The sequence below is a fragment of the Chenopodium album genome, chromosome 19 (genome assembly GCF_948465745.1).
Source record: "Chenopodium album chromosome 19, dcCheAlbu1.1, whole genome shotgun sequence".
NCBI classification, from domain to species: domain Eukaryota; kingdom Viridiplantae; phylum Streptophyta; class Magnoliopsida; order Caryophyllales; family Amaranthaceae; genus Chenopodium; species Chenopodium album.
Window position 1 is genome coordinate 11,274,400 of NC_137852.1, and position 144,179 is coordinate 11,418,578.

Here is a 144,179-nt window from a genome sequence, read left to right on the forward strand (position 1 = left end):
AATTGCGGAATCTCTTGCCATCCTTGCTGCGTTGTATTTGGCTAAGTGCAGGGGCTGGGAAAATGTGTGTATTTGGTCTGATTGTGAAAGAGCTGTCTTAGGCATTAATAACCAGAACACTCCAACTGATGAAGCAGGTCACTTATATACTACTTGCAGGGAGCTAATCCAGGAAATTCAGGGATGCAAATTGATCAAGGTTGCAAGATCAAGGCTGAAGTTAGTGGATGCTCAAGCCAAGGAAGCAACAAGGCTCCTGCCCAAGACTGATCCTATCAAGCATCCTGACCCCAACTGGCTGGAAAAATTTGTTGTATTATGTCAGCAGCCTAATCTTTTGTCAAACTTAAATTCTGATTCTGATGGTGCTAATTCTGTACATTTTGGCCCTGCGTGGCATTTTCCCTAGGAAGTAATGGCTGGTATGCCTTTTGATACTATATCTATGTACTGTACTGATGTTAGCTACGTTTTAACCTAATATATTGCCCACCGTAACCAAAAAAAAAAAAGCACTCTTAAAAATCATCTCTCAACGTAAAACAAAAGGATTACACTAAATTTTAATTTGAACTATTTGCATAAATAAAACAATTTACTCATAAAACTGTAAAAGCATATTATGTAGGAATAAAATTGACAACTATATTTATTAATTTAATTTATCAAGGAATTGGAACTTCTTTTGACTATAACCCTAAAGATACAGTCTACTTTATAGACTAAATCTATGGACAAACAAATAAAACATGCCCGTGGATCGATCGGAAGGCAAAAAAAGGGACGGGCAGCTAATGATGATTTAAAGAATCGGAATCATCTAACACTAATTAGCTCAACATAGCACATAATTATAGACCCTCGCAATGCTGCTTCAATTGTACATCTTGCTACTCCGCAGCTCAACACGCTATATCTGGGCTATTATGTAAGTGCATCAGTTCTTTGAAACTGATGATCGCTGCAGAATTGCCTGAAAGCTGAAACATTATTCAAAAAGTAACAAGCTTTTAGAAAGTATGTATGTATAGTAGCATGTTGCCCCAGGCGACATTCTAAAGGTCATCGACAGCTTCTTCTTCTTCCAAGCGCTTTTTACCCTTTGGTCGACCAGATCTTTTCACATCCGGTCCATTAAGTAACAGCAAAGCTTTCTCCATATCAATATCATTAGCAATTACACTCTGCATTCATGAAGGAAAACAGACTGATCCATCAGTCACTAAAGCAATGAGCCAAAAAGGAGACTCAGTAGAAGCCAAAAAAAAAAAAGAAAAAAAAAAGAAAAACTTATTATTCTCTATAGTTTTTTAGATAATCAAAGCTGCAGATGGGTTCAGCCAATGAAATTCATTATTATCAGTCTTAAATACCAAGTAAAATGACGCTCACCACCACCAACAGCAACAAACACATTATGGTGAATGGAAAAGGCTCGTATCTATATGCTAGGTTTTATGTCATTCCCATGACAAAGATCTTCTAAAATGTGACTGCCGTCACATGAACTAGTTGACCAGATCACTTCATAGATTTTGAACATATACCATGAGACATTAAGAGATATAAGATATTATACAAATGTCTTATGATATTTCATGATAACAAGAAACAATTCATAACATGCATCTAAAGCAGGATAACCAATTACAGTAGCACTTGTTAAAAAAATTAGGATCAAAGACAAACCTTTGGCACAGGAGCTATGTTACGTCGATGCCTTATGGTAAACCCTGTCTTTGAGATCTTTATTTGTATTGGCAGGCCATCTACTGGATGATTTCCCTGGAAGAAATATTCACAAAATACGCAGTTCAAGGGGCTAAATAAGGTAAAGGTCAAAGTGCATGTATGAAAAAATAAAAATATTAAAAAAAATTTAAAATATAAGCAAATGAATAGAGAGGTATACCAGTGTTATAGGGTAACGAAGCAAATCGATAGCATGTTCAAGTGTAATCGAGCCCAAATCCTTGATCTGAAAAGGATCCCAAATTAAAAACAGTCTTGGAACTTTTATTTTAATTTATTTCTGAATAATATCAAAACACAAACTATAGCATGCTGAATTCTCAATCGCCATAGTAATAAATCAAGAAATTGCTTAGTTAATAAACAAGAAAAGGAATTCTATTGATTGGGAAAAAAGAGCTTTACAGTGAAGGGGATGCATTGTCCTCCATCTAAGAAGCAAATTACAGAGCACACAAGTCACAGGATAATTGCAGTAAAAATAGCACATGATAAACTGTTACTCGGGACAGTCCTCACAAGTATCCAACACAGCTATTTTATGAACTAGAGCATATCCATGCTGAAGCACGGCGTATATTAAAAATTAATTGTATACATAGTCCTCCCACGACTTCTTTTGTAATCACCACTATCCCAACAGCCCCTTCATTACCGATGCATCCTCTGATTAAAGCCTCACATGCCCTAACTGAAGTAGCCAATTCTCCTTATCTTATTACCCTTAACATCCAGAACTCCAAATTTCCTCCAAATTTCTACATTCAGAGATCTATCACTTAAAATTTTCATAGATCCATCTCTGCATCCATCTTCTCTATGCTCCTTACCCGTATTGTAATGCCAGTCTAATGAAAGCACTGCTATAAAGTCAATGGAGAATAAAGTCGCCTCAGGCTGTATTAGTGTATCCACTCGTCATACAAAGTTGGAAAGCAAGAGGGAAAATAGGAGGTGATTGCAAAATTTATGCAGGTCATAATCTCTTCTTGAACAGCATATTTCTCCTTCACACATATAGAGGAGGGACAAGGGCTCAATTCTAATTCAGCCTTCATGTATTTCTTCTTGTTAATTCTTATTACTTCAGATACTTTAATTATGGCCCTTTGTAGCAAATGTATGTTTCAGTGGAATTTCTTTTGGGGGCAGACATGATCAAAAAAAAATTTGTAAGCCAAATTCAAGATGAAATAAAACCATTCAACCTAGTTGCCAGATGATTGTCAGAGGCACTCGTCAAAGTCACTAATATATGTACTTGATTAGATCAATGAGTATGGAATGAAAATACATAATAAATCATATTTAAACAGGAACAGGAACATTCAACTGATTCTGATAAAAATTCAAACAATCACACTAATTGGATCTTGTCAATTTCATTTTGTTTCTCAAAAAAAAAAAAAAAAAAAAAGACTTATCAGGTAAGGTTATACCATGATGAACATCTACTCTTGATACTTGTTAAAGTTTTATGTTATTGCCAGAAATAATTAGAAACCAATAATATCCAGCGGCTAGCCAATCTTTTTCTTTTTTCACCGCTACTTTCAGACTTCACTTTCTCCTCTGCTTTCCCCTAACATTGACCTCAAAGTAAGGGAATGAACACATCCACATAGGGCCTGTTCTCTTCAGCTTATTTTCAGTTCACTTTAGCTCCAATAAGTTCAGTTCAATTCTGTTCTTATCTTAGCATCCCTCTCTCATAAAATATTCAGTTCAGTTCAGCTCCAATAAGTTCAGTTCAATTCAGTCAATCAGAACAGGCCCACAGGTTAACCTGCGGCCTACAGCCTATTGGGGGTTTATTTCTATGGTCAACAGTAAAGTCTCCTTTGGTAAAATACCAATGCTGACTTAGAGCCTAATTAGCTAATTTTCTTAACTAAATGAAAATAATGTGTTGTATACATGCACCCATTCCATTCCAAGGTCTTTATCTCACATGGAATAATAACACAGGATTGGACATATCTCATAAGAAAAGACATTAAATGAACTAACCAGAGATACAGATGCTCGTTTGGGCAAATATCCTTTTCTATCTTCACCAAGCTGCACATAAGACCCATAGGGGCCTCCCTTTAGAAGGACCTGCCAAAAAAGAAAAAAAAAAAAAAAAAACCCATAGTTGAATAAATTTATAAATAATGGCAATTCACGTGGTGGCAGCCAGAGGTGGGGTGGGGTTTGGGGGGGGGGGGGGGGGGGTGGAGAAAGAAGCTGTCCCAAATACAGTATTCACATATTGAATAGACTATCCTGATTTATACCTTCTCACCAGAAACAGGATGAAGACCCAGCAACTTTGGCTCTTCAACTGCCAAGCTGTTCTGAGGAGCTTCATCTTCATCTTCTTCCCCGTACAAAGTCTTCGCAATAAACCTACACCAAGATAAAAGACAATCTTCTTCAGGAAATCAAAATATGCATCTGTTTCTGCAAAGTTTTCCTTAAATGTAGCTCCAAAAGACATTATAAAAGACTATTAGAGAAAATAATTCATGACGCTTCAAAAGTTCAGAGTTAACCAAAAAAAAAGAGGGGGGGGGGGGGGGGGGGGGGGGGGAGAGCACTATCCCAAAACAGTGTATTTAACAGTGAATTATGTGCTCTTTATGTTAGCAAATTTATCCACACCAATGTTCACCTTTCATTCTTTCAACATAAAAAATTGACACTAATTCTGTCATTACAAGGTAAAACTGTAAAAGCATCATCCTACAAAGTTCAAGTCCATTTATTAAACACAAAATTGTATATCTTTATTATGTTATTAAATTCAAAAGGCAAAGGGATTTTGTCCCAAGGGTGGGACAACTGTGACAGAGCTACATAACAGTTACTTGAGCCACACCATAGCCAATTTTGAAATTGATATCCACATAACTTTATTATTATAGTTTTTTATATTCATGAATACAAGTTCATGCGTAGAACAAATCACCAAAAAAAAAAGTCACCAAGTGACAACATGAAGTATTTGCACTCACCAAGTGACAACATGAAGTATTTGCACTTCATCTTTTGGTGAAATTCTGCTTGACAAAATTTACTATTCACTCATGCAATATTTTCTTTCAGTTCTTAAGAAGGCCAGATAAAGATAAAATCCACTGCCAATAGATTTGGAGCTAGCTAATAAATTTCATATTTCAGAGACAATTCAGAGGAGACAAAAGAGAATGTTCAGCAGAATAAGTATTATTTAAGCCCTTAAAAAATGTAATTGCATGAGTATACTTATAAGCTTTGGTTCCAAAGGCAGATGCATAAGTCGGTCACAACTATTTGGCTAATTATTTCAATGTCTCTCAAGCTATTAAAATTTAAAATTTACAATATTATATTATGATTATTATCAACCATCCTTCGAGGTAAAATTATACAAAAGACTAAAGAGACCCATTTGAGTTAGAAAAACACCATAGTGAAGACTAAATTGATTTAATGAAGTTGCAACGACTCTCTATAGACAAAATGATGTAGTTGGATTTGTAAATACTTACTTGCACTTAGGGTGTTGATCACAACCTATAAAATAGCCTGCACCATATCTGCTAACTTTGAAGATCAGAGTACCCTCCATACAACTGGGGCATGATCGACTCTCTTCGGGAAGTGAGGAGAAAAGGAAGTTATCATAAGTTCTCTCCAGCATCTTCTCCACCTGATGGATGTGAACTTTGCCAGCTCGCTCACAGTAAGTACTGAACCTGCCCCAATAATCCTTAAGGAGACCTTTCCATTCAGTGGATCCAGCAGAAACATTGTCAAGCTCAGTTTCCATGTCAGCGGTAAAGCTATAATCTGTCACCTCATTAAAATAATGAGAGAGAAAGGCTGAGACCATACGACCACGGAATTCAGGGGTTAGAACTCGGCTTTTTGCTGTTACATATTTCCTATCTTGTAAAACTCTAAGTATGCTTGCATATGTTGAAGGTCTTCCAATTCCAAGCTCCTCCATCTTCTTCACCAACGATGCCTCAGAGTAGCGAGGTGGAGGCTGAGTATGGTGCTGTTTTGTTTCCAAATTTCCAAGACACAAAGGATCCCCTTGTTTAAGATTACTGAGGATCTTGTAAATTTCAACACGATCAGAGGGTTCACTGTCAATGTCTCTTATAGCCCGAGTCTCCACATCTTCATAAACTGACCTGAACCCAGGAAACTCAACTGCAGTACAAGCAGCTCGAAAGGAAATGGACCCATCACTGTTACCAATATCAAGCTGTATCTGATCAACTCTTGCAGCTTCCATTTGGCAGGCCATTGTACGAGCCCAAATCAAAGTGTACAACTTTAAGGAATCTTCATCAAGCGCTCCAACAAGCATTGATGGTAATCTTCGAATATCTGTGGGTCTTATGGCTTCATGTGCTTCTTGGGCATTCTTCACCTTTTTGAAAAATTTGCGTGGACTACTTGCAGCAAACTTTGAACCATAACGTTCTCCAATTAAGGAACATATTTCCTTTACAGCTTCATCAGATATATGTAAACCATCAGTCCTCATGTATGATATCAATCCAGCCGCCTTGCCATCTGCAAACTGAATTCCCTCATACAACTTCTGAGCCAACTTCATTGTATAGGAAGCAGAAAAACTTAACTTATTTGCAGCATCTTGCTGAAGGGTCGATGTTATATATGGAGTGGGAGGGTTCTTGTTTACTTTGGTTTTCTTAGCAGCAATGACCTTAAAATTCGACGAGCTCACAACCTGCTCAATAACCTTTGCCTCGGTCTCTGTACCAATCGAAAACTGATTCAACCTTTTAGAATCAAAATGAGTCAAATATGACCGAAGAGAAGACTTGTTTGGTGCCACATTTGAAGCATTGAAGGTGGCTTCTACACTCCAATACTCCTGTGGTTTAAATTCCTCAATTTCTATTTCTCTGTCACATATAAGAGAAAGAGCAGCTGATTGTACTCGTCCAGCAGACTGACAACCAGGTAGCTTTCTCCATAAAAGAGGGGAAATGTTGAATCCAATCAAATAATCGAGTGCACGGCGAGCAAGATAAGCATGGACCAAGTTAACATCAATATCTCTTGGACTCTGCAAAGCACTTTTTATTGCAGATTCTGTTACTTCTTGAAAGACAACCCTGGCAATAGTTACATTATCACGTAATGCATTCTGTTGCTGCAACATCTCAATAATATGCCAAGCAATAGCCTCTCCTTCTCGATCAGGATCTGATGCAAGAATAAGATTATCTGCTCTGAAAGAGAGTAAAACAAGATGAGTATAAGTGTAGAACCTCTTGCAATGAAGATAAAAGAATTGCTCAGATAAGAAACTCAATACACCTGTCAAAAGAAATTGAAAAAGAAAAGCAATATCTCAAATACAACAACAAATGACTGAACCAGAAGAGAGGAAGTGTGAAGGAATTGTTAAGTTTTGCAATAAGAGGAAAAACTTCCATAAGATAAAAACATACTCTGTGCAATTAGTTGATCAAAGATAAACACGAATAGTATTAACTCCTATTAGGCACAAATGTCAAAGAGAAAAACAACATACCCACTGATTGCCACCTTCATACTCTTCAGATGAGTCCAAGCAGAGGATGGAACCTCCCACACCATACTGAAGTCATCGTCAGGACGTACAGACCCTGACCTAGCAGCCAAGTCCCTTACATGGCCATAACTTGGTATAACTTCATACATGTCACCAAGGTAATGCTGAATAACCTTAGCCTTAGTGAGGGACTCCACGACCAAAACAGATTTTCCAGTAGGAGGGTACAATGGCTTTAACTTAATTGACTTGATGCCATTAACAGTTGGTGGTTTTGGTTTCTGAGGTGTCTTGTGGGTAGAAGGTTCCTCCTCCAACACCTTCAAAGGTTCGTGCAAAGCACCGTTGATTTTTTCCTCTAAGTTCACTTGTTTTGGAGATTTTCCCTTCTTCCTAGGCTTCGAGGCTTTTTTCTTAGGCACAGCTTGAGGTGATTCAGAAAGGTCAACCTCTTCCTTAGGTATACTAACAGATGAGCTATTCTGCGAAGCTACAGTGTTAGTCAAACAGATTGGCCTGGCTAACAGCTATTTTTCTCAGCCAAAAGAACAAAGAATGCTTACCTCAGCAGTTGACAGACCATTTGGTCTTTTAGTTCTTCTAGCACCTTTTGAGGGAACAGCATCAGGAGAAGACAGTGTATCAACAGATGGCTCATCTTTTTTCTTCTTGTTTCGTGATCTTTGCTTTGGTTTTGTTTCACTCTTTGGCTCTGCTTTACTGTCAACGGAACTTGGAGCAGAGAGAGGCTGTATAGAGTCTGCTTCCTTTAGCCCGTCTATTGCCAGCACTTCAGTTGAATTTACAGAGTTGACATTTTTACTGGCAGATACTCGACGATCAGGGAAATTCTTCCTAACCATCTGGCTAGGAAAAGTTTTCAGTGAATTACCTTCAGTACTCCCATGAGAGGCAAGTGCCTTTACCCGCCTTCGTTGTTTATCGGAAACACTGGGTTTTGGTAAATTCCTACCACTTTTTCCATCCTTTACAAATGTGGACTCACATGTACTTGTACCACCAAACCCTGATTTTGGCATTGCCTTTGTGGAGAGCATCTTCTTAGCAAACGCAACATATGTAGGCCTTATGCTAATCCTAAATCTTGAAGTAGAAGGCAAAGGATGACTTGCAAAACCAAGTAATGACATAGAACAAATGATACTTCCCTTCCTTGATTCATCAACAAGTTCTCTGATACTATTAGACCCCAAGTCACACCTGATAGATCTTGACTGCTGAGCCATCATCTTACAGGCTCCTCTAACCTTTTTAAACTGTATTAATGATCCTTTTGTATGTACAAGACAACCACTCACAGATGTGCATGGGAAATAGGCGGCTGCATAACTCTGTAATGTGCTATATCGTGTCTGAAACAAATTATTTCACAGAAACACATCAACAAACATATACATGAAAGAGAAGGAAATGTAATAATAGCGTGACATATGCCATTCTATAGGTAGCAGCACTATATATTTATACATTCTAGTCCAACCGTCAGCCACATGTCCTACTACAGTAATTTATCTTGGTCAAATTTCACATCATAGCCCAAATGAGAAGTGAGAATGGGAGGAACAAAACTATTACAAGGTATAACTTCATAAATTACCTCTGTTATTTTAAGTTGACGCGTATTCCTTTTTGGAAAGTTTTTTAAAGTTGACCCACTACAAAGTTGATTAAATAAGATAAGAACTTGAACATTCTCTCTCCACTCCTTAAAGTGTGTGCCTAAATTGAACATGTCATCTAAAAAGAAACAGAGGAAGTACTAATTCTTCAATATGATGGGTTTGGAAAATGTGACAAATTGAGTAAAGGGCACTAGGGAAGATACATTGTTTCTACATTTTCAATAGTATCATTTATATGATTGCCTCCCCAAATAAAAAAAATGTTCATATGTACTTAACATATCTCCCTGGCATAATATTATGATTTTTCAAATATATAAAATTGGGGATAACTTGCACCTAGAAATAAACATTCAAAGAGAAGGTTCAAGGACGCAAAGAAATGTATGGACTCTATACAAGTTCCCGATATCTCAAGGATCAATTTCTCATTTTTCCACAAACCCCCCTAGTTGCAAAATCAAATGGTAGCTCGGACCAAGAAGCCAGTGTCAAGAGGATGGAGATGACATCAATCCATCTATACTAAACCAAGAATAATTACAATATTTACTATAACGGTAAAAACAACATTTTGATATGTTCTTCGCATCAATCATCTCACCCATGACAATAGTCCCTCTTCCATAAGGGTATCAAGCAAAACAAACAAACAAAGGATGTTTACAATCTCATTTCAATAACATTTGAACATCAAATTAAATTAGAAACAATCCTCAACCTCAGTAATAAAATCCCATATCATCCAAACTGAAGTAGAATTATTGAATTATCACTAAAAGATGTTCTACACAGAGCTAGAATCGGCAATGATATAGATGAGATTCGATCCCATGTCAGAAATTTACATGTTTTAAGCTTAAAACTCAACAATTCATCAAACCAATTACAAATTGAATAAATCCCAATGCTCCAACCAATTAAACAATACCCTACAATCTAATGCCACTGAAATTCAATCAAACAAATTGAATGAACTTAACAACAATCACTTAAAACAAAAAGAACCCATAAGTTCTTAAATTAAATAGCACAATAAAAAAGATGAAATAAGCAAGAAAAGGGAGATTTACCTTAGTCAAGAAAGAGGGTCCAAAAATGGAGGAAGCAGGACTAGAAGAAGAAGCCATTAAACCCAAATGAAGGCGGTTTAACACCATTACACTTAATTAATTGAGATTAAAGATTGCAACTTTAATCAAAGAGTGAAGAGTATAGCATCGGAGAAGTTAGAATGTTACTTAGAAGGAAGACATGGGTGTTTGAGAGAGAAGGGAGAACCGCCTACAGGTTGCAGGCGTTGGAGTGGAGAGAAAGAGAAGAAGAGAGATTAGATGTTTTGAAGGGTTCAGGGTTTTAGACTTTGGATGGATTAAGGAAAATTGTAAAATCTGCATGTTACAAATTACAAGCCTATCATCATCATTTTAAAAAAAAAATTTAAATAAATTCCTGATTTCTTGACCGCCGAATTGAAATTACTTTTACTGAATTAAAATTTAGTTTATTGATCTTAGATTATTTATATTAAAACTTAAATTACTTTTACTGATTTCATCAAAAAAAATAAATAAATTACTTTTGCTGAACTTGTTGTTAAAGTAAAATTATTGTTACTATTGTAAATCATTATTTGAAGGTGAAGAAAACAAATGAGTAGAGATAAATGATATATAAGACCCTTATAATAAGAAGACTAAAACAATAAATTAAGATTTACTAAGTGATTAATAACATCATTTAGGCATGATTTTGTTATAAAATCTCAAAGTTAGAGAAAAGTTAGAGCAAGTTTAGCTCCAACTCTTAAGACTTGGGATGACATCATCATCTTGAGTCTTAAGACTTACTTCCTCTGTTCTTTTGTACTTGACTTATTTCTTTTATCACGCTTGCTAATGCAAAACTTTAATGATTAATAACTTTAATTTTTCATAATTAAAAAATATAAAAGTTATATATTATGATAGTACTTAGGGCCTGTTCTCTTACGTTGAAATTCAGTTCAGTTCAATTCAGTTCAGTTCAATTCAGTTCAGCTCCTAATTTCCTTCTCTTATAAAATATTCATTTCAGTTCAGTTCAGCTGAGTTCAGTTCAGTTCAGTTCAGCTGAGTTCAGTCAATGAGAACAGGCCCTTACTGAGATGAATTCAAAATGATCCGACATGAATATGTTTTTCCTTACATTTTTATTCACAAAACACGGTCAAAGAAGGAGCGGTGAATAGTATAAAAGTCAAAGCGGGTCAAGTAGAAAAGAACGGAGGAAGTATATGTTTAAGACTTCCTCTATTTTTCTTCTTAAATCTCAAGCAAGTCTCAAGTTGAGTCTTGAAATTCCAAGACTCAACTTAAGACTTGAGATTGGGACCCACCTCAATTTTATTTTTATTATCCTTTTTTTTTACACTTTGTTCATTAATGTTGTTATTTTATAGAAAATATAAAGCGATAAAAAAAAAGTCATACAATTGAGTCTTAGGGCTAAAGTGATAAATTTGGACAAGTATTAGGCCCTGTTCTTTTGAGCTTCTGGGCAGAGCAGAGCAGATTTCAGTAGAGCAGAGCAAAGCAGAGCAGAGCAGAGCAGATTTCAGCAGAGCAGAGCAAAGCAGAGCAGATTGAAGCAGAGCAAAGCAGAGCCGAGCAGAGCAGAGCAGAGCAGATTTCATTATTATTATTATTATTATTATTATTATTATTATTAATTTTTTCATTTTTTTTATTATTATCATTATTATTATTATTATTACTAATATTGTTATTATTACTATTATTATTATTATTATTATTACTACTACTACTACTACTAATACTATAATAATAATTGTAATGCTTTATTATTGTTATTAAATATTAAATATTATTATTATTATTAATTTTAATATTATTAAATATTAATTATATTATTGTTATTAATTATATTATTATTAAATATTAATTATATTATTAATAATATTATTATTATTAAATATTAATTATATTATTATTAAATATTAATTAATATTATTATTAAATATTAATTATATTATTAAATATTAATTATATTATTATTATTATTAAATATCAATTATATACTTCCTCCGTTTTCTTTTACTTGCAACACACCTTTTAAGCACGCAGTTTTAGGAGATGATTAGTCAGGGTAAACGAGCGATTTTATCAATATAATTTTTACGCGAAAATTAGAATAGAGTTAAGTATCATTTGTAAAAATTATAATGAAAAATTTGTCCATTTACATTACATAAACCAGAGCTCAAAACACGTGCCACAAGGCTGTGTTGCAAGTAAAAGAAAACGGAGGAAGTATTATTATTAATAAATATTAATTATTATTAATAAATATTATTTATTTATTTATTATTATTAAATATTAATTATTATTATCATTAAGTATTAATTATTTATTATTATTTTTATTAAATATACATTATTATTATAATAATTCAATATTAAGTATTAATTTTAAGCAGAGCAGAGCAGAGCAGATTGAAGCAGAGCAAAGCAGAGCAGAGCAAATTTCAGCAGAGCAAAGCAGAGCAGAGCAAAGCAGAGCAGATTTCAGCAGAGCAAAGCAGAGCAGAGCAGCTCTAAAGAACGGGGCCTTAGTCAGTCTTAACAAGAATTTAATAAAATCATTTTCAATGGGACCACCAAAAATGATGTCATATCCAAGTCTTGGGGCTAAACTTATATGGAATACAATTTTATGATATGTATTTAATTCTTATATGCATCCCTAACAATTGTAGGGATCAAAATTAGATTACAAATTTAGTCAACTAAAAGTATCATATTTTGTGCTCTCATAATCGCGGAACTATAGCGGGCACCAATGTCTAGATGGTGATGAATTTAAATTGACGATATGGTGGTAATTGTAGTGGTAATTGTAGCTGTAAATGACTGGAAAGAAAATATGAGTTGCAAAGAGTGATGGGAGAAAGATAGAGTGCTATGTCCATAAGGGCATGAGGGAAAAGAATATACAAATACTCCATTTGTCCCCGTTTGATAGTCACTTTTGAAGAAAAATCACGGAAATTAAGGAGAATTAAAAAAATACATTGAAAAAGTAAATTTCCATTGGGTATGCAAAAAAGTAAAGAGAGAAAGTAAATAAAGCACATGAGAAAGTAAAATTTACATGGGAAAGTTAAATTTGCACAAATATTTTTGCGAATGTTAGAGAATTTTGATAATAAAATAATATTAATGGTACTTGAAAAAGGCAAATGTGACTAACATTTTGAGTCACTAAAAATGGCAAAAGTGACTATCATTCGGAGACGAAGGGAGTACTTTTTTACAATTTGTTACAAACATTTGGGTATTTGAAAGTACTTGTTTACTCAAAATTTTAAATTGTATTTAAGGATATATTATGTAGTAATTTGTTTTCAAAACAAAGTTTACTAAAAGACGGGCTTTACCCTACAAAATTAGCCCAAAATTCAAGCTGGGCCAAAATTTTATTTAAAAATGAATTTTCAAATTGCCCAAAATCCAAAAAAAAGAAATTTAAAAAAGGGGTCGGGCTTGAAATTGGGGCCCAAAAATTTTGCACAAATCTTAGCCAGCGGGCTCGACTAGCTGTGATCAAGTCTTATTCAAAAGTATCAAAAACAAGGGAATTGAAATTATACATACTCAAATCAACTCAAACCCACAATTTCCAATAGTGACCCTAAATAACCCTTAGCCTAATAGCCTTAACCCGAATCACTACCCCAAATTTGTTGAGTGTGAGTATAATTTCTAATTATAAATTAGTTATACAGATTGGAGTATGATTAAGTAACCCAAAGGATAAAGTCATCTTCAGGACGGATTCACCTAGTGTAAGAAAAAATAGGTCCCAACTTTAATATTGATTGCATGTGGTTTAGGGTTGAGGAGCTAATTTAATACCTACAGATCACAAGTTTAAATCTTATTAATACATTCTTTTTTGACATTTTTTTTATTAATACAACTTATGGTAAAAAAAAAAAAAAAAAAAAAAAAAAAAAAAAAAAAAAAACTCTATTTACATCATTTTTATTTGAATTTTTAATATGTTGGACCTATTTTATATATTCTCTTATATACTACCACTATATATTTGTTTAAAAATGCAACCATTTGGCTGAAAAATTTGTTTGCATAATAAACTTTGACCATTTATATCTGTAATTATGTGTTAATAAAAATTATAAAAAGTTTATATTGTGAACAAATATGTTCTGACTAATTCAACAATATATGGAGTATTACATAATAAAATGTACTTTGTTGTTTATGTATACATTATGAAAATATATGTTAGTCATCCTTAAAATGAATACCATTATTTTATTTTTTTTATTGGCTGATTTTTTAATTATTTTTTATATCAAAATTAATAGAATTAGTCATCCTTACTTTTAAAATTTATTTTAATTTTTAATATTTTTGTAATTAATATTTGTATTATATTTTATTTTGTAAATTAATTGGGAAAATGATAAAAAAAAATAAAAAAATTATTTCAAAATTAATAAATAAATTTTTAAAAATATATTAATGATTTATAATTAATTTTGATATGAAAAAATAAATCAAAATCAGCCAATAAAAAATAATTATAATTGTACCATAGAATCTAGTTAAAATTAGTTAATGAATAAATCAAAAGTCAAACAATTTCATATAAAAACATAGAGTAATTACGCCTTCACATTTTGGTTCCATTCAGTAACTATGAAGAAAAATAAGTTACAAAAAGTGAATTAGGTGAATAAAATGCACTTTATCAAATCATTGGATTGTTTATCTCAACTTAATTTCACATTTAAATATTTTTGCAAACAACCATAAAATATTTTTTTTTAAACATATGTCTATTGTCTCTATTCTACCGTCAAACTAACGAGGAATTTGGTGTCCATCTAAAAAACTAAAATGTCATCTCTTTAACCGAGTAATACATATTATACTTTATATTCTTTTACTAGTATTTGACTTGATGCACATGTTTAAGTGTGTTTTTTTCAAAGATATAAACCACGTATCATATCCATATAAAAATTAAAGTAAATTTAATTCGAACATGATTTCATTCATCCTACATAATTATATACACTCGGTAGTCGGGTGCATGGAGATCCAATGATTTCATTTTTTTATTTTATTTTATTTTTTAATCTCATTTGATGATGAAATAATCAACAATCATCAAAATGGGCAAACCGCCAAACGATATTCTTAAGTGCACCGTGCACCTAGGTAGTCCGTAGTCGGGTGTATATAAGAATCTGTCTCCATTATATTCCTCACTCCAATTCAAAGTAGCATGAAACTACTTTGCAACTAGGTTTGAAATTCCCGCCCTTTTCACAATCAATCACCCAAATTCTCCTTCAAATCTCTCTCTTCCCCTCATCAAACTCGATCACAGTTGCGCTTACTTCAGAATCCCAAGCATAAGGTGAGATTTTCTCAAACCCTAGCTTCAAAATATACAACATCATTCAATTTTTAATGTTTTGAGTTACAACTCTATTTGTAAATTTAAATTACAAACAATAATTCTATTGCATAGATATTATGTAATTACAAACACATTTATATATAATTAATTAGCTCCCAATTGATACATGCTTGCGCATTTAGGAGTATCAAACTATCAATACATTGCATTTTTGATATTTGATATATGGTACTAAAATAAAATCATTTACGAAGTAACAAATTTGCGAATACAACTAGAATGAGAAATTCTAAATTAGTAGCACCAATGTGTAATAGCCACAGTTGATTTTATTCCTCCCCAATGATGATCTTTGATTGAATTTTTCCTGCACATTAATTAAAGAAATATAATCAGAAACAAATTTAGTTATTGTTGTTATTAGTTTAGAAGTAATATTGTACAAAAATGTGTTATTGTTGTTATTTAATACTTCAAGCAATAATAGGGGTTGAATTTTTTCAAATCAAGGTTTATTGATTATACTATATAGTGTAAATGTAGCATATGTTTCAAGCAATACATGATTAATGAGGCTTACTAGTTTACGCCTTCTTATAGTTCACGGTGTTTATTTAGATTAAAATTGGCGTGTGTTTGAGTGTGTGTGTGTATGGACAATGGTTTTAGAAACCGAAGGAATCATTTAGCATACGGGAATAGCATAGATTCCTATATACCAAAAGTTTATAGTGCAAGTGTGGTACAATGAGAAGTGAAATAGAGTGAAAACTTAATTATAGAGTTGGATTATAGTGCATATATACCTTTGGTTACATCTTCCAATTATAAGGGAAGGGCACTCGGCCTGACTCAATGTGTTGGATGTCCTCAAGGAGGTCTTGATAACGCTTCTTTACATCATCAACGGATTTTCCACCAACCTCTTTGGCAATATTGTTCCAACGATCAGGTGTATCCTTGTCGTACTTGTTAAGGGCACTTTCAAAAGCCTTGTTTTGTTGTGGAGTCCAGCCGTTAGAAGACATTATTGAGTTAAGCTTTAGTTGGTTGTTTGAAGAAATTAACAAAATGTGAACGAAAGAGGAGGATAGTTTGTAGAGCGCCTAAGGTAGTCACTTCTTAGTAAATGAAGAGATAGAACAAGGAGAAAAGACAATAATGAGAGCTAGTTTGGAAGTAATAGGTGTTTGGAAGAGAAAAGGGAAGTGTTTTTTAAGAAAAGCTGTAGTCGAGAGAGGATTTGTTATGAGCTGAGAGTTTGCTATGCCTGCTATTTATAGGGTGGACTGGTGGCTGATGGCTGATGCCAACCAGGCAAAGTATTTGCATGAGGCGAATCTAAAGATTGTGGAATATTAGTGATTTTGGTTCCTAAGAACCACAAAAAATGTATATGCAAGATGAAAAAAGTAGAGCAGGATAAAAAGCTTAAGGAAAATATCTCTAATAATTAATTCATTTTTGTACCTGCATGTTGCTTCGCAGTCTCACAGGTGACAATTTGTTTGATTAATGCCTTAAGATTCCAATTAAGCATAATTACCTCACATAATCGTAATAAGATTCTAAAGCAATACCATATCAAGCACACAGGCATGCTTTACATGTTGTCTTATTTTAGATAATTTGGCTGCATTTGTTTTCTTTTTTATTCGATGAAATCCATCAAAGTCTATGATCTTTGACTTAGAGTTTATAAATTAGCTAGTAGCTATACTATTTTTTTTTTTTTTTTTTTTAATAAAAAAAGGAGAAAAGTTGTGGTCCTCATCATATGTTGTCACTGAAGTAACTAAAAGAGTTTGCATGTATTTGTATGAAGTTTCAAATAACTTAAAACTTATCAATGGCTGAAAACCATGACAGGATACATAAAAATGGACTAAACTTATGTAGATCAGCCAGTTTGCTTTGCTAATCTTGACTCTGCAGTATGCGAGTTTCTACATGCACAAACTCAGTCCATAGGCCATACTAATTTCATGACTGAATTATAAGCCAATTACGCATATAGGTGATGAATTCTTGTATAAAGTCTTCTGATGCTGCATCTTACCGATGAAATTTCACTGGACTTTGTTTTCAACTCCATCCTAAGTTCTCCAGCTGGCCAGCTTAATCTGTACCATGATCTGATGAGATTTCTTAAAGTCCAAGTTTACAATACTATTTACTTCTTCAGTGGGATTGGGGCCTTTTCTTAATCATTTGTGAGCTAGAAGAGCACTAGATGGCTCTGTAGCAATTTTGTATGTGTATTTTGTTGAATTTGGTTTCAATCGAATTGAAATAGTTCAGTTCGTGTAATTATTTTGCCTATGATTGGTTCTCAGCTTAAGGTCACATTAAGGGCTAGAAATGGTTGATGGCTGCTATAATCAAGCTCTTTTTATATATTTGAGTAAAAGTACTATCTGTTATATTTCTCAAAGTTTTGCGATTATCCAATCTTGAATATCTAAGCTTATTCATATTAACTCATAGCAGGATTTGGACAGGAACAATGTTGAGTGGCTCTTGGAGTTCTTTGCTCAGTTACTGGTATTATCAATGACACTTTTCTCTTGTATATTCTTGATTTTTGAAACCTTCTCTTGTCATGCAAACAAGTATATCTTATAAGTATGCAGTTCATGAGTACAACAATTTCTTGCGTGTATCAGCTTTCATGATACTCATGCAATGGACAATATGTCATATTAGCTCATAACTTTAGATGCTCTTGATTCGATCTCATCCCTTCTTATTGATACACTTTAGCAAATAGAATATATGTTATACTATTTGCTACAAGTGTATATTTTAATGTGATGATCAATTTGCTTATTTATATCATTTTTCATCCAGAAAACAGTGTTGGAACTAGTTGTTCTGGCCTGTTTAATTGATTATGAGATTTATCTTATTATATTTTCTGTCAGCAATTTTCAGTTGTATTTCTGATATAATTGTAGAAAGGACTTCTAATTTAGCACAATGATTAGTACGATTTTGGACCTAAACACATATAATACGATTATTCGATTAATACCTCTTAGGTTATGACTATTAAACCCCATGCAATTGATACTGTGCTATCTGCATTATTTGGTTGGTCACTGAACAGAATTTTCTTCATGATAATTTTGACATTGTTTTGGTCCTCTTGTTGTCTATGGATGCATGATTCTTTGTCAGTGGTAGACATTCTGTGATGCTTTCATATCAGCAAGGCCAATTTTCAAGAGATATTTTCTTACTAGATCAACAACTAAACCTTTTTCCCTCCCCCGAAAGTGTTGCTAATGCTCCTCATAAGTTATTTGCCGAAACTACTTAATAGTCTTAATACTCCGTATTCACAATGTCCTTGTTTACGTGACAACATTATTGATGTTCCTTTTAGCATGATTTCTTATTTTGATTACTACAGTACTTCACAATTCCGTATAATTCTATTATTATAGCTAATGCGTACTTCTTGTCTCGTATGTTTTGTCCCACTCTAAGAGCATATGCCACTGCAGGCCTATTGGCAGAACCATATTAGTGTTTAATAATAACATATAGTATAAGGAACAAAGGTAATGGAAATCAATGAGTAATTATTCTTTGGTAAAAATATGGTGCTGTGTGATATTTTGGTTTTAGTGTTTTCTCATCTCATCTTGTTTTATGTCAACACAGGAAGAGGATCTTTCGAAAGAACCTAAATATTCCCACAAAAAGCTATGGTAAAAATAAGACCATATTATCTGAAGATTGTCTATGAATATGATAAGAGTCTGATTCGCTCTGCAAGTTGCTTAAATGAGCCCCAACATATTAAGCTTTTTTTTTGGAATAATCTTACAAGTGGACAAGATATGTATACTGGAAATTACAAGTTGGAAGGTTGTGAGTTGTGACTGCGATTGGATTATTCCTTTGGGCTTGTACTTGTGGCATCTTCCTTTCAGTAAAAATAATACGACAAACAAGATCTTATCATCCTCCCTAAATCTCTTGAGGGTAATAACTGATTTGCCAAAACTAATATTGGATGAGAACTGAAACATTTTGTTAAATCTGTTTTTTGTGCTGTATTATTGCATTTGGTTTTTAGAAAAGGAAAAAAAAAAAAAAAAAATCATCCTTTGATTTTACTGCATTTTTTTAGGTGCAGTATGACGATACCTACACATTGACTCAAAGTATACTTCCCAGGAATCTCTCTAGAAAATGAGCAAGAGCTGCATCTAGATACTCCTTTACCACAGAAGGTTGGAATGGATCTCAACTTGTCGTCTTCATATGTAAAGTAGTTGGTTTATTCTTCTCCACCTGCTTTTCCATTCTCCTGGCAGTGGTCCATAGTTTGGACTAGAGGTAATATACCTTACAACTGTGCTTTGGAGCACTGAATTTTTTATACAGCCTCATTATACTTTTTAGGCAATGGAAGCAGGAACCTCAACTTTTTAGCAGCAGGCAGCAGAATGGAATTTTTGGGTGGGCATGAGAAAAATCTTGGATTCTGTATGTGATTAATGAGTACTGCATCAAGTAAATGGTAAATACTATGACAATGTCGCAATTGACACCTTAGATGTAAGAATTGTTGGAGGGTGACTGTTGATATATACACATACATCTGTACTACTGCATCAAAATATACAATTTTTAACATCTTGTGACTAGTTTAGAGGGATGTATCAATCATTGAAATGATATTTGGCATGCTCTACATAATTAGTCACATTATTCATATTGTTTACATTACATTTGGGGTGATGAATTTTTTGTTTATATGGTGAACTCCATCCAGTAAAGATAAGGGCTTGTACTTGATAATGCATCTTGTGGGTGGTATACAGGAAGTAGCATCACTGCTACATCCCCTTATAAGTCCTTCGAAGAATAAAATGCTTAGTATTCTGACTATGTTGTTAGACCTCTATTTTTCCCTCTTTCTGTAATTAATTTTCCTTTTGTTTCTATGCATACATCTATTTTCACAAAGATGCCAGACTCTCAGGAATAATTAAGTTCATTATATTGTGGCAGGTCTAGACATAAGGCGCGAGGAAAAGGTATTCCATTTCTTATAGGGGTAACTGTTACCTCTGAACTTTTCCAAGTGCCTGATTCTTTGTTTTGAGCTTATTGTTTCTGAAACTAAGGTGAGTATTTCAGGTATAAGGAACGCCATCAGTACTTGTGATTCTAGCTATGATGGTACGACCAAACCGCTGCGCGATCTTTTTGAACTTTTTATCTGTGCCTGAATGTTGCATTATCACCTTTTTCTTACAGTCACACTCATAAAGGTCCTATATGGCATATTATCAAGCTTCTGCTCTATTCAGTTCTCAATAGCTTGGACAAAGGCTTCTACCTTTTATCTTTGATTTTACATTTCCTTCTCCCCTTTTTATCCCAATTGCTAGACAATATTCTCCTAGTGGAACATGATTTATGATTTTTTTTGGACCATTCTAGATGGCTTTTACCTTAAGCTTGTCTGCTATTAGTATGTTCACGATTATCTTAATCTTTCTTTGGATTAAATTTAGGCGTTTAGGTGCTACATTTTCGTGAGGATCTATTACTGGTGCATTCTTTCTCAGCATCATTTGTCCTTCGTGATTCTCTATCGATAATTTTGTTTGTTCTGATAGCAGGGAAGGGCTTACAGCCATTACAGGTTGCTGTTATTGACTTCATGAATTGAAGATAGATGGCCATATGGTGATACAGTCATACGAATACGATACATTTGTAATTATAGAATACTTTGATATTGCATCAAGTTGATGAAGCAATTGTACTCATACGGCTTTGTACCTACACCTTTTCATGTTCCAACTATTAGATTCCTTCCTAGTGATCCAACACTGAAGAATTACATACCTTATTCTAAAAGAATGACTGATATTTGTGTCATATATTAATCATTTTGGGAGAGTGGATGGAGCTGTGGAGTGAGAAGAAAAGAATGCGCATCTTCTTTATGCGTCTCAAGTTGCTTAGATACTTGGATGTTCTTTGTATAGGTTAATCTAACTTTCGAATATATGACATACATTAGCAGTAAATGATTAAATTCGTCCTTCATGGCCTTTTATGCAAATGAAGAATTGCAAGTTTCTATTAACTGTTTGAGGTGCTTAATAATTAAAATGCATAACACAAGGTATTTTGTGAAACAATTCAACAACTAACAGAAGGAACAATTTTGGATACATAAGGGCGGTGATATGCTAATAAAGACATCCCCAATTAAAATAACTTGGAATTCCTCTGAGGACAAAGGAAAAATTAGTCAAGCAGGGAATGAAAAGTACTCATTAATAAATTACTAAAATTATGTATTAGTAACAGTCTTTATTAATCCGCCTCCAAGTAGAAACATCATTAGTGTTTAGGATTCAGACACTATATAAACATCAAACCAGTGTAGTTATCATAGAGCAAGCAAAGAACACCATGCACCTCCATTCTGAAGAATCTAAACTATGAGTAGTTCCATACTGAGTTACTGACTATCTGAAAGTTAAGAAACTATAAACTTCTGCAGTTCATGATTATCTGTCTAGTTTGAAATTGTTGTCTGAAGAGGCAGAACACTTTCGACTTCCTGCTGTTCAGCATTCTTTTCTTTCTCTGCAACTTTCCTTGACAACCCAAACATCTGCAGTTACAGGGAATTCTAACGTGTTAAGAACTCAGATGAAACATATCAGATCAGAATGATGACAGAGCATAAGTGTAACATATGATGAAAGGAATATGTAACTAAACCTTATTGATGGTTTTTTTGAAGCATTCCTTGTGTTCATCCATTGAGGCATGGACAAACTCGTCAATGTGGTCCTTTATATCCTCAAGGAAAGCTGCTTCTTCGCTCTTCTTCTTCCGGCATGAAGTGGCTGCTGCAGCAGGTGCACTTGCAGAAGGTTTCGTTGCAGATTCACTCTTCTGGGCTTCCATGTCAACCTGTTTTCAAAGGTTTGACACTTAAGTGAATATGCTCAGATACGAGACATTGAGCCAACATTAGGCCTAATCATGTTCATCTAAGAAGGAGATAAACCGTATGGTTGCTATACATAGCCTTAGCTAAAAGGATGCAGAATAAACTGTCGGACATGGGATTAAAATGACAACTTACACAAGCACAGAACTGGTTGGTTGTTTTTTTTTCCCTGGCAAGAAGTGAATATCATGCAAGTTCTTCATTGCATATATTGATATCTATTAGGCAAGGATACTTTTACACATGATTAAAGTCTAAAGATACACTTATACGAAGTATAAAAGAAGTTATTCCTTCATCTGGTAGAACTATAGGAAGTTTTACTATTTGCCCTAGCAACCGCCACTGGTTTTTTTGGGTGTTCTCATCTGGCAAGTTACTATTTGTCCTCAACAAATCTGCTAACTTCAGTTATCTCTTCATAACACTAAGGCACATAGCAGCTCCATGCATACTGCCGACCAGTCCCTAAACAAGCTTAGTGATACATTTTAAGTAGACTATATATAATGGTATTCTCTATGAATTTTCCCATGAAAGATGCATATACACTTTTACCTGCACCTCAAGTAACATGATACACGACCTACAACACACGACAGCTCAACACTAATGGTATATATTAACAATTTAACCACACCTTAAGTAACTGAATGTTCTTCAACAGTCAAACACTAAGGTGGGCAGCGGCCAAATACACATTGTTGCATAATTTTAATCCTACTTATTATCAGACAACAGTACAACACCATGGAATCATATGCTTCCACTCTTACCATTTGACATTACAATATTAGAACGTTAGCATTATACCCCTCCTCTCTCTCACACACACACACTCGTTTCACTCAACATGAGAAAGCATTTTCTAATTCAAAAGCAGGGTTAATATCAAGGATTCCCACTCACGACTCACCCCAACAAACCAAAGTAAGCACAAAACTTCAACTATCACCCAATATCTCACAACATCTTAATCAAGATGAAACAAATCCCATAAGCAAATTCAAAAATTATAACAAAAATATTCAACATCCCTAAATGACCCAAAAATGAGCTAAACCCCATGATATGATTATAGTTAAAATCATAAAAAAAAAAAAAAAAAACAATACGCTTGTTATGAGTCTCTTAGGTTTGGTTTGTTTTGATGAAAAAGTCACCTACATTAATGATTTTCCCCTTTTTCATAGATTGGGTTCTCTACTCCTAACATCATTTTCCATTCTCCCACCCACCTTTCCCCTTCCACTCCCATTTTCTTCTTTCACTATATATTTATTTTTCTCTATATTTTACAATCGTGTTTTTTTCTTAGAAATTGTTTTCCTTTTCCATCAAAACAATAATATGATCCTATAAACTGCAAATCCTATCCTTTTTTTACTGGATTACCCAATTAATCTCATGATCATGCTTCTATACAATACCAAATACAGGGTCAAATCACTGAAACCTAAATTAATCATATTCATGACTTTAAAATTTAAATTACTAAAATCACTCTTATAACATCCCAGAATTGCAGGACATGAATAAATCAGCGGTAATCTATAAATACAAATAATGCAGAACAGATGCTCGACAAAATGTCACAATGAAAAATCAAACAAAAAACCAAATCATAATCTTAGAATGAACATAATCATAATCAATTACAGAAAGAAAGCAACAATTTAGAAAAATTACTACGAAAAAGTTAAAAGAAAGATAAATAACATGATTAAAGTTGAAATAGGAGAATTGATTACGGAAATAAAGCAGAAATTTACCTAAAGCAAACGAGATTAATGAGGAATAATGAATAATTTTGAGGGCCAAATTGGTTTGTTCGTTGTATAGAAAGCGTGGTACGGTGTACTAATCTGCAATTTATTGTGCTCTAGAAGCGTCTTGCTGAGCAAGAAAGACCAGTTGGTTGTTTGGTACTAGTTGGTAAGTTATCGTCCCTCTAGAAAGTCTTGTTCAGCAAGAGAGACCGATCTCCATAATTCTCACTCCGTAGTAGAGTTGGATCAAAAATTGGGTCGGGCCGGGTCTTAACATCATATCTTGTGATTAAACCCGTAAAAAGATAACGGATTTGTCGGATTTCTTAGGGCCGATTTGAATTTTTTTTATTAAAAATGCACTTTTAGGCTTACTCAAAACCGTCTTATTTTCGAGCAGGATCGGGACATACTGATGTTAATCACCTCTATCGTATTTAACTTACTCTGTATTTACAACATTTATCAAATGGTATCTACTGCGTACAAATTGAGATTGGGGGCTAGAGTAGTTGATTAATTCTTTGACTTCCAGACGTGATGCCAAGGGTCGAATCTAACCAAGCACATTTTAGGAGGGATTTCCTTCTCAGCTAACGATTATTCTCCCCTTTAAATCATCCTCCCCCAAGCTAAACATTACATTGTCCTCTTTGAGAACAAAGAGAAAACTACAGCATAAATAAGGGAGAGGCACAACTCACAAAGGGGTGGGTAAGCGAAGGGAGCGACAAAAGGTATCGACACCTCCACCACAATCAAAACTTGTTTTGACTTGAGAGGGAAATCCCTCCTAAAATGTGCTATGTAAAACTTTATTAGAAAACTTTATTAACAAAGTTGATACAGTATTATAAAACTTTATGTTAATACTTATGTAAAAACATATTTCATAATAAATTTTGATTTTAACACATTATTAGAAAACTATCGTCAAAATTATAAATCAAACATGTCAATAATTATTCTTGAGATGGAGGGAATACTGAAACAGATTGAGTAAAATGACATATAAATAGTGAAAAATCTCAATTTTAGATTATAATAAAACGGAGGGAGCATTTTCTTTAACTTAAAAAAATATTGTAATAAGGAACATTTAGTAAAATTAAGATGAAGTAAAACATATACTCCCTTCATATTTTAATAATTTTATTACTTGCTCCATTTCTTCATGTGCGAAGTTTTAGACTTTTAGGAGAAATAATGAAAAGTAATAAGATCGATGTATGATGGTAGTGGGGTTGTTTAAATGATACTGTAAAAAAAATTTTAAAAACAAATATGAATATAAGTGGGCCGGATGAATAATATGATAAATATTGCTTCATAAAATATGATAGGAGGTGACCACTAGTGGATAGAAAAATAGTAAAATACTACGCATTGTTTAAAATTTCCCCCTCCCCCCCCCCCCTCCCCAAAAAAAGGTAATAGAATAGGAAAATTTGTAAAAAAAAAACATTTTACAAGCACGTGAAAGAAAACCTTTTAAAAACTTTTTGGTTAAAAAAAACTACCACTGTTCTTTTTTTTTTTTTTTTTTTCGAGAGGAAACTCTTAGGGCATGTTCACATTTACTAAATTGAGTTGAACTGAACTGAACTAATTGAAGCTAAACTGAACCGAAGTGAACTGATTGGAGCTTAACTGAACTGAACTGAGCTAAAATGAATATTTTATGAGAGAAGGAAATTAGAAGTTGAATTGAACTGATTGGAGCTGAATTGAACAGAACTGATTGGAGCCGAACTGAACTTGAATTAAGTAAATGTGAACAGACCCTAATTTCCTCCCATTTTTTTAACTAACCTCTAACTTGTACTGTCAAAAGGGTTTGACAGTTCGGTTTCGGTTCGATTTGAAATCGGTTCGGTTTGAAATCGGTACAAGTATCGGTTTCAATTCGTTTTAAATAGCTATCAATTCGATTCGGTTTTGGTTTTGGTTTATTCTTGAGAGGTTTTAATTCGGTTCGGATGGTCCTGGTAGTAAATGGTTCGGTGCAAACGAGTTGCGGTTTGTAAACAGTTCGGTGTAAACGGTATTTTATCCCGGTTCAAACAGTTTCGGGTTAGATTCGGTTCTTTTTTTTATTCTGTTTTATTTTAGTTCTGTTTATAACTAGTTCGTTTGTGAACGGGTTCGGTTCTTATACATTTAACGTTATTCAGATCGGTTCTATTTTGGATTTACTAAATTACGATTCGGGTCGGTTTTTTATTTCAAAAAATCGGTTTTTTATCGGGTCATTTGACTTCGAGCAATTGAAACAGCTTTGGTTTGAAATTTGATAGTACTTGCTAAACTTTTGCTGGTTAACAAATTTTATATCAAGCCGAGATTTCATCACTTCATATTTATGCATCATATTATATATGAATTGTCATTGATTTTATAAATACATATCATGTTATATTTCAAGTTTAACCATACTGATCTTACTAGTTTATTACGAAGTAGATTATAAAAGTTTAGTGAATGTATTATTGTTTTACTATCAGGTTATTATCTGCATCTTATTTAATCATTACTGTAGCGTCATAATCATGATTTGATGAGTTGTTGTGACATCAATATTTGCAATTTGGTAATTCGATACTAAATTTGTCAATGTCAACTATAATGCTTATAGCCTTCTACAATCTTAGTATGTCTTTTTTAATATTATGTCAGTTTCTTGATTTCATTAACGTGATTTTAATCTTCCCTATAGCAAGCGGTTTGTATACTGTTCGATGTATGAGCGGTTTGGTTCATGAACAATTTATAGACGGTTCGGTTTGTAAGTGGTTCAATTTATAAACGGTTCGGTTTGTACACGGTTCGGTGCAAATGGGTTGCAGTTTGTTAACAGTTCACTGTAAACAATTTCACCTCGATTCAAATGGTTTTGGGTTCGAAATGGTTTTGGGTTAGAAATGGTTCGGTTCTTTTTCGGTTCGGTTTGATTTCAGTTCGGTTTAGAACTGGTTCGGTTTGTTAACGGGTTCAGATTTTATACGGTTTGACATTATTCGGATCGGTTCGGTTCCGGGTTTACTAAAATACGATTCGGGTTGGTTTTCGGTTTCAAAAAAATCAATTTTTAATCGGTTCAGTTCTCATTTGGGTCGATTGGTTTCGGGCAGTTAAACGGTTTCGGTTTGAAATTTGACAGCACTATCTCTAACCCACCCAATTACTTAATAATTAGATTTAATTTATACATAAAAAAACCACCACCCCAACCATCAACCAACCACCCTTTCCCCTTCTTCCTCCTTTTCCCACTCACCCACTAGACCCGCCGCTCATATCCCCCCACCTCTATCGACCTACCTCCACCACTGGTAGACCTTCCCTTTCCCCTTATCCCCATTGGCGACCATCATGTCCCTTCGAATTTTTGGCTCTTATTTACTCAAACATGCTCAAATCAAGTCCAAATCAATTGCAATTTGCTTCTAAATCACCCTAGCATCACATACATACATAATCAAAGCCAAAACAAACATCATTTGCAAACAAGATGCACAAAATTAAAACCCCCAAATCGATTTTCTAGGGTTTTTCAAAATCACAGAGGTGGTTGTCGGGCGGTGATTAGGGGGAAAGGGAGGGTCGATTGACAGTGGAGGAAGTCGCCGTAGATGGGGTATATGGACAACAAGTTCGGTGGGGGAGGGGGTTGATGCCATTAATTAAATCTAATTATTTAGTAATTTGGTGGGTTTGAGGTTAATTAAAAGAAATGAGAAATCATTATAGGCTAATTAAGTTAATTAGAGGGCAAATAAGGAGATGAATTTCCTCTCGCGAAAAAAATGAATGTGGCGATTGTTTTTTAAAAGGTTTTTGTTTACAATTTTTTCAAAAAAAATTTGACCGTCCCTTAATACAAAACCTCTTTCTTTTATTTATTAGTCACGTAATGAAGAGAAAGAGACTTTTAATTTAGAGACGGATAAAAATGAAGGAAGTACGAGAGTACTTAAAAAAGTGGTTAGTGTTCACTGTTGAGGGCAAAAGAACTCGAGAACCGTATAGAACAAGTTTAATTTGGAGGTTTGCTTCCCTTTTCATTATCTGTCCTTATCCCAATCTTAGAACAATGATAACGGAGCCACTAGTTATATTTTGACTAAACTAAACGACACACTTTTGCCAAGTCTAATTTATTTTTTTAAAAAAGTACTCGTATTTCCTCTTCTAAAATTAATTAAAATTGCATAGTTTAAAAGTTCCCCAATTTTTCGCAAATTTCTGAAACCCTAAAATCTCCGCCAAACTCCACCGTTCTCCGGCGACTTTCCCTCTTTCTCCCCTCTTCTCCGCCGCCGACGCCGCCATCTCCGGCCACTCTCATCGGTTAAACTCTCCACCTCTTTTCCGATCTTTCTGGTTAGTTTCCTCTTTTTTTTACACCTAATTTGACTGTGATTTGTTTTGTTTTTTGAGAATTAATTTGATTTAGGCTTTATTTTCGATGAGGTAACTTCCAATTTGCAATTGTTCTCGTATATTGTTTGAAGCTGATTTTGATTTAATAGAATCTAGCAATTCTTAGAGTACAATACTTATGTTTATGTGAATTTGGATTAGCCTAGTTTGATCTGACTGATTTGAGGGTTGAAAGATTTTACAAGAAAAGGCGGATTATTTTCTTTCTTTAAACACTTTGAAAGATATTGTAAAAATTTCTATAAACGAGTAAATGGTATTTTTGTTTGTTTTCTTGTTTGTGTTGTTGCTAATTTGTTAGTTATGATGTATCGGGATGACGGCGAGTATGATGTTTTGAGCTGGTTTTGAATATATATGCTTTTGCTTGTAGACTGTGTACTTACATGATGGAGCCAATGGACATAGTTGGGAAGGCAAAAGAAGACGCTTCACTCCCTAAAGGTAATCCTGCCTCTTTTGAGAAATAATAAGAATCGCCTAATCTTGAATTCCTACAAGGTGTTCTCAAGCGAACTTGCAAGATCATTGGGTAGTGTTATAATTTTGTTTTGTTCGGTTCACTTGTACGATGCAGTTGTTTTAACATCCCTTGATTGAGCTAAATGCTTGGCGTAATGTGTTGGTATAATAAGGCCAGTATAGAGTTGATTAGGTGTTTTTTCTTACCTCTTGCTTTTGATTGCACTACACTGTCAAGCATGCATATCGACAGACTAAAGTATTTTCCTGATTATTTTGGATTTGAAAATTGTAAGTAGGGGCCTTGTGGTTTTAGGAAACGCTATGCACTGCCCTTTTTTTTCTTGAACATCTTTTTTCTGATTGTACATTCATGATGGAATTAGGGTAGCATCAAAGTATGTCTTAAACCATAATCGTTTCTTTGATTAAAATTATGCAGCTACCTTTGCGACAATTTCCCTAAGATTTTGAACTTCAATTACCTTGGTTTTGAATAGAAATAGTCAATAGTCATTTGCTTCTGTGACTTGATTCAATGCATTTTGTTCCTTGTTTCCAGCGACAATGACTAAAATAATAAAGGAGATGTTGCCCCCAGATGTTCGTGTGGCTAGAGATGCTCAAGATTTATTAATTGAATGTTGTGTTGGTGAGTATATGATTTCTTATTCAAATATAATACTTTTAGTTTTATAAAATGACCTCATTTGTATGGCTATTCTGTTTTGTTTATGTTTCTGCTAGTTGGTGTTGGATACCATGGTTCCTAGTTGCATTTTGCTGTTTATTTGCGGAGTGAAGCCTCTTCATTTGCAGTGTCTAAGGTCTTTTCTGTGGTTTTTGTTGCTTTTTTCACTGACATAATCTCATTCTTTCAGAGTTTATAAATCTTGTTTCATCAGAATCAAATGACGTTTGCAACAGAGAAGAAAAACGAACAATTGCACCAGAGCATGTACTGAAGGCTCTGGAGGTATTTTTTAAATTTTTTTTTTTTTTTCCTTAATTCTTCACCATCTGTCTCTCTTCTTGGAATCTGCTAGAGGAGTCTCTTTTGTATGATTGGTGTCCTGTGTAGTATTTACAGTTGAACTTGAATTTTCTTATGTTATTCTTTTGGAGATTCAAGGACATAGGATTGTTATGGCGATCTCTGACCTTTTACGATTTCAATGTTACAAGATGATTAATGGGATAGGTGAATAGATATTGCAATAGTCTGGGCAGATATAGAAGCTCTGGCAGAAAAAAAGCCTTTGAAGTTGAAATGGCACCACTTCTCTTCTTATGGTTCATTGATAGCAATTGTCTTAATGACAGATTAACCGTGATTGTTTTGATAGTGATCAGTGACTTGGTGAGACAGCTTTGGAAGCTTTTATAAACTAGATTTGAGACTTTTGTAGTATATATAGCTTGTACGAAGATCCTACCAAAATCTCTAATGCCGTTTTCCCTTATCAATTCAGTTGTGGCCATCATTGTGGGCCTTCAATACCTACTCTTACCTTGCTGACCAAAGGAAGTTTTGTGGCAATCTCCTGGATTTCTGGAAAGATTTTCAATCATTTTTTAGTTGATAGAAGGCTGGACCAATTTTTTCCCTTAGGTTGCAGTTTCTTTGTGTTATAGTGGTTCTTTGGACACAAATTCTTAGCTCTATCGGTCTCTTTCCAATCTTGTTGACTCGTGTAGAGAGCTGGGAGTAAAATAGTTTTTGGCGTCTTGTTTATTTTATTGCCTTTAGCCCCTTCTTTCTATTGATAGAGTTACGTCTACATTGCTCTTCAGTGGTATCTGCTCTGCTTGCGCTGATTTCCGAGAACTGATTGTAAAATTCTTCTTAAAACAATAGTGTACCCAGAACTTATTGTGTCACCTTGATGATTTGTATCTGTTCTTGTATTTTTTCTTCTCCTTGTTTTACTATTATATTCATTCTGGGTTTAGACAGATCATGGTTTCTCATGTTTATCATTCAGGTTCTTGGTTTTGGGGAGTACATTGAAGATGTTTATGCTGCATATGAACAACATAAAGTGGAGACAATGGTGATTCTTCTTTTCCAAGTTAACTTTAAAGATTGCACTGATCCTGGTGGCCCATCAGGCTTAGTATTTGCTCTAGCTATTTTTTTGAATAATCTATGTTTGTATTTTTCTCAGCAAGATGGAGTTCGAGGTGGTGGTGGTGGTAAGTGGGGCAACGCTGCCGAGATGACCGAGGAAGAAGCTGCTGCTGAGCAGCAGAGGATGTTTGCGGAGGCTCGTGCAAGAATGAATGGGAATGTACCTCTTCCCAAATCAGATACCGACCCTACCCCAGAGAGCTAACTTTTAGGATCTTAGGTCTTTGTTTTCTTCAAATCATAGGCAAAAGCACCCATTAACATCATCTGTGCATCTGACCTCATATTTTCTTGTACAAAGCTGTGAGGCAAGAGCTCTGGCCTGTGTTTAAAGCTTTATAATTTGTATCTCACCAATTGTCCTGTTCATAAATGAATGTAATTAGCGGGAGCATTTCACCTTCTTGGTAGTGAGATGCTCTTAGAAGGGTACATATTGCTACCAATGGAGAATTCTACCTTTAGATTTTCCTTGGTAAAGGGTGTGACTAGTACACAACCCTCTTTTCTAGTCATTACCAGTTGTATTGCAGGCTATAGCTGAGCCAGCAAACATGTAGTGTAACTTTTTTCTTTTATTTTCTAATATCTTGAATGCAGTGAATGTTTTTTTTAATCCAGATACTAAATTGACTTTCTGAAAGCTATCTAAATCTCTGAAAGCAAGTTTGTGGCTGTTGGTGCCTGAGAGTCTGAGACTCTGGGAGTGGATTATATATTTTGTCTGTGCTATTCTAACAAAATGTGTATACTGACTGACTTTAGATGGCATAACTGGATCAGAGAAATGTGCAATGTGACAGCAGGAATTGTCTCTCGAGCTTTTATATAAAACATTTTGATTAGAATTTGGTAAGCTTGAACTGGAGAGCGCAGCTTGCCAAGCTCAGTTCTCCTGGAATATATATCACCATCTCCATGTCTCAGACTTTGAGCGTGTTTGCCTGTTTGGGAAACACTACTGATAAGGTAGTGATAAAGCTTACAGTGTAAAGCTTATTTTTTATTTGTTATTAGCAGAATTATCAGCTGTTGATTGAAGCGGATATATGTTAAGTAGTCTTATACTCAGTATGACATAGTGACTGAGTTTATGACTGAACTTAGCTGATAAGAGTGATAGCTATTGCAAATATAAAAAGGCCAATTTGCTACTTAAAGAATTCAATCCCTGTAGAACACTTGTAAATACAGTTGGTGCATTGTTACTTCCTGGCAGATCTTAATGATTAATTTTAGCTCCAAGACAACATCAGAAAAGTATATGTCTGTACTACTAATCATTTTACTACCTCTGTTTCAAATTATTTGCAATGATTAGATATAAAATGTGAGTAGAAAATGGTTTTTTTTTTTTTTTTTTTTTTTTTTTTTTTTTATTTTTTTATATATATATATTTTTATTTTTATTTAAGACAGTAGAAAATGTTTAATCATTGCAAATACTTTGAAATGAAGGTAGTAGTAGTTTGCCTTCAAAAAAAAAGGTAGTAGTAGTTTTTGCCTTATGTGATGTGATTTTGGTGCCTAAACAATTTACCAAAATTGGACAACAATACTAAACTATGACTTGTTTGAAAAGATATGAATTTGTAGTTATAGGAAAAGAAAATACATCATACGAAATAAAATAAATGAACAAGTGTTATGCCAATGCACATGCATTTAGTAGTATTAGAAGTTAACAATCTGTTACAGGATCCAAACATGTCCTTTTCTACTGGTGAATGACATTGCCAAAGCTCGTTCCTACTTTCTGTACAATTACGTATAGAAATCATATACTTCTTACCAAGGTATATCCTGTCTATCCCAACTCCCAAGTTAAAAGTATTATCCACAACTCACCCTTGCAAAACTTGATATCAAAATTACATGTTCAGTTCAATCAGAGCACTATTTAGGCCTTTCTTGATAAAGTCAGATGCTCTTGCTATGAGGTACATGTCTCAGTTGACAAATTTTGCTGCTCTGATTCTTCAGGCATCTCTACAGAAGAAGCAGCTGAAGGTCCTTGCTGACAAGTAGATTCTGCAACTGTTTTTATTTCTTCAAAGGTAGAAGACAAGGGTTCTGAATGAGCTGAAAAAAAAGGTTCATTCTGACACTTGGAATGAGATTCAGAATTAACGTTGCTTTTTGAAGGAGTAATTCGCATCTTCTTGCCAGAAATTTCAGCTGATGATGCTGTAGCTGTACTGGGAAATTCACCTGTCCTATAAACCTACAAAATAAGCACAATCACTTTTTTTAATTACATCATGCTTGGTTGCTGAAGGCAGAACTAAGGTAGAAGAACAGTCCCGACTTCCAATGGAGAACCAAAGAACTGTAGTTTACAGTCAATCTCCGCTATGAAGAACTACATAGTACATACTAGTATAATACAACCCTCCCCCTCTTCCCCGACCCAGTCTTTATTAAAAGAAGCTGTTCCAGTGTTATACAAACACGTGTACGATAAGGCACTGAATCTAAAAGAAAAACAGCTATAAGAATCATTTAAAAAAGCATCAGTAGAGCTGAAAAATTACCTTAATGGTTCTTGAATAAAAAGATCCCCCACTGAATCTCAAAGCCTTATCAGCAGCCATTTTGTTTTGGAAAGTAATGTAAGCAGACCTAAACATGGGAGTATTTCTCAAACATCAGATATTTATAAAAAAATTTGACAATTGAAAGACAGATAAGGAGATGAAATCTACTTTTCTAGCGCAGATGGCATATTATCAGCAAATTTGACGTCTACTACAGCTCCACACTTCCAGAAGTACATCAATAAAGATTCTTTTGTTGCCTCAAAATGCACCTACAAATTTGTTAGTCATTAACATGATACTTGTCATCAGTCTCATTACCCAACTTATATCTTCAAATGCAGGAAAAGATGATATTTTGAACAGGCAATTAATCAAAATCTATGTCTTTTCTCTAAATGCAAAGCAAATGATAAGATGGCTCTCAGGGTTGGTGCATATATGCATGAGTATCCTCATTTTTATACTCAAATTCTTTTTAGATAGGTAAAAGAGGGGGGGGGGGGGGGGGGGGGGGGGTGGGGGGGGGGTGGGGGTATTTAAGCTCCAATATCGTTTCTGTACTTTCAAGTTAAAACTCAGTACACCAATTCTCCAGAACTTCCATTCAACATAAGTAAGGAAAAAAATGTATTAGCATTCAGCCAATTTCCAATTATGTTCATACGTGAACCAATTTCTATGCATGTCAGCTTTATCTATTCTAAGGCCCGATATGCTAAGCAAAGTCTTAACATATGAATTTCCCTCCTGTGGAAGATACATGCAGTGTAGAAAAGATGAGGTTCAATCAATCATATTGGACTTATTGCAAATTTTTCTAAGGACATTAGGCTTTTACATTAGTCACGAGCACTGTTCTTGATTCATCCACTGTTGGCTTTATCACACCTGCAAAAGGAGTGATCAAGTTTACTTAAGAAATGGCAAACCTCTGTCAGAATATAAGAGAGAAGCACCGAGAGGAGAACATGGAGCTAATTAAGTATTAAGAGTACAAGATAGCAGTATAAACAAGAAAGAGATGATGGTTACTTTGGGCAGGAACCTGTGGGACAACATCATAATAACTAGAAACTTATTAAAAAAAAATAGCAGAGTAACTAATACCCAAAAGGCCAAGAAAGGTATAGAGTAACTAATAATTAGTTTGTTTTTTATGTTGATGAATAATATAAGAGTTCAGAGCATATTTCTTTAATATCCAGTAACACACAATGTTTAGGCATTAGTAAATATATGGCCAAAAACAAATTAAGATACTTGTTTAAAATGTTCAAAAAATTAATTATGAAATCCATAGGCTAAAAATTTATTACATGTAAAATTTGTAGGCAGATTGTACAATAGGCATGGCAATATAAAATTATCAAGATATCAGATGAGCAAATGGAACACTATTTACCAGATTTTGTCAGTAAGTTGGTATTTCCATCTTTCTCCAATGATACTTGCCTTGCTCGTAGCTTAACCATATCTAGCTCAATCTGATGCAATCGCAATTTCATATCATCCACTTGCTGCATAGGATGCATGGGCATGTTAATACTATAAGGCAAGAAGCACTAAGCCACAACAGAGGGATAGATATTATCACTTTCATTATATCTCAATGGCTAAGTGTAACAAACAGAGCAATTTCAAAGGAGATGACAATTGTTTAGATGAAACCTAGTCTTTTTATTGGTAAGCACCTTCTCGGTCATAAGATAATAATAAGCAGCAAGATCTTTCCAGTTTCCACAAACAAAAAAAAAAAACATAGGACCCTTCCACAATTAAGAAACTAAGTCTTCGATTCCTGAGCAATATAACTTGATATAAGCCATCTACAGGTTAAAGTGGTCTGATTAATCCAAAATTGAGTCATTGAGTTACATAATTAACCGGCTTCATAGCTTATAAAATGAAATCAACTTAAAGAAAACACATTGGAGGTATCATGCTCTTACAAGTTTCAAGATATACAGGCCAACGAGTTCAATATTTCATTATGGTGAGGATGAGAGAGTGGACTAGGGGATAGGGGAAAAAGGGAGAAGATTTCACATACAGGGACAACAGACTGAGAACCCTCTGATGGTACTTCTGATATATTACGGGACTGCCAAGGCTTTTGTAATTGGTTTTCCGTTATCTTCTCTGTTGTCATACTAGCATCTATTTGGCTACTAATTTCACCAAACTGCCTTTTTCTTCCAATATTACTAATAGATGGAACCTCAAAATTAGTCTTAACGACATTTTTTGGTCTCATGGTGTCATCAAGTTGGTGAGTGCCACCTCCGCGGAAAGACTGATGTACTTGTCTCAATTTTCTGCTGCCTTGAACTCTAGGCAGAGCAGGCAAGGGAGAAGCTTGAACTATTTGTTCAAAAGGATTTGGAGTCATTGAAGAATGGTGGTCAGTCCAGTTTTTATTGCAATGAGCCTTGTCTCTTGCACAACAATCAACAATCTGGCTTCTGGATAGAGCATTCTGTTGAGGCTTCCCCAATCTGTCCCAAACACTTTTCCGTGGCTGGTTGATATTGGAGGATGGAATTACTGGAAGAAGGCTCCCTTTCAAGGCATTACCCACATTATGCATTTGTGGGCAATCTGCCACAAAAAAAAATAATGCTAGTATTTACAATGATGATTTCAAGCAGCATATCATTCAATGAATAAGTCTTCATGAAAAATATGGCTAATTCTTGGAAGCAACCTATTTATTACCTGAAAGCTTACTGACATTAGAGAACTGTGTTCTAGAAGTAAGACTCCACTCTTGTAAAGAAGTAGGATGCCGCCCCAATAAACTAGCTGGTTCCTTATCTGGCAGCTTACAGCTTCGAGTAGACTTAGCTACAGATGCAGGCAGATAATCGAGTTTCAAAGCAACATCTTTCCTTGCTAAAGAAGTAGCCTTCGGGGACAAGTCAGTGCACCTATAATGCTAGATCAGTAGTTAAAAATCAGATATAATGCTATCAATATCCAAACAAATAAACAAAATTTAAGCACTCATTATGACTACCTTTTCACAGTCATTTACTGTTTCAGGCTGATAATATCTAACTGATGACATCACCTTCTTTGAATAATCAAACTTAGCAACTTTGTTTCGAAGGTCACTCGACTGGATGACACTATTTGCCAGGGGAGGATGATAATCCTTTTGTGGTTTGATATCAGAAGATTTACAGGCTTGCCCAGATAAATGATGCTTATCATGTTTACCCTGTCGATAAAAATAATTTTCAAAACTTCACCAGAAAATTACAGACAATTCTAGCACAAAGAAGTTTAGTTCAAAAGGTTCCATTACCATCATATTGACAGAGTAACTCAGACAACTTTTGAATGTTCTATTTGCACAAGCTTTGTGTCTATCAACATCACACAAACTATGGACAGTGCCAACAGTCATATCTGATGATAATGAAGCAGTTAATTGAGTCTCATTCTTCAGAAGAAACTTCCATAGCCTACAACATTGAGCCCGAAATATCAAAAGAAAATTTCTGCTATAGAATTAGGAAGCAAGTACACAGTTCAGAAGTCTGAATCTTCTTTAAGTTTAAATTGGAGTTTCACTGTCATTGCAAGGATATTATTTACAACAGTAATATTGGTCATAAATAATTATCAGGAGGTAACAACAGATCACAGATGTTTGTTTTGCATTATTAACTAAACAATTGCTGCAGTCGGCAAGTTTTTGTTAGGTAGCTTAAGAATGCTATCTAACAATATGTTTTGCAAGGTTTATCTCACCTCTAAATGCAGTAGTCCAGGAGAACAGCATTTGATTTAGCAACAAATGTTTGTTGGATAATGATAAAACAGCTGATCAAGTAGATAAAAAATTACTCACCAAGATACAAATTCCTCAGTCCTCCTTCCAAGAAACGCGTGCAAATCGTCTCTTGCCTGATTTTGGTTTTTCCCATTACATACCAAAACTGTGATGTACTCCTGCAGAAAAAGGGAAGGAAGCAAAAAATTAGTTATGAAAACGGAAAACCTATTCACAGTGAGCTTCAATGTTAAGCCTGAGCTCACTGATGGTATGAAAATGAAAGCATAATATTAGATAAGAAAGAACAGCATCACATTATCAGGTCGTTCACATGCAGCAATATTTTGTAACAAGTTACAAGCATTCGAAGCAATAATACCAGATATGAACTGTTCAAAACTCCTTGGTATGTGATTTTCATATAGATCTCAATTCTAAGAAACTGCATACTCAAGGGGAAAGCATAATTCGAAAAGCAATGCTTGTGAAACTATGGAAACACACCTCTACTTGGTAAAAAAAACTCTGGTTCAAGTTCCCAGTTTTACACTTTTACCTGGTTATCATGGTTATATCATATAGCATGTTTCCTTGTGGTATAAATCAAAGAGATAGCAACTTACAACAAACAGCATGGTTTCAAAGGAAATTAGGTAAAAGACTCCAGAGTATCAAATTCGACATAAGTATAGCTGAACACACAGATCATCCTGCAGACTGAACAGGAACTGGGAGCTAAAGAGATATAGCCATTTAGGGTAGATAAAGGCTCAAATAAGGATTGGTCAGATGGTAACCTATCTAACATTGAAGCCCTCCAGTTACTTTAATCTATACCAGTCATCCCGCCAGTCACCAAACTGCTTCCTTATAGAGACCAAACATTTGACAGCTTAAAATTTGTTAACTAGTCTAAAAGTAATAAAATATTACTGAGAGGGAAGTTCCAATTTCCCAAAGAAGCTCCAGCCTCCAGGTGAATTCATGGCTGTTTCTCTGTTGCATTGCAGCTTGAATGCTTGATCACTAACATATTCTATTAAAGGGGAAAAAATCTTAAGATGATAGGTTTCCATGCACATAGAAAAGATCACATAATTAATTTCACTTTCATCATCAACAGCTTCCAATGTTAGTAACGAAACAATTATTTTTGAGGCCTTCACCCTGATTAAAAGTTACCATTTTCAATTTCTGCAGTTTACTTTCCATGCATGTAACTTTAAAATTTGCAACAATGACTTATCCAAGGAAAATTCCCACACTAATCTGGCATGAAACTTCTGGGTGTTTTTGTCATAACAAGTCAAGTTTCATCAGCTGAACTGCAATAGGCACCTTATCACACACAACATTCTATATATGTTCACTAATGAATTATTATTGTATGATCTGGATCTTGTGCTCCCTGCTAATCAATTTTATTAAAGGGGAGTGTGCTCATCAATTCTTGTGTGTGGCGAAGGCAATGGTCCTGGACTATATAACATTTCTACCAGCTTACACTCGATTGGGATTTTTACATACCTAACGGGGAATAAACATCCTGGTACAGTTGCATCCAAGCTTAAACAGGAAATTCTTCACATATGTTCATCTAGTTGCATTTCACAAACCCTTTTGAAATCAGGCTCTATACTAACTTTCCATGTTCCGTACACACACCAAATGAAGAACTTATCATATAACTTTACCATGAAAATTATTATCACAGCACTAATAATGGTGGTTTGGCAAGTAATTAGCGCCCCAAAATCATGTCAAGTAAGCATCAAACTAGAATTGCCAAAAGCAACAAACAACAAATTTACAACCCATCAACATTTTAAGAACAATACAGTTATATCGAAACAATTTCTTCACCTTTTTCAATAACAACATTTAGGGCTCCTACACCCAAAGATGCACATCATTTGACTAACAATTTTCTCAGTTAATAATCATCAAAATCAGTACAAAAACTTCACCACCATTGAAATTTTTATGAAACCCATTTCCTGAAATTTTGTGCAGAACAAAACCCACAAATTTTAAATGACGAACAAAAACCCACAAATTAAAATGGCGAACAAAACCCACAAAACCCAACTACATCAACAGAATATGCATATTATAACCAGTTTAATAGCAAATTAGCAATAACTCCATAATTTTAACTTATTAAGCTTCAATTTCAAGAAAACAATGATAAATACAAAAAAAAATCTAAAAAGCAACAAACAATGGGGAAAAATGGAAGAAAAAGAGTAGAGAAATTACAGCAAGGACATCATCGCTCTCATCTGTAAAATCTGGGCAAAGAAGGTTGAGTTGATGAGAAATGAGGGGTTTAAGTTTGGTAGCAAATTTGGATTTTCGGTCTAATTTGAAGGATTTTGGATAATCTGGCAAAACCACCATTTTTTATTCCTGCAACTCTGATACTGCCACTGTATTTTTCTCCGATTTTCTCTTCAAGTTTGCAATATGTAATGCAGGGAAATTGCAGGGTGCATGGGAAAGAGGTGGGAATAAGGGGAAGTTGTATGCGGGAAGTTATACTTATTATTTTACTGTTACTTTTTCGGGTATTTGCTAATTTGCGTTGGAAATTTTGACTTTTGCTACCTTACAAACACCTCAATTTCAATTTTGCTACCTATCAAAACTTTTATTTTATTTTGCTATCTAACACATGCCCTTTTTTTAAATTTTGCTACCACTGAACGGAATCCGTTAAGTGGGTCTATAACGACACGTGTCGTGTTATTATTGGCCCAAAAAATAAAAAAAAAATTAAAAAAAAATAAAAAAAGGAAAAACCTAAACTACCTAGCCACCACCCCCGCGCCACCACCCCCTTCCCCCCAACTCACCGCACCCCTCCCCGAAACCACCACCCCACGTCGCACCACCACCCCCACCCCACTGGAACCCTTCCCCTCCCTTTCCCGCAACCGTGTCGCCCCCAAAAATGCTAAACCCAAAAACCACCAAAACTAAAACCCTAGATCCCACCACGGCCACGAATCTGGCCACAAATGGACGAAATCGGCCGGAGTTGGGGCTCGGTGGCCTTAACCGGCCGATTTCGGCCTTTTAAGGCCAGAATCTTGGCCGTTTTGGGGTTTTTGGGTTTTGGGTTTAGCGTTTTTGGGGGCGACACGGTTGCGGGATAGGGAGGGAAAGGGTTCCGGTGGGTTGGGGGTGGTGGTGCGACGCGGGTGGTGGTTTCGGGGAGGGGTGCGGTGAGTTGGGGGGAAGGAGGTGGTGGCGTGGGGGTGGTGGCTGGGTAGTTTAGGTTTTTCCTTTTTTTAAATTTTTTTTAATTTTTTTTAATTTTTTGGGCCAATAATAATACGACACGTGTCGTTATGGACCCACTTAACGGATTCCGTTCAGTGGTAGCAAAATTTTAGAAAAGGGCATGTGTTATGTAGCAAAATAAAATAAAAGTTTTGATAGGTAGCAAAATTGAAATTGAGGTGTTTGTGAGGTAGCAAAAGTCAAAATTTCCTGTTATTTTACTATTACTTTATCGGGTATTGCAAATTTGCGAGTAAGTAAGGTGAATGACCCAATTCGTCGACTCCCTTACTTCCCTTGAGAATGTCTCGATCTCTAAGAACTTAAGATTTTAATGCTAATTATAAGTTAAAACATTTGCTTGTATTACGTTATATTTAGATGATATGAAATATATGTGAATACCAACAAAGCTTATATACTACTCCTATTTAGATGATATGAAGAAGCCTTTTAATGCCAGAGTGATGCACTCTAATGGTAATTTAATAACAATGTACATTAGCAGAGTCAAGACTTTCTATTACAACCTCACCTAAAAGAAAAGTTCACAACTTCAAGTAACACGTGTCTCAAAAGATTATAGTAAAAATTATAAGTTCTAAATTATGCTTGGTATCTTAGTACTAAAAAGAAGTCTATTGGTATCAAACTAAGCCTAAAAGAAAATTAGTACAAAAAGTATTTTAGTATTAAAATGATTATCAATTTTGTACAACTTAATACCAGCAGGTTTTATTAGAGTTCTTAATAGCTCGAGGCTAAGAACTCAAAGTATCACTTGATTCACTATGGTATTAGAAGTAAAATCCACTATTATATAATGATACAAGAATTTTGATGTGGTGCCATAATGAATGTTAAATTTAGGGGTATATATTAAGTATATATTTCATGTTTTCGCTCACTATCTTGTAACATGAGATTATAGCTTATATATATGATTGATTTTGAGCTAAAATTCATAATTTATAAACTAAGTTGAGAATAGGGCCTTAACCATATTTATTAACTTCAAAACTAACCGTAATCATCATTAATGGTGGATGTTACTTATTGTTACATAAAAAATTAAAGTTAGAGGTGTTTGATCCAACAATACTTGTTCAATCAAAAATCAAAATTCTTAACCATGCCACAACTTTTTATACAGATACTAGTTTTTGGTCCCGGGCGATACCCCGGATTATTACATGGGATTGAACATTAATATACGTTGTAATGTGTGATTTAGTTTTCTTGTAACTAAATTTGTTGTTCATATTGTCATTTGTTACATATTAATATTTTGTAGGAAAACTTTTGTATACACCCGGTTTTCAGTAATTTATTGTACGTCGGGTACACTTTTGTCAGATTTAGTGTCACTTTTGTCAAATTTAGTGTCACTTTTGTCAAATTTATCAATGAAGCATAAATAACTCATATATATCGTCGGGGTAACTTTTATGCGTTTTAGTGTAACTTTTGCACATTTTATTGTCACTGTATAACGTATGTTCAGTAATTTACTGAACATCCGTTTTATTTAAAAGTTTGTGTATTTTGTATTCAATACATTACATAAAAAATCGCCTAACTTGGTGGTAAGATACCAAGTTCTAAAATTAGAGGTTGTGAGTTCAATTCTTGTGGAGAACATTTTATTTTTATTTTGATGAGTGCATAACATGCAATGAAAAACAAATGGAAGGGAAGCCACGTGGCGTAATGAATGGTTAAGTAGGTGACGTGGCGTAGTGAAGAGGGTTTACGTGACACGTGGACGTTCTTAGGAACGTCTTTTAGTATAGATTAGTATAGATGTTAGAGAACAAACTATTTATATCAGAGTAGATCATAATAACACAATAGCACAATATTAACAATAACAACAATAATAAAAATAATAATAATAACAATAGCAACAATAACGACAATAATAATAACAACAATAACAATATTAATAATAATAATAGTAGTAATAATAGTAACAATAATTAAGAATAATAATACTAATAATACTAATAATAGTAACAATAGTATCGTTATTGCTTCGGGGCCTGGGTTTGGCGATTGGCAATGGTGACTTGCCACCTTATCATTTGCGTTTGGCGGACTTGGAGTTTATTCTGCAGGTGATGTTGTCATTATGCCTTTCTTGCTTCTCGGTTGCAGTCTGCTGGGTTGCAGACAAAGCTTCTGCGTCGTACTGGTATTGTCGGTCTTGGTCACGCTTTTGAGGATGCTTTGAGTCTGTTTAATGGAACGGTGGAGTCTGATAATTTAGGTAATCCTTGTGAGGTTGCTGCCCCTAAACTCATGAAGAAATTGGCAAATATATATTTCACAAAGGTTACCGCTTCTGCAGAATCCGCCTTTTCTTTGTCTCTTCGTCAGTCAGCATTGTAGAAGTCGCAGCAGGGAGACCACACCTCTGCTTGGCTTCGGGCAGTCCCTATTTCTGGGTTGGGTCAGACGATGAACGCAAAGACATACCGATGTGTGATGTGCTATCGGCTGGGTATTCCTTTGTTCTCTGTCTCGACATCGTGCTCTGCTTTCTCTCGGGCTTTTACTGGGGATATTTTTGGTGACCACGCGGTGTCGTGTGCTGGCATTGTAGGTATTAAACATCGGCATAATGTTGTTCGAGATACACTTGTTGATATTTGCTACAGATATGGGATTTCAGCAAGAAAGGAGGTTGACATAAGGTTGTGTGGAGGGAATGACAGGGTCCTTAGACTTGTCGACATGTTACTTTATTCATGGGATCGTGGTCGCGATGTATGTATCGACTTCACTGGGTCTTCTCCTTTGACACAGACAGGGCTATCTGACTTTTTTCCTGGAGGGGTTGTGGCTGATACGGCTCATCGGAAGCAGGTTAAGTATGAAGCTCGTTGTCGGGCGATTGGCTATGGTTTCATTCCCTTCTCCTTTCTTCGCTTGGGGGAATTAGATAAGGAAGCTGTTGCGTTGCTGAATCGGATTCAGAGGTTCTCGACGACACAAGACATTGGGGTTCGTGCTGCAGCTCATATCTTCACTAGGGTAGGGTTTGCTATAGCTAGAGGAGTGGGGGGCCAGATTGTATCTCGGCTTCCCACTAATCTATTGTAGGTTGTATGACTTTTGTTTTTGAGATATAATAATAATAATAATAATAATAATAATAATAATAATAAATTTATTATTATTATTATTATTATTATTATATATATATAAAAAAAAAGGAATTACCTACATACAAAACTTAAGATCCAATGACAAATCATTTAAGAGTTCATACTTGAGCACTTGAGCGGTTGAGCCCAAAAACATTTTGGCAAAAAGTTGGAGTTAAGCCCAATAAAAATCATGAATTTTAGCTCATTAAAAATCATGTAAAAGCCCAAATGATAATTAAAATCGTTACAAATTTTTACCTAGACTCTACGGCAGGGAAAACTGCCTGCAACCCCCACCCCTCCGCGCGTGCCCCGCCCCTGCCCCTTTTCATTTATGAATTTTCTGTAAATTTTTATAATATGTTCATTTCTATATTGGTAAATGTTCATTTATAAATCATTAGATGTTCATTTTTATAATAAGGAGTTTTTGTTTAAACTAATACGAAGTACATTTTATGAATTGCATTTAAAGAATTTTTTTATCAATAAAAATGAGAGCAAATTTATTTATTTATATGGATTGCTGCATTCAAATCATTTTTATTATTAGAAGTATTGCATCATCCAATGTACATTTTTGTTTATTCGTGTTTCAACATATGTTCATTTTTGTATCATTAAATGTTCATTTCAAGAGCTATGTGTAAGTTTTATAGTAAGATGTATAAAAATACATACGTCTTAGAATTGTAGTTATATAAATAAAGAGTTGTTAAAAATAATTTCCAATATAAAATAAATTCAATTTAATTACAATAATAATGCATTTCCATACAGCTATACTATTACATGTAATTGTTTCATAAACACGAAAGTGAACATTTCCATCATCCAATGTTCATTTATGTTTAATGTTTGTTTTCAGTAGTTAACTATAGGTTTATTGTAGTTGTTTTTGAATATAAATGTTGTACACGTGAATTTCAATGATTTTTATTCTTTTAAAGAAGCTCATACATATTTTAAATAGTGAACATATTTTAAAATTTGTTATTTTGTCTATTTATAATAATGTGTGTGTGTGTGTGTGCATATATATATGTATATTTGTGTTTATGGGATTATAAGTTGTACATGTGACTTTTATTGATTATCAATGTTTTTGTAGTTTCATAAATAATGTTCAGTTATGTAACTATAGATGATCATATATATTTTTACATATGGTAATTTAACTGTAATTGATCAAATGCATTATTGTGACCGACCATTATTGCCATTATATGTGTTCATTTGTTACATGTTTAATTATTAATTAACATGTGAATGATTGTATACTAATATACAAATGAACATGTATCAAAATGGAAAAGAAAATTTATTAAATAAAAAAACCCACTAAGAACTAGTTTAATAATTATGCTTACTTTTCTCAAGATTTTTTATGTTCTTCTCTAAAACTATTTCCTTCGTACTGCAATAAAATGAACATTCATCAAACACCTTTGATGTTCTAATAATCGTATGTTAATATGTGAAATTTTGAATGACCATGTATTATCATGTGATTGAACATTTACCAAAATAAAAACGAACATTCATCAAAATAATTCTCCACTTCAAACTATGAAAAAATGAACATTATTACACGAATGACTATAAATTATTAAATACATATGAATTGAATGAGCATTTGTATTAATTAAATGAGAGTTTTTCGGAAAAAAAAACATGTGAATGATAGTATACTAATGTATAAATGAGCATTTATCAAAATGGAAATGAACATTTATCAAAAGAAAAATTTCACTACGAATTAATTTTATTAATACTTACATTCTTCCAGAATCTTTGTTTTCCTTTTTTGGAACTGTTTTCTTTGTTGTACAAAAAAAAAAAAAAAAAAAAAAAAAATGAAGAATGTAATGATTTGATTTACTAGTTTTTGAACAAAAATTACTAAAACTATAGTAAATACTTACATGATGCATTTTCCGCAGTTGATGTTTCAATAATTGTTTTGAAATACAATCACAACAAAATTTTTTTTAGTAAAATCTAGGTTTCATACTCTTTTTTGAACCAAATATGAACAAAAACCACTTATTCTTTCGAATTTCAATCTTGTTTTGTTGAATTTTGTAGTGATTGAACAATTTTTATTGATAATTTGTCTCAAATTCGTAGAAATTTTGGGTTTGAAAAAGTAGATCAATGGGTTTAGAGAGAGAAAATGGGTGTAGAGAGAGAAAATAGGTAAGGAGAGAGAAAATGAAATGAAATAATGATTTGAATATTTTTTTTTTTTTAATCTATAGGTGGGTAAAAAGTGTGTACATAAAATGAGGTTGTTGGGTTTGTTTATGTATTGTTTAGGGATAGGGGTGTAGGGATAGATAGCTACACTAGAGTCTGGAGTATATAATTATAAAATCGTGTAAAAGTCAAATTGACAACAAAAATCATGTAAAAGCCCAAATGACAAAAGATTTAGAAAAGTAAAATAAAGAGTTAGGGGAAGGACATCATTACATATATGCATTAAAGGGGAGAATATGAAAGAAACATCATTCAATAATTCAATAAGTAGATTAAATTATAATTCAATAAGTAGATTAAATTAGCAATGAACTCTATCATACTATCTTTTCTGCATACTTCCCCTTTCTTTTATGCCGTTTGCAACTACATACAAAGACCTAAACAACATCATTCATCATTATCGTTCATAATTCATTTAAACTCCTATTCTTCAAACAACATAAAATTTATCTTCCTAAATAAATAAGACAAACCCCAAAATGAATCCAAAACATTATCCGAAGAAGGAAGCTAGAATCAAGAGGTGCTTGTTTAATACTTTAATGGAGTAGCAATGACAATATCAACTTTAACAATGCGTCGAGCACCAAATTTTCACTGAAATTTTTTATATACATCAGGGTGTAAGGTGCACCACTTTCACAGAATTGCGGCTTAACAAGGCCATAACTTATATTGCACATGTTTTATCCTTGATCATATATTCATTAATTTTCCAAGCTCTACAAGTTTCAGCTACAAAAAATAAACGGACAAAAAGTAACTTCATATTGAAGACATTTGACATAATAAACTCATGTTGAAATTGGTGGTGTTTTGGGTGGGTCTCAATTTTGAACACTCAAAAATATCATTTTCAAATATTACTTGGACCTTATTTTTATAAATTAATTGTATACCTTTCAAAAACTCGTAAGTTTCTCATTTTTAACACTTGTCTCATTTTTAAATACTAGCTTTATGAGTCTCATTTATATAATATTTCATCTCAATTCTATAAGCTTTTCTTTTAATATTAGTCTCATTATTTATAATAATCAAGTATCATTTTCATATATATATATATATATATATATATATATATATATATATATATATATATATATATATATATATATATATATATATATATATATATTTATGTCTCATTTTGAAAAGAGTCGTTATTTGACCACTTCCATAATGAATATGGATTAAGCTACATGTTGGATATGAATGATTAATTGATTATTGAAAAATCAAATTAATTTTAGTTGCTAATGTTGATTATTTTGATGGAAGTTAAGGATTTTACATGAAATGGATTTTGTTGGTTACTACTTCAAAGTTTCTTATTGCTTTAGTAGATTGTGCTCCCTCCTTAATTTCTTAGATTATGTTGCTAATTTCTTTTTTGAATTTTCTTACAAGTTGGCATGTGGTCCCAACAATTGTAATTAAGATAGTTAAGCCTCTTAATAAACATGCTAATTAAACATGTGGTCTATATATAATGACTAGTGTGTACAAGTATGGCTATTGGACGACGTCTCAGGTACCAAAATGTCTTCAATATGGGACAGTGCATAACTGTATACAGTAGTGTTCCCTTCCCTACCATTGTCAAATATATGGTTTGAGTGTATTAAACCCTATATTAATTGAGGACTATATATAACAAATATATATATATATATATATATATATATATATATATATATATATATATATATATATATATATATATATATATATATATATATATATATATATATAATTTTAGACAAGGATGGGATAGTAATAAATTAGATAAACGCGTTTTGTCAAGATTATTGTTCTCTATGTTTTTGTTTGAAACGCACATGCAACTTTGATGGTAAAATTGGCAAAATACAACTTTGGTCATTAATATAATTTAACTGTTGATTAGCTAGTAAAAATTATATAAAAAAATGAAATAGATAATGTGAATAATCCAACAGTATGGTTACTTTTCTTTTTTTTTTTTTTTTTTTTTTTTTTTTTTTTTTTGACGGGAAACAAAATTATCTTGGAATCGAACAATATGGTTACAAAATACCATTTACTTGTTATATTTTAATAAAAATAAATAAGTTAAAGTGATACATTTAAGAAAAAGTACGTCGCATTGATTAGGATGAAAGTTTGCTGGACATTTTTGTTTTCTTCTTTTTAATTTAATAAAAAATTGAGGGTGGGAAAATGATAGATGCTAGAAATCAAGCTAACTTTAATTTAGAAACATGAGTTCCCTTAACATATACTTCGTACTATATATTCCTTATTACTGTTTCTGTCTCCTTTTGTTTATGCTAAATGACTCATAAAACTCTCATATAAAATGGGCAATGCAAATAAAAAGGGACAAAGGGAGTATATATATTTCTCACACGTCATTTATCCATTGTCATATCAACTAACCTAATTTTGATCTTTTGTGCCCAATTATTTGACACATTTCTCCGACAAGAATTTATATATTTAAAATGATTAATACGATATTCACTACAAGATATTATATCAAAGAGGGCAATTTAAATCGCCCTCTTAGGTTCAAATTTCGCCCTATTAGGCAAAGAGGGCGATTTTGAAATCGTCCCCAGGTTGCCCTATTAGCTTCGTCCTATTAGCTTCAAAGGGCATACAAATGTTTCGCCCTCTTTGTTAAATATCAAAGAAGGCAAAAAATTTCGCCCTCTTTGATCAACATCAAATAGGGCAAAATTTTCGCCCTCTTTGATTGAATCAAGCAAGACGAAAAGTTTTTTTGCCCTCTGTAAACAACTCAAACAAGTCAATTAATATTGCCCTCCTTGCTCAAAATTCGCCCTGTTTGATCAAATTTTAAAGGGCAAAAACAAAGTCGCCCTCTTTGTTCAATTTTTAGTTTTTAAAAAAAATAATTCTAAAAGGGACTACATTTAGAAAAAAAAGGTGTTAATATGCATAAATTCTAATTTTGTCGTTATATATACAAAAGTATTAACCAAATTATCCTAAATAGCAAATATTTAATAATGTTTTTTCTAGGACATTATCAAGCAATCTTCTCATCCTTGCACCTTCTAGCATCCTTTTTTTTTTTCCGTATGATCATTTTTCCAAGGAATGCTGCCAGCATTTGGTGTCCTCCATTTCCAAAACAAAATCCAATCTACATTACCTGAATAATATAGGAAAAATAAACCAGTTAAACATCACAAATTACTTCGACATATTACATAGCTATAATTAAATAGCAAAAGAGCAACACAAATCAAATCTGTTGAACAAATTCAATCATACCCAAAACAACATTCCAGAGCAATTAATCAAGATAAACCATCAACAGATGATTAATTAAAGATAAAGCAGTGAATTTGATAGAATAATCACATAAGATTAAAAAAACTACTGTATTAATGATACCAGACAAGTAGTTCCAAGACAGAGCATCGGCAAATCAATATGCTCAAAGTTATGGTTGGGGAGTCATTGTACAAGGTGCAATCATGTGGAAAAAGAAGAGTGAAACTGCAACATTATGGAGAGCATTCTGATGAAGCCATCATCAATTTGGAGAAATATGTATTACAGGATATACTGATTATCATAACACAAGGAACAAGCTGAGAGAGGGGTTTATTCAACAGATATCCAAAGGTCCAGAGTATTATTGACAAATAATTACCATGTATATCAGATGAAAAAAGAAATTAACAAGGGTATGAATTACATTAAGTCATCCCACTCCTGTGACTGGCTGTACATCAACTTAAAATTCAATTCGCTAATGACAATACAAACACCTTAAACATACCACAAACCATACAGTTAATGGCTGCCCAAAAAATATCAAAGTAGAAAAAGATACTTTGTATAAAATATTACCTCTATCAAGCATCAAGGCCAATCTTCTCCATGATTAACCGAAGCTTTTGTTCTAGGTCTTCTTGTTTCTTCTTAGACGCTTCCAATTCAGCTCGCATAATATTATTTTCATTTTGTAGTTTTTCAACATTTTGTTCCAGCTCAGCTCTTCCTATCTTTCCATCTTTAGATGACACCGGGTGCCCTTTGCCTAAACCTCGAGCATAACCTGAACGATGTCCAAGAACCTTCACATAAGCTTCTTCAAGAGTAAGATTATCAACCCCCTTTTCACCAATTTCCTTCTCATGCAACTCCTTTAATTCCTTGAACTTCTCCTCGGCCTCATCGTCAAATTTCCCATTTTTATGCCTTACAAGATAAAACAAAGTCAGAATTTTAGTATAAAGAAAAATAAAGTGTCCGTGCATTAGATAAATATTAAATATACCTCTTTGACTTCTCCCATAACTTTAAATACATGGGATCATCTTTAGCTTGGGATGAGGTGGTTACATTTGAGCTAGAACCATTGATTTCAGTGACCTCATTCTCATTTTCACAAGCTTGTGCCTCAAGTTCCTATCAAATCACATACATACACTTATTAGTTTCAGCAAGATCAATCCATTTAAGAAAGTATATCAATAACATATACTCTGAAAAAAAAAGGACAACATTGAAGCAAAGTAATATTGCACCCTTTGCTAAATGGCATACTCCCTCCGTATTTTATTACTAAACTATGTCATATTCAGGTACGGACCTATATTCAAAACCAGTCAGTCATGATTTTCTTTATGAGTTTAAGTTTGTGCTTTATATTATGTATGCAGATGATTTTTAATCTGACAGCAGAGAAGCTAATCAGTCATGCTTTATATTCCTGGCACAGCATACCACAAGTGCTTACAAGTAATTTTACATTTCACAAAATTTCTTTCAATCCAACTAAACAAATAATTAATACTTACAAACTGTAAAATAAACATACATGTTTATATTATAGGGAAGAAAAAAAGCAATGAAAATGTTGAAACGATTACTTCAAGAAAGAAGGATGAACCCAAGAAAACAATATCATAATCATCCCTTAATCAGTGATTATTTTGTTAGAAGATCAAGGAGAATACAGTCAGCAGAGTAGATCAAGGAGAATACAGTCAGCAGAGTAGATCAAGGAGAATACAGTCAGCAGAGTTTCATAGTCACAGCTCACAGAGACAGTAAACAGCTCACAGAGACAGTAAACAGCTAAGATAGAGACAAATTATACTCACCAATTCATAAATTATGCGAGCCGTTGATTTTGCACCACATGCCGACTTGATCTTCTTTGCAAGAGCATTTGCTCGATTCTTCTCACTCCTTTCCTAAAGGTTCAAACAACATATAGGATTAGCAAAAGGGAAGAAATGCCAATTGAAGAATTTCGATTACAAGAACATTCCCACTCGAAGAAGATGAACACGCATTGTCGCTCGGTCATGGTCAAAGTAATTTCGACAATTCAAACAAGGACACCTCTTCTTATCCCCAGAATTAGGGTTAGTGTCCTTGAAAGCAAAATCAAGAAAGTATTTAACACCATTTCGGTAACTTGGTTGAAGCCTACCTTTCAACCCTTGAACATGCATCCAACTTCGATCATTATCCATTCTATATTACATAAAACAATATATAAGTTGATACAAGGGATGGGTGGAATAAAACGCAACATTATAGCAACATAAATAAGTTGACCAATAGTCTAATGAAACAAAAGTGTGAAAGTCCTCCCAAAAGCCAAGGCAATAACATTCTTTATATATACAAGTTAGACATCTGGATCTTACTAGCTAAATAATGGAACCAATAGATTTGTATATTATAAGTTCATAAGTAGACAAAATAGTTATAAAATTATATGAATAGATATGATAATATACTACTTAATTAGTATATTATCAACAACAATGAAATAACAATGAATCATGGTGCAGCTCACTCTAAGGATTGTCTATATAGCTGCTGGCGTTTTTGCTGCTGGGTGGATTGGTAAGTTTAAGCCTCGATCATTTTTTTAAGCATCAGGCCAGACCATTATAATGTGCTCAAGTCATCAAAGCTAACATATTCCATTTATAGAGGTCACCTGTTTCGTTTAGTATATTATCTATCACATAAACTGCATTTATTCTTAACTTGCTTCATAGTAATCATCAACAAATTGGCAAAAGATTGCAGAAACAATAACAATAACAACAACCTGCCACCGCAACACACCCGCAACTCCAATCAGCCCTGCTACCTCACTGTTTGGTGAATATTACCTCACTGGCTCACTACTAGCTAGTATAATACTATCAGATAGAGTTATCAATTATCACATGCGCATATTTTCATATAGAGTTATCAATTATCACAATTCATAGTAATCAAAACAAATTACAATTATCCCAATTCACAGTAATCAATAGCTCATACGATCAATTAAGCAATTAAATCGATAAACCACTGATAAAATACGAATAATTCTGATTTGCCTCTCCATAATCTATCTGACATTACTAGTATAAATAACAACTCCCAAAAACTTGCAGAATCGACAAATTGACAAAAAAGTAATTTTTGGGGTTTTCATCAGATCCATAAGCCAAAACAGTAATTTTTGCTCCACCTGCTGGATCTAAGGTTTCTATATTTCATATAGCTAAGTTGTAAAGTCAATACACTCATCAAACCTCTAAGAATGGATTCATGTGCTCCAAGGCATTTTAAAGTAAATTCTGGCATTTTTTGGATTTAATTTTCATAGTCTAGTTTACAATGAACTAATATGAACTAATATAAACTAATAGAATTTTGGTATTACCACAGGATCATATCAACGTATATGATTCATATATAATCAAAAACCAATCGTAGAAGCTCCACAAAAACAGCCAGCACATTGCATTCTAAAAATTGATTCATTCTCTGAACTTCAAGATGTGTGTACGAAAACCAAGCAAAAGCTATATATGTAACTCTAAAAACCAATCAGAAGCTCCACAACTCCTTTCACTTGTCACTTATCATCAGTTTTATCATATTATTTCATCATATTATGTTTTATATTGTTTCATCATAAGCTATCTGACATTACTAGCATAAATAACAACTCCAAATAACTTGCAAAATCAACAAATTGACAAAAAAATCAACAAATTTAGAGCAATACTAACATGCAGGAACAAATTGACAAAAAAATCAACAAATTGACAAAAAATCAACAAATTAAGAGCAAGGATTTCGAGAATCAACAAATTCTTACAAATCAAAAGCTTAATCACATAGTTTTGAGCCAAAACTTACCAAAATTTTGAGACACCTGAACGACTTGCAATCTGAGCGAGTTCGAGCAATGATTTGGAGCGAAATCTGACCGACTTCGAGCAATAAATCAGAGCGAAGAATCTGAACGTCTATTAGGAGTGAAGAATTAGAGCAAACAATTAGGTCGAAGAATTAGAGCGAAAAATCTGAACGAAGATTTAGGGTTCATACATTTTTGGGGGAAAAAGTTCAGAGAGAAAACGTTTAAGGTTTAACTTTTTAATTTTTTATGTCCTTTTGTTTTGATAGAGAAAACCTTTGTTTTATTTTATTAAAATATTTATTGACTAACGAGGGCAAAAAAGGAATTCGCCCTTTTTGCTATTGACCAACGAGGGCGAAAATAAAATTCGCCCTTTTTGTCTAAAATACAAAGACGAAACAAACATTCGCCCTGGTTGTTTCTTTTTAGTTTTGTAAAATAGACAAAACGTTTACTCTGTAATGTTTAGTGTTGGTTTATTTTATTGAACAACGAGGGCGAAAATAAAATTCGCCCTCTTTGCTCTATTATAGAGGACGATTTTATGAATTCGCCCTGTTTGCTCTATTATAGAGGACGAAAAATTAATTCGCCCTGTTTGCTTTGAAGTACAAAGACGAAAGTAACAGTCGCCCTTTTTACTCTGTAATAAAAGGGCAATTATAATTTCGCCCTGCTTGATAAAAACTAACAAGACAAAATCAAACTCGCCCTCCTTGATCAATGTATATCGCCCTCTTTGATCTTTTTTCTTGTAGTGATTGCCACCTCAAAAGATATAAAACGACATATTAAAATATGATATTGATTTGTTTTATGAATCTTAAAAAAGTGTGGTTAATATTTATTTAAAGTATGAAATTATTTTTCGTTCGTTGTCAATTGTCAATTCCTTTTATTCATATTTGAACAACATTAAAAATTTGTCATTGTCTACCTTTCTCTATCTAAATCTAATTGCGATCTAGTGATTAACCGTTTGTAATGGTGAAAACATCAAAGAAAATCAAAAACCATTGCTTTTATATTCAACTCTTTAAGGAAATGGAGAACTTGCAATTTACACATTGTAGAAAATCAACAATAATCTTAGAGCAAGACATAAACTACTCTAACTAAAGCACACTACAATCCCTAACAATCATTTACCTCTAAGGCTTATACCTTGAGGTGATTGAAACTATTGGATCGAGCTCCGATCCGAGCTCTACATGATTTACATAGTTCGGATTATACACTCCCCTAATCAATTGTACATGAACATATTGTTTCATGCATCCTTACACTAAGCAACTCCATTGCCTTTCTCCCAACTCTCGAGTTCCTTCTCATCACTTTTCAACACTTCTATGTGTTGCTTTACTTTGTACTGATGTTTCATGGCGAAAATTAGAAAAATAACAAAGTCTATGGCCACCAACCCGGCGAGTAGCCAGTAGAAATCATTCAATCTCCCCTTATTCAAGTTACTCTTCAACCATGTATCATGTGATGTTTCATCTACTATCGAAACTAGCATGCTGCTCACAAAAAAGCCCATTGCAAGAGTGCTCAGGAAGAACCCTGCATTCATATAACAGACAGTTTAGAATTTGGATATTGATGAGTACGCGTTAAAGCTAAAGTGTTATGCAAAGTTTTCTATGGAAAATACAGCTTCTGCTACTTACCAGTGCTCATAGATTTCATCTTTTCAGGGGCCTCCCTAATGAAGAACTCAAGCTGGCCAACATAAGCGAATCCCTCCCCTGCACCAACAAATAAGTACTGAGGGACAAGCCAGAACGCGCTGATTTTAATTCCATGATGTGCTTTCTGTTTCCTGTGTATCTCAACTATGGCAGCAGCAATCATCGCAAACATAGCAGACACAAGACCAATCCCAACCCTTTGAAGGCTCGTGAGGCCTTGAGAATTGTTTGTAAGTCTCCTGGCAATGGGAACGAATACCCTTTCGTTCAAGGAGGTAAACAGGAGGATTGAAATGAACAAAAATACTGAGAAAGAGCCTGCAGGAACGTCAAAGGATCCTACTTTTCGGTCCATGAAAGTTGCTTGTTCAATGGTGAATGTAGTCATTTGAGAATAGACTGTCCAGAAGAGAATACAGGTAGACCAAATAGGGAACAATTTAAGCACCAATTTCACCTCTTCAACTTCTGTCATTGTTGAGACTATCCATGGATTGTACCTGTTTCCGTCCTTTGCAGCAAAATCGTCTATGACTGCAGCTTTGTCAAGACATCTACAAGTTCAAAATTTCACAAACTTAGTCTTTCATATCTAAGCTTTCTTTCTGATCCAACACAAATTTTCTAACAGCTTTAGAAGAGATTTCAAAATTGTCAATTAAGTTAGAAAATTGGCTTATTTTAGTCATATTCGGGTTGCAATTCAAATTGGGTCATCCAATTTCGGTTATGGTCAGATTCTTTCAAGTCGGATCAATTTTGCTAAGTCAGATTGTTGTAAAAAATAACCGCACACTTGTCTATAGGATATTCTTTTGTGTTCATTTTTCTCTCGATCCCCACAATCTATTACTTTTTTTTTTTTTTTGTTTTCTCATCAACCTCACAGACCCTCTTACTTTCTATCCATCTGACCATCTACTGTCCTTAATTTTCGAGTAAATACAGAACAGTACAGGACAGAAAGAATAGATTTGGAATCCCAGGACAATGATTGATTTATATTGATTTGGTATAACAAATACCACAGACTGCATTAATTGATTGATATCATGCAATGTTTTAATTCCAAAGATTAGCTTATAATTATCCATAATAGGGTCCTCCAACACCCCACCCTGGAAGAAAGACCAATTATTGTAAGCATTATATAAGAATATCCCAAAAGTTTATAATAATTCAGAGAAGAAAAAGAAACAGCCAAAGCAATTAAATTAAGGACCCCATTAAAAGATATTTCTAGATTTCACTTTTTTATTTTTATTTTATTTAGAAAAGGAAAAAAATGTGTCAAAAGGTAGATATTTACCTGAACAAAGGACTGTAAGGGATCTTAGCAGTCTGAAATCCATTCAGAAAGCTGGGATGAGAAGGATGAGGAAGCTTCCTCTTTTTAAAGGCCAGGAAAAGCACCCTCCAAACAACTGTCAGGGGACTGCCCTGAGTAGACTTGTACCGATACAACCGTGTTCCGGCCAGTAAAACAAGGACCCCAACCATCATGGTTGCAGCTGAAATGCCATAACCCCACCCTCTGCCTACATCATCTTGAACATAAACAAGGACAGTAACAGCAAACAGCGAGCCTATACTGATGCAGAAGTAGAACCTGTTGAAGAAGAATATCATGGCCTTTTCTTCTTTTGGGTCTGCTGGATCAAATTGGTCAGTACCAAAGCCTGAGACATTGGACTTTATGCCCCCTCCACCTAGGGCGAGGATGTAAAGAGCGGCGTAGAGCATGGCTAGTTGCTTGCCATCGGCTTGAATGCAGTCGCTATCTGGTGCCCCTATGTTGGTGCATGGAGGGGGTCTCATGCTTGGAAGTGAGGTTGCCAATGTTAAAAGTGACACTCCCTAGTTATCCATAAAAGATTACATGAATTAAGTCAATACTAAACATTACATCACAGGAAAAATAAAAATTTTAGGCTCGACAAGAAATAAAACAGGAGGAAAAAGCACCTAGACTCAGCTAAGAATAAAATGAAACAAACAGAAAATAAAATCACAATCAGTCCTTTAAAAGTCCATTGACTTTGAAAATTTTTACATACACCTGGGTATAACGTGTACCTAAAGCTAGGGATACCAAGGACATACTTCAGCAAATGATGACCAAGAATATATCTTTGAGTACACCTAGCTATAGGTATATCGATCAGAACCCGGATGAGTAATAGAGGTGCTGCAATTACTCCAACCCTTCCTTCTACCTCAGGAGCTCAATGCCTAGGACAATGAACCTTCTTTTTTTTTCTTTTTCTTTTTTTTTTTTTTTGTTAGAGTCTTAGACTGGATAGATTACAGACAGCTTAATTTGGCCCGAAACATGAAAAGGCATCTTGAGACAACAACATAATTTGATGGTAAATGTAAATGGTAGAGATGAAGATTTACTCTAGATATTGATATTTTAATGTAATTCTCAAAGTTCTTCATTTTTATTTTATTTCTATTTATTATTATTATTATTATTATTATGATGTAACTTACTGAATATTATGTTTGATTCCGCAAGGCTTGGAGATGATTATATTAGATTGGAATAAAGAATTCAATTTAGATACACCTAATATTATATTTCTAGAAGCTATGTCACGCACAAAAATATGCTTTGTTAGTGACATACTTTGTGCTGGAACATAAATATAAAATAAGCTTATTCAGTTATTCTAATCTAGATTTGTAAGTCTGAAGTTAAAACTCACCACAGCTGCTATGGATGCAAAGATAGCAACGGTCAAGTACCGTCCTAGCTTAGCATCAGCGACAATTCCTCCAAACAAGCCTAGAAGATTAAGAGTTCCCATGAAGTTGGTCACTATAGTAGCAGATTTTGATGATGAAAGATGCAGAGATCCAACCAAGTACGTGACCAAATTCATCGAAATTCCCATAACACATACTCTCTCAGCAAATTCAGTCCCTACAATAACAATAAAAAACTTGTCAGAAATCAGCTGTCACAATTAAAAAGAAATAATAGGGAAGAATGCAGCTCAAAACTGCATGTATACCAACCTAAAATGAGGCCAGCAGCAAGCCACCCTCCAGTACGAGTTTTGTCTGCTGGATTTCCATTATAGTCTACTACAGCTTCGCTATCATCACAATGTTTGTCATAATCTCCAACCAAAACCTGCAGTAAACATTGCAGAAAAAATCAGGTGGAAAGTTGAAAACACAAACATAGAAGACAGTTACAAAAGCTCATGTAGCATTACCATGATATCACACTTGCAGAGCTTAAGCCTCAAAAACACTGCTGAAACTCGAAAGATACTGCTATTGGGTAATGAGAAATGAGAGAATATATGAACCAATATAGAATGTGGGAGCAAGAGAGAGGGAATCAAAGAGAGTTAAATAATACAACAGGAAAGCAACTTTGTCCTGGATTCAGTTGCAGTAAAGACAGCAAACATATGAATGGGCAAATGAATTATTGAACGGTGGCCCGTAAAGCCGAAGATAAAACAAATTACAGTAACTTTGGAAGTACAGCTTAAAATTAGTAAACCACACAAACTTTCAGTGGTGAAGAGGGTCTTAAGAGCTTGTTTATCATAGCATGTTCATGTGGCTCTTATAGTTTTATAGGGTGCATGAACGAACCCACAGCAGAAAATGACATTTTATTTGTCAGTTGCATATCTTTAAGATTATCATGAATTTCTTAGCATATAGTGTCATAATTGAGGGAGGTTAGTGATTCACACTTCCTTCCATTTAGACATTATCAAAACGCTTTTGAACAACTGGAGATACAGCATCAAAAAAAGGGATGATGACTGGAAATATCCGAATTGCGTAAAACTTTTTACTTTAAATTTCATTTGAGGCAGTACCGAGTACACGACGCGTGTCAAAGTATGTTTAGACTTAATATTAACGGTAGACAATAATAACTAACAAAACAACAAAATGACAATCATATGAGGAAATTATTGAGGACACTTTAGATTAATGAAATCAAAATCCTGAACAGGAAAGGAATAGCCTCCATTTTTCTCTCTTTTTCTCTCTCCTATGACTCATGGAAGGCAGGTGATGTATTTGTGACCTAAACTAACTATAGTTACAAGACCAAGTACCAAACCCCATTTTCCCTTTGAGATAATGGTACCTGGATGGACCCTTGAAACCCAACTACTCCACTCCCCCCAATCAGGCATTGCCATTACATGAATTCATCCCCACTGCTAAAAGATCCCATCATGTCACTGTCATCGTCCTCTTCATCGCCTTCTGATAAGATTTCCAGAAGCCCACCTCCTACATCATAACCGCCACCATCAACCAAGAAGTCACCGTCGTCTTCATCATCGTCATCAATATCAGACCCGCTATCATCATTGCTCATATCATCACCGTCACTATCACCATCTCCGCCAAGATCTGGGCCCAATATGGGATCTAGATCCACGTCATCTTCATCATCATCGTCGTCGTCGTCGTCCTCCTCACTTTCAACATCATCAGGATCGGAATCGTCATCAGGAGGTCTTCGGCGACCGATCTCGTAAACCCTAGCAGACGAGAACATCTCATCCTGGTCATCCATAGTGACCAGCCCAACAAATGAATCTGTTGGCTCGGCTGCAAAATCTAGAACAGCACGGTCCACAGGGATTGTGGCTATATCAAAGTAGCTGACAGCATCCAATGTGCGGAATGCAGAAAACAGTGGGTGTTTGCAACGACGAGTGTTAACAGATGACATTATGTCATCGAGATTCCGCCTTAAAATGGCATAAATGACATCTCCGCTACTGTTAAATGTGATAACAGTTTGGTCAAGAGAAGGCACACTTCTAAGAAGCCTGAACTTTCGGAGATCCCAAACTTCTGAGTTTATAATAACCTGAAAAACATCATGCAAATTAACTTTGTCATGCGATGAACATAAATCACAACAATAGGAAAGGAGCAGCTTGAATATCAGATATACAGATACTGTGGTGTATGCAAAAAACCTGGACAATATAACTTGACTCCATACACCAAATAAAACAGAGAAAAATCAGGAGCAATTCTTAAACAACAGCATGGAATAATTTACAAATTCAAACAAGACAAGGTTGGTCGAAGACTGGTAAAGGAACCATTAGAAACTCTTTGGAGAAGTTTTATGTTACAGCATGATGACTCACCTCATTTCCTGCAGGATGAAAACCGCCGCCACCATAATCTGTAAGGTGGTCAAATCGATGCACTGGACCAGAAGCCCGTCGATCCCACAAGACTCCATTCCAAAGCAACATTGTATCATCAGGACTAAAGTGCACAATGGAGTATGCATGACCTCGACCAGAAGGACCAGAAGAGGTATCTGAAAGTTTCTGATCCAACCGGTGGGTTGCCACGTCATACAAGAGAATCTCTCGTTGAGATGCTTCAGTTGGTAAGGCTGCAAAACAAGAACCAGCGTTGCCAAACCTAGCGGCCTTACATCCATCAAATGTTTGGATAGGCCCACCTGATATTGAAGATGCATCCCACAGCTTAACATCAAGGGAGCTGGAAGACAGCACTAGATTAGTTGCATTAGAAGGATACGACTGAACAAGTATCAAAGGAGTCTGATGGCTGGTACAGGTTTCTAAAATGTTATTACTATTGGTGTCGAAAATTTTGAGCTCTCCAGAATGACTCCCAGCAGCAATCTGGGAAGAGTCGCCAAGAAATGTCATGCATGTCAAAAGGGCAGCAGCATCATCCCTACAAGTTCTCCATGGCCTAAACCGGCTGTACACAAATTGACGATCCTTCCTACTACCATGAATGCCACCGTACATACTTCTGAATTCACGAGTAGAGAGACGAGCAGTCACATTAGATGGAGCATCAAGGCTTCGTCTAGGTTCAGGGCAAACATGAGGGTGTAAGAGAGAGAGGGGAGGTAAAGTAGTTATGGGAGCAGGACACTGGCGATGTTGATGCTTCAAGTACTGAACAACAATGGAGTCTAAGGTCAGCCTTTCAGAGTTTGCAGGTTGTAAGTCACCTGAAAGCCCTGGGTTGGGAGCAATAGGAGTTTCATTGTACTGACCATCCTCAATATTATCAATCTGGCCTGCTAAAGGCGTTTGTCTCCCATAAAAGTCCTTGAAATTAGAATTTGGGGTAACGGAACCAGAAAGGTCATTTAATAGACTCCCTCTGCGAATACCATTAGGAGTTTGGAATACAGGAGACTTTAACCCATGCTCACTGGTGTTCAATCGTTTCGCAGATGAGGCTGGTGCAGCCTCCTTCAGCTCTGTAAGCTTCCTTTTCATAGGCAGCACTATTGGAGTTTTCGCATGAGTATCAGCATCGGCTGTCATATCTGAAATTGGTGCAGAAGTTTCTGGCAGAGTAGCAGATCCCAGAGCCCTTCTTGAAAAACTGTGCGATTTGCTTATCAAAGGTGTTTGGAGCTCAGTAGATGAAGGCCTACCCTTTGATCGAGCACTGAAGCTAGATGAGAAAAAAAGAGGCTTCTTCTTTGAAGAGACAGCCGAATCACATTTCAAGGGGAGTTCCTCATTCTGTGCCAGCAATTTTAACTTGTTTAGAAATCCACCAGGAGCTCGACCCGATGGCCACTGAATCTGTATAGAAGGCATCTCTTGCACAGAAGTATGGTGAGCAAGAGATGATGGTGCAGACAAGGATGGCAGAGGCGTCAACTGTGCCTCTTTCATCAGTGTAGCAGCACTAGAGGTTAAACCACAAGCCTGTAAATGTTCATGCATAAGCAGCAAGAGTTCCCTGAAAATATAATTTAAAAAAAAAAAAAGAAAAAGAAAAAAAATTAGAACAAACAAGTACAAGAGACAAAATTAGGATCAGAATTGCAAATAGTTGGTACCTTGAATGGTATGTGATAGGGGTAGCAGCAGCAATAGCAGCTCTCTCTATACGCCTCAGAGTTGGGGTAGCAGCATCAGTAGCAGCTAAAGTGCTTGCACGGCCTGAATTTGTCACAATCTGTAGATCGAGAGAGAAATATAATAACAAATTTAAATAGGTATTCAATCAAAACTCTTGTTAACATTTTATAAAAATATACAACCATGGCTAACAGCAAATTCACAGCCGGAAGTATGTAAAGAACACTAAGCCTAGCTGTCTAGGTGAACACTTTAGACAAATTCTTGATGCAAACAAGATACTTACAAGTTGGAACTAAACCATGCATATTATAAGCTAATGGGTCCGTTTTAGGCTACTAGGCTACAGAACTTGCTCAAGGTGACAAAGTTACAGTATGCAATCACTTTAATGTTACCCAGCAAAGATTTGCACACAAAAGCCAACCATTTACCCAGAGGCTTAGACCAAAGACTAAATTGTTTGATTTGCCTGAACATATTGACTGGAAATTCAAAGCTCCACCAAGGCATATTTGATAATCTCAACCTTTCCCACTAGTGTTTTGCAAGTCACGGGTCACTAGGCTTCTCAAACCTCACAACTCGCAACTCACAAGTGCAAGAATGAATAATGGTCGGTGCCTGATGAGAACAAAATTCTCACGGAAGTCTTCTTAACCAACTTACGCAACAAAAAAGAAGCTAACGATTTGACGCTTCATGTATTACTAGAATGAGTTCCAGGCAAAGGATCACAACATGCTTGATTTTAAACTCAAAAGAATATTTGTCCCCAACACCATTGTACTGAAACACCGTTTTGGGTTGGGGAGCATTGTTGAGGGGAAAAAAGTTCACATGTTAGATTTCTTTTGACATCTAAAATATCAATGTATCTTATCTTACTATACTTAATAATAGACATGCATCAAAGAATTTCATATTTTGTTAGGATCGATTCTCTTATATTTTGTTGGGATCTACAACATATGCAGAATGCAAATACATTTCTGATCATCACATACCGCAATTAGCTCAATAGCTGCCTGTGTAAGCTCTGTTTGCCACCGGTTTTGCTCAGTTCCAGGGTTCTGATTTCCCAAATCTCTGATCACTTCTGACAACTTTTTGCCAACCTGTAAATCCAATTTAAAAGATATGTTTTTGAATCATATGCCAATTTATCATTTTTTCTGCTTTAAGAAATATACAAACAAAGCTCATCAATCTACTCACAATAATATCCTCTTTATTTATATTTACAACTTATTTAATTCTTGTATCAGTTGAAAGCAAGCATTTTTTCACCCATCTACAAATGAAATGATACTGAACTAGAGGTGCCTGCGACAAAGAATAACTTATACATTACCTGAAGCTTTGTCAATATATGTGCAATAGTATCATCCCTGGCTAAGCCAAGCAAGACTCGGCACGCTAGTGCGCGCAGACAATCAAGAGTAGCTGGTGGCAATACCACACGGGTTTGAAGGAGTTGCAAAAGAACCTTAATGCCATTATTAGTACGGACAGCCTCTCTTGCTTGGCGATATCCTTGTTCTAACTGAGCAGCTAGGCCAGCACAACCAGCGCCAGCACCTAAGGAAATTCTACGATCTCCCACTAATCCTGAGGCAATATTTGGAGATGGGCTTTGCATGGTGTTATTAACAGACGAACCCCGATCTGCAGTACTGGGTTCACCGTTTCGCTCCCTTGCTTCACTTTGACTGGAAAGTGCTCGATCAGTGACATTTCTCTCTGTATTTCTATCTCTGGCCTCTGTAGAAGGATTTACTGAAACAGATTGCTGGTTTTGTGCAAGGAGAGGTGATTTATTACTGATAGATGGTGGAGGACAAACAAGGTTGATCAACACATTTAATGCCTGCTGAATAATCTGATAATCACAAACACAAATATTTAGCAAAGCATGAGTCAAGGGTACAAGGAAATAATCAGAATAGCTCCGCTTGTATACTTGGCATAAGACAACAACAATGAACTTACATCAGGGTCTATATAGCCAGGCCCACTAGCAGCATCCAAAATAACAGCTATCCCAACACGATCATTGCTTAATGTGGCAGTAGCTATCAATTTCCGGCTATATGGTACCAATGTGACAATATGCAAAATACCCAATGCATATTGAAGCAAGTCGTGAAGATATCGCTCAACAGGTGGAGCCTATATTTACAGAAGTTAGTACTATATTTTAGATTCAAGTAAAACATTCAAATGGGCGAAAGATGATCACCTGACATAGCTCCAGCATTGTCACATGTCCATTACAAGCTAAAAATCTCTCAACTGCTGGCCATCTAGCTCTGACCAAAGCAGGGCCAAGCTTTCGGTCCTTTTGTATCTGGAGAAAAACTGCATCCACAGCCTCATTACTTATGTCAAGTGGCTTATAGCCAGCTCTCATGCTTGGAATATTACGAGCTATACTTCGATTGCTTTTGTTAGGACGAACAGTATCCACCAGCAGCAACAGTTGCGCTCTAAAATACTGTCGCAAAGCAACACAAGTGTGATAAGCTATCTGTTTTTCAGATGAAGTAAGTACATCAGCATTTGATCGATCATTTCTAAGTGCTCCTGGGGCAGAAGCCCCCAAGGTCCCTGAGTTAACTCCTGATCTTACAGAAGCAGCATCACGCAAAAGGGCAAGTGATTTCTGCAGGCCGTCCTGTGCATCGAAAACATCAAGAACAGCTCTGAAGACAAATGCAGCAGCGAAGAATAAGGCTGCATTTTTTCGAGCCTGATCCTGTGGGCACTCCAGAAGCTGAAGGCCCAGTTCAACCAACTTATAAATTACATCAGAAGGAAGGGCACAAACACGTTCCATGATACCCTAAAACACAGATTCCAGGAAAAAAAAAAAAAATTGATGTTAGATGTTTGGAAATTAAAAAACTACAGCCACAAACAGACATGGAGTTATACACAATGGACGAATTACAAAAAAGTCCCAAGATATTCACAAGGCAAACCGAAAACTGAAATATCTTACCTGAAGAGACCCAATAGTAAACAAGCAAGAGGAAAGGCCAAAGAAAGTGTGAAGGACTCTTGGTACAGCAAGCAATTTTTGGATGCCACCTCGATCCACAAACACTGCAGCAAATTTTCTATGAGCAGCTAAAGCGCATATCAGCTTCAACACTTCAGGCAAGGAAGAGACTATTTCTGATTCCTTTTTTTCTTTAGAATATCTCTGTAATAACGCGAGGCAAACATCAACCCCCTTTTCATGCAACACAGGCCCCAAAACTTCAACATACTCTCCTAAGAGCACAAGACACTGGATGCAAAACTTCTCCCTTTGTTGGGCAAGTGTATCGCTATCTGGGATGAAAAATTCTACATCCTCATTCTGTTCCGGCTCAGCAGCTTCATCTTTTGGTAAATCCACACTAGCACTGTCAGTATTCCTATAATCAATCAATGACACCATTTAGCATATATAAAAGAAAGTCACAAAACAAATAAATTGATACTGCAACATGTATTGTATGGCGTGATTCTAAAATGACAACCTTGAAACTTCAACTGCATTAGCTGCATCAATAACAGTGGATGCTGCTTTTGAAGCTGCCAAAAATGCAGCCTCTTCATCATTTGTCGTTTTGAACTCCTATTGATGTAAAAAACACAAAGTTAGAAAAATGTGTTTTTATTTGTTTATTTTTTACAGACAAAACTCGAGAGGGGGAATGGTGGTGACTTGGAGGGGGGGGGGGGGGGGGCTGTTTTGCTTACATCCATTGCAGTACTTTTCACAAGTTCAGCAGCAGCCTCTCCTGCAGCTTTAACAGCTTCTATCGGTGCATTGGCAGCTTTTGCTTCGGCTTCAGCAGCCCTAACAGCTGCTTTTACAAGATCTGAGATGTCCTTGGAACCAATTCTGCACTCATAGATGCATTCATCAATATCTTCTCTATCCATTGCAATGCCTTCAGCAGTTGTCCTACTTGAGCTTTTCTTATTATCAATCACTCGCTTAGCATCTGAATTTTTAGTTGAACTCCTCTCCCTACCACTACGAAATTGCCCTCCACGGCTTCCTGATCCAGGAGACATAATAGATTGTTCAGGTTCTGTAGTGCTTTCATTACCCCTGGTTTTACCCCTAGATCTATTCCACCCACGGTTCACCCTACGCCTAGCTGAATCATCTCTTGCGCTTTCATCATTATCTTCATCATGCAAGGATCTTCCCGGTCCATTTCTTTCCCCAGTTTTCAATCTTCCATCATGCACATCCCGCCCATGCCAACGATCCTCACCGTCAATATCGGCATCATAAAAGTCAAGTTCTTCAGCCAATCTATCAGGTGGCTCTCCATTAATCCATCGTTCTTCTCCATGCACCATCCTGTTAAAGCTTCTATCATGATCCCTTTCACCACCTAGATCAGCTGAACCTCCATCTTCTAGTATCCTAGAATCATCTAGAGAAGCTGTCTCCATAGGTGGTCGTAATCTGGTACGACTTTCATCTCTACCTCTTCCACCACCTCCTGAGGAAACACCTTTATTCTCAGCTATATGACTTGTATCTTTTTGACTACTACTTGTCTCACCCAAGACACGATTTCGAAGACAACGCATCAGCTTAGCCGACAAACCAGAAGTTAAGACATCTTCAACAACTTGACTACCACTGCAAATTTGATGTATGAAAAATAGTGAGCAAATTTTAGAGGGAAAACATAGTGCAAAACAAAATATAGAATCTCTAGCATACCTAGTTAAGCATAATGCAAGAAGGCCTGTAGCGTAAGTCTTGCGCATATCAAAATCGGAGCACTTTTTCTCACCAAATTGTCGTTTCCATAAGCCATCATCACTGTAATATTTTGCACTGTCATCCAGAACCCAGTTTTTTATGTTTTCTGTAACATCATCTTCAAATACATGGGGGAACTGCACAAATATTACAGCTATTTAGTAAGATTAAAATACCCATATGAAGCTGCATGATGACAATGTGAGCGAAATCAATCAACATTTTACCATCCAAGTTAGTGAACAGCTTAGAAGCACCCTTGCAGCAGCAGCCTGGATAGATACTGAATATCTAGACTCTGATAGAAATTTTGATGAGATTAATTCAAAGAATTCATCATTTTCCTGAAGAAGATAACAATTCAGGTAGCTGAGAAAATTTTTCAAACACAAAAAAAAAAAAAAAAAAAAAAAAAAAAAAAAAAAAAAAACACAAATCCATAATGAAATTGTAAATGCTTTGATGAAGGAGAATATTACGAAGTTTAAACTCCTATTGTCCTCTAGCCATTACCCGAATTATATTACCCAAACGTCCAATACTATGTGAAGCTCGAGTGTGATTGGGGGAGGAATGATCTGCCTCTTCCATATACCTGTATCAATGTGTTTGATAACCAGTTATTCAAATGCTATGAGTACTGAATTTTCCACAACCAGAACACAATAAAATGCAGGATAGCTTAATAAATAAATAAAATTGTCAGTGAACTTGGAAAAACATCTAAGAATCTACTCAGTAAAGCACATTACCAAAATAACATACCAAAAAGGCCACACCCAGCAAGGTAAACCCCCCCCCCCCCCCCTCTTCAAATTAGAGTGAGAGAGAAACAAGAAACCACAATAGCTGTCTATACAGCATGTAGCCCAAAATGCCTGACATCCAGACAGCAAGCATTAAAGCAGTCGTGCAGACCAAAATCTAGGCTTTAATGTTAAACATGGGAAACTAAAGATCAATATTTCTTCTTGAGCACCCATATGCACCATGCCTCCAATTATCACTGTAAGTACCAGTTGACCATATTTAAGATGAATTTAAACCATGACAACATAATCAAGCATCTCACTATAACATGTTAAATTGTGTTGTAGTTTTAGTTAGGCAGCCAAAGATCCATTCTAGCACCAAAGTTTTACAAAAATGAACCATATAGAATTTTAAACCAAGTTCATCTGCTTGTGACACAATTAATCCATTATGGTTAACGTAAGTAAGGATGTAAAATGTCTCCCAACTCCCAAGGGATTGCGAAGGGAGGATATTTCTTTTTGTTCAACACTCAACCACTTGTAGAGCATAAAAAGAATGCCACACTGTTTTTTGTTGACATTTTGAGCACATTTTCAAAGAGGTGCAACTATAAGGCTAGTATCAGCAATTTCATTGTTGTTCCTCCTCCACCAAGTCATACGATATCCCTGCATCTCTTCTACCTAAAGCATCACAGCCCATCACCTATGCTTATACCATTAACTTCCTTCCATAGCAGTTCCTTCCATCAAAGACTGGCATTGTTTCTACTCTTCATTCCATCCTTATTTCCTTAGTTCTGAGACTTCTGACATGACTGATAGCATTATTTATGATTTGGATCTCTAAAGTTTTGACTCTTTTAAAATGTTACATCCCAGTCTTTGATGGGGTTGAGTTGGAAGAGGGAAAATTGCCTTAAATTCCTAATTTTCCGAAAACAAAATATTTTTTTATTGAGAGAGAGAGAGAGAGAGAGAGAGAGAGAGAGAGAGAGAGAAAGAGAGAGAGAGAGAAAAGCGTGGCCTATCATCATAAGATACTATGTCACATCAATGGGAAAAAACCTTTTGTATACTTTCTATTTAAAACATTGAGGGACAAAATTCATGAATTATCAAGCTCAACTCGGTCAAAACTTGAATAGGCTACACAAGAGACCTTAAACGACCTCTTTGGGAGCTACACATTACCAATTTTCTATTTAATGACATTAATACAAATTTATTAACACCTTAATTACTTTAATTTTAATCATTCACACCATTGTGCACATTAATATTCTACACTATACTTTTATAAAAGAACAAAAATAACATAGTACTACTTGGTTTTGAATATATTTATATGCCATTTCACCCTCATTTACACCCCTTGAAATACATCAAACAATAAATTAAAAAAAAAAAAAACTAAAATAACTACATCAGAGATTTGTATCAAATTGAAAAAAAATGTAGTTGAACTTGGCTTTGGGGTAATATTGGTAGTGTGTAACAAAAAATTGCCTCTGAGTTCATAACTAATGTCAAGCAACCTCAACATTTCAAATATTCAAATCAGCTAAGTTGATCAAGCTCCAATAAGAGCTTCACCAGATTTGAGCAAGCTTAGCAAAACTCTCTAAGGCCCACAACAAGTAGCTATGTTTCATAAAACACAACCTTGCTCCAACGATTAGTTTACAAAATCAATTCCAGAAAATCTATAACTCAACCTTAAGGTTAATCCGAGTTTGAAGCTTAAGCCAAGAAAACCTAGCTTAGTCAACATTTGGCCCTACTAAAGTCAGCCTTGTGACAAACCTACTAAAGGTGTACACCAAAATACTTTAGTAACAACAGATAGCCAGGTAGGGCTTTGTTAACAACACGTGTCTTGCTTAAATACTGTGAACTGGATGTTCATAAACACCAAAACCTATGCTAGAGACATTCAATCATTTAGATTTTTAATGCCATTATAACATACAAAAATAAACAAAATATATTGCCTTGGCATTTTGCCAACATGAAAACTTTTGTCACACACTCTTGCTTGTAGCAACTTGTTCTATCCTATGCCCTCTTTTACATGGTATTCAATAACATCTCGTATCACACTTTGCAGCAACTGCTTTATAACTCAAAATATAAGGAAGCATATCAACAAAGTATTCGGGAGGTACATTTGTAATTAATAATCAGATAATTGAGCTAAAAGTCAAAGTAATGGTAAATCACAAAGTGTGGTTAGCCATTATATGGAAGTGTCCACAAAAGTCCATCAAGTTGACCACAAAAACCGGAGATGAAGGAACAAAATCCTCTCAACTTTAAGTTCTTTAAAGAGATATTTCTACATAAATCAAACCTAGCACCTCAACTAAAATGAACTGCATGATCTGCATCAGATAAAATACCCTAGAAACATGTATATTATCTAGAAAAAAATCTGCTTGGGCATTAGGCATTAGCTTAACTCTCTCTCAGCCTCTTAAGAAGAAAAAACATCCACTCTATACCAGTAATTAGTAATCCATGAATTTTTGATTGATATGTAAGTACATCTTAAACAAGATTAAGCAACAGAGTCGCTCAAGCAATCAAACCCGTCGTCATGAAATCACTTTCCCTTATCACAAACCACTCAAAATCCAAGTCCAGATGGAATTATGGGGATAAAATTAAGAATTCCAACTCAAATAATAATGTGATAAAATGCAACAATGGAATATATTATATATTCTATCTTATGCTCCACCATAACACCAATTTACCGAACCATAAGACTGAAACAGTATTTGCAACAAACAGCCCAATTATTTATAAATAGTTAAAACAAAAACAACCACTTTTTCAAGTAGTTATAGCTCTCATCTTAGGTTGATCAAAACAACAGCAAGAGGAAGAAGAAAGAATTGCCCGAAGCCTCAAAATTGTTTATAAGAAAAGAATCCCAAGCCGTTTGTAGGCTTTCATTGACCATGAAATCAGAATATTATTTTCTACAAAAGAAGCATTTTTTATAATTCAACTAGAAGGAAAAAAAGGAGACAAGTAACCTAAATCCCCTTCATTAAACTATGACTACCTATAAACTCATAATATCTCCAAATCTTTACGACAATATAGCAGATGCTTAAACCCCTTTAGATTTTACTCCGTACAAAACACAAATTCAGTTCCTGAGCATTGCCTAGCCAGCCATAAAGACATCGATTCGATGTCGATCATTGCAAATTCACAATAAAACCCAATTGAACCTCACATACGAGAATACGAGAATCCGAAGAGAGATATAATCATTGCAACGTCACAATAAATCCCAAATGATCCAGCTCACTACAATCATCACCAGGTATATTATATAATAAACAGAAAATTTCATCAACTTGATAATTTCACTAATCAACAACCTTAAACATGTAAACCCTTTATTTATTCATTATAATATAATTAATTATACACAAACAAATATATAAAATCAAGAATTCCAACTTTCCCACTTCACAGTATCACCTCCCCACCTCCAAAATCAACATCAATCAAACACCCAAAAATGAAAAACCCACGCAAATTCACAAAAACAAACAAACTCAAATTCAAATTCAAAAAATAAAAAAAATAAAAAAGAAAAAAAAACCTGGATTCTTGAGTTTCGAGAAGAGAAGCAAGAGCATGAAGAGCTTTAGGATTAGGGTTATCAGGAGAAGAAGTAATCATTTCCATAAACTTCTGAGCTTTCAAACCTAACCCATCATCTTCCTCATCCTCTTCATCATCATCTTCAACCTCTTCGCCGGCGCCGGAACCCTCGGGAATCTCCGGCGGTGGTGGCGGCGGTGGTGGCGGCGGAGGTGACGGAGGAGGTTGCGATTGAGATTGCGAAGAAGAAGGAGGTTGTTGTTGTTCCATGGATGACGTCGTCGAGTCCTCCATTAACGGATAGCTGAGAGAAATACGTTGAGAAGGAGTTTCTCTCTCCTAATTATATAATTTGGTTCGCGTTTATGTTTGTTGTGTGTCGCAGTGAAATATGTTTAGGGATGGAGAGAGAGATGGGAATTTGGAATGTTCGGGATTGGGTTTTCGGGTCGGGTTTTTGGTGTTCGGGTTAGGAGTTCTTTTGGCTAGTTGGTTTTTTCTACTTTTGGAATGTTCTAGGAGTTCTTTTCAAAAGTGTCCAATTTTTTTAATGTTTTAAAAAAAAGAGATATGTTATTCTTTAAAAAAAAAGATAAAAAAAATTCAATGAAGAATTAAATGGTTTTGGTTTGATGATACTACAAGTAGATGAGGTATGTTAATGTTTGGGAGCATCAGCTGAAATTAATAAGCTAGCTGAAACTGATAAAGTGCTAACTAAAATAAAAAAAATAAAAAAAAAAAATTGAAATTTAAAAGGTACATAAAATAATAATTGTAACCCTAAATTGGCCAATTTCTGGTACAATGATAGAACAAATTGGTGATTAAACCATTGTAACTGTTGCATATGTCAGGTGTACAAGTACAACCCATCTTTTCTCAACAATTAAAATAAGTGAAACCAAAAGGGTCTGTGTCATATTTACTGAACTGAGATGAACTGAATTGATTTGAGCTGAACTGAATTAATTGGAGCTGAACTGAACTGAACTGAATTGAGCTGAAATGAATATTTTATGTGAGAGGAAATTAAGAGCTGAACTGAACTGATTGGAACTGAACTGAACTGAACTGAACTGATTGGAGCTGAACTGAACTGAATTGAACTGAAATTAAGTAAATGTGAACATACCTTAACTCTAATTATTTTAGTTTTAATAAGTACTCTATAATGTACTTTCCAAACCCGATTTCAAATGTCTTTACTCTTTAGTAAAACAAACTAAATAAGGTTTAAAAAAATGCACTTATAGACAAATGAAAGCAAGAATCATAAACATCTAAATTGATTCGAGGACTCTGAACCTCCAACATAACACTACTAAAATTCGGCCAAATTGCGACCGTCTCTGACGGTCGCAGATTATAGTAAAAACGGTCGCAATTAGTAATTGCGACCGTCAACGGTCGTAAGGTGGTGGTCGTTATTCACGTGGTCGCAAAAAATCATTATTGCGACCGTTTGGCAGTCGCAGATTTTTTGCGACCGTTTTTATTAATTTCAACGACCGGTTAGACAACGGTCGCAAATTTTACAAATTGCGACCGTTTTCAAAAGCAGTCGCAAATATGGATTTAGCGACGGTCCTAGGCGGTCGCAAAAAAAATTAAAAAAACAAAAAAAAAAGAAAAAAAACGCAGCCACCTCCTTAACTTCGCAGCCTACCCCACCACCACTTCCCACCCAAACCCTCTTTACCCACCACTACTTGCCACCCTAAAACACCACCGCCCAGCCTCAACCACCTTTAACCACCACCCATATTCAACCCAAAAATTGTATAAATTTATAAAAAAAACCCACAAAATTTCGAACAAAATTACACAAATCAAACCGAAAATGTAACAAAAATTAAATCAAAATTCGAACAAAATATAACCCACAAAAACTAATTAAAATTTGAACAAAAATAAAAAAAAAATAAACCCAGCAAAATTGAAACCCACAACGAACAGAAATCACAAAAAATTACGAACAAAACTCGAAAAACAAATCAACAAAATTTGAAAAAAACTTCGAACCAACATTCAAACAAAAATTCGAACAAAAACTGAAATAAAACAACAAAAATCGAAAATAAAACAAAATTATTTTAAAAAAAATCAGAAAATCAACATACCTTTCCTAATATTTCTTCCTCATGGGGTTTATATGGTCAAATTCGACCATGAAAACTCCAGATCTGGAGTTTTCATGGTCGAATTTGACCATGAAAACCGAAATTCTTGAAAAGGATGGTGACGGCGCGTCGATCTCGTTCATTCGTTGCTTGCTGTGACTGTGGGGCTTGATCTGATGTGATTTAATGAAGAAAGGAGATGAAGAGAAAGAAAGAAAGAGGAGATGAGATGAGAAAGAAAGAAAGAGGAGAAGAGAAAGAGGAGATGAAGAGAAAGGATGGCGTGAGAAGGGAGAAGGAAGGAGAAGATGGAGAAAATGAGGAGAGAGAAAATGATGAGGAAAACGGCTGCTTCCACAAAAATTAGGGTTAGGGTGGGTTGGCACCACTTTTATACTGCATTTTATTAAAAAAATCATTATTTTATTACGACCACCCTTAGCGGTCGCAATTGGTTGCAAATTGCGACCGTTTCTATAACGGTCGTAATTGTTGCAATTTGCGACTGGTTTTGGCGGTCGCAAATTGCGATCGGTTATGTAACGGTCGTAAATGTCGCAATTTGCGACTGTTTTTGACAGTCGCAATAAAATTGTTTAAATTTAGAATTATTTATAACGTTTATTTATTATTTTTAAAAAAAATTTAAATACTTTTGCGACCGTTAAATAGCCTAAAAACGGTCGCAAATCTGCGACCGCCGTAAAAACGGTCACAAATATGCGACCGCCTTAAAAACGGTCGCAATTATTATATTTTGCGACCATTTTAATGACGGTCGTAAAAAACCGGTCGTAATTTGACCGAATTTTAGTAGTGTAAGAACCCCAATTTCACAATTTACATACACTAAGGCCCTGTTCTCTTCACATTAAAAAAAATAATTTTAAGTAAAAATAATTTCAATTCAATAAAAATAAGTTCTGTTCAGTAAAATTAATTTTAGTTCAGTGAAAATAATTTCAGATCAGTAAAAATAAGTTCAGTTTAGTAAAATTCAGTTTTCTTAAAGAAGAATTATTATAGAAAATTAGTAAAAATAATTTCAATTCAGCAAAAATAATTTCAATTCTGTGAAATTAATTTAAGTTCAGTAAAAAAAATTTAAGTATAGCAAAAATAATTTAAGTTCAGTAAAAATAATTTCAGTTCAATAAAAATAATTTTATTTCAGTAAAATTAAGGTGAAGAGAACGGGGCCTAATTTTATTTAAAAAAATAAAATGATGCATCTAAAAAACGAAAAATCTAATATCTAATCTAATATATATAAATAAAGTAGGCATTTTTGGAGAGCATTGGGAGCGCCACATAAGAAAAGGTATATTTTCGACCAATTAAAAATTAGATTTCTATTTTATTTTAGAATAAAAAAAAATCACTCGCCACCTAAACAAAAGTGACGAATGAAATTTTAAATTTTTGCCACGTAGGTAAAAAGACGAATAGTAATTTATTAGGATTTTAATTATTTAAGAACACTAAATTTTATCATTTATATTTGTTACAAAACTAAAAATTATCTTTAGATATTAGGGATTATATTATTTTAAAAACTAAAACTTATATTTTGATATTTAAAAAATATAAATTATCATTTGATGTTAATGGTTTTATGTAAATATATGATGATATGATATTTTCATACAAAATTTTTAAAACTTATAATGCAAGAAAACAATTAAGATATCACCAAAAAAATATTTATATACAAATGTATATAAAAATTCGTGCATCGCACGCCACATAAGCAAAAGTAATGTTTCGACCAATGAAAAATTAGATTTATATATTAATTTAGAATTTAAATTTTCAGTCGCCATTTAAGAAAAAATTAACAAATGAAATTTGAGAATTGAAAACAAAAATAGTAATTTAAGATTTAAATAATGAAAAAAAAACAAAGATTATCTATTATATTGTCTTTTACATTAGGATTTATATTATTTTAACAAATAATTAGAAATCAAAAAATATATTTTGATTTAATGATTTTATCTAACTATCCGATGAATGAGATAATATTTATTTCAATTTATAAACGTAAAATTTGAATAAGAATAATTTAGAACTTAACAAAATATTTTATCTTAAATTAATGTTAAAATAATAGAATAGAAAATAAAAACAAAAAATATTAAGAAATTACAAAAAAAAAAAAAAAAAAAAGACTATTCAAAAATGAAATATTTAAAAACCGTGCATCGCACGGGCTTACATCTAGTTATGTAATTATAATTTTGGTCCAATTTAAAAATGAACCAAAAAAAAGTCCACACCGATGTTTAGTACTTTAGTGGGTGAAAATGTTGGCCTTAAGTTGAACCCGACCCAATTAGTATTACATGCACCATGGTGCACCTAGTTCTAGGTGCACCAGGCCCAATTTGCTACCCAACCCAGTGATTTAATGTCCAATAGAAAGAAGCCTGCACCCAATAAAAGAAGCCCAGCCATTTTTTTTGTTTTAACCATTGAATTTTGATATATATTTTTTTTTACCTCTAAATTCTTTGAAAACCTAAATTAAAACTTTCAATAGCCATTTTTTTTTTAAGAGATTCAACAACCATTTTTATTTTTTTCCATCTCCTCTTTTTTTTTTTTTTTTTTTTATTTTTTATTTTACTTTTTTTTTTTTTTCCTTTTGAAGATTATTTTTGCTTCCCTCATTGATAATTTTGATTCTCCCTTTTTTACCTCTAAATTACTAGAAACTCTAAAAATTTTAACAATGGGGAAAACTCTACTTTCTCTATCCACTATAAAGTTTCTTGTATTTTGTTAAAAAATGGAGATTTGCTCCCTTTTTTTTTTTTTGTGTAGTTTTTTTTATCAATCTTGGTGGATTGTGCAATAAAATTAGCAAATCTGATGTTAATCGTTCCATATCCATTACATTCATATTTTCCTATCTGTTCATATACGTTGTCTTTTACATCCATATATATGTGCTGTATGAAGTAATAATTTGTGTATAAACTTTATCAAGTACTTTGGTATGAAATAATAATTTATTAGGATGTTGTGTATTTCCTTCTTTTGTTGTTTAATACTTCCTATATAATTATAGACCAACTACTAAACACCTTCAAGAAACTTCTGAACATCAACCAGAAACTTATGATAAGACAATAGAAGCAACACAAAAGCCCCCATAAACTTCATATAAGCCTCTACAATTTTCTAATAAGCCACAAAAAACACTGTACCAAACTCAAAAACCTCTGAACCCCTAAAAAAACTTTCGAACCTCAATTACAAACCACTGAACACCCTACCAAAACACCCTAAACCCCCTACAAAAACTTTTGAACCCCAACAACAAACAACAAAACACTATAAAAATACTTCTAAACCCAACCACAAACCACTGAACACCCTACAAAAACCTTTGAACCCCCTACAAAAACTTCTGAATCCCAACCACGAACCACTAAATACCCTAAAAAAACCTCTGAACCCCCGATAAAAACTTCTTAACCCAACCACAAATCACTGAACACCCTACAAAAACCTCTGAACCCCCTACAAAAACTTTTGAACCCCAACTACAATCCACTAAACACCCTACAAATTTTTTTGAACCCCAACCACAAACCACTGAACACCCTACATAAACTTCTGAACCCCAACCACAAACCACTAAAAACCCTTCAAAAACTTCTTGACCTGAAGACACTGCTCATGAATGTTGCTCAGCCTTCAGGCTTTCCTTATAAACAACTTCATACAATCTAACTGCAATAAACAAACACAGTTCATAATAATCATTACTGGAGTTCAAAAATAAAACAACACAGTTCAAATATTGGAAAAAGATGTTCATAATTACGTTTACAATTATTTTCTAAAAAGCATATATACATACTCAGAGAATTATGTAAAACGGAAAGATTCATTAAAGTAACCTAAATGTTCATAAAAATAGAAACAGTGTTCATAATATGATACTACTAATAACAATTTTGATAATAAATACAATGGAAAGTGCGTTACTCAAATTATATGAACAAAACATCGTTCATAAAATACAAATTAAAGCATCAATTCAACAATTAAATTATAAATGATACTGAAAATCATCAAAAAAAAATTAGCAATTAAAACATAAAAATGTTTTTAAAATTCATAAATCGAAAACAAAATTAATTTTCATATTCAAAGAATCAAATGTTCAGATATATAGATTATAAAGTATAGAACACCAAATTTTTTTTAAAAAAATGATTACAAAATACATAGATCTAAAAAAAGTTCATAAGAAATTTATCACATGTTCAAAATTATAATTAAGATGTTCATAAATCCTAAAATATATGTCAGTAAAAATATATGTTTATAGGAAACATATTTTACGTTCATATTTTAAACTTAAAACGTTCAAAAGACCAAAATATAACAAGATCTGTTAATAATTGAATACACAAATATCACTAACAAAAAAAAAAATTAAAATAATATGAAATCTACAAATTCCGAAATTCAAACCTAGCCATAGTGATTTAGACAATGGAATCTTATTGAAAAATAGTCATCTCCGTCGTCTTAAACACCTTCTCCTCGTCAAATCCGCCATTTTAAACTTCACTATCTTTGCAAAACTCCATTAACAAAGCTTCAAATTGAGTTGAAAAAAAACGAATTTTGAAATTAATATATGGTGATCAACAATGGTAATGAAGGAATTAAATCAACAACAATGAATAAGTTTAAGAAAAAGAAAAAAAGAGGTGAGAGAAATTAGCTAGAAATTATGAATTGTAAGAGGAAGAGATGAAGGATCTCGATCTATAGTGATGAAGAATAGTGATGAAGAAATTAAATCAAAAACAAAATAATGAATGAATTTAAGAGAGAGAAAAATAGAGGAGAAAGAAGATATAGGAAAGAGAAATCAGAAATTTAGAAAGTGTGAGGGAGGAGAAGAGAGGAGAGAGAAAATACCAAGAAATAATAATTTTGGTAGTAAATGTGATGACAAATTGTAATACATGTGGCATCTTATTATTAGTGGTGCACACACTTTAACATGCACCATGGTGCATGTTAAAATTTGCGAACCCGACCTATGCTTTGGTACGAAATGGGTCAGTGTTTTTTGCGAGCCCAGCACTTGATGGTCTAACTTATGGCCCAAACATTACACAAATTCCAATTTGGCTTGAATTTGTTGTTATCAACTGTTCAAAATTCATACCCAAAATTCATTTCCAGGAAATATAAACTTTAGTTGAATTCCTCAAATTTGTCATATAGAAGGCATGGAACAAAGTTCTTCCTCCTCATCTAATCATCAAAGCAATTGGATTGAGTATGTTATTCTTTAATTCTCAACTATTGCACTTTTTTTCATTAATGGGTATTGTTGATTTAGCATTTTTCTTAATTTTGGGTATTACATACATAGGATTCAAGATGAACTCAAAAAGAAATTAATAAAAGAAGATGATTTTTCATGGGAAATTCCATCTTCTTCATCTTCTATGGAATTGGAAATGGGTGATGGAGGAAAGAGAAAAGAGGGGTTGAAGTATGTTGGAGGGGTTGACATTAGCTTCCTCAAGGAAGATCCTTCTGTTGCTTGTGGGACCCTTGTGGTTTTGGAACTTGACTCACTGAATGTTGTCTATGATGATTTCTCTGTTGACAAGCTTCACATCCCCTATGTTCCGGGTTTCCTTGCTTTTAGAGAGGTTTGTGCTCGTGTTCGGTCTTGTATACAACGGGTGTATTGTACTTCTTATCTAATTAAAAGTCACCTCTTTGTGAACCTTCTTTGTTTTTGTGATTTAGAATGACTAATTTGTAAGTTTACTTGTTTTAAACATTTGAGCATTTGTTGGGTGTTATATGAATTTGTTTGATTTCTATTGTAGGCTCCTATTCTTTTGAAGCTTTTGGACAAAATGAAGAAAAATGCTCACTCTTTCTATCCTCAGGTACTTTGTGTAATGTGGTGCTTTGATACTGAAAATGATTGTTAATCATATTTCTTAGTTATAGTTATAGTTATAGTTTATTAGTTATCCATCCTTCAATTATGTAAGTGTGACTGAAAATATGTTAGGAAGAGAACATAAACATGGAAAACGAAAATGGTTTTAATATGAAAAGATGTACTAGCCTACTAGGATAAGGCTTATGTTTGAAGTCTATACTTGGTTCGCGTTGATATGGCAAATGCATATGAGGGACTCGATGTAGTTGTTTTGTGGTCGTTCTGCGTGTTGTTTATATATTACAAACCTGTGTGGGTACCTTTGGCTATTGTGAACCAGTGATATTCATCACTTTCCATGTTAACTTATATCAAGGATAAGCCTTGTTTTGGTGAATTATGCAAAAGAAATTGAGAAAGTATTAATGATTTTTTTTAAAAAAATTACTTTAAAGGGATACATGGGAGTTTAAGGGCTTCCACTATTAGAATTATGATGGAGATTAGATAAAATTCAACTTTATGGATATGAGTATCATTGGGACTCTGTGACTTGGATTAAGATGGATGTTGCCGAATTCGATTGTTTTCAAATGTTTATAAACAAGTGTTTTAGCCAATGAACTGCGTTCTGAACTAGTGATGGCTTCTAAAATCTTCACCACTACTGGCTTGTTTATCTTGTACACAATAACACAAGTAACAGAACACGTTTTTAATTTAAATTTGATATACTGCAATTCATCTCTCCTATCACATTCCTGCTGATGCTCACAACCTACAAGGCTTCAAAGCCTCTCTCTCTCTATGCTTCCTATTCTTGTCCTAGTTTAAATTTTTTGTCCCCCTCTCATTTAACATTGTGCTGTTTCTATCCAAAGTTCCAATAAATCTTGCCTATTTCACTGTATTGACGTTATACACTTTTGTTGACAGCTGCTGATGGTTGATGGCAATGGAATTCTTCATCCCCGAGGCAGGTTTTCCTAGATCACTCACCGACTCACGAACATGCATATGCAATTGCAATAATTAAATCATTCATCTTCTATCTGAATTAATATTACCGTAGAGCAGCATTTGCATGTTTTACTGCATCAGTTTGACCATTGCGAACAAGATCATGGTAATTCGTTAATAGGTCAGAGCCTCATAAACATTGTTGAAACTAGCATTACTGGTTCTTGTCATGTTTCTGACCATTCCTATATTTTACTTGAACCTAAAAGCTCATCGATTAATTCCTTTTGGTCCTTGATACTCTAATTGTCATGTTTGTTACAGCTTACAAGTACATATTATATTGCTTAAATTTGTTGTGACTAATATGCATGGTACTTGTACTTGAGGATGTCCAGTCTCAAGATTTGGTTATTATTGATACGATAGTTTCTTGAGCCTGTGTTTTTTTCTTTGCTTACCTGCCTTTGGAACTTGAATAGGCTATTGGGTTCTGAATTGCTTTTTTCCTCCACCCACAGTTACATTCTATACTTGTATTTGTTACCCCATCATGAGAGAACCACACCTGGCTTTAATTGTTTACCTTATGGTTGTAATAACAAGTTCTGGCTGTCAATGATGAATTGATGGGTGTTGTTATTATTCTCTGAATAAATTGAATCAGGTTCTAGAGTATGCATAAATTACTCCAGTGTTTTTATCCTTTTGAATGTTTGTAGTTACAAACTAACAATATAAGAAGATATGTTAAGTTGTATTTTGAGAAGTGAATGAAGTTCTTTTCTAGAAGATGGAACTTTAGACGAAAGTGGCACTTAAAAAGGAAAGAGTTAAAGAACCAGTATATTTGATATGAAAAAAAAAATCCTTTATTCTATTTAAGAAAGTTGAAGCCAAAAAAAAAAAAAAAAAAAAAAAAAAAAAAACAATTTGGAAGGCATGGCCGCATGGAGCAGAGATATACTTACTTGCACACCAAGTAGAAAAAAAAAAAAAAATCAATGTTGGTGGAAATTATGATAACATGTCCTGGTTAAAGATTTCCTGTTATACTGGGTTAAATCCAAGCACACAGCTCTGGTTACTGCAAATACTTTATCTTAAATAATTTCTCTAATTAATGAACCAACTGTAGGACCTGTTAGTCTCAATAGAAAAATTGTAATAATACCTTAATTAAGACCGTTCTTCTAGATGAAAGCCCTCAAGTATTACAAGATTTTCGTTATAAAAAAATTATACTATAAGAGATGCATAATAACTGTGTCTTATTTGTCCTGTGTATGATGTGATGATCATTAAGGGATTCTGTTTGAAAACTTTTTGTGGCTGCCTCTGCTTGCTTGCTGGAGTATGTTTGATTCTGGTGGCCTGCAGCAATAGAGGTTAAAATGAGAATATGATATTATTTTTTTTGTGAAGGGCTTGGAGCTTGGTGACTTTTGGTCAACTTTAAGACTTGATTCCAATTAGCAAACATTTATGTGATTCTACTTTAGTTGAATATTGTTGGGCTCGGGTCACCCACCTTGACGGGTCGCACGCACACTCCACTCCACATTAGTATGTAATTGTCTGCTTTGGGCCTAGCCGCCTACCCCGCATGGATTTGTTTTTGGGCACCTTCCAAAAAGGCCTCATACTAACGGAGTGTGCACTCACTTATAAGGAGCATTTCACCTCCTTACTCCTTTCATGTCGGACTTGGGATGAACAACCCTAACAAACCTCCCTCAGACCAAGGACCACATAATTCATGGCCTCCTTTGTAGCAAAACTATATTGCACCGCCGCTATCACCACGGGACACGCTGCCTAAGCCAAATTATCAGGAGGAACTTTCGACGCAAGGCACCACAATCGCCAGGTCACACATTGAGGGAACCGTCCCAAACATAGTGCCCGTGTGTATCGTGTTGAACCATCGGCTCTATACCAAGTTGTAGATATCGGAAAGGGATCACTACTACACCCACTATGTCACACACAAGACAATAAACCCAAATTCAATCTAATCAAACCAAATTCTCACACAACCAGGAGCAATAGGGCATAACAAAGCAATAATTACACCAACAATAATAGGAAGAAACAATAATCATCAACACACAAAGATTTTACGTGGAAAACCCCTTCGATGTGAAGGATAAAAACAACGGGATGGTTTAAGGAGTCCACCCCTTTGTTCTCTTATTGTGATAAAATTGAGGGCAAAATAAACCCAATTCTGTTCACAACAATTACAACCCACCAAAAAACATCATACAATAAGAGATTAACAAGAAGAAGAGCAAAAGTGAGTAATATCACAAAAACACATGTTTTTGTCCAAGAGCAATTCGGTCCGGACGAACCAGAGCTTCAAACAACAATCCAACCGTTCTAGTAGAGGACACATGTCCAGCATGATCAAACGGTTGAATTTCCGGCAATTGACAATTTCTGAAGCACTCTCTTTAAAACCTTTATCTCTCCTTTTTTTTTCCTGGTTTTTCTTGCGTGTTACTTGCTATACCACGAGCCACGACTTTTTTTTGTTGACTTTTGGATACCAAGTATACACATTTCACCCTTACAAAGCTTCTAAGAGAAACTACCAATTAAAGTTTAACATGGACTAAACACATGAGACTAAGTTTTGGGTTTTTCCCAAAATAAACTAGCACAAGTTTATAAAACTTATGCTCAAAAGTGGGCTAAATACCACTTGTTGGGCCGGGATCACCCATCTTAACGGGTCGCACGCACAACTCCACACCACATTAGTTTGATATTGTCAACTTCAGGCCTAACCCGCATGGATTTATTTTTGGGCACCTTCTTAAAAGGCCTCGGACTAATAGAGTGTGTACTCACTTATAAGAAGCTCTTCACCTCCTTACTCCTTTCATGTGGGACTTAGGATGAACAACCCCAACAAACCTCCCCTCACATTTGAGGTAACCGTCCCACATATAACGGCCGTATTGTCCTAGCCGAACCGTCGGCTCTCTGATACCACTTGTTGGGCCGGGTCACCCCTTTGACGGGTCGTACACACAACTTCACTCCACATTAGTATGATATTGTCCGCTTTGGGCCTAATCCGCACAGATTTGTTTTTGGACACCTTTCCAAAAGGCCTCATACTAATTGGAGTGTGCAATCACTTATAAGGCACAATACAGGAGGACTTAAGGCACATAATCGCGAGGTCGCACGTTTGAGGGAACGTCCCACACACACCACTCGTATTGTCCTATCCGAACCGTCGATGCTACTTGTTTGACTCATTGGGAAGCAGTGAAGTGGATCTCCAGATACGCGAGGCACTGAGGCACTTCCAAATTGAGTTTGTGTTGTAGAAGTGACAAACTTTTACTTGAAGGCTATATAGATGCTGACATGGCAGGTGATCTCGATAACGTTAGGTTATGTGTTTACATTTTCAGGGAGCTACAAAAATGTGTAGCATTGCAGATGTGGAAGCGGGCAAAGAGATGCTATGGCTTAAAAGGTTCCTTCGAGAGCTAGGTGTGAAGCAAGGAGAATATGTAGTGCTTTGTGATAGTCAAAGTCCTATGGATTGAGTGCAATGTACCATGCTCGTACTAAGCATATTATGTTAACTATCATTGGTTATGAGATGTGATTGAAGAGAGGCATTTGAATTTGTAGAAACTCTTGTTTATGTTAACCAAAGTGTTTCCCGAGAGCAAGCTTGATGTTTGTAGCAAGCTTGTGGGAATGAGCTTCAAGTGACTATTGAAGCATGTTGGTCTTCCCCGTGTTGGGCTAGAGGGGGAGATTTGATGGGGTCTAGCCCACTTTTGAGCATAAGTTTTATAAATTTGTGCTAGTTTGTTTTGGGAGTAGCCCAAAACTTAGTCTCATGTGTTTAGTCCATGTTGGACTTTAATTGGTGGCTTATTTTGGAAGCTTTGCAAGGGTGTATACTTGGTATCCAAAAGTCAACAAAAAGAGTCGTGGCATAGCAAGTAACACAATAGAAAAACCAGAAAAAGAAAAGGAGAGGCAAAGGTTTCAAAGAGAGTGCTTCAGATCCGTGGACAACTTCCAGAAAATTGTTCGTTGCTGGAAATTCAACCATTGGATCGTGCTGAAATTTTGACAACTTGTTGAGGACACATAGGGCCTCTAATTGAACGGTTGGATTGTTGTTTGAAGTTCGTCCAGAATTACTCTAGACAGAAACCTGCGTTTTGGTGATATTTCTCACTTTTGCTCTTCTTCTTGCTAATCTCTTATTGTATGATGTTCTTTGGTGGGTTGTAATTGTTGTTAGCTGGGGTTCATTTAATATCATAATAAGAGAAGTAGAAAGGGTGGATTCCTTAAACCATCTCGTGGTTTTTATCCTTCACATTGAATGAGTTTTCCACTTATAATCTTTGTGTGTTGATGATATTATTTCTTCCTATTATTGTTGGTGTAATTGTTGCTTTGCTATCGCCCTATTGTTGTCTTGGTTGTGTGAGAATGTGGTTTGATTGGATTGAATTTGGGTTGATTGTCTTGTGTGTGACATAGTGGGTGTCGTAGCGATCCCTTTCCGATCCCTACATATACTTCAAATATATTGTTCTTATTTACTTAATGCTGCATTAAATATATATAAAAGACTATGCCCTATGAAAGGAAGCTTAGGGTCTTAGCTGCTCATTTTGTGTGAAATTCAGAGCCAAGTTTTTTTTATGAGGCTTTGACAATAGTCATTATAGTGGCTCAACTTTCTCAAATCTTCAGAGCCGGATTTTCATATAAAAAAAAAAAAAGAAAAAAAAAATCTATAAGTATGAATGGCTGTGTGCTTGTGTGAAAACATGCGCAATTCCCTAATTTTGAAACAGAATTAGAATATGCTAGTGAAAAATGCATTTTTTATTCATGCATTTGGATGTAGCTTTGGTGCTGAAGGCAAGATATTTATTCTGAAATGTTACTTTATAGGTTTTGGATTGGCTTGTCACCTTGGAGTTATGGCTGATCTTCCAACAATCGGAATAGGAAAAAATGTGAGTTCTGTGTGTATATGGCTGCATGAATCCATTTTTGATTTTTTTGCTAAAGGATTTAATACTAACATATGCTCATTCTGGTAACTCTAATTTTCTGTTAGAGATTTTAACACTTTCTGGTTTTAACTATCCCCAAAAAAGTGTTCCACTTTATGGCCTTTTGTTTCATATGTTCTCATGCCAGCTTTGTGTAAAAGCTTCTCTTTCAAAGGTTTACCATGACAGAGAGTGTTTTTTTAGGGAATTGGTCATATATCTGCTCATCATATGTGATACTTTCTGTATCTTAGATTTGTTAATTGTGGCAATACTCCATTCTTTGTCATGGATGATTCCATGCATTGCTGCATATGTGTTTTTAGGAGGTTGCAATCTTATGATTCAAATAAAGATGGTCACTTTGTTTAATCTTTGATGCAGTTACATCATGTTGAGGGTTTAAAGCATTCAGAAGTCAGAGACCTTTTTAAGACCGGTGATTATAATGAATCAGTTTATTTGAATGGAAACTCTGGACAGACGTTGGGTGTGGTAAGTATGCAACATACACCGAAGCTTACATCTTTTGATCTTTTCAGTTAGTTGTCAAAGCTGATTTCATTTTTTTTTTTTTTTAATTTATTTATATTCAATATATTAAGGGTGAGTTTCAATGGATATGGAGGGAGTAATTTGAACGATTGTTTCCTTTAGTTCCACATTTTGATTAGAAATCATAATGTCTTGCTTTCATGATTCCAAAATTTAATGTCGATGTCACCGGAAATTTGTGATTTCTGCCCTTTAATATCTCTTGATGTCTTGCTTTCATGATTCCAAAATTCAATGTCGATGTCACCGGAATTTTGTGATTTCTGCCCTTTAATATCTCTAGATAAGTCATTTATTGAAGCTGCATTGATCTATGGGGCTGGTCAGATGTGAGCATTACTCAAAATTTCTGTAGATAGGGAATGTAGATGAGTAGGGTATGTGGCAATCAGGTCATGCCATCTCTTGCCAGTTTCCTAGCTGTGCCGAGGTTAATCTTAAGTATAAAAGCTTCATATCTTGTAACTTTTTGTAGAAAATTGAGTTGTTTAATACTTTGATGTTAATTTTTCAACACTCGTTTCTTTATGATCCCTTGGCTGAAATGTAGTTCCAGGTTGACATGTCTTAAAATTTAGGTCTGGACTTTTGTTGCAGGCTATGAGATCCACTTTGGGTGCTTTGAAGCCTATATATATTTCAATTGGTCATCGTATTTCACTTACTACGGCCATGAAGGTTGTGAAATTGACTTGCAAGTACCGTGTCCCGGAGCCAATCAGGCAGGTAATACTTGCTTATTCTGTGCTCACAGTCACATATATGGGTTTTGTTTCCACTAGGTTCATGCTTTAGAGAGATTGTTCTATGTGAAATTTCCTTGTCTATCTACAAAAGTATTGAGGACTTAAGATTGATGTAGATAGCTGTTACATTTGAGGTGAGGCTGAAGTGAAGTTATTGAACCACTTAAATCATTCACAAATTAAGTACTTTACAGAGATTATAACTTATAAGTGACTCAGTCAGTGCTAAATTGCTGACAAAGACTTTAAGGAGTAGGTTGATGGGTATCTTGCATCGACTTATATTCATGTGTAATAATATTCCTTTGCAGTCATTTGTCACTGCTGTTTACTACTTAGGTACCTTAACTGCTTTCAAATTGGAATTTCAATATTTTAGCCTTCATTATGTAACTGACTAAAGATCAATACGAAAAAGAACTTACACCGCTCCTTATTTCACAGGCTGATTCAAGGTCAAGAGAGTATCTGCGCAAGCAAAACTCATTGATAAAGACCCCATGTGATCACCCTAGTGAGGGCTACATAAAGATGGAAACCATTTAAGAAAGACCCTGATGTCTTGAAGGCATGTCAGAACAATGGACCAAGCTCAAGCAGGTTATGATTGAGCAGTCCAAACAAATCGATTGACTTGGGAGTGTGGTTGACGAGTTAATGCAAGAAGAGAAATGCTGTGTGAGTAGTTGAATTGTACACAAGGGCAAGGTGAGGAAACACTTGAGAAATGTGCTGTCCTAATGTGCATTGTTAGAAGAGACGTGATTTTGGTGGGTGAAGATCAAACCTACCAAACCCTGCAACTATAGTGGCGCCAAAGACGCAAAAGAAAGAGATAACTTCCTCTTTGACATGGAGCAGTACATCCGAATGTGTCGATTGAGTGACGATCTAAAAGTGGATAATGCAATCATGCACCTATCACCATGGTGGCCACCAAGCATGCCGACATCAAAGCAGAGTAAAAGAGGGAACTCGAAGAGCGTTTCTGCCCCGTGAACGCATATTTTGCTCTCTAACAAGGTGAAATGTAATCAAAGATCAGTTCCACAAAGTCTCTAGCAAGGTGAGTTTTAGATGAAATGTCCAAAGGAAAATTAACGTGATTATGTGAATAATCGAAACGTGTACTCCATATAATTTTGCTTAAAACTTTTGTCACTTTGTTTAAAATTTGTGTTATTTTCATTTTTAATTTTTTTTAATTTTTAATTTTTTTTATTTTTAACCCTGTCTGTTTTTTCTGTTTTCTTCTTCCAGTCTATCTTTTCTTTACAGTTTTATCTTTAAACTTCAACATAATCTTCAATATAATTATATAATGATAAGTGAAAAATCCAATGTAATTTTCTACTTTTAAAAATGAGGTAAAAAGATATATATTGAAAACATTGAATATATATAAAAAAAATATAACTCTAAAATATCTTTACAATCATTTAAAATTTATCCTTTGCATATTTTACGGATTATAAACTTATAATATTCTCAATGGTCGTTTACTCAAACTGAATATCTTTGTAGAAACCCAAAGAGAGTGAAATTGCCTATGGAGTTGGCAAACCACTTCCCCGACGGCGAAGGCCAAGATCGATTGAGCTCATTTCCAGATGAAATCCTCACCGAAATCCTCTCTCGCCTTCCTATCGATTCAGCAGCCACCACCTCTGTCTTATCTCATCGATGGCGCCACCTCTGGACCGGAGTCACTCGGTTTAACTTCCACGCTACATCATTAGTATTACCATACCGAGGTGAAGGTCATCATATAGCTATAACACGAAACCTCGCTGACTTCCTCAGCAACATCCTGCTGCATCTGACTTCCCCAAAACTCGACGTATTCAAAGTTGAGCTCCTATGGATATCCGAGTGGTTTGTAGTTGACCATGCATTAGAATCACTCATTCATGATATTTGCTGTCGAAACATACAACAATTCATTTTCAACGACCTAGATCATGATATAGTCTTTCCATTAACTGATTGTTTGCTTAATTGTCAATCTTTGGTGATATTGGATTTGTATGGTCCCTTTGCATATGATTATAGTAACGCTGTTGATATTCAACTTCCAAATTTGAAGAAGCTTTCGTTAAATCAGCTTACTTTTCTGCCTCTTTGGTTAGGGTCTTTATATAAATCTTCCCCTTTATTAGAAGATTTAACTCTCATTTCTGAAGTACCCTTTATACAGCCTCTAGATGCAATACCTTCCGTAAATATATTTTTCCCGAAGTTAAAGTCATTGAACTTAGAGTTGTTCCCTTGGAGTGTGTTGCCGGGTATTAATTCGGTTTCTATCGATGCACCCCAATTGACAAACCTTGTGATACATGGTTGCATTTTACCTTATAGATTTCGTAGTATACCAACTGCATTAGTCAAAGCATATATTGATTCGATGATGCCATGTAACAATGAACATGGAGATGCAGTCTATTATAACAATGAGTTGGAGCTTCACCAGTTATCCGAGATTTTTAAAGGAATTTCTAATACTAGCGACCTTGAGCTATTGGCGGTGAAGAGTTCGATTACTATATTCACTTGTTTGAATGTGAATCAGCCCATGTTTTTTAATACAGTCCGTCTTAAAGTGACCTTGCATTTGTTTGGCCTTGATGGTTGCAAGGATCTGTTGGCTTCGGTTCAATGCTTTCCCAACTTAAAGGAACTTTGGGTGATCTTCGGTGATAGATGTACTTACGAGCAAAGAATGGAGCAGACATATTGGCGTGCACCAGATACTGTACCAAGCTGTTTATTAAGTAAGCTCAAGACGATAAAGATAACGGGACTTAAAGGGGATGATGGTGGGTTGGAGTTGCTAAGGTACATTCTAGCTAATGCAAAAGTTTTGAAAAAGCTGTACTTAAAAGAATGTGTTAAAGGATATTCTAAAGAAGCAGAACTCAAGTTTGGTAGGTCCTTGTTTAAGCTTCCTAGGAGATCATCGACTTGTGAGGTTGTGATTTTTGGTTCTTGTGTTACATTATCAAGTAATGTTTCCGAAAACAGAAAGGTTAATGTCAAATGGTATAGGTTGCTGATTGACAATTTATTCTCTTGCTACTCTCCAAAACCCGACTTTGCAGAAATTAAAACAAGAAAACGTAGAGGCCACTGACTGATGTGCTTATTAAGTGCTAACTTATCTACAATGTGCTTACTATTTAAAGGATGGAGGTAAGAATGAGATGCGATCTCTAAGATGAGCATTATATTGGGGTTGGTGTGTATGTGACTATTCAAGTCCCTTCTGATGTACTAGTTTTATGCTTTTGATTTGTGTTCATATCCAACCTATTATTGATAAAATAGTTTCATGAATGATTTATTTTCTCCTTTTTGCTGTTGTGTATCGTTAATTTATGTTAAATTCTAATGCTAAATTGTCAAAACTATCAGGCACAAAGCATATTAATTCTGATGAAAATGAACATATGTTTGGTCACTCAATCGAACTGGGTATATAAATAGATATAATAAGGTTTTTAATCTCATCCACCCCCCACTTTCAAGTGTAAGTTGGGTTATGGAATTTGGACCACAAGAACCTTGAGATTTAATAAGTTGACTCTGATACCATGTTAGAGGACCAACTCAACCAAAAGCTTACATCCAGCTAACTCAACAATTTTCTTGACAAACTTGTTACAAATCAACTAACTCAACAATGTTCTTGACACAAATCAATAAACACTTGCAACTGATAAAAATCAATCAACAAACACAAATTGATTGATGACTGACACACACACACACACTAACATGCATAATTAGAAACCTCATTATCAACCTAAAACTGAGTGATCATATTTATTGAGACACACTAACTAATATCATATTATATTTAAAATTAAAGACTGATTGAATTTTGTAGTCTGAAGAATTGATACTTAGGAAAAGTTTTGTATTGTACTAAAGAATCAAACTGAGCCTAGGATCACATGTTCTTGCCAATCTTGCGTATGAGAAGCCCCTGATTCCAAGCCTCGTACCGTAATAATATGCGCATTTGAACGAATTATTATCTTCCACGTTGAAAATCCCTTTGGAATAGTGAGTAACGTGTTGGGTTAGTGTGGTCCAAATTCCATAGCCCAACTTATTACATCTCAAGGTTTTTCAAGTTTTCTAGAAAACTCTACTATATTGAGATATTGATGGAGAATTGTGGAAGAATCTAAAATTGGTGAATGGTTATGAAGATTCTAAATTTATGTGGAAATGTAAAGAATATGTGTGTAGAATTTTCTACACACGTCTTCCACCTCCATACACCACCTATAAATAGTAGTGTTGGCCATCATTTGGGAGAACATCATCCTCCAATGCTCCGATCCGAATTTCCTTACAAATATATACTCAGATAGTAAGTTTTAGTATGAACATGAGAGAAGAAAATATAGTATTATAATGTCCCAAGTAGGGATGGCAACGGGTCCAGATCCGTTTTTGTAACAAGGATCCAGATCCGACCCGGATCCATCGGGTCTGGAAAATGGAGATCCGGATCCAGATCCGACGGGTCCAACGGATCTGGGTCTGGATCCGGTCCAATATATCTTGCCTAATATTTTGCAATAAATGTACTGTTTTGGTTAAAAAATTGCATTTCAAACTTTCGTCGGGTTATAAACCTAAATTAATGTTGTACAACTAATCTAAAAACACAAAGTAAATAACCAAGTTGTATATTTATATTTTAAAATAAAAATTTTGAACAATGAAAAAAGCACGATGTCACAAATGAGCAAGTGAAAAAACAACGATTATGTATCCGATATGAGCATCCAAAATTCATCTTTTGAAATGACTAATTTTTATCACTACTAATATCATCAACATTTTTAATAAAGAAACAAAGTTTTATTTTTTTTTTTTTAAAAAAAATAAAATTAAAAGCGGATAAACGGATCTAGTTCTGGTTCTAGGGGCCAGACCCGGATCCAGATCCGTTTTTTTCAGCAGAACCTGGATCTGACGGGTCCAAAATTCGAAGACTCGGATTCGGGTCGGGTCCGGATCCATTGTCATCCCTAGTCCCCAGTTAAAAATGATGTATCCATTTCTTTTACTACTATTATCTTGCCTTTATTTATCTCTTAATTAATCATTTTCTCAATTTCTTACCACTTTAATTTGCTTCCGTTTTCTGAAACCCTAACATAATGACTTGTATAGGCGATCTTGTGCAAAGTTTTTATACTAACCTCTAATAAAAGCGAATGTAAAACATTACATTTTTCAAAACAAATGCTATCACATCAAGCTCATAATAAAGAGAAGCATAAAAAACTCGAGGAATTTCATTCACATTTTCTAAAGATAACTTTACTAGTCTTGGAACTCGAATTTCCATTTCAATGAGCAATTATATCGTTCCATTTTAGTGGGCAATTCTATCGTATCTTTGCAAAGTAACTCCAAAATTAGTAGATAGTGAGACTGGAACGCGAAAGTGTGTACACGAAAGATAATTATTGGACTTTCAAATCCATCGTAAAAGTCTTTAACAATGATAATTTATTATACCTTTCGCTAGAGAATTAGGCGAAAGAGGCACCCCTTGAGTAAATACAAGGATACACCCCTTGAGTAAATACAAGGATACATCCCTTGAGTAGCCAGGGCTGAGTTGCTACTGTTATAGACGTGCAATCGATAAATTTTTTAAAGGCTTTTCAAAATTGCAATTGTCATTATTGTCAAATCAAAATTGAGTTAACGTTTGAGTAATTTTTTTTTTTTTTAAATTAAACATTATGATTTGTACTTCTATAGATTTTTGTATACCTATTAATAACAAAGTTCGTTGTGGTTTGAACTTATATAATTTTTTTATATATATTAATAACATAGTCGATAATTGGCTTAGATAGTTAAATTGTCATCTTTATTCTTATTCTTATATGTTTTAACCCTAGTGTTGCTGATTCATGTTTCTGCGAAGTTTGTGGCCGGAATGTGGAGCAACCATGTCTTCTCTTAACTATTTACTTGGTATTGTTATTCCAGATTTATTAACAACCTAGCATTTTTTTGCTACAATGTATATTGATTAATTATAGAACCTAGTTAGTCACAGCTGTATTTCTATGCAAAATTGAAAGAAACTATCCTATTAAGCACTTTTTTTTTTTTGCGAGAAGCTACCTAATAAAAAAAATGTTGTAAGAAACTACCTTATAAAAGGGTAAATGTTGTAAAAAACTACCATTGATCAGAAAGTCACCGTTGACTTTCATTTTCCGACTTGGGTCGGAAAGACATGATGTACTTTTTAATACGAAGTAAATTTATTTTTGGAAGATTGTTTCCTATTTTACGGGTATTATTCTAATTTAATGAGCTGAACTGAACTAAACTGATTGGAGCTGAACTAATGGGCGTTGAACATAACTGAATTGAATATTTTATGAGAGGAAGATAATAGGAACATAACTGAATATTTTATTAGGGTAGGATATTAGATTAGGAACCGAGCTGAACTGAACTGAACTTAAGCCGAAGAGAACATACCCTAAATTTTGTATATCTATTGTCCTATTGATTAATAATAGGAAAATTTAACAACAATAATCCAACCTTTTATCGTTTCTCCCAAAATAATCCAACCTTTCAATTAACCCTGAATAATCCCACCTTTACTACTTATTCTCCCATACCACCCCCAACAGGTCACCACACCTCTTATGACTGGTTGCCAAGCCACGTGGCACTCTCTTATTGGTTGAAATTTTATTTTTTAGTTAATCTTTTAATTTTAATACTTTACATAAATTTAAAAATAAAAATTAATAAAATTCCTATCTTCTTCTCCCTCATCCCTTTCTGCTCCAATATCTCTCATCCCCTTTCATGGCCACCATTAAGCCCAGCCACCACTGCCACTTTTATGACCGTCATTAACCACCATCTTGCCATCTACCACACCCTACTTCCTCTACCTAGACAGAAAAAACACCACCCTACAACCATCGTGGTGTCAGCCATTCCGGCAGCAGCTCCGACGGCAATTGCCTCTCCTCACCCACCATTGAAATCTATCCACATCCACCAGAAAACCCTTAACCTTCAATCAAATAATCGGATTGTGAGGGTGGAGTTTGGGTTTCGTGGTGGTGGGTTTGTCAAGAGAGAGAAAAGGAGAAGGTGGTGGCGGGGTTAATGGCAGCCATGGATGGCTTGGTGTTCGTATTGGTGGTGGACTGGTGGTTCGTAGTGGAGAGGTGAGTGGGTGGGTAGTAGTTCAATTCGTGGTGTAGGGGTTTAGGTGACGGTGGATTGATGTCGTGAGGGTGGATTTAGTGGTGGTGGTTGTGAATCATGGTGAGGTGAAGTGGTAATGGTGACTTAGCTTGAACTGTTGAAGAAGGAGGATGAAACAGGAAGGGGAGGAAGGAGAAAGAAGGGTTTTTTTTTTTTTTAAAAAAAAAAAAACAATTTACTGTAATTTGAATAAAAATAATAACAAAATTAAAAGGAAAAATAAAAAATTACCAATTGTGTAGGTCACAGGTAAAATAGGATTGTTATGGGAGAATAAGGAGTAAAGGTGGGATTATTCTAGGTTAATTGAAAGGTTGGATTATTTTGAGAGAACCGATGAAAGGTTGGATTATTCTTGTTAAATTTTCCTTAATAATATTAAAGTTATTCTATCAACTCATTATTTTTTTTAATTTATAAATAAAATCATTACTTTTAATTTTTGAAGGAATTTTTACTTATTACAGTACTTCATCTATACTTTTGATTATGGGTTCTAAATAGATTAAAGACAAACTTTTAAATAAATCGGATGTACAATAAATATTGAACATCCGTTGTAAAGTTACCCCTAAAATGAACAAAAGTTACCCTAATATGAATAAAAGTTACCCTGACATTAATAAAAGTTACGAAGTATTTATACTTTACTGATAAAAGTTACCCAAAAATTGTAAAAGTGACCCTAAATAAACTTAATAAAAAGTGACCCCCGACGTACAGTAAATTACTGTACACCGGATGTATACAAAAGTTATTCTAGATTAAATTGACTAGGTTCATGCACGATTTTTTCTAGCTATAGTTATTACTTATTAGCATCTTGTATATTTCCTTTTTTTTTTTTTTTTTTTTGAGGAATATATTTCTTATTTTCTTGTACGTGATATCTTGAGTTCTATCTTTTCTTTATGCTATTCTATCTTTTTTTTTTATCTAAGAGAAATATTTTTATGATATCTACGAATATTCTCTATCAATGATTATATCAATAATTATAAAATTATGTTAACCATGGTAAATGGAACGTTTATAATTTCATACTAGATATTTAGATAAGCCCCGTGCATCAATTCATTGAAATAAATATATATTTTATATATGTCCCTCATATGAGATAAATTATAAAATCATAACCATTAATTGCCATTTGCAATGATATTTAGATCTTATAAATATTGAAGAAAAGTAAAAACTTAAGTAAACTATGCATACAGGTACACTATAACCGAGAGTAATTATATTTTAAAGCCAGATAGTCACTCATAAATTTATAATATAAAATATGGAGTATAATATAATATGATAATATAAATAATTGCCTTACAAAAATATTGTTATAATTTAAGGTAAAAAAGTAAATAAGAATATAATGTCAGCAATTGATTTAGACGGGAAAATTTTTAACAACAACTTGACATGTGTACAATTTTAAAAAATGATCATGTCAGTGGTTTTTATTTTAGTATATTTATAGATAGATAGATAGATATAGATTATTGTTTTTTTTTTTAAAACAATAATTTTATAATCCTTTTATAAATTTAATCTCGAATAGTTATTCTTGATTATTTTTTCAAGTATTAGCAGTTTAGCAACCATACCATCCCATCACCTTTGTTTTTTGACAAGTGCGATACCATCATCTTAACCCTCAACTTAACCTACTCAATTCTGCAGTATGTCTATTGCTACAGCCTACAGGAGAATGAAGAGCAAGGAAGACAGGTTGAGTTCACTTGTAACTAGAGATGCTGTAAAATCAGAAAAAATATAGATTGAAATGTGGGCCGAATTTATTTAATGTAGGTGAAAAGCTGTGACGTGTTTAGAACACTGTCTTAGAAGCAAAATTCGCCCCGACTATGGTGCAATCGGAGATGGCGTTGCCCCCCAAGATTTAACACAGCGATCCCTCTTAATGTGCACTAAAAAAGAGAGATTAGGAACTCAAAATATGCTCAGAACGATTTTAGAGGAAAACTGGAAAAGTAGAGAGAAAGGAGAAAGTATTTTTTCTGTGAGTTTTCAAAAGCCACGAAAATCAGTTTTTATAGAGGAAGAAGATCGTAACTGATGGAGAAAATCAAGCCACAAAATAAATCGTGAGAGTAAAATCAGGGACAGTTACAAACGTTCAAAAAACTGAGTCAAAAGTCGTTGCGGGCTTCGTAACTGAACGATCTCATAAAACTGGAACGTCAGTTACGACTCGGCCCAAAAAGGTAGCCCCACCACACCGCGCACGTGCCACGAATCGAACCGGCCGGACGGCGGCGGCGGCGCGCGCGTGGGGATGCCCCTTTCTAGCCCACAACAATAGGGAAAGCACTTCAAACATCAAAACACAAACACACATATTTAAACCAAGTATACCTTCCTTATCCCACCAATGTGGGACAAAGAGTTTTCCTCCAAAAATAAGAAACCTTCCTTTGCATTATTTCCAACAATCCCCCACAAATGCGAAGGGAAAAGATTTTAAAAAACAAAACACCTGTTCTGAGCATTTGAATAGGTTTGATACTTAAGTACCGGTATCTTTCGATTGAACCAATACATAGTGAAAATTAGGCAACTCCTTGTTAAGCGAGTGAACGAATCTGGAACTTACTCAACTTAGAAGTTAGATCCTAATAGCACATATCTTACCTTAAACCTTGTGAGTTCCGCGATAAAAATCAACCACCAATATTGGCCATTAAACTTGGGATGCTCATGAGTGCTTTAGAAAGACTGCCCAAGTCTTTCATAGAAGGTGGCCAAACCTTCACACCCATGTAGGTGATTTCATCAAGTCTATCACATACACCACCCAAACCCTAGGATATGAAATCATTAAGAGCCTTTGCTCAACCTCACATTATCAAAGCGGTGAATTCATCAAGTCCATCTCATTAAGACCACCCAAATCCTGGGCTATGAATTCATTAAAAGCTAAAAGCTTAACCTTACTAAATGTACAAGTCATAGGAATGGGAAGTGTACAATTATGAGTCTTTCCATGGTTTCGTTAGTCCACATGAATCCTTGTGTGAACAAGGTCGGGTATCCACCATGAATTCCTCAACTAACGGGCTTTAGACCCATTCCCCTCGACGTATCAAGGACAAGTCTTCTATTTAGTCCTTTAGTTAATGGATCTGCTAGATTCCTCTCAGATCTTACATATTCCATAGTGATAACACCACTTATTATTAAAGTCCTCACAGACTCATGTCTCACATGAATTTGCCTCTTTTTTCCATTGTAAGCACTGTTTTTGGCAACACAAATAGCAGCCTGTGAATCACAATGTAAAGAGATAGGTGGAGCAGGTCGCCCCCACAATGGAATATCTGCTAATAAGTTTCTTAACCACTCCGCCTCTTGCCCGGCCAAGTCCAAAGCAATGAACTCAGACTCCATAGTTGACCGGGCAATACAAGTCTGTTTTGACGACTTCCAAGACACAGCTTGTAATCCCCCGTATTTTTAAATATTTTATAAATGAAAATTTATTTTATTTATAATATTTATTTGTTATTTTTCATAATTTAATTTCAAAAGTTTCAAATTATTAATCTGGGTCGAAAATTATTTGAACAAATTATTTTATGCACCTTTATTCTACAATTTATGTCCAATCATACAAGCCTAACCCATTTGTTTACTTAATCGACCCATTATTTTTATGAGGCCCAATCTTTCTTTTTACCCTACAATAATTCTCTCCTATAAATATCCCATGAATCTCCAAAATTTCCCACACAAAAAGGTTAGTCTTATTTTCATCCTCCTTTGTTTCATTATTTTGCTTAATGTTAATTTAATTGTTTTGGGTTTTGATTTTAGTATAAAGATTATATTTTTAGTATCAAATTATATTTTTTTAATGGTATAAAGATTATAAATTTCAGATTATATTTATGTTATAAATTTCATATTTTATGAATTATAAACCTAGGGTTTCAATTTATTGAATATCATGATTTTAGGGTTTTTATGAACAATTGATTTAGGGCTTTTATAGTAATGATGTTTTGAAATTTTGGTGATTATAACTACTGATTAGTTTAACTTAATTCCAGATTATTTTGAACACATAGATTCGTGTTTTAATTTTCAGACTTCCGTTCGTTAATATTAATCCCGTTTTAATCCCGATCAGGTTCTAAACTCATCCGATTTTGACAAAAAAGTAGTGTTTTCCATGTGGAAACCACGTTTTAAGAAAGACTCTCTACCTATGGTAATGAGTACCACCCTCTCGAGGCCAAATTCAGCCTCTAAATATGATTTTCGGGCAGTTTTTGATTTTAACGAAGTTTTTACATACTTAAAATATTATCCTTGAGTTTGATTAATAAAATTAATTATGTTTAAAGTTAATTAAGCATAAATATATGTTTTTATTGAAGTTTCAAGTGTTGGAAATAGTTTCTAAGTACTACTTTTGATGTTTTATAAAGAGGGTTTAATCACCCATTAAAAAGAGAGATTTTAGGGGATTTTATATAATTTTCAGATTTTTATTAGACTTTGAACTTGCTGTAATTTCATGTATAAGAGTGTATTTTAAGGTTTTTATGAAGAAAAATTTAAAGAACTATATATAAGCCTTTAATTTTAACAAAAGGGAAGGTTTTAAAGTGTTGTTTGATTTGGATTTTGAAGGTTTTAAAGTAAGTTAGTATTGCTGTAAATTTAATTGATTGGGTATTGATTGAGATGTTATTATTTGGCTTAGGAGAGGAGTTTAATGAAGGTGATTTCTAGTTAATAAAGTGGCATACCAATTCGTTTGCTCAAGGTACGTACAAGTTACAAAACCTTGCTTTTAGGTGCATGTTTAAGGACGGATCGAGAACTTAGTATCATGTCTAGGGATGACTGGGTTAAATTGTTTGGTTATACATTGTGAATTTCATTTGATGTGCACTATTCCTTATGGCGATTATTGGTTATGTACTAATTATGCAAGGTGCGCTTAGAGACAAAGGTATGTGATTGGTGAAATGATTTAATTATTACTCATTCATGATTTAATAAAATAGGATGAGTAAAGGAATGGCTCATGTCTTATAAGACAAGGTTAAGAGTTTGGGGTGCCTTATGCACTCAAGGTGTTTATACACCGAGGTAGTAAAGGAATAGATAATAAATGTTGATTGCCACTAATAAATCAAGAATTGAAATTGAAAAGTTGTTTTACTTGATTGAAATGATATTGGATTGATTGAATTGTTATGCATATGAGTCATCACCAAGTCTAAACCTGTAAATCACGTAAAGTGTAAGATGGATGAGCAATAAAACTCTGGATTGGTGCACTTCTGGAGTAATGACAATCAGGGGTTGGGGTACATGGGGTATTAGCCGTGTACTTTTCTCGAGGCCGTCTGATCTACGAGTCTTTTATTTCAAATATTTTTCAAAACTAGGAGTTAGGTGAGATCTCATACTAACTACGGTCACGGAGTCGCGCCCGTGGTCGTTGGATGTTTATTGATGTTTCCGAAAGGAGGCATGGGGTTTTTCTTTTATTGATGTTCCAAATGGAGCATGGGTTGGACAACCTTGTCTATTGCGTAATCCAATGAATAAAAATAATGATTTACCTATTATTAATTAATGGAGTCTTAGTAATATAAATAGTTGAGTCGTGTGTTGAGTCTATAATTTAATGATGCATGATGATTGATTATTAGTAACATGTTATGGAAATCTTAATTTATTTTGCAGCTTGTATGTACTCAGCTTTGCTGATTGCGTGCTTTGTGTGTCTTTCTTTGGTCATGGCCTTCGCCTTTCAATGACCCTGTGACGATCCAATTTTAACACTTGTAATATTGGGGAGCAGAATTACCACTGGTTCGTTCTTACACATGCAACATTCATCAGGGTTGTGGGATCTTGAGTAGAGAGTTGGTTGTTTCATTTTATTTCTTTTGCAAGTTTGAATTTATTTTAATTCGATTTTATTCGACACTATTTCTTTTAGGTTTGAATTTATTTGAACACTGAATTTAATCACTTACTACTTTTATTGGGTTTTGAATAAGGGCCTTAATGGTTCCAAGTTGTATGACTTAATTTGGTTTCATTCGTTGGTTTTGAAACTTATTTATAACTGATTTAGTTTTTCCGCTGCTATTTTCTGATAAAGCCTTAACGTTTGAACACGTGGCGGTAGCACGCCAGTAATTCTCTTGAATATTGTTCAGGGTCCTAAGAGGTTTAAAGAGAGAATTATTGGGGGTGTTACACAGCTGCTCCACATAAAGTGAAAACATATCCACTAGTGGAACTTACTTCATCATTGTCAGACACCCAGTTTGCATCACAATATCCTTCTAACACAGCAGGAAAACCAACATAATGCAATCCCCAATCCATAGTGCCACGAAGATACCTTAATAGGCGTCTAAGAGCATTCCAATGTTCTCTATTAGGGTTGTGGGTATACCGACTAAGTCTACTAACTGCATAAGCTATGTCAGGTCGAGTGTAGTTCATAAGAAACATTAAACTCCCAATTATTTTAGCATACTCAGTTTGTGACACACTATAGCCATAATTCTTTTTTAAGTGAATGCTAGCATCATAAGGAGTTTTAACAGGCACAACATCATAACTGTTAAATTTCTTTAACACTTTTTCCACATAATGAGATTGAGACAAGGAGAAACCATTACTAGTTTTAGTAACTTTAACACCCAAAATAACATCAGTTTCACCTAAGTCTTTCATCTCAAACTGAGAGGAAAGAAATTCTTTAGTTTCATTAATAACATCAATATGTGTACCAAAAATCAACATATCATCTACATATAAGCAGACAATTACACAATCAGATCCAAACACTTTTGAGTACACACACGTATCAACACGGTTTGCTACAAACCCAAAACTGAGTATGGTTTTATGAAACTTTTCATACCACTGTTTTGGAGCTTGTTTTAATCCATACAGAGATTTCTTTAACTTACACACTTTTTGTTCCTGTCCGAGAACCACAAACCCAGGAGGTTGAACCATGTAAATTTCCTCCTCTAAGTCGCCATTTAAAAAAGCAGTTTTTACATCCATTTGATGCACAATCAGACTATAGCTAGAAGCTAATGCAAGTAAAGTACGTATAGTGGCGATCTTAGTCACAGGTGAGTAAGTGTAAAAGAAATCAACACCAAATTTTTGTGTGAACCCTTTAATCACTAATCTTGCTTTATATCTTTCAACAGTACCATTAGTTCTAAGTTTTCTTTTAAAGATCCACTTACAACCAATGGCCTTACTACCTTTAGGTAAATCAACTAGTTCCCACGTGTGATTAGACATGATGGACTCTATTTCACTATTAACAGCTTCTTTCCAAAAACTAGAATCAATTGAACTCATGGCCTCTTCAAATGTTTTAGGCTCATCATCAAACAAGTGATAACATACAGCAAGTTCATCTAATTCATCAACATCATTGAGTTCAGTTAAGAAAGTAGTCAAAAAATCAGGACCAAAGCTAGTCTCAGTTCTACGTCTCTTACTTTTCCTAGGTTGCACAACATCATCATTTTGAACAACAGGAGAAGGAACAGGCATAGAAGAGGGTGAAGAAGCAGGAATAGCCATATCATGAGACACGTTGTTTTTCTTCAAAGGGAAAATATGCTCAAAGAATTCTGCATCTCTAGATTCACACATAGATTTATCATTTAAGCACATGAACCTATAAGCTGCACTATTTGCAGCATAACCAACAAATATAGCATCAAAGGTTTTCGGTCCAATGTTTTGCCTTTTAAAGGAAGGTAAGGCAACTTTAGCAAGACACCCCCACACTTTCAAATATTTAAGGTTAGGAACATGGCCTTTCCACAGTTCATAGGGAGTTTTGTCAAGTTTTTTATGAGGTACTTTGTTCAACACATAAGTAGCAGAAAGAATAGCCTCCCCCCACATATTATCAGGCAAACCAGAACTAATCAACATGGCATTCATCATCTCTTTAAGAGTTCTATTTTTTCTTTCAGCAATGCCATTTTGTTGGGGAGTGTAGGGAGCTGACAGTTCATGGATAATTCCATTTTTCTCACAAAGTCCTTTTAAAAAGGTGGTTCCATACTCTCCCCCTTGTCTGACCTAAGTCTTTTAATTTTACGGTCCAATTGGTTCTCAACTTCTGCCTTATAAATTAAAAACATGTTTTCGCCCTCATCTTTGGTCCTTAACAAATACACTTTGGTATATCTAAAATGGTCATCAACAAAGGTAATATAATACCGTTTACCGCCTCTACTTACAGTATTCTTAAAGTCAGCTAAGTCCGTGTGAACCAATTCAAGCAATTCAGTTTGTCTACTAATTACAGGTTTGAAAGGTTTCTTGGAATGTTTAGCTTCAACACATATTTCGCATTTATGACCATTATAGACAAGACTAGGAATTAAAGACATGTTTTGCAAGCGTTTCATAGAACCATAATTTACATGTCCTAATCTAGCATGTCAAGTATCAAAATTCTCAACAATATAAGCAGAAGTAGAAGCTTTATTAATAGAATCAGCAACAAATACAGTTTCTAAGATAAATAACCCACCAGACAGATATCCCTTGCCCACAAATTCCCCATTACGAGATAAAACTAACTTATCACCTTCAAAAACAAGTTTCACACCAGCCTTGTTAAGAAGAGCACCAGAAATTAAATTCCTATGAAGGAAAGGGACATACAATACATTTTGAAAAGACAAAGATTTTCCAGAAACTTAAGGAGAATTTTTCCTTTACCGAGCACTTCAGAGCTGCTGGAATTCCCCATGTAAACTTGATCAGCATTCATAAATTCTGTAAAATCAGAAAAAAGATCTTTGTCAGAACAAAAATGTTTGGTGGCTCCTGTGTCTACTACCCATTCTACTTTGTTGCCAACAAGGTTAATTTCTGAAACTACTGCAGCAATAACTTCATCTGTCTCTTCTGCAATGTGGGCTTGGATCTTGTTCTGATCTGATTTTTGCCCATTGTTGGATGCATCTTTGCGGTTGTAGCATTGCCATGCCTTGTGGCCTTGCTTTCCACAGACATAGCAGCCACCATTGCTCTTTTCTGTCTTGTTATTTTTCTTGAAATTGTTGTTCTTTTTGTTTTGAACTCCAAGGGTTTTCTGATTTTGGTTCTTCTTGGAATTTGTAGCAGCTTTGTTTTATTTGTTGAACCTGTCATGTTTTGGAACAGAAGATTCCACAATGTTAGCTTTAACAGAAAGTTCATAAGAGGAAGAATCCTTATCCTTAAGGCAATTGGCTTCTTCAATCTTCATATGACCAACGAGCTCTTCAAGAGACATATCCTTCTTCTTGTGTTTGAGATGGTTGCGGTAGTTAGACCACGAATCAGGGAGCTTCTCGATCAGAACGTTGGCTTGCAGCACCTCGCACATCTTCATACCCTCGGCAAGAATGTCAGCAACCAGATTCTCGTACTCATGAACTTGCTCCATGATCGGCTTGTCATCAACAATCTGGAACTTCAGCCACTTTCCCGTTGCGTACTTCTTCTTTCCCGCATCATCATTACCATACTTCTTCTCAAGAGTCTCCCAAACAGATTTAGCAGATTTGTTGGTGATGAAGAGATCGAACAGAGGATTGGACATGTGGCTGAGAATGTGGCCTCGAACGAACTTGTTGTGCTTCTCATACTTTGCGATCTGTTCTTCAAGGGCAGAGGAGGCTTGAGCAGAACCAGCTTCAGAGGTTGATGCAATAGGGCGAACCGGACAGTCTTGGAGGAGGACATAATCAACCTCCAATTGTTCAAAAAAGATCAGCAATTTCTGAGACCACCGTTTGTAATTGGTCCCATCAAGAGGTTCGAGTTTAGAGAGATCGGGAAGGGTTTTGGCAATTGAAAATTCCATGATCTGAAATTACAGTAGGTAATTTTGCTTCTAAATTGTAAGTAGAGATACTGTAAAATCAGAAAAAATATAGATTGAAATGTGGGCCGAATTTATTTAATGTAGGTGAAAAGCTGTGACGTGTTTAGAACACTGTCTTAGAAGCAAAATTCGCCCCGACTATGGTGCAATCGGAGATGGCGTTGCCCCCCAAGATTTAACACAGCGATCCCTCTTAATGTGCACTCAAAAAGAGAGATTAGGAACTCACAATATGCTCAGAACGATTTTAGAGGAAAACTGGAAAAGTAGAGAGAAAGGAGAAAGTATTTTTTCTGCAACCGCGCACGTGCCACGAACCGAACCGGCCGGACGGCGGCGGCAGCGCGTGCGTGGGGATGCCCCTTTCTAGCCCAAAACAATAAGGAAAGCACTTCAAACATCAAAACACAAACAAACATATTTAAACCAAGTATACCTTCCTTATCCCACCAATGTGTGACAAAGAGTTTTCCTCCAAAAATAAGAAACCTTCCTTTGCATTATTTCCGGATGAGATTCTGGCCGATATACTCTCTCGTCTCCAAATCAATTCTGCCATTGCCACCTCCGTCTTATCCCATCGATGGCGCTACCTTTGGACTGGTGTCACCACTTTCAAATTCGACAATGATGGACGACATTACGTTTCAAACGAACATCAGACTTATTCTCCAATGCTGTTGTTGACATCGTCCGACAACTGACCTCTCAGAAACTCCGTATTTTCAAACTTCAGATAAGTTCTCTGTCCAACTTATGTAACCCTAGTGTTGCACATTCATGTTTTCGGGAAGTTTGTGGCCGAAACGTGGAGCAGATCATTATTGAATCGGATCTCCCTTATTCTAAGTATTGCTTTCCTGTTCCGACAATTCTGTTTTCTTCCAAGAATCTGGAAGTTTTGATGTTAAAAGGTATAATTCAGATTGATTTACCGGAAAATACAGATATTCAACTTCCGAATTTGAGGAAGATTAGTCTAGATCATCTTGTTAACGTCCCGCCTCATCAGTTTATGGGGAGTCTATTTAAGTCTTGTAAACAATTGATAGAAGCAGATTTGATATTCTGGGACTATATAACCCAACCCGAACCCCAGATTATTCGGACAAATATATCAGCACTGAATCTGAGGTCATTGCGAATAAAGATGATGGCAGAAAAGCACACACATCGACCCAAAATCTTCATCGATGCACCTAACTTGGAGACCTTTTATGTAAATAGCTTCATTTCAGATTATTATTCTATCCAAAATTCGACGAAATTAGTCAGAGCATGGATTGTCATGCTTTGGAATAAAGGGTATTCACATTTACCAATTGGGCTAGTAGATTGTCTACTGGACATGTTCAAGTTTGTCGGGCAAATGTCTAGTGTTAGGGAGCTTCAGCTTAATCAGCTATGTCTACTGGGTGTCCAGCTGACCAATGTATATCGTTACCTTAATTAATTCTGTAAATCTCGGGCTTATGATAACCTTTCCTAATCTAGAACATCTTTTAACGAATTTGGATTATGTTGGTTGGAAGGATTTGCTACTTTCTATGAAACGCTTTCCTAACTTAAGGCACCTTAAAGTGTACTTTCATTTGGATTCAAATCTTGTGATGGATCCCATGAAGTGGTGTGTACCAGAGTGTTTAAGTAAGTTGAAGACGTTAGACATATTTGGAGTAAATGTTATTGATGATGAGCTTGTGTTGCTAGAGTACATTCTAAGCAATGCACTTGTTTTGGAAACGCTTTATGTAGCACGAAGGGTATATATTACTGGTGAGGAAGATGATCGATTAAGGGGAATATGTAATTTCTGTGAGTCTTTGTTCCGTCTAGCCAGGGCATCTTCAACTTGTGAGATTGTGTTTAGTTTATGTGGGCTTGAAACGTCAAGTGATGATTGGGAAAACGGAATAACCCTTACACCTGAAAGAATCAGACGTTCTCTTTGAGTTTTATCTAATTTCATTCTCTTTTGATGTATGCAGTAGTTTGTTTTTGCTATTTAATCATCTTCTTGGTAATTATTATTATGTAATTACCTTTATTTTAATAGTAGTTCAGTTGTTTAAGTAAATTCTAGTCATGTGCCTCAGCATGACATGGTTATTATGGTGTCATGGTGTGTATATGACTCGAAATGTCATGCTCTATACTTGGAATTGGCTAATTCATGTACTCCCTCCGTCCCCTTTTGATAGTCCCTTATGGGCGTTTTTCACGGAAATTAATAAACACAAATAAGAATTATTAAAGTACATTGAAAAAGTAAATTGACATTGGGTATGCAAAAAAGTAGAGATAAAGTAATAAAAGCACATGGGAAAACAAAATTTACTTGGAAAATTTAAATTTGCACAAGTATTGTTGCAAATTGGAGGGAATTTTGGTAAATAATTAATATAAATGGTTGTTGGAAAAAGCAAATGGGGTGAACATTTTGGGACTAAATTTTTCCCATAAGAGACTATCAAAAGAAGACGGAGGAGTATATATAAGTTGCCTCAGTAGTAAGAATTTTGATAGTCATTAGCATAGAAATATAGAATCGAGATAAGGGCATATATATTTACACATAACAAATTATTGCACAAGCTAAGTAGTCTATTGAATTTTAATTAAGAAAATATAATGGTTATAAATATTTTGTTTCAGGGGATTTGTTCGTTTAGTCTACTATCAGCGATCGAACGAGAGCAAATTTAGTGGAGGGTTATCAATCTGTAATATGCAATTAACAATCCCATTTGATCGAGAGCTTTATTTGATGCTTGGAAACCGCTTGTGCCTCTTTTGGTTCCTGGCATATCATATTTGATTGAAAACATAGTGAGCCAGTTATGGTATTTCATGCAGAATTATATTTCTATACTTTTAGATGTCTTCAAAAAAAAAAAAAAAAAAAAAAAAAAAAAAAAAAAACCTATATACTTTTAGAAATAGAAAAAAGCTACTAAAAGATTTTTTTTTTTTTTTTTCAATCTTTTTTAATCGTGAATTATGCTTATCTTTATTGCTTGACGATTTAAATCATTAACCAATTGCTTGGTTCTATTGAAAAGAAAAACTATACTTTTTTTTTTGAAGAAAATCTATAATATATTAATTTAAATATCTTACAATTTATAGTTATTTTGTTCTTTAGATCACAATCTATGATTGATTTTTTTTTTTTTTTTTTTTGAAAGAATTTATTATTATTATTATTATTATTTTTCAAGAAAGAGCACGACTCTATTTTTTGACCTATAAAATAGATTAATAGAGAAAAAAATTGACTAGAAACTAGAGAGAAAAATAGGAGTAGTGTTTAAACCAACCAAATAAGAAGGTCGAATATGAAATTGAGCAAGAAAGATCGGTTAAGTTCTCTTCCAGATGATATCCTCACCCTTATACTCTCTCGTCTCCAAATCAATTCCGCCGTGGCCACCTCCATCTTATCCCGCCGATGGCGCTACCTTTGGACTACTGTCACCAATTTCAAATTCGACCATGATGATCAATACCTTTCCAAACGAAGATCAATCAAATTCGCCGCAGTTGTCGTCAACATTGTCCGACAACTGACCTCTCAGAAACTCAGTGTTTTCAAACTTCAGTTGAGTTCGCTGTGCAGCTTATGTGACCCTAGTGTTGCAGATTCATGCTTCCGTGAAATTTGTGGCCGAAACGTGGAGCAGATCATTATTGAAGAGGTACCTGCTAAAAATCATACTTTGTTTCTAATTCCCGCGTCTCTGTTTTCTTCCCAGAATTTGGTAGTTTTGATATTAAGAGGTATGATCAAGTTTAATTTCCCACAAAATACAGATATTCAACTTCCGAATTTGAGGAAGATTAGTCTAAACTATCTTGTTCGAGTCCCTCATCAGTTTTTAGGGACTTTATTTAGGTCTTGTCAACGTTTAATCGATGCAGATTTGATATTCGATGACTATATAACCCAACCTGAACCCCAGATTGTTCTGAATATATCAGGGCCGAATCTGAGGTCATTGCAAATAAAATTCATGGCACGTATATGCACCCAACGACCCGAAATCCTCATCGATGCACCCAATTTGGAGACCCTTTATATAAATAACTTTACTTCCGATTATTATTCCATCCAGAATTCAGCTAAATTAATCAAAGTATCGATTCAAATGCACATGAATACGGACTATAACTATTTTGGAGAAGAAGAGTGTCTAAAGGATATGACAACCTATCCTAATCTAGAACGGCTTGAAACGAATTTGAATTATGATGATTGGAAGGATTTGATACTTTCGATGAATAGCTTTCCTAACTTAAGGCACCTTAAAGTGGACATAAACATGGATTCTTATACTAATGCAATGGATTGCGATTGGTATGTACCGGAGTGTTTAAGTAAGTTGAAGACAATAGAGATATCCGGAGTACATGATATTTGTTATGATCTCATGTTGCTAGAGTACATTCTAAGCAATGCACTTGTTTTGGAAAAGCTTTATGTCGAACGTACAGATTTAAACCTGATTGATAAAGAAACGACGCAATGTTATTATTGTAAGTCCTTGTTCCAGCTACCCAGGGCATCTTCAACTTGTGAGATTGTGTTTAGTTTACGTGGGTTTGTTAAAATATCAAGTAATGACTGGAAAAATAGAAAGGTTACACCAGCAAATTTCCGTCTTATATACGCCTTATTTCATTGACATTTCATATGCAATTTCTTGGCTCGTTAATGACCACATTATTTAAGCCTATGGGTGACAAGTAATTGGCTTCTAATTTCTCTTTCGATGTTTGCACATGCTTAAAATCACTTCTCGAAAGTGCTTGATGTATAACAACGATTTAGACCTTGCTATTTATGTCAATGTTGTTCTTTTTTTTTTTTTTTGGGGATTTTGATCATTTATTGGGCATAGGCTGCCTTGATGCTTAGCTTGGACGACATTCGCACACTGCTATATTTTTGTGCACCTTTTGCCTCTTATTAAGTCATATTGAAAACATGAAGAATAAACTGGATTGTGCCAATATAGTATGCTCATGTCCAATAAATTACATTGTTGATTTAGTTAGCTGCGGATATATGAATTTCTTTCCTTGTTCAAATTTGCTAAAATTCCCTAATTTAACAGTGTCAAAATCATCAAAACTTGTTAGCTAAAAATTGAGAAATCTGTTAATTGTAAGAAGATATATATGCAAGTGGTCAATTCTCTGTTCACTAACGGAAATTTTTTAACGGCGGGATAACGGCAAGGTTACTGTATGGAAACAAAAAGTATATTGGGGTTACAGTGTAGAGAGTCATACATGTTGGGGCACAACGTAGAAAAGTGAAAAAAAACAGGGTTACTGTGCAGACTAACCCCATAATTTTATATATCTTTTATTCAGCTTATATATTGGTACAATTATGTAAACCCTCAATCCTTAACAACATATTGATACAATTTTTTGTTCAGCTTAAATATCTTTTAATCCTCTATTACTTCGTATATAGGTTTGATAAAATTTCTATATTGCTTTGATCAAATTATGCGACGCATAACTATATAGATTCAACTTGACCAAATTGATCTGATTATTATTCGAAATAAGCTTATTGAACCAAAACCAAGAATGATCCAACTTTAAGATTATTCCTGAACCCGAATGCACCATCAATTGACCCGCCCAAACCCGACTCAACACAACCTGAACCTGAAATTAAACCTAATCTGAATTTGACTGAATTGAACCCGAACTACACCTGAAAGGGTGAACGACTTGATGGAATAACCTGAACCAAAATTGACCTAATTTGAGGCTAAATTGACCCAGCATAACCTGATCCTGATTTGACCTTAGACCTGATTTGACCCGCCCTGAACCCGAATTGAATACTCGAATTGACAACTTTAGCTCTCATGGTATAATTTGAAAATAATACCTCCGTTTCATATTATTTGCAACTTTGTAAATTTGTAATATTTTATATCTCGCAAATAATATCTCAAAATTACAAATATATAATATCTCAAAACCTGAAATAGTCATTACTCCCTTCATTTCGCATTAGTTGCAACACTACTATATTTGGGAAGGATATACCATTATTTTATAACTAGATTAGGCTCGTACAATGCGCGATTTTAACAATAACTAGTGATAGTAGCCCGGGTATTGCCCTGGTTTGCTACTGTTATAGACGTGCAATAGATTTTTTTTTAAAAGGTTTTTTTAAATTGTAAGTGTCATTGTCAACTAAAATTAAGGGTTTTTGCTTTTTTGATTTGTTTTTTTTTTTTTTTTTTTTTTTTTTTTGTTTTTTTTTTTCAATTTAACCTTATGGTTTGCATTTATATAATTTTTCTACATATAATATCATATATACTTGATAATTGGCTTAGGCCCTGTTCTTTTGAGCTTTTGGGCAGAGCAGATCAGAGCAAAGCATATTTCAATAGAGCAAAGCAGAGCAGAGCAGATTGAAGCAGGGCAGAGCAAAGCAGGGCAGAGCAGAGCAGATTGAAGCAGCTATTTTTAAGTACTATTTTTAAGCAGAGCAGGGCAGAGCAGATTGAAGCAGAGCAAAGCAGATCAGAGCAGAGCAGATTGAAACAGAGCAGAGCCGAGCATAGCAGATTTCAACAGAGCAAAGTAGAGTAGAGTAGAGCAGAGCAGCTCTAAAGAACGGGGCCTTACATGGTGAAATAATTATCTTTCTTATAAGAGGTCGAGGGTTCGATCCTCTTTATCAGTACTTTTAAGGGAAATTATCATTGGTACACCCCAGGTTTGGGCTTTTATCATTGCAATTTTGACAAATTTTAACTCCCTCCTTTTTCCCCCTCCTTAATTTCCCTCTTCTTATGTAAGGCAACCCATCCACCTCTATCATTATATAAAGGAAGCCCCATCATTTGCACGTCGTTAACCTATAATACTAATGTTTAATTAACGGAATGCTTATTGTAGATAATTTGTTGAAAATATAGGTGTACCACTGATAATTAAAACTTAAGCAGGTGTATCATTGATAAAAGCCAAACTTGAGGTGTACCAATGATAATTTCCCAACTTTGAATTATGTTGAAATTTTTTCATTTTATAAGTGGTTGACATGTGGATAGCAATGAATCAATGATAGCATCGATAATTATTTTACTACCTGCGTTATAAATTATTTGCAACGATTAGACATTTTCCCTCTCTCTCACCAAGACACCAACCCCACTTTCACAAATATTTTATTATACATTTTTCTCCCCACCCACGCTATTTTTTTTATTTTTTATTATTATTTATATCTCTTAGGCCCCGTTCTTTAGAGCTGCTCTTCTTTGCTCTGCTCTCCTGAAATCTGCTCTGCTTTGCTCTGTTCTCCTTCAATCTGCTCTGCTCTGATCTGCTTAAAATTAATACTTAATATTGAATTATTATAATAATAATAATTAATATTTAATAATAATAATAATTAATATTTAATAATTATAATTAATATTTTATAATAATAATAATAATCAATATTTAATAATAATAATAATAATTAATATTTTATAATAATAATAATTAATTAATATTTAATAATAATATTTAATAATAATAATATTATTAAAAATTAATAATAATAATAATATTTAACATTTAATAATAATTAATAATTAATATTTAATAATAATAATTAATATTTAATATTTAATATAAATAATTAATATTTAATAATTATAATATTAATAATAATAATTAATATTTAATAATAATAATAGTAATGTAATAATTATAATAATAGTAATAATAATACTTATAACTAATAATATTAATTACAATAATAATAATGGATTTTTATAATAAAAATTAATATTAAGATAAGGATTTTTTTACTTTTACCACCAAAAAAAATCAAAAAAATGTTTTTTACCACCAAAACTTATAAACTTTTATTTTACCACGAAATAAAAATTTAAAAGTTGTTTTTTACAACATGTTGTCAAAAACCTAACGGAATTTTTTAAATTCTTTGATTTTCATGTCAAGCACATGCTCTTTAGGGATTTTGGGGGGCACTTTGGCCCTTTGGGCCCAATTTGAGGTCAGAATTGACAAAAAATGATTGAAAATGCCTGCTTTTGCGTGTTTAAAAAAACCTCCATTTGCGTGAACACGCAAAGCGAGGCACTTCCGATCATTTTTTGTCAATTTTGACCTCAAATTGGATCCATAGGGCCAAAGTGCCCCCTAAACCTATAAAAAACATATTTTGCGCATGAAATTCGAAGGAAATTTTTTTAAGCCGTTAGATTTAACGGTTTTCTTGACGTTTGGTGGTAAAAAACAATTTTTATAAATTTGTTTGGTGGTAAAATAAAAGTTTTAGAGGTTTTGGTGGTAAAAAACAATTTTTTGATTTTTTTGTGGTAAAAGTCAAAATTTCCTTAAGATAATTAATAATAATAATAATAATAATAATAATCTACTCGGCTCGGCTTTGCTCTGCTTCAATATTCTCTGCTCTACAGAAATCTGCTCTGCTCTGCCCAGAAACTCAAAAGACCAGGGTCTTACTCTGTATTAACAACACTTTATATTATAAGCCTATAAAGCCTAGTTTATAATGGTTTTCAAAAAATAAAATAAAAAAAAAAGCCTAGTTTATAATTTTCTTTAAATATAAGTCAAGCATACTGTTGCAATTAATGCGAAATGAAAGCCTGAAAGGAGTATTAAAAATAACTTGTAATAAAAAAAAATATGCAAAAAAGCTCATTCAAGGTCAAAAATTTATTAAACAACACATTTTGTATGTGGCCGTTTGACACACACCAAAATCACTAACCAGGTATCCCACAACTAAGCCATAATTAGGCTGCCCATTGCCCAAACACAAATAACCCAGTCCACCACGGCACCAGTCGCACCACCCAGAACAACGCTACACGGCTACACCTAGCAAACAAATATCTGATACAACATACAACTTTTTCAACAACATTCAAACTTCACTTCCACCAATTTCCAATTTCCAATTTCCTCCAAACCCAGAAAAGATGACTGAAATCGTCGACCACGAACAACAATACGACAACGACGACAGATTAAGCTCACTTCCCGACGCCATTATCACCGTCATACTCTCTCTCCTCCCAATCGACATCGCCGCCACCACCTCCGTCTTATCCCACCGTTGGCGCCGCCTCTGGACCGCCGTCACTCGCCTCGAATTTCACGCCGATGGTTTAACCTACACCACCACCGCCGACCACATCTTAGCTCAGCTCACGGCTCCGACACTCCGCGTTTTCCACCTTTCTCTCACTTCGCCGTCCGAATTGCCGGAATCCGATTCGCTTGAATCGAGTTTCCGTGAAGTTTGTCGCCGGAATGTGGAGAGTGTTTTTATTGATGTAAGATGTTCGTTTTATGAGGAATTCTTTTTTGTTCCTGTTTGTTTGTTTAATTCTGTTGTGATTTTGGATTTGGAATTGGTTGGTAAGCTTAAATTTGATTTTGCTGATGATCAAATTGGAGGTGTTTTACTTCCGAAATTGAGGAAATTGAGTTTAAATTATCTTCTTGATGTTCCGTTTTGGTTGGGGAATTTAATTAGGTGTTGTCCAAAATTGGAGGATTTAGATTTGGTGTTTAAATTGGATGTTGTTGAGTCTGAAATTGCGGATTCTGTGAATATTTGTGCTCTTAATTTGAAGTTGTTGAAGATTGATTTGGAATTTGTTGGTCAGACACAGCATATTAATATATCTATTGATGCGCCTCAATTGGAGTATCTTAATTTACGCGATTGTACTTCGTTTTATGATTTCGTTCGGAGCCCAATTAGATTGGTTAGAACATGTATTGATTTGATTAAGGAGGAGCGGTATCTTGAGGATGAAAATGATATGGACTGGTTGCCTAGTGGCGATTATCTTCGCCACATGTCTAAGTTTATTGGAGGGATGTGTAGTGTTAGTAGCCTTGATTTAAAGCTTGACAGTGATACCAATATATTTACTCACCTTAGCTCTGTGGGTGATGGTTTTCTACCAGTATTCCGAAATCTAACCAATTTCGAAATGACCTTGGATGGTATCGGGCTAAATGGTTGGAAGGATTTGATACTTTCGCTGCAATGTTTTCCTAACTTAAAGCATCTTGAGGTTAACATGGAAGGTAATCCCCCAATGGATCTTAATCATTGGTCTGCACCAGGTTCCGTGCCTGATTGTTTGGTAAGTAAAATGAAGACTATACAGATAAGGGGGCTTATTGGGATTGACGATGACCTTAAGTTGTTGGCATACATTTTGAGTAATGCAGTTGTTTTGAATGAGCTTTGCTTAGATGTTTGTATGAGGGATGACTCTAAAGATTTACTATGGAAGGAACGTAAGTTCTGTATGTCCTTGTTCAAGCTCCCTAGGAAGTCATCAACTTGTGAGGTTGTGTTCTCGGGAAGGTCTGCCACAACATCAAGTAGTGCCTTTGAAGATGAATACCTTACATGTCAAATGTATTTGGCTGATTGATGATTTGACATTATATTGGCAACTTCTTACTCTTCAAAAGCCAACAATAGAGCACTTGGATGGCAGGTATTGACTACCCAATTTCATTTGTATTTAAATTAAATGTATGCATATATAGCTTGGTTTCTGCCTAGAGTTATTTATGAATTGCTGGGTGTGTATTAGTGTAACAAAATCTTGTTTTGTATTTGTCTATTTGATTAATTATGTGTGTAAACTTCTTCTACTAATTAATAAAATGGCAATTCCTATTGTTGACTCTAGTCCTTTCTCTTCTCCTTATAGCTATGGTGTATATATGTTCCAATTATGGCTTATAATGTAATGTTCTGTATGTTACAAACCTTACAATAATAGTAAATGAAACTCTAATATCATACAAATGAGCAGGCAAGTAATTTATGTTCCCAGAGTACTGTATTTACCCTGCTAGGTGATCACATAGCCATCTAGATTTCAATATGTGAAGCATTAAATTGTGTTAAGTGCATATTGATTTATAGTAAAGGGTGAATGCACAGGTAGTCATTTGAAATCAAAGAAGATATAGAAGTAATAGCTCCCCTATTTGAGGGGATTTTCTAGTTTTATCTTCTATTTGCAATTGAAAACAGTAGTAAGTGATGGTTAATAACTTTGTAGAATACCCCAACTTTGCAGTATGCCGTGAGGCTGAAATGATATTGAGGTAAATAACAGTATTCCGAATTGAAGCTCCTTATCTTGCTTTCTTTTTTCTGTTCTCTCATTCTTTTTTTTTTAAATTTTTAACTATGTCAATAGTTTCAGCCTTCAGATTATATGATAGATTATAGACTGGCCAAGAAAGGGCAAAGATTTAGCTATGCTAATAAGGGAACCAAGGGCGAAGCAGAGAAAGAATGTTGTGCATTCAGTTCAGTTGCTTTGCTCCCTAGGAGAGTGTTTAGTTGGGTGGAAAACAAATTCCAGGAAAGTGATATTTCCCATTATTTTTTCCCTTAAAAAGTGTTATCCATGGTAAACCATTGTTCATTAAAAATGTTTTCCATCAAACCACGTGGTGCTTAAGAGTCAAAAAGATGTAACTTAGAAAGAGGAAAATGAACAACTGAACAAGTCAGAAGGCATAAAGCCTAGCTGCTTTTGCTTATTTATTTGATACACATGTTTAGGGAGCTGCTGCAAGTATTAAAATATGTGTAGGAAGTTTTCCTTGGACTCCTTTGAGCCTAAGAGATTCATTGCAATTTTGATCCCATGGAACTGATACAACTCCAATTGGACAAAATCTAGAACTTTCTTAATTTGCAAGCTATAGCTCTAAGCCCTAATCACTGCATATTTATAAATTTATATTTAAATCAATTTATCAGTGCTAGATTTTAGTTTATTCCTGTCAAAACATATGTGAAGCTAAGAGATGTGGTCACATATTTTTAGGAGATGGAAATTATTGGTATTAGAATGTTCAAGATGATTAGGTGCTGGCTGTATGAGTAATGAACCATGATGGATTTCCAATTGATCAGCTTTAAGATGATCATAGCAGCTGCTCAACTGCTCTTAACTCTAAGTGGTTAAATCAAACAAGATAAAGATGCTGATAATTTGGAAAAGGTGGATTCAGAATAATCTGAATGTCCCTAAGCATCATTCTGTTAGTTGGCTCTCTGTACTATGACAGCTTGAGGTTAAAGTACTAAGTGTGTCTTTTGGTAAAACCAAGGCAGTTTGTTTTGTGTGCTTTGCTGCTGATGGGTAACTAAGAAGTGCAAAGGTCTTACATGTTTCTGCAGGAAGGTCCTGTTTCAGGGGAATTGATCATTTCGTCTCTTACCAGTTACCAGTGATAGTAAACAGAAGTTGGCAATAATTGATGAACTTTTAAAGAGCCCAGTTTATGACATCTATATTTGATTTATTTCATAGCAGAGACTGCCTTGAGCCCTTGATGCTTGGACACTAGTGTACTGTGCAAACCTCTCATTAACGAGTCTAGAAACGGGCCAAGTGTATAATGTGCCTCCTGCCTCCTGGAGTCCTGGCATGTCATTTTGTAAATTAGCCTGTGTTCTTGTCCAATCAAACTTACTCAAAGATTATAAAATAAGAATAGCTTTTAGAGCTAGATTAGGCTAGGGAGGGAAGGGCAGAAGGAAGGATGTCCTGACTCATGAGAGAAGGGGTTTAGAAGGAGAGGGTGAGCGCTCAAAGGGCAGTAAATACTAAATAGCTTGAGTTCTGATTGTTACTGATTTCTAGTTTTATCTGGTGCACAAATGATGTATTCTTCCCAAGCTGTAAAAACTAATGTTATGACTATTAATTCCCTTTATACAAAGTTGTACAGCTGATTAATGAGAACAGCTGAACAGGTTATTCATAACTGGTGGTCTATTTGTAAAGTTAAGACTAAGGCAGAGGATCAAAGTAAGAAACTGCTTACTACTCTGTACATTTTATGCGGAGTAAAGATAACTGAGAAATTGTGTGGTTTTCTGCACCAAAAAAAAAAAAAAAAAAAAAAAAGTGGTTTTCTGCACCAAAAAAAAAAAAAAAAAAAAAAAGAAGAAGAAGAAAATGTGTGGTTAATAATTTTTTGTAACATGAAGATACCTATGAACCTATCTTACCTTTTATTCTTCCAAAATCAAACATTTATGATTTATATCATTTTTATCACGGAGTAGAAATTGTGCCCAAAAAGATTTACTCCATTTTACTTTCCCCAATATTGAAATGTATTCCAATACAGTAATACTCCGATATAAGTACAATGAACTCGGATTATTTTTTGAAAACGAACTACGGATTACAATACTCTGTATATTTTTAATATAAATAAAATGCAAGTACAATGTATTAATAAATAATTACATCATATAATTTCCAATGAATTTATATGCATAGTGTGTACGAGTATATTTCGATAAAAAAAAATAAAAAAAAAAGTACAATGTTTAATTAGTGCATTAATCTAAGTGAAATTTAATAATGTACCTTTTTCAATTAAAAATAATAAAAATCTAAGTACAATGTAAGATATAAGTACAATGTACCATTATAATTATAAGTACATAATAAACCTTTGTTTTCTTAATTATCAAAATTCCACATCAACGTTAGTTGTAGGACCAAGAGAGTATAATTTATAATTCCCACTTGAGAGTAGAAAAGTGGTAACTGTGAGAGTGAAAAAATAGAGAATGGGTGATAGCAAAATTATGAAATGCTATATCAGAAAACAGCGCAGAAGGTCGAGGGCGGAAGAAGAAGACAGGTTGAGCTCACTTCCAGATGTCATTCTCACCAACATTCTTTCTCGTCTCCCTATCAAATCTGCCATCGCTACCTCCGTCTTATCCCACCGATGGCGCAAGGTCTGGACCGGCATCACCTGCGTTGAAATCGATTCTTTTAGAATATCAGGGGTTGCCGCCATGTTTGACTGCATCCTACGACAGCTTACATCCCGTAAGCTCCACGTCTTTGATCTTGCTCTGCTAGAGGTGTTTGATTCTCCGGAAATTAGTGAAGCAGAAACAGAATTATGGGTCCGTGAAGTTTGCGGTCGAAATGTGGAGGATATCAGGATCGATGCAGATTATGATAGTGAGTTTTGTGTACCCGCTATTCTGTTCAATTCACAATCTCTGGTAACTCTGAAATTATGGGGTTTGCTTCAGTTTAAATGGCCGGAAATTGGGAGCTTATGCTTTCATCTACCTAATTTGAAGTCACTTACTCTTATAAAGCTTATTGATGTTCCTCTTTCGTTGGGGACTCTAATTAGATCTTGCCCTCTTTTGGAACATTTAGAATTAGAATTCAATCTATATGATTATTTACATTTTTCATTGTCTAGTTCTGTTGTGAATATCATTGCCCCCAATTTGAAATCATTGTCTATACATATGCTATACACCCCCGGGCAAATTAGAGTATAAATCGATGCACCCAAATTGGAAAACCTGAAAATTGAGGATTTCTATTCAATTTATTACTTTCTCCGGAATCCAACTATGTTAAAAGAAGCGCGTATTGATTTGATACATGATGAATGTTATGGGCTGGATTCAGATGATGAAGAGGAGAAAGAGCAGGATTATGACTCATTGTCTGAGGCACGAAAAGAATATCTTCACCAGATGACCAAGTTTGTTGGAGGAATGTCTGCTGTTACCAATCTTGAGCTGAGGCTAGAGAGTCTGACCAATATATTCAGATATCAAAACCCTATAAAACTGCCAATCTTTTCTAATGTAGCCCATCTCAAAACAAATTTCTTTAAGGATTTGATGTTTTCCTTACATTGTTTTCCCAATTTAGAGCATCTTGAGGTGTCAGATTGTGATGATAAAATGGAGCAAAGTAGTTTGTGTACACCAGATTCAATTTCAGATTGTTTGATAAGTAAGCTCAAGACTATACAAATATCGAGACTGGAGGGAACTGATGATGACCTCAGGCTTCTGGCATACATTCTACGTAATGCAGTTGTTTTGGAAAAGCTTCTCGTAGAATTTCATATGGTGGATGGGGAATATGTCAAAAATGAACGCGAAAAAGCATATGCAGTGTGGAAGGAATGTCAGTTCTGTAAATCATTGATGATGCTTCCAAGGAGCTCTTTGACGTGTCAGATTGAGCTTTCTGGTTGGTCTGTTAAAGCATCAGGTAATGGCTTACAAGGTCGATACCTTCCATGTCAAATTTTTATGGGCTGATAAACCTGATGTATGCAACTTGTTTTTAAAATGCAACATTCAAGCTTATGGGTTGTAGGGATTGACTACTAAATTCCGATTGATTTTTGTTTTATATGCATAATTGCGTGTAGTTTAGGGCTTAACAATGTTTCTAGAAATCCTGGATATGTAACAGGGTATTCTAGCCTTGCTATGTACTGGTCTTATACTCTTTTCTATTAAGTTTTTATGTAATATTCTAGTTCTTTTACTTTTCTCTATGACTATGGTAAGTCTCCCATTTATTTAGTAATAAATTAGTGTATGTAGTATAAATTCTGAAGGATCTCTATTAAATTAGCAAAGAATCCAAAAGCTCACTGGTAATAAATTGGTAGATTAATTAGCCTCTTATCAATGAGTATAGAAAACAGGTCAAGCGTACGTTTTGCCTCCTGCCCTCTGGACTGTCATTTTGAAAATTAGCCTTTGTTCATGTCCAATTAAACTACGCTCAAGATAAAATGAAGTAGTTTTGCCAACAAGGTTAGGCGAGGGAGGGACAGAAGAAAGAATGTCATGAGAGAAGGAGGGGTTTAGAAGGAGAAGATGAGTTCAAAGGGCAGTAAATAGCTTCTGAGTTCTGATTGTTGCTGATTCGTAGTTTTAGTATCTGGTGCACAAAAATGTATTCTTCCCTAGCTGTTCTAAACTAAGTTATGTGCATCATTTCCCTTTATATTAACATGTACAGCTGACTGATAAGAAAATGGATCTTCGCTACTAAGGCAGATGATAAAAGTTATGAAACTGCTTGATACTTTTCTATCTGTATATAGACAATTGACATGTTAACGCGGAGTAAAGATTACTAAGAAAAGGTGGGGGTGGAGAATTTTTTGTAACATATTACACATGATGGGAGTTCAGGAAGCCTGTATATTCCCTATCTGTTCGACTGCTAAAGTTAGGCAGCTTCTCTTTGTGCTTATACAATTGAACTCAGGTTTTTGCACTCTCCTAGTCATTTTTCTACTTTGTAATTCACAAGTTAAAGTTGGCTTCAATTTACCTTAATTTTATTTATAATTCATGTTAATTACAAATGTACAATAAGCTAGATATATAAAAAGAAGGTATTGTGAATCATATGACCATGATTTATTGTCTACTTCCATGTGGAAACTAATTGCAGGTGAAGTTAAGTCATACAGCAAATCTTTCAGAATAATGTTCAGTTATTCTAATATTGCCACTATGTTTAGCACTATACTGTGTGTCTGTACCATCGGGAATAAGTATAACTAACCAGAGTTCTGTTCCTCTGTGCCATTCTGAGACTCGGAACTCATGACGAATCACCGTAAGTATGATGAACCATCAGTGTCTCATATACAATTGGAGTGAAGAAAAGTATTAACTAGGGAATTTTAGTGTTGGGATTTCTGTGTTCAAGAATGGTATGTTGCTTAGACTATCAGAATATCAGAACATGTAATAAAAAATTGTAACTGCACTGACTTCAAGTTTACAAGCATAGGGTTCATATGGTTAAAGTAGGTAAATACATTAGCTAAGGCCCATCAGGGCTGAAAGTAGCAGCAGAATTAGTAGTAGTCAGGGGAGCTAGCAGCCCATCACAGTTAAAGTTTACATAACTATTGAATTATTGATAACACCCACATCCGGGCTTTGAATACTAGTGCTACCAGAGAAAGAATTAGCAGCTAGACTCCATAGCGCCTCATGCCCACCAGGCACCTGACCAGCTTGGGACGCCCTTGAATCACCTGGAGTGTGGCGTTGATTGGACCTGCAACCAACCAATCAAGATAACCATTTTTACTCAAAACTCTTTTCTTCTAGAACGCAGAGTGCTTGTAGTGAGACATAATTGATCTGCACTGTGTTAAATTTATGTCATGTTGATGTTTCTTCTAATTCTTTAAAACCTAAACCAAAGCACAATTTTTTTTTTTTTTTTTTTTTTTTTTGAAATTATTAATTTTGGGTATTTTTAAAAAATATCAAACTTTTCAAGCTTTCTTTGCTAATTATTTTTCAATTTTTTTAATTGAAAATTCGTACTATTAGTAATTGAGGCATTTAGCCATTAACATGTCTATTGTATGATTAAAATTGTCACCGAAGCATATCAAATTTTATTTAATAAAAAAAATCATAATAAAATTAAATTAAGACTTTAAAAATTACAAAATTAAGGGAAAAAGCCAACATTATTATACATAATTCTTGCTACAAAAAATTACTACTATCAATGAGAATAAAAAATAATAAAAAATAAAAAATAAAAATTATTATTATTAATCGTAGGCTAAAACCTGGGTTGGCTATTTGTAAATTACTATTACTATTATATTGACTAATTTAACCTAGTTACCAAACTCTTTTTTTTTTTTCTTTTTTTTTGAAAGAAGTCCTAAAGGACATTAAATTTCATTAATAATAATCATACGGCATCTACAATTGACAAATAACGATAATGAAAACGAATTTAACAAAATCATACAAGAATTAATCGGGGAAGAGCTAAGAATCCAAATACATAAATATAACAATTCGGCACATTATCGGTTCATTGTCTCATACAACTTTTTGAGTGGATCCGTCGCCGCTTCGCAATTTTGTGAGAAAGAAAATTCTTTTGTTGATTCCATAACCCGAATCCGAGCCATAATCAATAGTAGCCCCGCACAACCAGAGACCAAATTAAACACAAATAAAACCTTGTCTTTCGAAGGAGTTCGAAAAACCTTGTATTTCAAAGGAGATAAATCCTTTCTTTCGAAGGAGACATTTTGTAACCTAAGAAACAAATTAAAAAAAAACTTAAAAGAAAATAAAGATTGGGGCTTTCCACTATCCAATGGGAGCCCCTTCAAAATTGACAATAGAGGCTAAAGTTTAGGAGAGAGAAGAGAGAGAGAGAGGAGGCTAGGGTTTTTTTTTTATGAGATTTCCTATATGTAATTACCAAACTCTTTTTTTTTTTTTTTTTTTTTTTTTTTTGAAGGGGGGAGATTAAATTCATTAATAAAAAGCCATACGGCACTTACATAAGAGATCGTAATCGAACAATACAAAGACGACCGAACAAATTACAAGTTCGAAATAAAAGAAACTACAATTGCACGCGCAGAATGACGTTCTTAAGTACCCTTGGCTCATATAACGCTGTCCTATGCAGCCTCTTGCAAGGGGGTCTGACAATATGATGTAATTTTTGACGAGAACCTTCATTGGCTCAGAATCCCGTACTCCTCGACCTGAAATCAAAATTGGTGTCGTACACTTCACCATAGACAAGACCAACTCCGACTCAAACACGGATATCGGCATGGAAGCAAAACCCTTTAGCCCAAACCAACAGAAGATCAAACCGAAGCCCCATAGCCAAAAAACCCGGCTTAAATCCTGCACCAGAAGATCGGTACACCGATCTGCAAGCCCCATATCACTCCAACACACCACACAAATAGAAAAAATAATAAAACTAAAAAACACACAACGACTTCTAAAAGGAAAAACAGAACGAAAACTAAACCCTAAAACAAAATACGAAACCCTAACATCCCACCCCGCCGTCAAACCGAGTCCCACCACCAACGCTCTGGGAGACACCAACCCAGCCCACGAACCGCCGGAAAGAAACGCACGGACCATCGAGGCCCGCCTGAGAAGCCCGAACCCCACACGCCCCCGAGCCGCTGCAACGACAACCCTACACGAGGGACTTAGAACGGCCCTACACGAGGGACTTAGAGGGAGAAAACTCCCCCTCCCCGTTCTCGTAAACCACGTCGCGGCAATGGACAAGAGGGTGGGGAGAAGGCGCGGCGGGGAGGCGGTACAAAGAAACGACGGCAGGCCGGCCTCATGGTCGGAGAAGAACAACGACGACAGACGAAGGAGCGGTGCGGCGCAAGATGAAAGGCTGAAAACACGAAAAACCATAACGGAAAAAGAAATAAACAAGCTAAAAGGGTAGATCGGAGGCTCGCCGACGCTGTGGCGTGGGCGGTGAGCCACACGCCCGCCGGCGAGCCTCATGGCCGGAGAAGAAGAAGAGGGGCGGCGGTTATGGGAGAGATAGAGAGAGAGGATTTTTAGAGAGAGAGTATATTTTATGCGTAAATTTTTTTTTTTTTTTTTTTTTTTTTTTTTTTTTTAAGACATCCTAATGACCAAACTCTTAACAAAACTTAAGTAGTAAAATTTTGGTCGTAATTAACGTTATATATCTCTTTCATAAATTGCAAAAAAAAAAAAAAAAAAAAAAAAAAAAAAAAAAACACTCCCTCCGTCCCCCCCCCCCCTTTTTTTGTGTGTTTCTCCCAGACAATCACCACTACACCAACAGTCAATTGGTCTCTTCGTCCCCATTTGATTGTCACTTTTGCCATTTTAAGTGACCCAAAATGTTTGTCACATTTCATATTTTCATAATTATTAAGATATAAAAAAACACTTTTATACCCTCATTTGGTTCTCTTCATTCCTATTTTACCCTAACAATTGCCATAAAAGTTGTGCCAACTTTTGACTAATTTAAGGTTTTACACTCTTGAATCTCTCAATTTCTCTTTCCCATGTACTTTAATTACCTTTTTAATTGAAAACTAGTTTTTGGGCCCCGGGCGATGCCCCGGATTATTACATGGAATTGAACATTAATATACATTGTAATGTATCATTTATTCTTCTTGTAATTAAATTTGTTGTTCATATTGTCATTTGCTACATATTAATATTTTGTATTCAAATGATTGCATAAAAAATTACCTAGTGGTAGAGGGATAATCGGTCGTTGGACAATCACCCTCAAGCCAAACACTATTTCTACCTAAACTAACCTAAGACAAGTCTAGGGCAAGTAGAGGATCGTATCCACAGGGAATGGGTATGAGTACACCGAGAGTATGAAACGGTTGCAATCTAGTTCGGTCACAAATTGGAGGTTTGATTAAATAACTACTATATGGAGACAAACACTAGGGGGGAAATGGGAATAGACACCAACCAAACCAATGGATCAAAACAATAGGCAAGCATGTACACAAATTGGATGATAGAGAGGGCACTCAACATTGTCTTCTTTTGAAGTCACCACACTAAGTATTCTTAAACCAAACTCAACTAGCAAGATAGGCCAACCAAGTCTTAACAATAGGAAGTAGACTACTAACTCGGGTTTGTCTTTCGATCGGTTCGAGATAGTACTAAGGCACAAATAATTGGGATTTCTCACCTAATTACCGCAACTAAGACTACTACATCATCCAAACGAGGTACCGTAATCAAGATAGAAATTCGGTCTAATCATACAAGAAAAGGTTCACTTCTCTCGAAACTACAACACTAAGCATTCCTAAACTAAACTAGACTAACAAGATAGGCCAACCAAGTTTTAACGATGGGAAGTAGACTACTAACTCGGGTTTGTCTTTCGATCGGTTCGAGATAGCTTAGTACTAAGGCACAAATAATTGGGATTTCTCTCCTAATTACCGCAACTAAGACTACTACATCATCCAAACGAGGTACCGTAATCAAGAGGAATTTAGCATAATCATACAAGAAATGGCTCACAACTAGACCTCATCTTTCAATGCAAGCATAGAAGTGAATACATGAGCAATAAGTGGCCATCCAATTACACATGCAATTAACCAATTCTTTAACAATCAATCATCAACCCAAAATGAACATGCAAACATAAACATCAATTAACCCATGGCTTGGTTGGGTCTTCATCCAACCCCTAGTTAAGAAACTACTCACTAAACATGGTGAGGGACATCAAAACAACAAGTTCCAATTCAAACATTAAGTTAACAAGTTGAGAGGAGTAGTAGGAATAAGGTAGATCGGACATGCAACAACAATTAAGCAAGATCAAGAGAGAAATTAACAATTCAAAGTAAATAAAAACTGAAATTAAAGAGTAAGGGATAGAGGAAAGAGATTACTAATGAAGCTTCAAGGTTGAGAAAATGTTGAAAGGAAGAATACAAACTTCAATTAATCTACTTCAATGATAGAGTTTGAGAGAAACTAAGCTAATTAATAAGAGTTTAGAGAGTTAAGGGCCTAAGAAGACTAAAGGGAAGAAGGTGATCTTCTCCAAGGAAGAAGATGCAGAAAACTGAAGCCAAGGGTCGTATTTATACACCCCGAAATAACATTGTAAAATCCGCCCAAAAAGTCGGGTCTGCATGTAGGAGCGCCCGCTCCTACATAGAGGAGCGCCCGCTCCTCAGGCTGGAGCGCCCTCTCCTGTCTCTTGCGCGCCCTCTCCTCCTGCAGCGATTTGCGGCAGTTTGTGGAAGATCAGGGAGGAGCGCCCGCTCCTACTATGGTGCACGCCCTCTCCTAGCTGGGAATAAAGAGAGGAAGATTGTGGCGCTTGGGGTAGGAGCGCCCTCTCCTAAGGGGTTGCACGCCCTCTCCTCTTGTGCTTTGCTTCCAATATAGCTCTTCATGTTCATGCTATATGACCAATTTCTCCTTGCATCTACAAACACGAACACACACATAAAAAGGAACGGGGAAGCCAAAAGTTGTAATCATACACAAAAAGGAGTCGGAAAGGGGGGGTAAATAGGGGAAAATGACAACAAAATTGTGCTAAAAATACCATGATAAGTGGACAAATAAAACACTTATCAAATTCCCCCAAGCTAGCTAATTGCTTGTCCCTAAGCAATTCACTTGGCGCTAAAGAAACTAATAGATTAGTCCAAAGAAAAGCACATGTAAAGATAAAAGAATCCTTAAGCAATAAAACTCGAGCATGAGGTATATGCCTAAGATCAACCACGGTCATGACTAACCAAGGCCTAGCTAACCTTCCCGAATGTACTCAACTTTGGTCCATTCAACCAATCTTACCGCGTCCCCACATAAAGTTCAAATTCTCCCTAATGGTAGTGTCTCATGACTCCTCGAAGGAGCCGGAAGAAAAATAGACAAAAGAAAGTTTAGAACACTCGACATCTCAATGATAAGTACCCTCTCCACATGCTTGTGAACCAACTCCCTCCACCGACAATGGATTCAACTACTCTACTAACATTACAAAACTCAAGGATTACGACACAAGTTAAGGCATAGAGAAAACTAGAAGTGCTTTGCAATTAAAGTCAAGCTAAGGTATATAGCACTAAGAGCAAACCTAAAGAGGTTTCTAACTTTGACCCAAATTACAAAATATGAATAAACTTGAAATAAAAACGCACCCTCAAGCTTGTTTAATTGCTAGGGTGATGGCTATTCATCACTTCTTTTCTTTCCCTTCTTTTTTTCTTTTTTTTTTCTTTCTTTCTTTCTTTTTTTTTTTTTTTTTTTTTTTTTTTTTTTCCAAACTTGAACATTTACATCACTAACTACTAATTACAATAAATTAAAAATTGAACTAAGAAAACAAGAATGATATGCCTTAATTTTTTGTGAATAAACAATACATAACAACCTTCATCAATCACTAAGAGTAGTTTAGGCCGCGATCTTGGGAGTTGGGACTCAAGTTGTCGATCTAGGTACTAAATCAAAGAGGATCCTTGCCACTCATTCAAAATGTAGTAGGCTTGAAAATATTACAACCTCACTTTTGGGAACAATATGGGATCAATTACTACCTTTTGGGGTTCAAATTCCTTTGATATGGGCGACAACCTTCTTACCACAATCCTAGACTTTAGGTCTCGTACATTCGGTAAGGTTATTGTCACACTAGCCTAAACTAGCCAATTCTATGTTCAACCAAGGGCATCTAAACCATGCTCGAAATTTTATTACCAAAAGAAAGCAAATATCCATCACATGCAATCCAATATCCTCATTGAGGACTATTCTAAAAGCAATTTTTTTTTTTTTATTTTTTTTTTTTAGAGGAAAAGCAAAAATACTCGGGTTGCCTCCCGAGAGCGCTTCTTTAACGTCACTAGCTTGACGAAAATTCGAAGATTGGTTTCTTCACTAACACCTACAACAAAAAGTTAGTCAAAGAAATCAAAGAAAAACAAATCTATACAAATGAACTAGTCTCACATGTTTCACAAGTAACTCAATGCTCAACGCCATTCCCCGGCAACGGCGCCATTTTGGTAGAGGGATAATCGGTCGTTGGACAATCACCCTCAAGCCAAACACTATTTCTACCTAAACTAACCTAAGACAAGTCTAGGGCAAGTAGAGGATCGTATCCACAGGGAATGGGTATGAGTACACCGAGAGTATGAAACGGTTGCAATCTAGTTCGGTCACAAATTGGAGGTTTGATTAAATAACTACTATATGGAGACAAACACTAGGGGGGAAATGGGAATAGACACCAACCAAACCAATGGATCAAAACAATAGGCAAGCATGTACACAAATTGGATGATAGAGAGGGCACTCAACATTGTCTTCTTTTGAAGTCACCACACTAAGCATTCTTAAACCAAACTCAACTAGCAAGATAGGCCAACCAAGTCTTAACAATAGGAAGTAGACTACTAACTCGGGTTTGTCTTTCGATCGGTTCGAGATAGTACTAAGGCACAAATAATTGGGATTTCTCACCTAATTACCGCAACTAAGACTACTACATCATCCAAACGAGGTACCGTAATCAAGATAGAAATTCGGTCTAATCATACAAGAAAAGGTTCACTTCTCTCGAAACTACAACACTAAGCATTCCTAAACTAAACTAGACTAACAAGATAGGCCAACCAAGTTTTAACGATGGGAAGTAGACTACTAACTCGGGTTTGTCTTTCGATCGGTTCGAGATAGCTTAGTACTAAGGCACAAATAATTGGGATTTCTCTCCTAATTACCGCAACTAAGACTACTACATCATCCAAACGAGGTACCGTAATCAAGAGGAATTTAGCATAATCATACAAGAAATGGCTCACAACTAGACCTCATCTTTCAATGCAAGCATAGAAGTGAATACATGAGCAATAAGTGGCCATCCAATTACACATGCAATTAACCAATTCTTTAACAATCAATCATCAACCCAAAATGAACATGCAAACATAAACATCAATTAACCCATGGCTTGGTTGGGTCTTCATCCAACCCCTAGTTAAGAAACTACTCACTAAACATGGTGAGGGACATCAAAACAACAAGTTCCAATTCAAACATTAAGTTAACAAGTTGAGAGGAGTAGTAGGAATAAGGTAGATCGGACATGCAACAACAATTAAGCAAGATCAAGAGAGAAATTAACAATTCAAAGTAAATAAAAACTGAAATTAAAGAGTAAGGGATAGAGGAAAGAGATTACTAATGAAGCTTCAAGGTTGAGAAAATGTTGAAAGGAAGAATACAAACTTCAATTAATCTACTTCAATGATAGAGTTTGAGAGAAACTAAGCTAATTAATAAGAGTTTAGAGAGTTAAGGGCCTAAGAAGACTAAAGGGAAGATGGTGATCTTCTCCAAGGAAGAAGATGCAGAAAACTGAAGCCAAGGGTCGTATTTATACACCCCGAAATAACATTGTAAAATCCGCCCAAAAAGTCGGGTCTGCATGTAGGAGCGCCCGCTCCTACATAGAGGAGCGCCCGCTCCTCAGGCTGGAGCGCCCTCTCCTGTCTCTTGCGCGCCCTCTCCTCCTGCAGCGATTTGCGGCAGTTTGTGGAAGATCAGGGAGGAGCGCCCGCTCCTACTATGGTGCACGCCCTCTCCTAGCTGGGAATAAAGAGAGGAAGATTGTGGCGCTTGGGGTAGGAGCGCCCTCTCCTAAGGGGTTGCACGCCCTCTCCTCTTGTGCTTTGCTTCCAATATAGCTCTTCATGTTCATGCTATATGACCAATTTCTCCTTGCATCTACAAACACGAACACACACATAAAAAGGAACGGGGAAGCCAAAAGTTGTAATCATACACAAAAAGGAGTCGGAAAGGGGGGGTAAATAGGGGAAAATGACAACAAAATTGTGCTAAAAATACCATGATAAGTGGACAAATAAAACACTTATCACCTAGCTTGGTGGTAAGATTCTTAGTGAAAGAATTAGAGGTAGTGGGTTCAATTCTTGTGGAGAACATTTTTTTTATTATTATGATAAGTCCATGACATGGAATGAAAAACAATGGAATGAGAGCCACTTGGCGTAATGAACAGTTGAGTAGGTGACGTGGCGTAATGAGGAGAACTTACGTGACACGTGGACATTTTTAGGTACGCCTTTTAATATATTAGTATAGATGTCTCTTACTCCTATATTCTTTTATTACTTTATTGGTTGAGAATTTCACTTTCCCATATACTTTCATTACTTCACATTCTCACCTTAATTCTAGTGATTTTCCTTCAAAGGTGACAAACAAAAGGGGAGGAAAGGAGTATTATTATCTTTGGTAATCCAGTATTATCAATTACCAAAAGAAATGACTATTTCAATTAAAATCATTAACAATAGTTAGCTTTTTAATTTTTTTAATAATTAAATCATTTAAAATAAATAAAAACAAAAAAAAAGTACACTGATCCACCCACCGGTGACCGGTCCACCAGCAAGGCAGCAACTAGAGCTATCAATTCGGCTAAACAGGTCAGGTTTGAGTCAGGTAAGTGTGGGCCGGGTCAACTCAGATCAATTCAATTCGGGTTAATGTTGTATAGTAACCTATGCGGGTCGGGTTCAGGTTGGATCATGCTTGAGTCGGGTCATACATCTTATCAAGTTTGGGTCGGGTTTAAGTTGGGTTAATAACAGGTCGGGTTATATTCAGGTCAAGTGAATAATAGGTCGGGTTCAATTCAGGTTTTCACGGGTAAAATTGAGTTGGGGTCATTCTCGGGTTTGAGCCTGTAGGAGATTATAGGTACTAAATGCGGAATTAACATGAATCATATTCATATAGCACCAAGCCAAGGATCTCATGCATAACACATAAAGAAGTAAGAATTGTACCTTTGAAGCGTGATTCCACTAGTGATCGAGCAAGAACAAGGGAGACAAAGAACCCCACGTGTGATTCCTCTACTTAGTCCACGAGCACGGATTAAACCTCCACTAATGCTAGTTAGTTGTGACCGAACGCTTCAATCAACCTTCTACGGAGATTAGAGTCACGAGCACACCACAACACCACCCACGCGCCACCACACGCACCACCACAATAAGGGGGCGCACGGATCAAGGGAGGAGGATAGAGGGACGGATGTGAGAGAGAGGGAATTAGGGTTTGGGATCTCTTGGTTGCTTGTCTGACAATTCACAGTGTGTCAATTGTTATGTCATGCAACCCTAGGTATGGTTTATATTTATAGATCATATCTAGAAATAAACCATGTCCAAATCCTAATTGAACTCTACTTACAATCCAAGCCCAAACATAAGATATGTCATATACCCATGAGGCCCAATAATGGGCCTCTAACTTGTTTAACCCAATACTCTAGTGTGTGACCTTGTAGGATCCATACTATAAGGCTTTGGACCATTTGACAAGCCCAAAGTCCAATTATCATATCTAGCAACAGACATTGGCAACCTTATAGTATGAACTTATTATCTCCATAACTGTGATCCTATGATATATCTAGTAATTGCACTTATCGAAGACATAACTCCTTCAATCTCCCACTTGTCTGAGACAAGTGCGCAATATTCAAATTCCTTAAGTCATTTTGTGTCGATTTGATAATATGATCGCATCTTATGCTAATCCATATTAATCTACAAATCGTTTCTTGAAAACTAAGTTAGAATTACAAAACAAATGGTTACTATGTAACACATTCGAGCACGGCCATGCATTTTCTGAATTCTCCCTCTTCAAGAGGCCAAAACATGACACATTCCTAATTTAATAGGTAGACTCTATCCAATCTTGTGGCAACTAAAGCTCCCACTCAATTCATGAGGTGACCGGGAAACATCCTTTATAATCCCCATTTACGGCAAGACGTTTGAATGTATTACAGTCAAAACAGTCATTGAATAAAAACAGTGTTCCACTCATGTCAAAGGAATCCACTAATATATCCGGAAGTTCTATACTTGAACTTCAAAGTAGGTCTATAGTTCGATCCTGCATCATTCATGCATATCCATGTGATTGACCGAGCATCATCACCATGCTCCCATAGCCCATGAAACTGCACTATCCAATCAATCTTACATGCTAGTTCAGTATAAGAAATCATTTATGTCCACTTTAATGATTCCGAACTAGGAACTCAATAATATATGAATTTTGTTCACCTGTGGGGTTTCATTCAAAAGGTCATCAACCTAGTGAGCCCATCAATTCATAATTATTTTGGACATTTTATTTAATTTTGAAACCACAATCAAATAAGAGAAATAATAGAATTTCTGATTAAACATAATTCTGCAAATGAATGTATTACATATGTAATTTATTTTCTCAAAACAAAATACAACTTCTAATTACATCATTCGCCTCAATCCAGCCTCACTAGCATGTTTCTCATGCTTTGGAGCTGGAAGGGGTTTAGTAAGCGGATCAGCGATATTCTCATCCGTATGAATTTTGCACATCTTGACATCTCCTCTGTCAACGATCTCTCGAATGAGGTAATACTTCCTCTCTACATGCTTGGATTTGAAATGTGACCTAGCTTCTTTTGATTGTGCAATGGCACCATTATTGTCACAAAACAATTCAATTCCCTTTTGAGCACTTGGTACAATGTCCAGCTCAATTAGGAATTTCTTTATCCAAACTGCTTCTTTAGCTGCTTCAACAGCAGCCATATACTCTGATTCTGTCGTAGAGTCTGCGACAGTGCTTTGCTTCGAACTTTTCCAGCTCACTGCTCCTCCATTCAGACAGAAAATGTACCCAGATTGAGATCTAAAGTCATCTCTGTCCGTTTGGAAACTCGCATCCGTATAACCTGTGACAACCAATTCCTTTTCGCCACCATATACTAGAAACATCTCTTTAGTCCTTCTCAAGTACTTAAGGATGTTCTTGGCAGCTATCCAGTGTGCTTCTCCTGGATTTGCCTGAAACCTGCTACACATGCTTAGAGCATATGCAACATCCGGCCTTGTACATATCATGGCATACATGATTGATCCTATTGCCGAAGCATAAGGTTTATCACTCATTCCTCTTATCTCCTCTGCCGTTTTAGGGCACTGAGATTTACTGAGAGTGATGCCATGAGACATGGGGAGAAATCCTCTCTTAGAGTCTTTCATGGAAAACTTATCAAGAATCTTATCAATATAAGTCTCTTGACTTAATCCAATCATCCTTCGAGACCTGTCTCGATGGATTTTGATCCCCAATATGTATTCGGCCTCTCCTAAGTCTTTCATGGAAAAACAACTTTTCAACCATTCCTTGACTGACTCAAGCATTGGTATGTCATTTCCCATGAGAAGTATGTCATCCACATACAAGACTAAGAAAACTATGCTGCTCCCACTAAACTTCTTGTATACACAAGGTTCCTCTTCGCTTTTGACAAAATCAAACTTTTTGATCGCTTCATCAAAACGAAGATTCCAACTCCTGGATGCCTGCTTTAATCCATAAATGGATTTCTCGAGCTTGCATACCTTTCTAGGATTTTCTGGATCTTCAAAACCCTCAGGTTGTGTCATATACACTTCCTCCGTCAAGAACCCATTCAAGAAGGCGGTTTTGACATCCATCTGCCATATTTCGTAATCGAAAATGCGGCGATCGCTAGAAGAATCCGAATGGACTTAAGCATTGCTACTGGGGAAAAAGTTTCATCATAGTCAATACCATGAATCTGTCTAAACCCTTTTGCAACTAGTCTTGCTTTATGGATGTAGGCATTTCCATCCTTGTCTGTTTTAATCTTGTAGACCCATTTGCAACCAATGGGTTTTACCCCATTAGGCAAGTCAACTAGGGTCCACACTTTATTTTCAGACATTGATTCCATTTCGGATTTCATGGCCTCAAGCCATTTATCTGAGTTGGGGCTCACCAAAGCTTGCTTGTAGGTTGTGGGTTCCTCATTCTCCAATAAGAAGATTTCAGAATCCTCAGTTACCAGAACTTCAACAAACTATTTGTTTCTGATTCTGACAGACCTACGTGGGGTAGGAGCAACAGTAGAAATTTTCTCTCCAACTCCTTGAAGATTTTCGCATGAATTAGATTCAAGTGGAGCGATAGGAGTCTTGCTGGTGGAATTAGCTTGCTCCGACGCATGATTAATTGTTTCATGCGCCCTCGCCTCTGATGTGGTGTTATCCACATCCATTTGTTGCTCGTCTCGAATTTCTTCGAGAACCACTTTACTCCCACTTGGCTTTCTAGATAGAAATTCCTTTTCTAGAAAGACACCATCGCGAGCAACAAACACTTTGTTATCTTCGCGATTATAGAAGTAATACCCTCTTGTTTCTTTAGGATAGCCCACAAAGAAACACTTATCTGATTTAGGGTGTAGTTTGTCGCTTAGTAAACGTTTTACATAGGCTTCACATCCCCAAATCTTGAGATAGGACAAATTTGGAACTTTTCCATGCCATAACTCATATGGTGTCTTCTCAACTGCTTTGGATGGGCTTTTGTTTAGTACTCTGGAAGCTGCTTCTAATGCATATCCCCAAAAGGATATGTGAAGATCAGTAAAGCTCATCATGGACCGAACCATATCTAGTAAAGTCCTATTTCTCCTTTCTGACATTCCATTTAATTGAGGTGTCCCTGGAGGTGTTAATTGTGAAAGTATTCCACAATTAATCAGATGTTCATCAAATTCTTGGGTTAAATATTCGCCACCACGATCAGATCGCAATGCCTTTATTGTTTTCCCAAGTTGGTTTTGTACTTCATTCTGGAATTCTTTGAACTTTTCAAAGGCTTCCGACTTGAGCTTCATTAAGTAAATGTAACCATATCTACTTAAATCATCAGTGAAAGTAATGAAGTAATTATATCCACCCCTAGCTTTTGAACTCATTGGTCCACACACATCTGTATGTATGAGTCCCAAAACATCACTAGCTCTTTCACCTATACCCGTAAAGGGTGACTTAGTCATTTTACCAAGAAAGCATGACTCACAGTTTTCAAATGATTCATAATCAAATGAAGAAAGTAGTCCATCCTTATGTAATTTCTGGACGCGCTTTTGGTTAATATGTCCAAGCCTACAATGCCATAGGTAAGTTGGGTTTGATCCATCTGTTTTCTGCTTTTTGTGATCTATGTTGTAGACATGAGTTGTATATTCTAAAACATACAAACCATTAATTAATTTAGCATTAGCATATAACATGTTTTCTTTCGAAATAAAACAACGTTTGTCTCTTATTTCAAACGAAAAACCTTCAGTATCTAAAACTGGAACTGAAATAATGTTTTTAGTAATGCTGGGAACGAAATAACAATTATTAAGTACTAAAATTAATCCAGAAGGAAGTCTCAAATGATAACTCCCAATAGCAAGTGAAGCAACTTTTGCTCCATTTCCTACTCGAAGTGTTACTTCCCCTGGATCTAGCCTCCTACTTCCTTTCAAGCCCTGCACGTCATTAACGATATGAGCACCACAACCGGTATCAAATACCCAAGTGGAAGATGAAGTAAGATTAATTTCTACAACAAAAACATCAAGTAACTCCTTACCTTCTGTTTTCACTGGTGTATAATGGGGACACCCTGGTGTATGGGCTTGCCATCCACCACAATAGAAGCACTGGCAATCTCTCCTTATCAGGTACTCCTCAGCATGGTTAAGTAAGATATTGATCAAATTCGCTGATGATCCCTCATCATTATGAGAAAGTCTCACAATGTCAAAACCAGCATGGAGCGAGAACAAGATAATATCACGCGCAGAATCATCATCGATCGGTTTCCCGAGGACATCCATTTGGTTGATCATATCAACCAATTCATTAACATGGTTCCTCACTGACTGACCAGGCAAGAGTTTCTTTGCCATTATGTTACCATGAATCCGGTAAGTCTCATACCTTAAACTGTCAGGCCAGGAATAGTAAATCTGAGGGATCGAGTTAACGATGTCTCTTACATGTGGATCGTTTGAACCTCCGCTGCCCAATGCCCCCATGCCACCTCTGCAGATAGCACGTAGACATTGATATAAGTTGGTCACCTCATACCGTCTGAACCTATTATACCAACAGTTTGGAATAGATTCCAGTATTAGGTTCTTGACCTTTATTGCATCCAAAACTAATTTTGCATGCATTTCAGGGTCCTGACCAGGAGCACACTTGTTCTCGACGGGAACATATAGGCGAGCATCAAGCTTGAAGCTTGTGAGAACATTTCTCAATTCGCCCTCCCGTTGTCTGTAGTTTCTGAGATTAAGCCTCAAATTGAGTTTCATTGGTAATTCTGTGTTGTCATATAGGTTATTCATCTACAAACAAAAAACAAAACGAGGCAAAATTCAATAATTATGTTTAATAAATTTAAAGTACCATGAGTAATTATAGAATTTATTGGTGACTTTAAAGCATTTATTCAATATTAATTGATCCCTATTGAATAAAATGATTCCAAGATCCTTTATTTGTGCAATAATTAACCGGACTAAGGCCCTGCCATCAACCATTACATTTTCAAGGTGAGTAAACTCTTTACTGATTACAACTCTTGTAATTCTTGGTTGAATAATTAACCATCGCATGTTTAATTATTACTCTTAGCTTCAAGGTTCTAAACGCTTTAGGTAACCTTGTTGAATATAACCAATTAAAAGTGTAGATATGCGGTCCTACCCCCACTTCCCCAAGATATATTATGACGCTCTGCTGAGGCCGACCCATCACAAACGATCAAGGTTTTCGTCGGGTTTTTAATTGGAAAAGCTGCATCAATATTACTGGGATCTAGATTTATTATGTTGTGATAGTATAGTGAACTCTAGCGCATCATCAAGCAACATAAATAAACCTAAACATGCATAATCTACTAATGCAATAAAATATGACATAGTATGGCCCCTTAATCCTAAGAAAACTAATAAAGTAAAATGCTCCCACTTGAACCTTCATGGATCTCATCCATCTTGCTCCATTGGGCCTTCACTTCATTGGTTTTTGGATCAACTGCAACCTGTAATTTTATTCTATTCTATCTACTACTTAAATGAAATAAAATAAATTACAAAAATACTCAACGGTACGTAGACCGTATTTAGATTACAAAAAAACATCACGATGCGCAGATCGTATTTTAGAATCTATGGGCCATACTAGTCTATATATAGCAATAAACAATATCATATATTATAAAGTGCCATATAATAAATCACTCATCATGCTTTCCTAAACTATAACATCTGATGATCATAATGAAGGAAACATGGCTATAAATATCTCATATTTTAATTAATTACTGTAATTAGATAATATCATATATTAATCATGACCAATTATAAAATATCATATATTTTAATTTAGGTATGAGATAGAATCAAATCTTATTTGAAATTATGGAATATAAATCATATTTATTTTCCATGATTATCCTAACTAATTTAGGAATTCTATCCTAATTACTTGCCAATCACATATTTTAAATCAATTATTATCCATAAATAATTATGAGATAATCACATTATTTAATCAATTATTATCCTTATAGAATCTTTTGCTCCATACTTATCCAAACTTAACAAAAATAACAACTTTAATTTTGTTAATTATCTTTTCAAAATTTAAAATCTGATTTTAAATAAAATAAATTTTTTTTTTTTAAATGAGCCGCGTCAGCCACCGTGGTGTGGCCAGCCGAAACCAGCCACGGTGGCCGCACACCTTACGGTGTGCGCTGCCCCTACAGTGACGCAGGAACAGCAACAGCAGTACACGCAAGGGGCGGTGCACTGCTGCGCTGCTCCTTGCTGCCAGACCCAGCCCCGCCCCCTCCCTCCTGGACCACCAGCAGCGGCACCACCGTGGCAGCGCCACCCAGCCGCGGTGCTGCTGCTGTTTTCCCCCTTTTTTATATAATTTTAATTTTAATTAATCAAAACAACTCTTGTAAAATTAATTAAAACTTTATGTGGTCCATTTAATTCCAAAATTAAATCATATTCAATTTTGAAATTAGGGTTCTTGATGAAATTAATCCCCAATTTAATTTAACACTTAAATTAAATAATTTGACCATGAAAAATTCATAATTTTAACATGTAATCAAATAGATTAAATTCCTTAAACATATTACCATCGAATTAAATCAAAATTTAAACACAAAATTTCACAAATTAGGGTTTAAAATTTCAAAATTTTCGAAATTAGGGTTTAGGGGTTTGAATTTTCTGATTATTTTAGGGCAAATTCGGATCAATTTTATGGTTAATATGGAGCAAATTAAACACCTTTAATGATTCTATATTGTTAAATCACATTTAAAATAACAATTGACTCATAATTAAATATTCTCCCTCCTAATTGAATTAAAATTGTGGATTATCAAAGAATTATTACTCAATATATGTAGATGCAAGAGGCTAACTGATACCACTGTAGGAGATTATAGGTACTAAATGCGGAATTAACATGAATCATATTCATATAGCACCAAGCCAAGGATCTCATGCATAACACATAAAGAAGTAAGAATTGTACCTTTGAAGCGTGATTCCACTAGTGATCGAGCAAGAACAAGGGAGACAAAGAACCCCACGTGTGATTCCTCTACTTAGTCCACGAGCACGGATTAAACCTCCACTAATGCTAGTTAGTTGTGACCGAACGCTTCAATCAACCTTCTACGGAGATTAGAGTCACGAGCACACCACAACACCACCCACGCGCCACCACACGCACCACCACAATAAGGGGGCGCACGGATCAAGGGAGGAGGAGAGAGGGACGGATGTGAGAGAGAGGGAATTAGGGTTTGGGATCTCTTGGTTGCTTGTCTGACAATTCACAGTGTGTCAATTGTTATGTCATGCAACCCTAGGTATGGTTTATATTTATAGATCATATCTAGAAATAAACCATGTCCAAATCCTAATTGAACTCTACTTACAATCCAAGCCCAAACATAAGATGTGTCATATACTCATGAGGCCCAATAATGGGCCTCTAACTTGTTTAACCCAATACTCTAGTGTGTGACCTTGTAGGATCCATACTATAAGGCTTTGGACCATTTGACAAGCCCAAAGTCCAATTATCATATCTAGCAACAGACATTGGCAACCTTATAGTATGAACTTATTATCTCCATAACTGTGATCCTATGATATATCTAGTAATTGCACTTATCGAAGACATAACTCCTTCAGAGCCGAGTTCAGTTCAAGTCAATAATTTGTGGATTATAATAAGGTCGGATCATACTCGGGTTTAAGTCGAGTTTGGTTCAAGTCAAAAATTTGCAGGTTATAATCAGGTCGGGTCATTTCCAAGTCGGGTCATTCTCGAGTCCAAGTCGGGTTTGGTTATTCAAGTTAAATTAAGGGTTACAATCAGGTCAGGTTATTTCCAAGTCGGGTCATGGTCGGGTTCGGGTCTCAAATATTTGGTTAATATATTCTAGCAATTAGAAATGAGCAAATACCTATAATTAGTCTATGTAAGGAGGAGTCGTATATGTGTTTTGAACTATTGACTATTAAACTTATCACGGTAACTCGTTTGCACAAGCATACAACTACACAAGTAAAGTGACAACGTATAATTTTACTTTGATCAATATTAATAAGGTGGTCTAAATTGAATTTAAGGTGGTCAATAACAGGTTTTGAAATAGGATCAAGTCGATAACAGGTTAGTTGAGTTCGAAATGGGTTAGGAACAATTCAGGTTGAATTTGGGTCGGGTCAATAACAAGTCGTATTGATTTCGGGTCGAGTTAGTAACATATTGGGTTGCATTTTGGGTCGGGTTAGTAATAGGTCAGTAAATTCAAGTCAGGTTAGTAACAGGTCGGGTCAAATTCGGTCGGTTTAATAACAAGTTGGGTTAAATTCGAGGCGGGTTACATTCGGGTTTTGAACTTTTGACGGATTAAAGCGGGTTTGGGTCAATTTTGGTTCAGGTTGGGTTCGGTTCAAGTCAATAATTTACGGGTTATATTCAGGCCAGGGCATCTCTAGGTCGGTTCATGTTCGGGTTCAGGTTTCAAATACTGGGGTTAACTCGGGTATAGGGTTTATTTTAGGTTGGGCTATATTGGGTTCGAGTCACACTGTTCCGGGTTCAAACGGGTCGGTTAAAAATCGGGTTTAGATCGAGTCAGCATTTGACAGCTCTGGCAGCAACTCCAACCACCTCTCCTCTGCCGACGCCACCCCTGTCCTCTGCCGACAGTGGCACCCAACCCCTCTCCCCCAACACTGGGCTAACGATGGCACACAAACCCCTATTTCTTCCTCCCCACCTCCCTCCCCCGAAAATCCTTAGAATCTCCTCCCCTCTAACTTTTCGAGGGTGGGGGTGGGTTGGCCGACTTTTGAGGGTGGGATGGGCACCTGGGGCTTAGGGATCGGATAAGGGGAGGGGATCCCAAGGATTTTCTGGGAAATTTCGAGAAGGGTGATTCAAGGGGAAAGGGGTGGGGCTGACGAAGGAGGGGGCTGGGAGTGGTCGTGGGTGGGAGCAGGCTGGTGGGGGCAAGGGGTTTTTTTTTTATATTTTAATGATTTTAGAAATAATTAAAATTTATCATTATTGTTATGGTCGATTTAAATAAATTAATATTACTCAAACATGTATAGGACATAGAGGCTATTGGTAATGATTCTTCTCAAAAGACTAGCCATATCACGTGCATTACGTGCGTTGGAATCCTTAGTAGTAATTTAATTTGTAAAACTCTGCCTTTTTCGATTGCATTCCTAACAATCCTCAATCTCCTATTTCGAGAGCTATCTTAAAGGGAAGACATCTTCTTGCTTCGGTTTAAAGGAGGGCATTGGGTTGGTGACAAGCCCATTTATCTTTATTTGAAGGAAGACGTCCATAAAAGGACATTTTGTGAAAAACTACCTTATAAAGCACCTTTTTTTCGAGAAACTACCTGTAAAAAAATTGTTGTAAGAAACTACCTTATTAAAGAGTACATGTTGTAAGAGACTACCATTGGTCGGAAAGTCATCGTTGACTTTCATTTTCCGGCGTTGACCACGTTACGTGCCGATCACGTGACTTTAAATTCACCCTTTCCCTCCTTTTTTTTCTTAATTGGCACGTGACGTGGTCAACGCCAGAAAATAAAAATCAACGATGACTTTTCAACCCTGGGTACGTAGTCTCTTACAACATTTACCCTTTTATAAGGTAGTTTCTTGCAACAATTTTTTTTAGGTAGTTTCTCGCAAAAATAAAATGTTGTATAAGATAGTTTTTCACAAAATGTCATACATAAAACTAAACAATATATTAACTCAAAAACATAGAATGGGTAACTTCAATTAGGTAAAATGAATAAAACTAAGCTTACAAGTAACCCCTACTAAACAACAATAATGTAACCCCTATAAACCCATAGTAAGCCCTAAAAAAACCTAGTAACCCTTAACTATACTGAAAGCTAAGCCTATAAAGAAATCCAACACAAAAAAACCTAAATAAAAAAACAACCCCTATTTTTTTTATATTTTTTTTTTACATAAAAGTAACCCCCAAATAAACTAAAAAGGAACTACAATGTATTCTATACAAATTGTTTCAAAAAAAAAAAAATGTATTCTATACAAATGGAAAACTAAACAATTTTAAACTCAAACACATCATGAGAACAAGTAATTTCAATGAATTGCCAGGTTAAACCTACATGATAAAAATTCTAATTACAAACCTAAAATACTTTGTTGCGATACACCTAAAATACTTGATTACAAACCTAAAATACTACTCCCTCCATTTTTATATACTTGCTCCATTTCTCCATGCGCGGAGTTTTAAGAGAAATTGGAGAAAGTAATAAAATATGAAAGTAGTGAGGTTGGTGGAAAAATAAAAAATTGTAAAATACCAAAAGTAGTGGAGAGAATTGAAGGAGAGAGAATATGGAATTAATATTATTGGTTCCACTTTGTGAGAGAAATTAATTAAATATTGTAAAAGCTTTCTAAATAAGGAAATGAAGCAAGTGTTTAAATACGGTCGAAAAAAGAAAATGGAGCAAGTATTTTAAAAACGAAGGGAGTACATCATAGTTGAGCAAAAATAAAAAAAAAAAATCATAAGTAAGATACGAAGTCTAAAATACGAACAATTCAAAAAAGAAGGTACTCCCTCTGATTTTAATAATTTGCTCCATTTCTTGATGCACAGAATTTTAGGAAAATTTGGAGAAGTAATAAAATATGGATTTAGTAGGGTTGGTGAAAGAATAAAGAAAATACTTAAAGCAAAAGTAATTGAAAGAATTGTAGGAGAAGGAATAATATGAAATTAATAAAACATGATTTGTATTGGGTCCACTAGTTGAGAGAAATGAATATATTAAATATTATAAGAGTTTTTCAAATAAGAAAATGGAGCAAGTAATTAAAAATAGTTGAAAATGAAAGGTGGAGCAAGTAATTAAAAACAAAGGGAGTAAACAAAATGAAATGTACAATATAATAATTGAAATGTGTTACTCCCTCTATTTTTAAATACAGCTTGCTCCACTTTTCATTTCCGGTCGTTTTTAAATACTTGCTCCATTTCCTTAATCCCTCCATATTTTTTTTAAGTGTTACAGTTTAACCGGCACATAGTTTTAGAAATTTAATTAACTTAAATAAAATAAGAGGTAAGTGGGGTAGTTGGAGTATTAAAATAGGGAAATTTTGTCAAAAATCACCCACTAAAAACACTTTGTTGTGAGAAACCACCCACAATTAAAAATGTTGTAAAACACCACCCAAACTAAAAAAAAATGTTGCCAAAAGCCACCCATTGCGGAAAATAGGTCGTTGACCGTCCTCCCCCGATGTTGACCACACTTACCACCCTTAGAAAACCCCTAAAATTCACCGGAAAAGTTTGGCCGCCCCTCCCCCTCCACCTCGAAAACCCTAACATTCACTACCCCTTAAAAACCCCTAATATTCACTCCCCCTCCACCTCAAAAATCACTCCAACCACATTCAACCGGTGGTGGTCAGGGGTTTTTCATTGTTTTCGAGTGAATTTTAGGGGTTTTCGAAGGGGATGAGGAGGGGGGAAGGTCGACCGGACGCTTTCCGGAGAATTCTAAGGGTTTTTAAGGGGATGGGGAGGGTAACGCCAAGGGAGGGCAGTCAACGTCGGCAAATATAGCCAACAACCTATTTCTGGCAGTGGGTGGCTTTTTGCAACATTTTTTTAGTATGGGTGGTGATTTACAACATTTTTTTATTGTGGGTGGTTTTTCACAAAAAGTGTTTTAAATGGGTGGTTTTTGACAAAATTTCCTTAAAATATTGTAAAAGAAAGATAGCGGGTTAATAGTTTATTGAAAATTAAAGTAATGAATGTGAGAAGAAAAATAATAAAAAAAGTAGTAGTAGGTTTGGGTGGGGACCATAGAGAAGAGAGATATAATATTTTAATGTAGCTCTTTGCCAAAAATGGAAGTGTAACACTTATTAAACACGGCTGAATTTGGTAAGTGTAACACTTATTAAAACACGAAGGAAGTACTTGTAAAGTTTTTACAATTTTTAATGTCTTTCCATCAACTAGTGGACTTAAGCACCTAACATATATAAATCATATTTTATTAATTTTATATTTTTTTCTCCTCCAATTCTCTCAACTACTTTTAATTTTTATAATTTTTAATTCTTCCACCTACCCCACTACCTCTATATTTTATTAGTTTATCCAATTTCTCTTAAAACTCCGCGCATAGAAAATGAAGCAAGTATTTAAAAACAGATGGAGTATTATATTTAATAATGTATTTAAAAAAATTTATAGGGCCAAATTTTTTTTCGAGGGCCACTAAGTTGAGGGAGCCAACCTTGGTCAAAGCCTCCGTTTCTCTTCCTTTCATAATCTGAGTCTCATTCATAGGTCATTCAACACATCATCTTCTTCCTCTCCTGTAGAAATCATAATACTTGAAAGTTGAAATTCCATGTTTCTTCGCTGTCATTTTATATGAAATAGCAGGTTTCCATCATTCACCACATTATTAGAACACATCAACTTTTTCAGAGGACAGCTTTTTCTCTCAATTTTAGGGAGTACTGATTTTCTCTCATCCCTCTTTTTCCATTATGTTGAAAATGAAATTATTCCTTAATTCTTTGGCGTACATGAGATTAACTTAGTTTAGAAAAAATTGAAGAAATTAGAAAAAAATATAAATTCAACATTGCAATGATTGGGAAAATTATATGAAGATATGGCTACTACTATTGTGTTAGAGATATGATATATCGGAAAATATATGTGATATATTTTCCGTATAGATATTGTTATGAGAATAATATATTTAGTATTATGTTACGTTAAGATATTATTAGAGAATATATTTTTAGGGTTTATTGTTATGCTAGTATATCTTTATGAAGATTGTTTCCTATCATAGGAGCCTAGGTTTTGTATATAAATACTCTACCTATTAATGAATAATAAACAAGCCATTCTATTCACTCTTCTCTATTAATTTGTCATGGTATCAAGAGCAGGTTAAATCTTGGGATCGTTCATAAAAAATTTCCCCCCTACTGGTGGGTTAGAAATTAATTTCTAACCCACCGGTGGGATGATCCTTTAGCAAAAATTACCAAAAAATTTTTTTAGTTTATTCCGCTGTGCAAGTTAGTGTTGGTGCAGAATTTGAGTTGATGTATACATTACATCATGCGTGGCTTTTCTAAGCATTGAGATCAAAATAAAGTTGTTGGTGTGTTTTGACTCTTAAAGATGAAAAAAACAAAAAACGACTCTCTTGTGTCGTGAGACAAGATATATTTGGTTCTCCTTGTGTCGTGAGACGAGGTTTGTGACTTGATTCGAGCATTAACATCGCTCCTTTTGATATGAGCTTGGACATACCAAGAGATTTGAGTGTGGTTTACTCTGAAAGACCAGTAAAAGATTTGAGTGTGGTTTACTCTTAAAAGACCAAGAGATTTGAGTGTGGTTTACTCTGAAAGACCAATAAAAGATTTGAGTGTGGTTTACTCTGAAAAAAGCAATATTTGATTGAGCTCAGTTTTGCTCTAGAAAAACCAAAATTGTTATATTTGCAAGTTCAAAAAGAATAACGTTCCTGCTTGATTGATGATTGATGAGTTCGAAAAGATGAACGTTCTCATTGTTGAAAAAGAAAAACCAAAAATTGAAGGCGACATCACAAAAGTGTGCATCTCGA

The 144,179-nt window shown here is 35.1% G+C and overlaps 12 protein-coding genes across 16 annotated transcripts; 6 read left to right on the forward strand and 6 right to left on the reverse strand.

Annotated features, from left to right (window-relative positions):
- Nucleotides 1-626: 626 nt before the first annotated feature.
- On the reverse strand, nt 627-10,312 carry LOC145595994 (uncharacterized). The gene is made up of 9 exons (XM_081652424.1): nt 10,014-10,312; nt 7,861-8,670; nt 7,298-7,779; nt 5,268-6,992; nt 4,032-4,143; nt 3,763-3,852; nt 1,913-1,978; nt 1,690-1,785; nt 627-1,184 (listed from the first exon to the last, which is right to left on the reverse strand). Exons 1-9 carry the CDS (start codon nt 10,098-10,100, stop codon nt 1,056-1,058), a joined length of 3,597 nt encoding a protein of 1,198 aa, XP_081508550.1. The 5' UTR covers nt 10,101-10,312; the 3' UTR covers nt 627-1,055.
- Nucleotides 10,313-21,855: 11,543 nt separating this feature from the next.
- Nucleotides 21,856-24,324, reverse strand: LOC145595365 (uncharacterized). Its single transcript, XM_081651762.1, has 3 exons — nt 24,169-24,324; nt 22,162-22,356; nt 21,856-22,051 (listed from the first exon to the last, which is right to left on the reverse strand). The coding sequence occupies exons 2-3, from the start codon at nt 22,348-22,350 to the stop codon at nt 21,953-21,955; spliced, it is 288 nt and encodes a 95-aa protein (XP_081507888.1). The 5' UTR covers nt 22,351-22,356; nt 24,169-24,324; the 3' UTR covers nt 21,856-21,952.
- Nucleotides 24,325-28,345: 4,021 nt separating this feature from the next.
- Nucleotides 28,346-31,830, forward strand: LOC145594644 (protein Dr1 homolog). Of its 2 annotated transcripts, none has more exons than XM_081650974.1 (6): nt 28,346-28,548; nt 28,982-29,052; nt 29,633-29,722; nt 29,976-30,046; nt 31,056-31,124; nt 31,239-31,830. In XM_081650974.1, exons 2-6 carry the CDS (start codon nt 28,995-28,997, stop codon nt 31,404-31,406), a joined length of 456 nt encoding a protein of 151 aa, XP_081507100.1. In that variant the 5' UTR covers nt 28,346-28,548; nt 28,982-28,994; the 3' UTR covers nt 31,407-31,830. The 2 variants fall into 2 exon arrangements, with proteins under 2 accessions (XP_081507100.1, XP_081507099.1); XM_081650973.1 differs by having other exon boundaries at nt 28,351-28,548; nt 29,952-30,046.
- A 17,221-nt stretch (nt 31,831-49,051) lies between these two features.
- On the reverse strand, nt 49,052-53,560 carry LOC145594983 (uncharacterized). The gene is made up of 5 exons (XM_081651337.1): nt 53,410-53,560; nt 51,354-51,446; nt 50,525-50,655; nt 50,095-50,445; nt 49,052-49,387 (listed from the first exon to the last, which is right to left on the reverse strand). The coding sequence occupies exons 3-4, from the start codon at nt 50,554-50,556 to the stop codon at nt 50,100-50,102; spliced, it is 378 nt and encodes a 125-aa protein (XP_081507463.1). The 5' UTR covers nt 50,557-50,655; nt 51,354-51,446; nt 53,410-53,560; the 3' UTR covers nt 49,052-49,387; nt 50,095-50,099.
- An 854-nt stretch (nt 53,561-54,414) lies between these two features.
- Nucleotides 54,415-58,541, reverse strand: LOC145595997 (protein NRT1/ PTR FAMILY 6.4-like). Its single transcript, XM_081652427.1, has 6 exons — nt 58,332-58,541; nt 58,129-58,246; nt 57,816-58,033; nt 56,414-56,961; nt 55,084-55,658; nt 54,415-54,976 (listed from the first exon to the last, which is right to left on the reverse strand). Exons 1-6 carry the CDS (start codon nt 58,332-58,334, stop codon nt 54,699-54,701), a joined length of 1,740 nt encoding a protein of 579 aa, XP_081508553.1. The 5' UTR covers nt 58,335-58,541; the 3' UTR covers nt 54,415-54,698.
- A 502-nt stretch (nt 58,542-59,043) lies between these two features.
- On the reverse strand, nt 59,044-71,516 carry LOC145595996 (DDB1- and CUL4-associated factor homolog 1-like). Of its 2 annotated transcripts, XM_081652425.1 has the most exons (14): nt 71,149-71,516; nt 67,282-67,363; nt 66,996-67,112; nt 66,727-66,905; nt 65,739-66,642; nt 65,516-65,613; nt 64,990-65,410; nt 64,228-64,830; nt 63,978-64,157; nt 63,340-63,867; nt 62,993-63,103; nt 61,964-62,082; nt 60,261-61,863; nt 59,044-59,971 (listed from the first exon to the last, which is right to left on the reverse strand). In XM_081652425.1, exons 1-14 carry the CDS (start codon nt 71,442-71,444, stop codon nt 59,288-59,290), a joined length of 5,925 nt encoding a protein of 1,974 aa, XP_081508551.1. In that variant the 5' UTR covers nt 71,445-71,516; the 3' UTR covers nt 59,044-59,287. The 2 variants fall into 2 exon arrangements, with proteins under 2 accessions (XP_081508551.1, XP_081508552.1); XM_081652426.1 differs by lacking the exon at nt 71,149-71,516 and having other exon boundaries at nt 67,248-67,336.
- A 6,950-nt stretch (nt 71,517-78,466) lies between these two features.
- LOC145594646 (uncharacterized) lies at nt 78,467-88,603 on the forward strand. 3 transcript variants are annotated; one of them, XR_014102852.1, is made up of 9 exons: nt 78,467-78,587; nt 78,684-78,969; nt 79,153-79,215; nt 80,151-80,190; nt 85,128-85,192; nt 85,616-85,730; nt 86,384-86,512; nt 86,977-87,598; nt 88,057-88,603. XR_014102852.1 is itself a non-coding variant. In XM_081650976.1 (8 exons), the coding sequence occupies exons 1-8, from the start codon at nt 78,538-78,540 to the stop codon at nt 87,076-87,078; spliced, it is 846 nt and encodes a 281-aa protein (XP_081507102.1). In that variant the 5' UTR covers nt 78,467-78,537; the 3' UTR covers nt 87,079-87,858. The 3 variants fall into 3 exon arrangements, 1 of the variants encoding a protein (XP_081507102.1); XR_014102851.1 differs by having other exon boundaries at nt 85,616-85,726; XM_081650976.1 differs by lacking the exon at nt 88,057-88,603 and having other exon boundaries at nt 85,616-85,726; nt 86,977-87,858.
- LOC145594023 (F-box/FBD/LRR-repeat protein At5g22660-like) lies at nt 88,082-89,662 on the forward strand. Its single transcript, XM_081650370.1, has one exon. It carries the CDS (start codon nt 88,082-88,084, stop codon nt 89,660-89,662), a length of 1,581 nt encoding a protein of 526 aa, XP_081506496.1.
- A 13,329-nt stretch (nt 89,663-102,991) lies between these two features.
- On the reverse strand, nt 102,992-103,708 carry LOC145594024 (uncharacterized). The gene has a single exon (XM_081650371.1). The coding sequence runs from the start codon at nt 103,706-103,708 to the stop codon at nt 102,992-102,994; it is 717 nt and encodes a 238-aa protein (XP_081506497.1).
- A 3,359-nt stretch (nt 103,709-107,067) lies between these two features.
- LOC145594025 (F-box/FBD/LRR-repeat protein At5g22660-like) lies at nt 107,068-108,414 on the forward strand. Its single transcript, XM_081650372.1, has one exon. It carries the CDS (start codon nt 107,068-107,070, stop codon nt 108,412-108,414), a length of 1,347 nt encoding a protein of 448 aa, XP_081506498.1.
- Nucleotides 108,415-112,740: 4,326 nt separating this feature from the next.
- On the forward strand, nt 112,741-114,219 carry LOC145594026 (F-box/FBD/LRR-repeat protein At5g22660-like). Its single transcript, XM_081650373.1, has one exon. The coding sequence runs from the start codon at nt 112,741-112,743 to the stop codon at nt 114,217-114,219; it is 1,479 nt and encodes a 492-aa protein (XP_081506499.1).
- A 3,188-nt stretch (nt 114,220-117,407) lies between these two features.
- LOC145594027 (F-box/FBD/LRR-repeat protein At5g22700-like) lies at nt 117,408-118,148 on the forward strand. Its single transcript, XM_081650374.1, has one exon. It carries the CDS (start codon nt 117,408-117,410, stop codon nt 118,146-118,148), a length of 741 nt encoding a protein of 246 aa, XP_081506500.1.
- The last annotated feature ends 26,031 nt before the right edge of the window (nt 118,149-144,179 follow it).

Coding starts and splice junctions, on each gene's coding strand:
- LOC145595994 (XM_081652424.1), bottom strand. CDS start 10,100: ATGGTGTTAAACCGCCTTCATTTGGGTTTAATGGCTTCTTCTTCTAGT. Junction 1,979..3,762: donor AACGAGCATCTGTATCTCTG/GTTAGTTCATTT, acceptor GATCCTTTTCAG/ATCAAGGATTTGGGCTCGAT. Junction 1,786..1,912: donor TTCGTTACCCTATAACACTG/GTATACCTCTCT, acceptor TATTTCTTCCAG/GGAAATCATCCAGTAGATGG.
- LOC145595365 (XM_081651762.1), bottom strand. CDS start 22,350: ATGGAAGCCCAGAAGAGTGAATCTGCAACGAAACCTTCTGCAAGTGCA. Junction 22,052..22,161: donor TCAAAAAAACCATCAATAAG/GTTTAGTTACAT, acceptor CTGTAACTGCAG/ATGTTTGGGTTGTCAAGGAA.
- LOC145594644 (XM_081650973.1), top strand. CDS start 28,995: ATGATGGAGCCAATGGACATAGTTGGGAAGGCAAAAGAAGACGCTTCA. Junction 29,053..29,632: donor AGACGCTTCACTCCCTAAAG/GTAATCCTGCCT, acceptor CCTTGTTTCCAG/CGACAATGACTAAAATAATA. Junction 31,125..31,238: donor AACATAAAGTGGAGACAATG/GTGATTCTTCTT, acceptor TATTTTTCTCAG/CAAGATGGAGTTCGAGGTGG.
- LOC145594983 (XM_081651337.1), bottom strand. CDS start 50,556: ATGTATTTAAAGTTATGGGAGAAGTCAAAGAG. Junction 50,446..50,524: donor TTATGGGAGAAGTCAAAGAG/GTATATTTAATA, acceptor TTATCTTGTAAG/GCATAAAAATGGGAAATTTG.
- LOC145595997 (XM_081652427.1), bottom strand. Junction 56,962..57,815: donor TTGCATCCATAGCAGCTGTG/GTGAGTTTTAAC, acceptor ATGGATAACTAG/GGAGTGTCACTTTTAACATT. Junction 54,977..55,083: donor GATGAAATCTATGAGCACTG/GTAAGTAGCAGA, acceptor ATATGAATGCAG/GGTTCTTCCTGAGCACTCTT.
- LOC145595996 (XM_081652425.1), bottom strand. CDS start 71,444: ATGGAGGACTCGACGACGTCATCCATGGAACAACAACAACCTCCTTCT. Junction 67,113..67,281: donor GTTTGGGTAATATAATTCGG/GTAATGGCTAGA, acceptor TATCTTCTTCAG/GAAAATGATGAATTCTTTGA. Junction 63,104..63,339: donor ATATATTGACAAAGCTTCAG/GTAATGTATAAG, acceptor TTGGATTTACAG/GTTGGCAAAAAGTTGTCAGA.
- LOC145594646 (XM_081650976.1), top strand. CDS start 78,538: ATGGAACAAAGTTCTTCCTCCTCATCTAATCATCAAAGCAATTGGATT. Junction 78,970..79,152: donor GTTTCCTTGCTTTTAGAGAG/GTTTGTGCTCGT, acceptor TTTCTATTGTAG/GCTCCTATTCTTTTGAAGCT. Junction 79,216..80,150: donor CTCACTCTTTCTATCCTCAG/GTACTTTGTGTA, acceptor TTTTGTTGACAG/CTGCTGATGGTTGATGGCAA.
- LOC145594023 (XM_081650370.1), top strand. CDS start 88,082: ATGGAGTTGGCAAACCACTTCCCCGACGGCGAAGGCCAAGATCGATTG.
- LOC145594024 (XM_081650371.1), bottom strand. CDS start 103,708: ATGGAATTTTCAATTGCCAAAACCCTTCCCGATCTCTCTAAACTCGAA.
- LOC145594025 (XM_081650372.1), top strand. CDS start 107,068: ATGAAATTGAGCAAGAAAGATCGGTTAAGTTCTCTTCCAGATGATATC.
- LOC145594026 (XM_081650373.1), top strand. CDS start 112,741: ATGACTGAAATCGTCGACCACGAACAACAATACGACAACGACGACAGA.
- LOC145594027 (XM_081650374.1), top strand. CDS start 117,408: ATGGGTGATAGCAAAATTATGAAATGCTATATCAGAAAACAGCGCAGA.